The 142,205-nt window shown below is 46.8% G+C and overlaps 3 protein-coding genes across 5 annotated transcripts; all 3 read left to right on the top strand.

Annotated features, from left to right (window-relative positions):
• The first annotated feature begins 3,659 nt into the window (after positions 1-3,659).
• Positions 3,660-4,769, top strand: LOC128581643 (transcription and mRNA export factor ENY2-like). Its single transcript, XM_053584734.1, has one exon. The coding sequence runs from the start codon at positions 4,280-4,282 to the stop codon at positions 4,589-4,591; it is 312 nt and encodes a 103-aa protein (XP_053440709.1). The 5' UTR covers positions 3,660-4,279; the 3' UTR covers positions 4,592-4,769.
• Positions 4,770-28,217: 23,448 nt separating this feature from the next.
• On the top strand, positions 28,218-131,766 carry BRD4 (bromodomain containing 4). Its single transcript, XM_053586554.1, is given in 20 exon segments — positions 28,218-28,281; positions 95,208-95,526; positions 99,093-99,230; positions 100,691-100,826; positions 102,815-103,104; positions 103,681-104,043; positions 105,005-105,133; positions 110,697-110,906; positions 111,550-111,749; positions 112,207-112,502; positions 113,652-113,762; positions 123,427-123,479; positions 123,592-123,961; positions 124,571-125,155; positions 127,366-127,477; positions 127,479-127,738; positions 127,846-127,976; positions 128,100-128,305; positions 128,385-128,652; positions 128,949-131,766. Coding segments are annotated over 19 exon segments (4,212 nt in total). The 5' UTR covers positions 28,218-28,281; positions 95,208-95,241; the 3' UTR covers positions 129,018-131,766.
• A 1,599-nt stretch (positions 131,767-133,365) lies between these two features.
• On the top strand, positions 133,366-137,081 carry EPHX3 (epoxide hydrolase 3). Of its 3 annotated transcripts, XM_053586551.1 has the most exons (7): positions 133,375-134,037; positions 134,206-134,291; positions 134,680-134,837; positions 135,003-135,131; positions 135,984-136,087; positions 136,177-136,313; positions 136,403-136,768. In XM_053586551.1, the coding sequence occupies exons 1-7, from the start codon at positions 133,795-133,797 to the stop codon at positions 136,626-136,628; spliced, it is 1,083 nt and encodes a 360-aa protein (XP_053442526.1). In that variant the 5' UTR covers positions 133,375-133,794; the 3' UTR covers positions 136,629-136,768. The 3 variants fall into 3 exon arrangements, with proteins under 3 accessions (XP_053442528.1, XP_053442527.1, XP_053442526.1); XM_053586553.1 differs by lacking the exons at positions 135,984-136,087; positions 136,177-136,313 and having other exon boundaries at positions 133,366-134,037; positions 135,003-135,180; XM_053586552.1 differs by lacking the exons at positions 135,984-136,087; positions 136,177-136,313 and having other exon boundaries at positions 133,374-134,037; positions 136,403-137,081.
• Positions 137,082-142,205: the final 5,124 nt, after the last annotated feature.

Below are 142,205 nucleotides of genomic sequence, written 5' to 3'. Positions count from 1 at the left end.
ACCATATGACTATCTCAATTGATGCAGAAAAAGCTTTTGATAATATCCAGCATCCCTTCATGATCAGAACACTTAAGAAAATTAGTATAGAAGGAATATTTCTTAAACTGATAGAGGCCATCTACAGCAAACCCACAGCCAATATCATATTGAATAGAGTTAAATTAAAATCATTTCCACTTAGATCAGGAACCAGACAAGGTTGTCCATTGTCTCCACTGCTCTTTAACATTGTAATGGAAGTTTTAGCCATCGCAATTAGGGAAGAAAAGGCGATCAAGGGTATCCATATAGGGTCAGAAGAGATCAAACTTTCGCTCTTCGCAGATGATATGACTGTATATCTGGAAACCACCAGGGATTCTACTACAAAACTCTTAGAAGTGATCAAGGAATACAGCACCGTGAGCGGCGCCTGTGGCTTAGTCGGTAGGGCGCCGGCCCCATATACCGAGGGTGGCGGGTTCTAAACCCGGCCCCGGCCAAACTGCAACCAAAAAATAGCCGGGCATTGTGGCGGGCGCCTGTAGTCCCAGCTACTCGGGAGGCTGAGGCAAGAGAATCCCTTAAGCCCAGGAGTTGGAGATAGCTGTGAGCTGTGTGAGGCCACGGAACTCTACCAAGGGCCATAAAGTGAGACTCTGTCTCTACAAAAAAAAAAAAAAGGAATACAGCACCGTGTCAGGTTACAAAATCAACATTCATAAATCGGTAGCCTTTATATATACCAACAATAGTCGAGCTGAAAAAAACAGTTAAAGACTCTATTCCATTCACAGTAGTGCCAAAGAAGATGAAATATTTGGGATTTTATCTAACAAAGGATGTGAAAGATCTCTATAAAGAGAACTATGAAACTCTAAGAAAAGAAATAGCTGAAAATGTTAACAAATGGAAAAACATACCATGCTCGTGGCTGGGAAGAATCAACATTGTTAAAATGTCCATATTACCAAAAGCAATATGCAAGTTTAATGCAATCCCTATTAAAACTCCACTGTCATACTTTAAAGATCTTGAAAAAATAATACTTCTTTTCATATGGAATCAGAAAAAAAACTCGAATAGCCAAGACATTACTCAGAAATAAAAACAAAAGATGGAGACTTTACCTCTTTCATGTTTACATGGATGGAGCTGGAACATATTCTTCTTAGTAAAGTATCTCAAGGATGGAAGAAAAAGTATCCAATGTACTCATCCCTACTATGAAACTAATTTATGGATTTCACATGAAAGCTATAACCCAGTTATAACCTAAGAATAGGGGGAAGGGGGACAGGGAGGGGAGCGAGGGGGAAGGAAGGAGGGTGATTGGTGGGATTACACCTGCGGCGCATCTTACAAGGGTATATGTGAAACTTAGTAAATGTAGAATGTAAATGTCTTAACATAGTAACTAAGAAAATGCCAGGAAGGATATGTTAACCAGTGTGATGAAAATATGTCAAACGGTCTATAAAACCAGTGTATGGTGCCCCATGATTGCATTAATGTACACAGCTATGATTTAATACTAAAAAGAAAGAAAGAAAGAAAAACAAAGCAGGAGGAATCACACTACCAGAACTCAGACTATGCTATAAATCGATAGTGATCAAAACAGCATAGTACTGGCACAAAAACAGAGATGTAGATGTCTGGAACATAATGGAGAACCAAGAGATGAACCTAGCTACTTACCGTTATTTGATCTTTGACAAGCCAATTAAAAACATTCAGTAGGGAAAAGATTCCCTATTTAACAAATGGTGCTGGGTGAACTGGCTGGCAACCTGTAGAAGACTGAAACTGGACTCACACCTTTCACCATTAACTAAGATAGACTCTCACTGGATTAAAGATTTAAACTTAAGACATGAAACTATAAAAATACTAGAAGAGAGTGCAGGGAAAACCCTTGAAGAAATTGGGTTGGGTGAGTTTTTATTTTTGTAGAGACAGAGTCTCACTGTATCGCCCTCAGGTAGAGTGCCGTGGCGTCACACAGTTCACAGCAACCTCTAACTCTTGGGCTTACCCGATTCTCTTGCCTCAGCCTCCTGAGCAGCTGGGACTACAGGTGCCTGCCACAATGCCTGGCTATTTTTCTGTTGCAGTTTGGCCAGGGCTGGGTCCGAACCCGCCACCCGGCGCCCTACTCACTGAGCCACAGGCACCACCCAAGCGTTGGATGAGTTTTTATGAGAAGGACCCCCCGGGCAACTGAAGCAGCTTCAAAAATACACTATTGCGACTTGATCAAACTAAAAAGCTTCTGCACAGCCAAGAACACAGTAAGTAAACCAAGCAAACAGCCCACAGAATGGGAGAAGATATTTGCAGGTTATGTCTCTGACAAAGGTTTAATAACCAGAATCCACAGAGAACTCAAACGCATTAGCAAGAAAAGAACAAGTGATCCCATCACAGGCTGGGCAAGGGACTTGAAGAGAAACTTCTCTGAAGAAGACAGGCACGCGGCCTTCAGACATATGAAAGAATGCTCATCATCTTTAATCATCAGAGAAATGCAAATCAAAACTACTTTGAGATATCATCTAACTCCAGTAAGATTAGCCCATATCACAAAATCCCAAGACCAGAGATGTTGGCGTGGATGTGGAGAAAAGGGAACACTTCTACACTGCTGGTGGGAATGCAAATTAATACATTCCTTTTGGAAAGTTGTTTGGAGAACACTTAGAGATCTAAAAATAGATCTGCCATTCAATCCTATAATTCCTCTACTAGGTATATACCCAGAAACCCAAAAATCACATTATAACCAAGATATTTGTACCAGAATGTTTATTGCAGCCCAATTCATAATTGCTAAGTCATGGAAAAAGCCCAAGTGCCCATTGATCCACGAATGGATTAATAAATTGTGGTATATGTACACCATGGAATATTATGCAGCCTTAAAGACAGATGGAGACTACCTTTCATGTTTACATGGATGGAGCTGGAACATATTCTTCTGAGTAAAGTATCTCAAGAATGGAACAAAAAGTATGCAATGTACTCAGCCCTACTATGAAACTAATTTACGGCTTTCATATGAAAGCTATAACCCAGTTATAACCTAAGGATAGAGGGGAGGAGAAGAGGGAGGGCGGAGGATGGTTAGAGGGAGGGTTATTGGTGGGATTACACCTACAGTGCATCTTACCAGGGTACATGTGAAACTTAGTAAATGTAGAATATAAATGTCTTAACACAATAACTAAGAAAATGCCAGGAAGTCTATGTTAACCAGTGTGATGAAAATATGTCAAATGGTCTATAAAACCAGTGTATGGTGCCCCATGATCGCATTAATGTGCACAGCTATGATTTAATAATAAAGGAAAAAAGAAAAAGAAAAACTAAAAAAGAAAGAAAGAAATACAAAATAAAAATAGAAAAACCAGGCCAGGGCAATGGCTCAAGCCTGTAACCCTAGCACTCTGGGAGGCCAAGGCGGGTGGATCACCTGGGCTCAGGAGTTAAAGATCAGTTTGAGCAAGAGTGAGACCCCATCTGAAAAAAATAGCCAGACGGGGTGGCGCCTGTGGCTCAAGAGTAGGGCGCCGGTTCCATTTGCTGGAGATGGCAGGTTCAAACCCAGCCCCGGCCAAAAAAAAAAAAAAAGGTATAAAATAAAATTTAAACAAATAGCCAGACATTCTGGTAGGTGCCTACAGCCCCAGCTACTTGGGAGGCTGAGGCAAGAGGATCACTTAAGCTCAAGAATTTGAGGATTTGAGGTTGTGAGCTATGATTAGGCCACTGTACTCTATCCAGGGCAAGCGATGCGACTCTGTCCCAAAAAAAAAAAAAGAAAGAAAAGAAAAGAAAAGTTGCAGGAGTTCTTTATATATCTTGGATACTAGACACTTAGATATACCAATCAGCAAATATTTTCTCACATTCTGTGGGTTGTTTTTTCATTCCCTTAATAGTGAGTGTTATTTGAGGCTCGGTGGCCGTAGCTCACAGTTAGGATGCCAGCCACATACACTGAGGCATGCAGGTTCAAACCTGGCCCAGTCCTGCTAAACACCAATGACAACTACAACAACAAAAAATAGCTGGGTTTGGTGGCGCCTATGGCTCAAAGGAGTAAGGCACTGGCCCCGTATATTGGAGGTGGTAGATTCAAACCCGGCCCGGCCAAAAAAAAACTGCAAAAAACCCCAAAACAACAACAACAACAAAAATAGCCAGGTGGTAGTCCAGGCAGCGGAAGAGTGTGGTAGGTAATGGTCATCAGCGCAAGGGTCATTTCATCTCTGGGAAGTGACGGCCCTCGCCCATGGTGATGGTGGTTAGCAAGATGAACAAAGATGCACAGATGAGAGCAGCAATTAACCAAAAGTTGATAGAAATTGGAGAAAGAGAACGCCTCAAAGAGTTGCTGAAAACTAAATTAATTGAATGTGGCTGGAAGGATCAATCGAAGGCACTCTGTAAAGAGGTAATTAAAGACAAAGGACCAGAACCCTTTACTGTTGATGACTTGGTGGCTAAAATCATTCCAAAAGGCAGAGCCCTGGTACCTGACAGTATAAAGAAGGACCTCCTACAAAGAATAAGAATATTCCTTGCTCAGCATGCCAGCCTTTAAGATTGAATTAGATCATGTTATTCTGTGGTTTTATTTCTGAAAGTAAAACTTGCCATAAATTAGAAAAAAAAAAAATAGCTGGGTGTTGTGGTGGGCGCCTGTAGTCCCAGCTACTTGAGAGGCTGAGGCAAGAGAATCGATTTAGCCCAAGAGTTTGATGTTGCTGTGAGCTGTGATGCCACAGCACTCTACGAGGGTAACATAGTGAGACTCTGTCTCAAAAAACAAACATAAAAAAAATAGTGCTATTTGACATACAAGTTTTTTTAAGTTTGATCAAGCCTTATTTATCTACTTTATTTTATTTTATTTTTGAGACAGAGTCTCACTTTGTTGCCCTTGGTAGAGTACCATAGGATCACAGTTCACAGCAACTTCAAACTCTTGGGCTTAAGTGATTCTCTTGCCTCAGCCTCCCAAGTAGCTAGCACTACAGGTGCCCACCATAATGCCCAGTTTTGTTTTTTTATCTTTTTTTTGCAGCTTTTGGCTGGGGCTGGGTATATGGAGCCAGCACCTCACTCCTTTGAGCCACAGGCATGCCCTGCCCAGCTCTTTTTTTTTTGTTGCAGTTGTTTAGCCGGTCCGGGCTGGGTTCGAACCCACCACCCTTTGTATATGTGGCTGGTGCCGTAACCACTGTGCTATGGGCGCCAATCCTACTTTTTTTTTTTTGAGACAGAACCTCAAGCTGTCGCCCTGGGTAGAGTGCTGTAGCATCGCAGCTCACAGCAACCTCTAACTCCTGGGCTCAAGCGATTCTCCTGCCTCTGCCTCCCAAGTAGCTGAGACTACAGGCGCCCACCACAACACCTGGCTATTTTTTGGTTGCAGCCATCATTGTTGTTTGTTTGGCGGGCCCAGGCTGTATTCGAACCCCCCAGTTCAGGTGTATGTGGCTGGCACCTTAGCCACTTGAACCACAGGTGCCTAGCTGATACTACTTTTTTTTTAATTACTTGTGCTCTTATAGCTGGGCCTTGTGGCAGGTGCCTGTAGTCCCAGTTACTTGGGAGGCTGAGACAAGAGAATTGCCTAAGTCCAGGAGCTGGAGTTTGCTGAGAGCTGTGTGATGCCATGGCACTCTACCGAGGGCGATAAAATGAGACTTTGTCTCTTAAAAAAAAACAAAAAATTACTTGTGCTCCTGGCAAATCCAAATAAAGATTTACTTCTTTTTTTGTTCTAAGAATTTTCGTTTCATTTTCTTTCTTTTTTTTTTTTTTTGAGACAGAGTTTCACTTTATTCCCCTCGGTAGAGTCCCGTGGCACCACAGCTCACAGCAACCTCAAATTCCTCGGCTTAAGCAATACTTTTGCCTCAGCCTCCCAAATAGCTGGGACTACAGGCCAAAGCCCGGCTATTAGAGATGAAATCTCACTCTTGATCAGGCTGGTATTGAACTTGTGACCTCAGGCGATGCCCCAACCTCAGCTTCCCAGAGTGCTGGGATTATAGGCATGAGCCACTGCGCCTGGCCTTTGTTCTAAGAATTTTCTAGTTTTAGCTAGAAAGGTCTGTAATCCATTTTGAGTTAATATTTTGTATATGGAATAAGGTTCCATGTGGCTTACCCAATTGTCCTAAGACAATTTGTTGAAGATATTATTTTTTCCTCACTAAATAGTCTTGGTATCCTTGTTAAAAATCAGTTCACCATTTGGCTGGACATTGTGGCTCACTCCTATAATCCTAGCACTCTGGGAGGCTGAGGCAGGTGGATAGCTTGTGGTCATGAGTTTGAGACCAGCCTGAGCAAAAGCGAGACCCCATTTCTACTAAAAATAGAAAAATAGGCTCAGTAGCACTGGCCACATACACTGAGGCTGGCAGGTTGAACCCGGCCTGGGCCTGCTAAACCCCAATGACAACTACAATCAAAAAAACTGCCAGGTGTTGTGGGAGTGCCTGTAGTCCAAGCTATTTGGGAGACCGAGGCAAGAGAATCACTTAAGCCTGAGAGTTTGAGGTTGTTGTGAGCTGTGATGCCACAGCACTGTACCAAGAGTGATGAGGTAACACTCTGTCTCAAAAAAAAAAAAAAAAAATGCTTGGCACGTACGGCTCTAGAGCCCAAGGCACTAGCCACATATACCTGAGCTGACGGGTTTAAATCTACCCCGGCCCGCCAAACAACAATGACGGTCACAACCAAAAAATAAGGGCAATGTGGCAGGCGCCTGTATCCCAGCTATTTGGGAGGCGGAAGCAGGAGAATTGCTTGAACCCAGGAGTTGGAGGTTGCTGTGAGCTGTGATGCCACTGCACTCTACCCAGGATGACAGCTTGAGGCTCTGTCTCAAAAAAGAAATAAAAACAAAAATAAAATAAAAATAAATAAATAATAAAATTAAATTAAAATAAAAATAGAAAAACTGAGGTAAGAGGATCACTAAGCCCAAGTGTTGGAGGCTCCTGTGAGCTATAATGCCACAGCACTTTACCCAGGATGACACCTTGAGACTGTCTAAAAAAAAAAAAAAAGAGTATCATAGCTATTTGGATTTATTTTTGGAATCTTAATTAATTGCTTTTTTTTTTTTATTGTTGGGGATTCATTGAGGGTATAATAAGTCAGGTTACACTGATTGCAATTGTTAGGTAAAGTCCCTCTTGCAATCATGTCTTATTATATTGCATTTTTAAATATATCTACTGTAGCTTAAAGTAAGATTGAAATTAGGCAGTGTGACTCCTGTTTATTCCTTTGTTTTAAAGACTGTTTTGGCTTGGCACCTGTGGCTCAGAGGCTGGGACACGAGGCACAAACACCAAACACAGGAGCTGGCAGGTTAGAACCAAGCCCAGGCCTGCCAAACAACAATGACAACAACAACCACAAGTGGATGGGTGCTGTGGCCATTGCCTGTGGTCCCAGCTACTTGGGAGGATGAGGCAAGAGGATCACTGAAGACCAAGAGTTTGAGGTTGCTGTGAGCTGTGGCGCCTTGGTGCTCTACTGAGGGTGACATTGTAACACTCTGTCTCAAAAACAACAACGAAAACAACAACAAAAAAAAAACCCACAAAGATTATTTTGGTTATTCTGCATCCCTTCAGTTTCCACATGAATTTTAGGTTCAGATTGTCAATTTCTACAAAAGAAACCAGCTGGTATTTTGATGGAGATATCTCATAGAGGATCTATAGATCAATTGGGGTGGTACTGCCATTTTGTTTTTTTTTTTATTATTTTTTCCTTTCCCCCACCCCTTTCCCTCATTCTCTCTCTCTGCTCTCCCCTTCCCCAACTCCCCCACCATGTCAGTAATTGTCCTCATATCAAACTTGAATACATAGGATTCAAGCTTCTCCATTCCTGTGATGCTTCACTAAGAATAATGTGTTCTATCTCCATCCAGGTTAATACGAATGCTGCAAAATCTCCCCATTTTTATAATGGCTGAATAGTATTCCATGGTATACATATACCACAGCTTGCCAATCTATTCCTGGGTTCAGGGGCATTTAGGCTGTTTCCACATTTTGGCGATTATAAATTGAGCTGCAAAAAAAAGAGTCTTGTACAAATGACTATGATAAAAGTTTTTTTTTTCCTCCTTCTGGATAGATACTCAGTAATGGGATTGTAGGATCAAATGAGAGGTTTAGGTTGAGTTCTTTGAGGTTTCTCCATATTTCCTTCCCAAAGGTTGTATTAGTTTGCAGTCCCACCAGCAGTGTAAAAGTGTTCCATTCTGTCCACATCCACACCAGCATCTGCAGTTTTGAGATTTTGTGATATGGGCCATTCTCACTGGGGTTAGATGGTATCTCAGGGTGGTTTTTTGTTCCTTTTTTTTTTTTTTTGTAGAGACAGAGTCTCACTGTACCGCCCTCGGGTAGAGTGCCATGGCATCATACGGCTCACAGCAACCTCTAACTCTTGGGCTTACGCGATTCTCTTGCCTCAGTCTCCCGAGCAGCTGGGACTACAGGCGTGCGCCACAACGCCCGGCTATTTTTCTGTTGGAAGTTTGGCCGGGGCTGGGTCCGAACCCGCCACCCTCAGCATATGGGGCTGGCGCCCTACTCACTGAGCCACAGGTGCCGCCTCTTTTTTTTTTTTTTCTGACAGTCTTACTTTATCACTCTCAGTAGAGTGCTATGACATCACAGCTCACAGCAACCTCCAACTCCTGGGCATAGGTGATTCTCTTGCCTCAACCTCCCCAGTACTTGGGACTACAGGCACCTGCCACAACACCTGGCTATTTTTTTTTTTTTTTTATTTTGGCCGGGGCTAGGTTTGAACCCACCACCTCTGGCATATGGGACCGGCACCCTACTCCTTGAGCCACAGGCACCACCCAACACCTGGCTATTTTTTGTTGCAGTTTGGCTGGGGCCAGGTTCGAACCGGCCATCCTGGGTATATGGGGCAGGGGCCCTACCCACTGAGCCACAGGTGCTGCCCTCAGGGTGGTTTTTGGCCGGGACTGGGTTTGAACCCGCCACCTCCGGCATATGGGACTGGTGCCCTACTGCTTGAGCCACAGGCGCCGCCCTATTTTTTTTTTTTTTTGTAGAGACAGAGTCTCACTTTATGGCCCTCAGGAGAGTGCCGTAGCCTCACACAGCTCACAGCAACCTCCAACTCCTGGGCTTAAGCGATTCTCTTGCCTCAGCTTCCGGAATAGCTGGGACTACAGGCACCTGCCACAACACCCGGCTATTTTTGTGGTTGCAGTTTGGCCGGGGCCAGGTTTGAACCTACCACCCTTGGTATATGGGGCCGGTGCCCTACCGACTGAGCCACAGGCGCCGCCCCTCAGGGTGGTTTTAATTTGCATTTCTCTAAGAATTAGGGATGATGAACATTTTTTCATGTTTGCTAGCCATTCATCTGTTTTCTTTAGAGAAGGTTCTGTTCATCTCTCATCCCCATTGATGTATGGGATTGTTGGCTTTTTTCATGTGGATTACTTTGAGTTCTCTATAGATCCTAGTTATTAAGCTCTTGTCTGATTCAAAATATGCAAATATCCTTTCCCATTGGGTAAGTTGTCTATTTGCTTTGGTTTTTGTCTCCTTAGCTGTACAGAAGCTTTTTAGTTTAAGTCCCATTTGTTTATTTGTGGTGTTGTTGCAATCGCCATGGCAGTCTTCTTCATAGTCTTCCCCCAGGCTGATGTCCTCCAGTGTTTTTCCCATACTTTCTTTGAGGATTTTTATCATTTCATGCCTTAAATTTAAGTCCTTTATCCATTTTGAATTTTTGTGAGTGGAGAAAGGTGTGGGTTCAGTTTCAGTCTTCTACATGTGGATATCCAGTTCTCCCGGCACCATTTATTGAATAGGGAGTCTCTCCCAAGGTTTGTTCTTATTAGGTTTATCGAACATTAGGTGGTTGTAAGATGTTAGTTTCTTTTTTTTTTTTTGAGACAACAGCGTCAAGGTGTCACCCTGGTTAGAGTGCCATGGCATCATAGCTCATAGCAACCTTCAATTCCTGGGCTCAAGCGAGTCTCCTGTCTCCACCTCCCAAGTAGCTGGGACTATAGGCGTCCGCCACAACGCCTGGCTATTTTTTGGTTGCAGCCATCATTGTTGTTTGGCGGGCCCGGGCTGGATTCAAACCTGTCAGCTCAGGTGTATGTGGCTGGTGTCTTAGCCGCTTGAGCCACAGGTGCCGAGCCTAAGATGTTAGTTTCATTTCCTGGTTTTCTATTCGATTCCAAACATCGATGTCTCTATTTTTGTGCCAGTACCATGCTTTCTTGATCTCTATGGGCTTGTAGTACAGCCTAAAATCCCTGGTATGCTGAAGTCCCTGGATTTGTTTATATTACCAAGAACTGCCTTAGCTATACGGGTTTTTTTCTGGTTCCATACAAAATGCAGAATCATTTTTCCCAAGTCTTAAAAGTTCAATGTTGGTATTTTAATAGGGATGGTGTTGAATCAGTAAAGTATAGACATTTTGGGAAGTATAGACATTTTAACAATGTTGATTCTTCCCAGCCATAAGCATGGTATGTTCTTCCATTTGTTAATATCCTCTGCTATTTCCTTTCTTAGGGTTTCATAATTTTCTTTATAGAGGTCCTTCACCTCTATTTTTAGGTATATTCCTAGGTATTTCATTTTCTTTGGGGCTATGGTGAAGGAAGTTGTGTCCTTAACTAACCTCTTGTCTTGGCTGTTTTTTTTTTGGTGAGACAGAGTCTCACTTTATCAACCTCAGTCGAGTGCCTTGGCATCACAGCTCACAGCAACCTCCAACTCCTGGGCTTAGGCGACTCTCTTGCCTCACCATCCTGGGTAGCTGGGACTACAGGTGCCAGCCACAATGCCTGCCTATTTTTGGTTGCAGTTTGGCCAGGGCTGGGTTTGAACCTGCCATTCTCGGTATATGGGGCTGGTGCCCTATCCACTGAGCTACAGGCACTGTCCCTCATCTTAGCTGTTATTGGCATATACAAAGGCTACTTGACTTGTGGACATTGATTTTATATCCCAAGACATTATTTATTTTTTTGATGACTTCCAGGAGTCTTGTGGTTGAGTCTTTGGGGTTCTCTAAGTATAAGATCATATCATCAGGGCAGCACCTGTGGCTCAGTGGTAGGGCGCTGGCCCCATATACCGAGGGTGGTGGGCTCAAACCCAGCCCCGGCCAAACTGCAACAAAAAAATGGCCGGGCATTGTGGCGAGCACCTGTAGTCCCAGCTACTCGGGAGGCTGAGGCAAGAGAATCGCCTAAGCCCAAGGATTTGGAGGTTGCTGTGAACTGTGACACCACAGCACTCTACTGAGGGTAAATAAGTGAGACTCTGTCTCAGAAAAAAAAAGGTCGTATCATCAGCAAAGAGGGAGAGTTTGACCTCCTCTGCTCCCATTTGGACGCCCTTTATTTTCTTGTCTTGCCGAATTGCATTGGCTAGAACTTCCAGCACTATGTTGAATAGTAATGATGACAGAGGACAACCTTGTCTGATTCCAGGTGTAAGTGGAAAAGCTTTCAGTTTAATTCCATTCAGTAAAATATTAACTGTGGGTTTATCATAGATAGCCTCGATCAGTTTAAGAAATGTGCCATCTATGCCTAAACTCTTCAGTGTTTTAATTATAAAAGGATGCTGGATTTTGGCTTGGTGCCTGTGGCTCAAGTGGCTAAGGCGCCAGCCACATACACCTAAGCTGGCTGGTTCAAATCCAGCCCAAGCCTGCTGCACAACAATGCTGCAACCAAAAAATAGCTGGGCATTGTGGCGGACACCTGTAGTTCCAGCTACTTGGGAGACAGAGGCAGGAAAATTGCTTGAGCCTAAGAGCTGGAGGTTGCCGTGAGCTGTGATGCCACAGCACTCTACTAAGGGTGACAGCTTGAGGCTCTGTCTCCAAAAAAAAAAAAGAAAGAAAGAAAAGGATGCTGGATTTTATCAAATGCTTTTTCTGCAGCTACTGAGAGTATCATATAGGCTTTGTTTTTGCTTCTGTTGATATGGTGAATAATGTTTATGGATTTGCATATATTAAATCAGCCTTGAATCCCTGGGATGAAACCTACTTGATCATGATGTATGACTTTTTTCATGATAAGCTGTAATTTTTTTTTTTTTTTTGAGACAGAGCCTGAAGCTGTCACCCTGGGTAGAGTGTGTGGCATCACAGCTCACAGCAACCTCTAACTCCTGGGCTCAAGCGTTTCTCCTCCCTCAGCCTCCCAAGTAGCTGGAACTACAGGCGCCTGCCACAACTTCCCACTACTTTTTTTTTTGGTTGCAGCCATCATTGTTTGGCGGGCCCGGGCTGGATTCAAACCTGCTAGCTCAGGTATGTGGCTGGCTCCTTAGCCACTTGAGCTACAGGCACAGAGCCTTAAGTGATTTTCTTGCCTCAACCTCCCAAGTAGCTGGGACTACAGGTGCCCACCACAATGCCCAGTTATTTTTTGGTTGTAGTTGCCTTGTTGTTTGGCAGGCCCAGGCTGGATCCGAACTTGCCAGCTCTGGTGTATGTGGCTGGTACCTTAGCCGCTTGAGCTACAGGTGCTGAGCCAATAAGCTGTAACCTATCAGGTAGAATTCTGAAAATTATTGAGATTTTTGCTTCTCTATTCATTAGTGAAATTGGTCTGACATTCTCCTTTTTTTTTCTTTTTAGAGACAGAGTCTCACTTTGTCGGCCTTGGTAGAGTGCTGTAGTATCATAGCTCACAGCAACCTCCAGCTCTTGGGCTTAGGCAATTCTCTTCCTCAGGCTCTCGAATAGCTGGGACTACAGGTGCCCATCCTTTTTTATTTATTTATTTTTTTGGCAGTTTTTGGCCAGGGCTGGGTTTGAACCCGCCACCTCCGGTATATGGGGCCGGTGCCCTATTCCTTAAGCCACAGGCGCTGCCCTGAAGTTCTCCCTTTTAGTTGGATCTTTTCCTGGTTTTCGTATCAAGGTGATGTTTGCTTCATAAAACGTGTTTCTTCCTCCTCAATTTTTTGGAATAATTTCTGCAATATGGGAATAAGCTCTTCTTTGGAGGTTTAGTAGAATTCTGGTGTGAAGTCATCCAGACCAGGGCATTTTTTTGTTAAGAGATTTTTTATTGTTTCTTTGATCTCAGTGCTTGAAATTGGTCTGTTCAGGAGATCTATTTCTTCTGGGCTAAATCTAGGGAGAGGGTGTGATTCCAAATACTGATCCATTTGTTCATATTGTCAAATTCGTGGGCATAGTTTCTGGTAGTATTTAGAGATGATCTCTTGTATGTCCATGGCATCAGTTGTTATTTCCCCTTTATCATTTCTGATTGAGGTTACTAGAGATTTTACTTTTATATTTCTAGTAAGTCTGGCCAAAGGTTTATCTATTTTATTTATTTTTTCAAAGAAACAATTCCTGTTTCATTAATTTTCTGAATGATTCTTCTGTTGTCAATTTCATTAATCTCTGTTTTAATTTTAGATATTTTTCTTCTTCTGTGTTTAGGCTTACATTGTTCTTCTTTTTCCAATTCCATGAAATGGCTTGTGAGTTTGTTGATGTGTTCTTTTTCTGTTTTTCTTTTTTTGGTTTTTGGCCAGGGCTAGGTTTGAACCCACCACCTTTGGCATATGGGACCGGTGCCCTACTCCTTGAGCCACAGGCACCGCCCTCTTTTTCTGTTTTTCAAATGTAGGCTTCTAAAGCAATAAATTTTCCTCTCAGGACTGCTTTTGCTGTTTCCCACAGGTTTTGGTAGCTTGTGTCTTCATTGTTGTTATACTCAAGGAAGTTAACGATTTCTTTCCTTCTTTTTTTTTTTTGTAGAGACAAAATCTCACTTTATCGTCCTCAGTAGAGTGCTGTGGTGGCACACAGCTCACAGCAACCTCCAACTCCTGGGCTTAGGTGATTCTCTTGCCTTGGCCTCCCAAGTAGCTGGGACTACAGGTGCCCACCACAATGCCCAGCTATTTTTTTGTTGCAGTTTGGCTGGGTCCAGGTTTGAACCCACCACCCTCGGTATACAGGGTCAGCGCCCCCACTGAACCACAGACCCCGCCCATGATTTCTTTATTTCTTCCTGCACCCAACTGCCATTCAGCATAAGGTTGTTTAACTTCCGTGCCTTTGTGTGAGGTTGAACGTTTTTGTTGGAGTTGAGTTCCACTTTTAGTGCCTTGTGGTCTGAGAAGGTAAAATTTGCAAGGTAAATGCAAATACCTTGCAAGGTAGATGCAAGGTAAAGTTTCAAATCTTTTGATTCTGTTGAGGTTTGTTTTGTGTCCTAGGATATGATCAATTTTGGAGAGTGTTCCATAGGATGATGAGAAGAATGTATATTCTTTATCTTTGGGATGTAGTGTTCTATATACGTCTATGAAGCACAGTTGTTCTAGGGTCTAATTTAAATCTCTTATATCTTTGTTTAATTTCTGTTTAGAGGATCTGTCCAGCTCAGTAACAGGAGTGTTAAAGTCCCCTGTTATAATGGTGTTATAGGATATCATATTGCCCAGACCAAGGTCTGTTTCAAGAATCTGGGAGCATGTGTTGGCGCCTGTGGCTCAAAGGAGTAGGGTGCCAGCCCCATATGTTGGAGGTGGTGAGTTCAAATACAGCCCCAACCAAAAAACATAAAAAAAAAAAAAAAAATCTGGGAGCATTTAAATTGGGTGTATAAATATTTAGAATTGAAATTCCCTTGACCAATAAGTGACCATCTTTGCCTTTTTAGACTTTAGTTGCTCTCAATTCACACGTACCTGACAATAAGATTGCAACCCCTCTTTTCTTCTGAATTCTGTTTGCCTGAAAACTTGACTTCCAACCCTTAACTCTGAGTTTTGTCTTTTGACACAAGCCGTGTTTCCTGCAGAGAGCAAATAGATGGCTTGTGTTTTTAAATCCAATCAGCCTGCTCTCCCTCTCCCCTCCTCTCTCTGTCTCCCCGCCTTCCTCTCTCTCTTCTTTTCTCTCTTCCTTGGTGCTGCTCTGCAGCATCCCTCCCTCGCCAATAAAAACCTTTCCTACAAAAAATAAAATAAAATAAAAAATAAAAAAATAAATCCAATCAGCCAATCTATGCCTCTTCAGTGGGGAATTTAAGCCATTGACGTTTATTGACATAATTGATAAGTGTGGTAGCATTCTATTCATCTTATTTTGTGAAAGTCCAATTGCTTAGTTTTGTGTTTTGCATCATTGTGGAAGATAGGTTCTGTCCTTTAATTTCTGTGTGTTTACTTTGCTGATGGTCCATTGTGATGGTCAGCGTGTAGAACGGGTTGAAGCATTTCCTATAGAGCTGGTCTTGTTGTTACAAATTTCCTCAATGTTTGCATATCAGTAAAAGATTTGATTTCTCTGTCAATTTTAAAGCTTAGCTTAACAGGATATAGAATTCTGGGTTGATGACCATAGTCTTCTGGCTTGAAAAGTTTCATTAGAGAAGTCACCCTAATGAATTTGCCCTTGTAGGTCAATTGGTGCGTACTCCTGGCAGCTTGCAAAATCTTTTCTTTTGTGTTGACTTTAGACAGGTTCATCATAATGTGTCTTGGGGAAGCTCTATATGTTGAGGGATCCAGGGGTCCGATATCCCTCTGAAAGGAGTGTGTCAGAATCTTTGGTGATATTTGGGAAATTTTTATTTATAATGTTCTCTAGAATGGCTTCCATTCCTCTGGGGCATTCTTCTTACCTTTCTGGGATACTTTAACTCTGTATATTTGAACACTTCATAAAGTCCCATAATTCTGTCAATGAACATTCTGCTTTCTCTCTCCTTTTCTGCCTCTTTAACTGAGTTATTCCAAGAGCTTTAATCATCTAACTCTGAGATTCTTTCTTCTGCATGATCTAATCTGTTGTTGATACTTTCTATTGCATCTTTAAGTTCCCTAATTGACTGCTTCAGTTCCTTCAGCTCTGCTATATCCTTTCTATATTCTTCACAACGTTCATCTCTTATTTAATTGTTTTTGGATTTCCTTTTGCTTGTTTTCCACTTTCTCAGCAATTTCCTTCATTGTTTTCCATCATCTGTATTTTAAATTGCCCTTCTCTCGGTTTTAATATCTCTTTTTTTTTTTTGTAGGGACAGAGTCTCACTTTATGGCCCTCAGTAGAGTGCCGTGGCCTCACACAGCTCACAGCAACCTCCAACTCCTGGGCTTAGGCAATTCTCTTGCCTCAGCCTCCCGAGTAGCTGGGACTACAGGAGCCCGCCACAACGCCTGGCTATTTTTTTGGTTGCAGTTTGGCCGGGGCCGGGTTTGAACCCGCGACCCTCGGTACATGGGGCCGGCGCCTTACCGACTGAGCCACAGGTGCCACCCAGTTTTAATATCTCTTTATAAGTGGAATCCTCTGCAGTAGCTACCTCACGGTCCCTTGAAGGGGTTGCTCTGTACTGGTATTTCATTTGTCAGGATTTTTCTGCTGATTCTTCCTCATAAGTGTTTTCTTGTATCTGTTTCCTTGCCCTAAATTTCCTTTCACTTCCTGTTGCTCTTTAAGTTACTGTGCCTCTGGCCTAAGATTTTAATTAGTCCTTTTGGTACAGGACTAGAAGGATGAGAAGACTGAAGAGCAAGAAGGGGAAAAAGATTTTAAAAAGAAAGAAAAAAGAGAAAGGAGAGGGAGTAAAAGGGAGCCCAAATTTCTCCTCAGCCCACTTAAAAGACACTCCAAACTGTGAACCTGGGATAACCAGAGGCTTTCCAAGGAAAGCCCTTATTGCTGGGATCTCTCCTGACATGGCTGTTTGCTTATCCAGTGTGCCAAAACTGGTCTCACTCAATGCCTCTGCAGGCCAAGGCTGTAATCTGCCAAACACTGAGATCACAGCTCTTCCCCAGCATCTCAGTCTCCCCCTTTGGGCTGCTTAATCCTGGATTACTCACCCAAGGTCTCCCAGTTGATGCCTGTGCTATGACCCTGAGGGCGGAGCCCATAGCTGAACGATATTAGCTCCTTTCTGGCTTACTGGCTTAGTCCGGGGCCCCAGACAATCCCCAAAGTCCTCTGCACTCTTGCCCAAGATCTCCCAAGGCTGTTCAATCATGTGCTCAAGTTCAAAGAAACCTCTCCTCTGGTAGGTAAGTCCTCTCCTGCTTGCAGTCTCGCTGTTGGTATGGTTACAGCTGGGACGGCCTCTGATCAAACAAACACATCTACCACTTGCCAGTTCTCCATTGCTTTTGTCCTCATGGGGCTCAGATGACTCTCCCTGACTCCCTGTGTCCCCAAAGGGATGTTTCTGGGCAGAGCCCACTAGCCAGGGATGCCTGGAGTCTTCTCTCCCCAGTCTCACTGCGCCTGGTTGCAAAGAAGCTGTTACTCCGCCGCCATCTTGCTTCTCCCAGTACTGCCATTTTGATATGTGCCAATTTGAAAGCAGAGATATCTTTCCCTTTATTTAGGTCTTCAACATTTTCAAGCAGTGTTTTGCAGTTTATGGTATAAAACTCTTGAACACACTTTGTTAAATTTATTCCTAAGTATTTTATTCTTTTGATGGTATTAGAAAATGGAATTTTTACAATTCATTTCTTATTTATATGTATTTATAGGGTACAAGTGCAATTGCTACATTGATACATTTCTTTTCTTTCTTTTTGTTTTTTCTTGACACAGAATCTCACTCTGCAGACTTGAGTAGAGTGCCAAGGAGTCATAGTTCACAGTAACCTCAAACTCCTGGATTCAAACTCTTGCTTCAGCCTCCCAAGTAGTGGGACTGCAGGTGTGCGCCACTATGCCTGGTTAATTTTTCTAGTTTTTTGAGACAAAGTCTCACTTTGTCACCCTCAGTAGAGTACTGTGGTGTCATAGCTCACACCAACCTCAAACTCTTGGGCTCAGGTGATTCTCATGCCTCAGCCTCCCAGGTAGCTGGGACTATAGGCTCCCACCACTACACTGGGCTATTTTTATTTTTATTTATTTATTTTTGAGACAGAGCCTCAAGCTGTCACCCTGGGTACAGTGCCATGGCATTGCAGCTCACAGAAACCTCTAACTCCTGGGCTCAAGCGATTCTCCTGCCTCAGCCTTCCAAGCAGCTGGGACTATAGGCACCCGCCACAACGCCCATCTCTTTTTCTGGTTGCAGCTGTCATTGTAGTTTGGTGGGCCAGGGATGGATTCAAACCAGCTAGCCCAGGTGTATGTGGCTGATGCCTTAGCTGCCTGAGCCACAGGTGCCGAGCCAACCTGTCTATTTTTAGAGAGGAGGTCTTGCTGTGGCTCAGGCTGGTCTCAAACCTGTGAGCTCAGGCAATCCACTTGCCTAGGTCTCCGAGACTGGTATGATTACAGGCATAAGCCACCACACCTGACTTAATTTTTCTATTTTTAATAGACCCCAGGTCTTGCTCTTGCTCAGGCTGATCTTGAATCCCTGAGCTCAAGCAATCTACCTACCTCAGTCTCTCAGAGTGCTAGGATTATAGGCATCAGCCACTGTGTGTAGCCTTGATGCCTTTCATATCTCTTCCTTGCCTGATTGCTCTGGTTAGAATTTCTGGTAAAGACTTGGTATCCTTAGCTCAGTGGTTATGGCCAACACCACATACACTGGGGCTGGTTGGTTCAAGCAGAGCCTGGGCCTGCTAAACAATGACAACTACAATAAAAAAAAAAAAAAAATTAGCCGGGCATTGTGTTGGGTTCCTGTAGCCCCAGCTACTGGGGAGACTGAGGCAAAAGAATTGCTCAAGCCCAAGAGTTTGAAGTTGTTGTAAGCTGTGATGCCACAGCACTCTACCAAGGGTGACACAATGAGGCTCTGCCCCGACCCCCCCCCCCCCCAAAAAAAAGAACTTCTGGTACAATGCTGGAATCCTTGTAACAATTTCTTTTTAAAGTATATTTATACCCTCAGTATTCTTTCTCTTGTTAATTCCATTAAGTTTATGCCAAAGACCATGTGTTCCTGCAGATACTATAATTCCAATCAATCCATTTAAGCTAGATTTTTGAGTAAAGAACATACAGTATATAATATATTTGGGCGGAACTCTAAATCTATAAGTCATAGGTCAACAAAGTAGGACTTTTAGTGCCTACAGGCCATAGGCACTATGGATGCATGAATCATGTCTTCGCTAGTCAACCTAGGCATAGCTAGTCACTCAAGACAAATCCTAAATTGGCCATATGAGAAACACTTGGGAGTTTAAATTCTCAGATGCCTACAAAGATTTGGGAACATTTCTCTAAATAGAGGTGAATAAGCAGAGATCAGAAATGCATGCAATTTTTTTCTTTTTGAGACAGAGTCTCACTTTGTTGTCCTGGGTAGAGTCATAGCTCACAGCAACCTCAAACTCTTGGGCTCAAGTGATTTTCTTGCCTCAGCCTCCCAAGCAACTAGGACTACAGGCTCCCATCACAATGCCCAGCTATTTTTAGAGACAGGGTCTCACTCTGGCTGAGGCTGGTCTTGAACCCTTTAGCTAAGGCGATCCACCCACCTTGGCCTCCCAGAGTGCTGGGATTACAGGCATGACCAATCATGCCAGGGTTCAAATTTTTTCTTATTAGCTGCCAGGAAACTGTCTCTGAAAGAACTGCTATGTACTTATTGTCCTCTTTAGGGACAACCCCCTTGGGACAATGACTAAGTTCAGGTAACTAGAGTATATAAATGTGAAAATTCTCTGCCACAACTATCCCCAAAAGGAACATTATAGCCTCCTTAGAGAGACTGAAGTACCTAATTCTTCCCCATTGGAGGACAATAAGAATTTCTGATTACCCCACAAATTAAGACCACAACAATTCTCCCCAATGTTTAAAATACAGTCAAGCTCAACAATAGCAAAAACAGAGGGAGCTAAGGGGAGAAGTGTTGCGTGACCAGAGACAGGAAAGAACAGCAGCTTTGCTGTGGGTGTAAACTTGGTCCTGTAATTATTAAGTCGAGAAACAGACTACATGGGATGGGATGGCGTGTAGTGAAGTTCTTTATTTAGGGGGTTGATTTTATACCTTTCTAGTCATGTACACACTTAATCTATTATCTGTCAGTTTTACCATTACCTCAATTTACCTATCTGAAATCAACTTGAAAGGAAATATCCTGTTACCACATCAACACAATCACTTTTGCAGTAAACACCTTCTAGACACTGACTAATCTCTGGGCAGGTGTCTAAACAAAATCATAAAGAAGAAAGTAGCCACAGGGGAACAGAGTTAATGGAAGAATATCTTCAAGTGTTCACTCAGTTTATTCAGTATGAAGTAACGACTATGTCTTTTCCTCAGGGCAGAGCACCTATAGACCTCTGACAATATGTTGTTAACATACGTCAACCCTCTGGCCCGTAGCTCTGAGGAAGGGTGGCATGCCCTTTGATCTCAGGCTTCACAGGGTGCACAGCTTCAGAGAATGGGCTTGTGGAATTTTTAACTCCAGGCAAGCCAACTCTGCGTGTGTCCCAGGGGGGCCCAGGTCTCTTAAGCCTCTGGAGAAAAAGCAAGCCATTTTAAACTCACACTGAGTTCACTTTGTGTGCTTGATGTAGGATATGTTTATTTCTAAATATTATCCTACAGAGAAGGGAGAATTTACCTGCCACTACTATTTGATCCCACTAAGAATGAAATATGTTTTCACTAGGAAAAGGAGATGTTTGGTCTCAGAATGTATGTTGTTAAGTTTTCTATTGCTCATAAAATCTGCCAAAATTTAGAGGCATAAAATAATACATATTTAATAACTTCTGTAGATGTGGAAGATATGGGTGTGGCTTAATTGAGCCCTTAGCTTAAATTACAAGGCTGCAATCAAATTACTGATCAAGGCTGTGGTGTCATCTAAAAGCCAGACTGTGGAAGGATGTACTTCTGGCTATTGGGGAGAACCTATCCTGAGTTCCTTACCAGACAGGACTTTTCAATATAGCAGCTTGCTTCATCCAAATGTGCTACAAGTATGTCAAGTGTTTTTTTGTTTGTTTGTTGAGACAATAGTCTCACTATGCTGTCCTGAGTAGAGTGCCATGGTGTCATAGCTCACAGCAATCTCAAACTGTTGGGCTTAAGTGATTCTCTTGCCTCAGCCTCCCAAGTAGTTGGGACTACAGGCGCCCACTACAATGCCTTGCCATTTTTTTTTTTTTTAAGAGATAAGGTCTGGCTTTGTTACCCAGGCTGGAGTACAGTGGCATGATCAGAGCTCTCTATAGCCTTGAACTCCTGGGTTCAAGTGATCCTCCTGCCTCCGCCTTCTGAGTAGCTAGGACAACATATGCATACCACCACACCAGGTAATTTTTTATTTTGTTGTAGAGATGGGGTATTACTATGTTTCCCTGACTGGTCTTGAATTCCTAGGCTAAAGCCATCCTTCTGCCTCAGCCTTCCAAGAAACTGCAACTACAAGTGTGCACTATCCCACCAGACTTGTCATTAATTTTTTCTATTCATTTGTCTTGTACTTTGTCTCATATACATATATGACTCTTTTTCTCCTTAAAACATTTTTAAAATAGGGAAGCACCTGTGGCTCAGTGGGTAGGGTGCTAGCCCCATATACTGAGGGTGGCTGGTTGAACAGGGCCCTGGCCAAACTGCAACAAAAAAATAGCTGGGCATTGTGGCAGGTGCCTGTAGTCCCAGCTACTCGGGAGGCTGAGGGAAGAGAATCACCTAAGCCCAAGAGCTGGAGGTTGCTGTGACCTGTAACGCCACAGCACTCTACCGAGGGCAACAAAGTGAAACTCTGTCTCTAAAAAAAAATTTTTTTTTAAATATGGCGGCACCTGTAGCTTAGCTGGTAGGGTACCAGCCACATACACCCAGGCTGGCGGGTTCAAACCCAGCCCTGGCCAGCTAAACAACAATGAAAACTGCAACAAAAAAATAGCTGGGCATTGTGGTGGGCACTTATAGTGCTACTTGGGAGGCTGAGGCAAGAGAATCACTTACACCCAAGAGTTGGAGGTTCCTGAGAGCTGTGATGGCCACAGCATTCTTTTTTTTTGCAGTTTTTGGCCAGGGTGGGGTTTGAACCCACCACCCCTCTGGTATATGGGGCCAGTGTCCACTCCTTTGAGCCACTTGCACCGCCCTGGCCACAGCATTCCATGGAGAGTGACATAGTGAGATTCTGTCTCAAAAAAAATTTTTTTTAAATAATAACACAAAAATATGCATAAAGCACAAGTATAGCAGAGTGAAAAACTACAAAGCTAATTCATAGTCAAGAAAACAGAGCACTTTTAGTCATTCAAAATGAAAGAGTCCTAGAGCTGTAAAACATTTTGCTTACAGTTAATAATAATATATTGTATATAAATACCTGTCATAAGGGATAGAACTCATGTTGTGTTTTTACCACAATTTCAAAAGAAGGAAATCAGCGGGGCCAAATGGGTCTTCAATTTGGAAATGAAAGAAAAGAAATAGAACATTGCTATACCTTGGAAACCTGCCTTCCCTTTCATTTCCCTCATCCCTTCCTGATTGCACCTATAGGTAACCAATGTTGACTGCATTTTTGTTGTTGCTGTTGGGGATTCATTGAGGGTACAAGAAACCAGGTTACACTGATTGCATCTGTTAGGTAAAGTCCATCTTACAATTGTGCCTTGCCCCCCAAAGGCATATTACCCCCCAGACCCCACCCCTCCTTCCCTCTCTCTACTCTTCCTTTCCCCCACCCTCCTTTGCTCTCTCTCTCTGTTCTCCCCTTCCCCCACCCCTTTTTAGTCCTTTTACTTCCCTAAAAATCTCAGTCTATGGGCAGTGCCTATAGCTCAGTGGGTAGGGCATCAACCATATATACCAAGGCTGGTGAGTTTGAACCCAGCCCTGGCCAGCTAAAATCAACAATGACAACTGCAACCAAAAATAGCCAGGTGTTGTGGCGGCACCTGTAGTCCCAACTACTTGGGAGGCTGAGGCAAGAGAATTGCTTAAGCCAAAGACTCTGAGGTTGCTGTGAGCTATGACACCATAGCACATTATTGGCGGTGACATAGTAAGACTGTCTCAAAAAAAACCAAAAGCAAAAAAACTCAGTCTATGGGCGGTGCCTGTAGCTCAGTGATTAGGGCGCCAGCCCCATATTCCGAGGGTGGCGGATTCAAACCCAGCCCCGGCCAAACTGCAACCAAAAATAACATAGCCGGGCGTTGTGGCGGGCACCTGTAGTCCCAGCTGCTCGGGAGGCTGAGGCAAGAAAATCACCTAAGCCCAAGAGTTAAGAGTTACAAGTTGCTGTGATCCATGTGACGTCATGACTCTACCTGAGGGCAGTACAGTGAGACTCTGTCTCTACAAAAAAAAACTAAAAAAAAAAAAAAAAAAAAACAAACTCAGTCTATTTTTGTGTTTTGGAAATCTACATAAAAATGGAATCATTACATACACAACATGTTTGCTTCATTGGCTTTCCATTGATTGTAAAGATCATTCACATTGTTGTGTATGGCTGTAGTTTGTTCATTTTCATTACAATGTTTTCATACTACCCTTGATGGACATTTGCGTTGTTTCTAGTGTGGGCTCTTATGAACAGTGTCATTCTGAACCCTCTTTGAACCTTCATAAATGTGTCATCAAGTTTCTGTGGGATTGGAATTACTGGGCCATAGGGTAGACAGAACTTTAGCTTCACCAGATAAAGCCTCATGACTTAGGCAGGAGTTGTATTGGGCACCTGTAGTCCCAGCTACTCGGAGGCTGAGGCAGGAGGATTACTCAAGCCCAAGAGACCAACGTTGCTGTGAGCTATGATATCACAGCACTCCAACCAGGGAATAGAGTGAGATTTTGTCTCAAAAAAAAAAAAATGCCTAATGACCAGTGGCACATGGAGCACCCATGGTCATTCTTTTTTACTTCTTTTCCTTTTTTTTTTTTTTTTGTAGAGACAGAGTCTCACTTTATCACCTTCAGTAGAGTGCTGTGACATCTCAGCTCACAGCAACCTCCAGCTTTTGGGCTTAAGCGATTCTCTTGCCTCAGCCTCCCAAGTAGCTGGGACTACAGGTGCCTGCCACAATGCCTGGCTATTTTTTGTTGTTGTTGGTGTTCTTGTCATAGCTGTTTAGCAGGCCTGGGCCAGGCTTGAACCGGCCAGCCGTGGTGTATGTGGCTGGTGCCCTAACCACTGAGCTATGGGTGCTGAGCCACACACAGCAAATTTTTTAAGAAGTTGTTTTAGAGAAGGGATCTTGCTATGTTTTGAGGCTAATCTCAACTCCTGGCCTCAAGGAATCCACCTGCTGCAGCCTCTATAACTGCTGTGATTATAAGGTGTGAGCCACCATTGTTTTTTTCCTTAGCACTTCTCACCACCTAAAACACATAATAAAACTTTTTTTTTTTTTTTTTTTGTAGAGACAGAGTCTCACTTCATGGCCTTCGGTAGAGTGCCGTGGCCTCACACAGCTCACAGCAACCTCTAATTCCTGGGCTTAAGCGATTCTCTTGCCTCAGCCTCCCGAGTAGCTGGGACTACAGGCGCCCACCACAACGCCCGGCTAAGAACTTTTTTTTTTTTTAGACTCAGTCTCACTTGGTCACCCTTGCTAGAATGTCATGGCATCTTAGCTCACAGCAACCTCAAACTCTTGGGTCAAGTGATTCTCTTGTCTCAGCCTCCCAGGTAGCTGGGACTATAGGCACCCAACACAGCGCCTGGCTATTTTTAGAGGCAGGGCCTCCATCTTGCTCAGGCTGGTCTCAAACCAAACTCATTGCCTGTGAGTTCAGGCAATCCACCCACCTCAGCCTCCCAGAGTGCTAGGATTAGAGGTGTGAGCCACCGTGCCCTGCTGCATTTCAAGTTTTATTCCTTAGTATTTTTATTCTCTTCTGGATTTTAGTATTACAAACTTCATAGTAACAGAAAAAGGTAAAAAGAGCTCATTTAAAATGTGAACCACTAAGTAACAAGGCTATTATTTTTTTTTTGTAGAGACAGAGTCTCACTCCATGGCCCTGGGTAGAGTGCCGTGGCCTCACACAGCTCACAGCAACCTCCAACTCCTGGGCCTAAGCAATTCTCTTGCCTCAGCCTCCCAAGTAGCTGGGACTACAGGCGCCCGCCACAACGCCCGGCTATTTTTTGGTTGCAGTTCGGCCGGGGCCAGGCCGGAACCCGCCACCCTCGGCATATGGGGCCGGCGCCCCACCGACTGAGCCACAGGCGCCGCCCTATTTTTTTTTTTTTTTGTAGAGACAGAGTCTCACTTTACTGCCTTCGGTAGAGTGCCATGATGTCACAGGACTCACAGCAACCTCTAGCTCTTGGGCTTCCGCCATTCTCCTGCCTCAGCCTCCCGAGCAGCTGGGACTACAGGCGCCTGCCACAACACCCGGCTATTTTTTGGTTGCAGTTCAGCCGGAGCTGGGTTTGAACCCTCGGTATATGGGGCCGGTGCCCTACTTACTGAGCCACAAGAGTCTCACTTCGTCGCCCTCAGTAGAGTACCGTGGCATCACAGCTCAAAGCAACCTTGGGCATAGGCGATTCTCTTGCCTTAGCCTCTTGAGTAGCTGGAACTACAGGTGCCCGCCACAATGCCCGGCTATTTTTTTTGTTGTTGCAGTTTGGCCAGAGCCGGGTTTGAATCGGCACCCTACTCACTGAGCCACATGCGCCGCCCATAACAAGCCTATTTTTATTAAACTGATACAACTAGGTAAATATTTTCTGATTTTGAGCTATCTATTAGGAGTTAGGCTAAGCACTAAAGAAGAGAAAAAGAATGAGACATTATCATTCTTAGACTTTTTTTTTTTGAAACAGTTTTTGGAACTGTCTTTACAGCTTGAATACTCTCTTTAGGTTGGATTTAATTTCTAGCAATAGCCAAAAGTCATCCAGCTGGAGCTAGTATATCAAGCTAGACATATGGTTTGGTTTAAAATGAAGTATGTGACTCTACAGTAAAATGACATATTACATGAACTTGCAAATTGGTAGTTCTAAATTACAAAAATATTTATTGTGAACAACAGTAATAATTTTTTTTTTTGCAGTTTTTGGTCGGGGCTGGGCTTGAACCCACCACCTCTGGCATATGGGGCCGCTGCCTTAACAGTAATAAATTAAGTAGATAATGTAGAAAGACAACTACATGGAAGGGAACCTTAAAATAGATACATTCTGGTTTCCTGAAACAACAAACTAGTTGTTATTCCATATTCACACAGCCCCGTGTACCTTCTTATTCTTTTTTTGATTTCTGACCATCTTCTGCATATTGCTGAGTATGCAAATTTAAGAGCTAGAAGATATTCATAAGTTTCGATAGTCTTTAACACAGAGTTAGAAAGAAGATTTAAAGGGTAAAATTTAGGTTTTACTTTGCTGAGGACTCAACAGAGTTACGATTAATCTTGCGTAAAGCATGGGCAAACACCACCATAGAGAAAAAGATGATTTAACTGGTATCCTATTGTATCAATGTGTTCTGAAATAAGGGACCATCAGGACACTTTTTTTTTAGACAGAATCTCACTTTATCACCCTGGCAGAGTGCCATGGTGTCACAGCAACCTCCAACTCTTGGGCTTAGGCGATTCTCTTGCCTCAGCCTCCCAAATAGCTGGGACTACAGGCGCCCGCCACAATGCCCAGCTATTTTTTTGGTTGCAGCCATCATTGTCGTTTGGCAGGCCGGGCTGGATTCGAACCTGCCAGCTCTGGTGTATGTGGCTGGCGCCCTAGACGCTTGACCCTACAGGCGCCGAGCCGCAGTGCTTTCTATTCGTAAAAAATGGGCCTAAAAGTGTTAAGACACTGAAGATAAAGGCAAAAAGGCAGAGGAGGCGGTAATGTTTTCAGGTTTGAAAAATTTAACAGAACCATTTTAAGCTGCAGGAGATCTACGCCTAACTTCCTTCTTTTAGGGATTACAAAACTACTCAATTTTTTAAACTAAGATCTGTGCTTCAGGTGAGATGATCTGCAAGCCCCAGAAGAGGTCTTGTGATTTTCCCAGAGTCTAATGAAGGTACATACTCCCTGGAGCTGACTTAGTGGTTGAGCCTCAGTAATGACAGGGAGGTCAGCAAGGGGGACAGTAGGACCATAGTAGGGAGAACGCCCTAGGCCTGGTTCCAGTCTTTAGATTCTGGAAGCCAGCCACGAAAGATGGCAGCCACAGCCTTACTGACAGCCTCCTCTAACTTGCTTTCCTTCACCTCAGCCCTGGCGCCCCCATGGCAGCTCTCTCGCCTAGTCGGGGGGCTTCCTTAGACAGGAGGCCTCTCTGCGGCCTCTTTCGTAAGTCTTTGGCGGGGGTCTCTCCTAATCACCTTCCCCCTCTTTAAGGGTCTATCGTCATACCCTTCTGAAAATTTGGACGTCCCTCTTAGTCTTCAGATCTCTTCCCTGAGGTCCAGCTTTGAGTCTGCGGGTCTCTCTCAGTCCTTTCCTGGTGTCTACCAGATTCCTTCCCTAAAGGGTTCCCCCTGGCCCGCCTCCCCCACTCACCTCAGCTCCGCAAGCTCGCTCGCTGGGGACGAGGGGTGGGGCGCGCACGCCAAGGAGGCGCCGTGGGGCCGCGCGCGCAGCGTGCGCGGTGACGTCAGTGCGCTGGCGGCGGCGGCGGCGGCGGCGGCGGCGGCAGGGCTGTTTGTTCTGCTCTCCCGCAACCGAAGAGCCGAAGCAGTGGCGGTGGCGGCGGCGGCGGCGGCGGCGGCGGCAGCTGCCGGCGGTGCCCCGCGGGCGAGCGGGGCCTGTGAGCGCAGCGGAGTAGAAGGCGCGGCGGGCGGGCCCCGGCGCCGCGCAGACCAGCCCGGGGAGAGGGCAGCGGCAGTGAGCGGGCGGCCGGCAGGGACGGCGTGCGGCCTAGCGTCTCAGGTGAAGACCGGTGTCCTTCTGGGCAGTAGGAGGCATGGGATAGTCGGTGGGGTCCCGCGGCGCGGCCCGCGTAACCTGCATTGCGTAATGGGGCCGGTGCGCCACCACCTACGCCATCGGCACGGCGCGGGGGCGGGGAGGTTGGGGCTACGCGGGCTCGGGCCTGCGGGCCTCTCGCGCCGTTCGCGCTGGGCGGTTCCTGCGTGCGCCGTTGGTGTCGGGTTGGAGGGGCTGCTCACGGCTGTTGCGCTGTTGGCACCGCCGACCCCTGGCTGGGGTCGGCCAGCAAGGCGGGGGCGCGGGCGCCTTGGCGGGGAGGGCGGGCGGGGGGCGGGCCGAGGCTCCCGACACTTCCTGTCGCCGCCATTTTGTCAAGTGAGGAGGAGGAGGAGGAAGCGGCCGCCGCGGAGTCCGCTGCGCGGCCGGCCCGGGTAAGTCCGGTCCTGGCGTGGTGGCTGTGAGCGCCGCCGTGCCTGGCCGCGGTTCTTGGGGCGGGCCGGCCCGGGCCAGGGTGCTCACGTGGGTTGGGCCTGGCGCACTCTTCTTCTGGCTTCTGGGTCATTTTGTTCGGGCTGGAGCATCACGTCCCCCATCTCCATGTCCTCACCTTCCTAGCGGTCTTCGGAGGTCTGCAGAGAAAGGAGTAGGTCTTCTAAGGGAGGAAGTGTGCTGCCGCCCTACGCCAACCCGCAGGCAGGCCACGGAGGGTGGGAGCGTTGTCCTGGGGGGCGAGTTTGACACTCTTGACCCACCCACTCCCTGTTTGGCAGTCTCTTGCTCGACGCTTTGTTTTGCTTGGTCGGTGGTGGCCGGCGTCCTTGCCACGGCCTCATTTATTTGTGGTGGTTTGGGGTCGGAATGTGGGGGAGTTGTGATTCAGCGAAATAAAATGACCCCCTCCAAAACGGAAATAGCACAAAACTTCACCGGACTGAGATGCCCCAAGGCTTGGCCTTGAATGAAGATGGGAAATCCTACTTTGATATAGTGGACGATGTAAATACTTTCAGGCCTGTTGATGAGTCATGTGCTTCTCTTGAGTGGCTTCTCTTTTACTCAAGACCATACTTTTTTATTTTTAATTTGTTTGTTTACTTATTTACGTTTCATGCAGCCCGGTGGGGTTTAAATCTCTGTCGTTGGGTTTAGTTATTTCTCTCTGTGTGTATGTTGGAGGCAAATGATCTCTTGGAGTCTATGCCTCATGAGAATTGAAATGTTTGCTAACCGTTAAGAGGGCTCCACCATTTCGTGGTTAACAAAAAAGTTGCATTGTACCTATAAGCCAGTGGGTCTTTGGTTCTGTAATAACGGTTGGAAGATTTTTAGGAATGGAGACCTTGAAAGTTGTAAAGAAAGCGATACTCAAAATGATTTTTGAATGTGTGTGTTCAATTTCAAGAAGGTTTTGGATGGCATAAGGTCTGTTTTATGACTTTGCCAATAATTTAATAAAACGTTAAAACGTTTCTTTCGATTTAATTTTTATGGGGATTATCTTCCCACCAATATATTGTAGATAATCAACTCCTTCCTTCAAAAGACATCAACCAGGGAATGATAAACGCCACAGATGGTTTCCTTGACCAAATCTAGCATGAAAAGCCTAATCTGAAACAAAATTTATTACTGCTTTATTATTCAGCATACCTCTTATTTTGGTTGGAAACATAATATCTGAGGGCTCGAACTGTAGTAAATTTGTTTTTTAAGATTGTTTTAGTTGATCTTAACTGGAAGGAGTGAGCCCAGATCTATGTATATTTTAACTTAGCATTCAGCCCAGTAGAATTGCTGAAGACGAGGAACTTTGTCTACAGATGAAAAGTTAGACGTGAAAGTAACTGCATTTTAAAAATTGTTTAGATACTCAGGGTTCTAGCTTCCTTAGCTTAGGAGGGCAGTGGAGGAGTGGGGAATTAGCTAAGAATTGCAAGAGAATCATTGGGCACTTAGTAAAATTTCCACTAAATTATTGAATTGTTGAAAGGAATTTAGACTTTGTTTCTAAAAGTTACGTTTTTGAGCCAGTTGTTGTGATCTTTGTACTGTATTGCGCTTTGCTTTTGGAAGCTGGGGGTGTGCAATATTTTCCCGTTACACATTTCAAGTTATTGAATGATTTGAGATTTACGGATTTGAGAGAAATGGATTTTTTTGTTTCTAAAGTGAGAAACATTTGGTACCTCGGTGATTTGAAAATCCTGGTGCTATGAAATAGGCTCTGACACCCCATGATTGTGTGGACGTAAAATATTTTGTGTTGTTTTTTTGAGACAGTCTCAAGCTGTCGCCCTGGGTAGAGTGCTATGGCTTCATAGCTCACAGCAACTTCCAGCTCAGGCTCCAGCAATCCTCTTGCCTCAGTTTTTCTGTTTTTAGTAGAGACAGGTCTTGCTTTTGCTCAGGCTGATCTTGAACTTGTGAACTCAAGCAATCCACCAGCCTCAGCCTTCCGGAATTCTAGGATTACAGGCGTGAGCCACCTTTTCCGGCCTGATGCTCACATTTAATGCATAAGACGTAAGTTTGTAAAAATAAAGTTTCCTTAGGTTAAATTTTTTTAAACCAAAGTGTAAGTTTCATGAGCACAGGGTTTGGTTTGCTTAGCTTTGCCTATATCAACTAAAGTAGTTGGGGGTGTTTTTGTTTTTGAGACAATCTCTGGAACTCTAGCCTGGAATAACATTGTATGAGCCTAGCTCACAGCCTCAAATTCCTGGGCTCACGTAGTCTTACTTCCTCAGCCTCTCAAGTAGTTGGGACCGTAGGTGCCAGAAACAACACCACGCTAATTTTTCCCTTTTTTTTTTTTTCTGAGACAATCTCACTATGTCGCCCTCAGTACAGTACCATGGCATCGCAGTTCACAGCAACCTCAAACTCATGGGCGTAAGCGATTCTCTTGCCTCAGCATCCCAAGCAGCTGGGCCTACAGGTGCCTGCCACAACACCCAGCTATTTTTTGTTGCAGACATCTTCGTTTAGCTGGCCTAGGCCGGGTTCAAACCCACCAGCGGGGGTGGTATGTGGCCAGTGCCATAACCAATGTGCTACCCACACCAAGCCTAATTTTTCTTTTCTTTTTGAGACAGAATTTCACTATGACCCTCGGTAGAGTGCTGTACTATCGTAGCTCACAGCAACCTCCAACTCCTGGGTTCAAGCAATTCTTTTGCCTCAGCCCCCTGAGTAGCTGGGAGTACAGGTGCCTGCCACAACCCCTAGCAATTTTTTTTTAGAGATGGGATCTCACTCTTGCTCAGGCTGGTCTTGAACTCCTGAGCTCAAGCAATCCACCCGCCTGGGCCTCCCAAGTGCTCGGATTACAAGTGTGAGCCACTGGCCCAAGCTAATTATTTTTCTTCTTCCTCTTCTTCTTCTTCTTCTTCTTTTTTTTTTTTTTAGTAGAGATAGGGCCTCCCGGAGTGCTAGAATTCAGGTGTGAGCCACCACACCCAGACCTTAAAAAGTCTTTGAATGAATGAATTAGATAATTAAGCATGCAGATAAGTATTTGGCGTGCAGATAAGTAAAAATGTTATCAGGGCTAGGCGCTATAATCCTAGCACTCTGGGAGGTCAAGGAGATTGGGTTGCCTGAGCTCAGGAGTTCAAGACCAGCCTGAGCCAGAGCTAGACCTCATCTCTAAAAATAGCTGGGTATTGTGGTAGGTGCTTATAGTCCCAGCTACTTGGGAGGCTGAGGCAAGAAAATTGCTTAAGCTCAGGAGTTTGAGGTTGCTGTGAGCTATAATGACACAGTACTCTACTGGCGTTGAAAAGTGATACTCTGTCTGAAAAAATATATGTATTATCAGTGGACACGATTGGTCAGTAGTGACTTACAAGGCATGTGAATTTTAATTAAGATAATGTTTAGATTTCTAGGAATTGCAATAAATTGATTAATAGTTCGAGCAGCTTGGCATTCAGAGTGCTTCCATGTACAGTCTACTATATGTTTCACACTTAGCAGTTTGAAATGTGGTGAGTGGGGTTTGGGCTGTGGTTCAACCCTGATCTGCAAAAAGTGTTTTAAAGGAGACAAGGCTCGGCGCCTGGGGCTTAAGTGGCTAGGGCACCAGCCATATACACCTGAGCTGGCCGGTTTGGAGCCGGTGGGTTTGAATCCAGCCTGGGCTCGCCAAACAACAATGATAGCTGAAACCAAAAAATAGCCGGGCATTGCGGCAGGTGCCTGTAGTCCCAGCTACTTGGGAGGCTGAGGCAGGAGAATTACTTGAGCACAGGAGTCAGAGGTTGCTGTGAGCTGTGATGTTACAGCACTCTACCCAGGGCGACAGTTTGAGGCTCTGTCTTTTTAAAAAAAAAAGAGAGAGAGAGAGAGATGAAGTTTGTAATAAACACATGGGCAGCATTTCTTAATGTGAATTTCATATCACTAGAAACTTCTTTTTTTTTAAAGACAGTCTCAAGCTGTTGCCTTGGGTAGAGTGCTGTGGTGTCATAGCTCACAGCAACCTCCAACTCAGGCTCAAGCAATCCTCTTGCCTCAGTTTTTCTATTTTTTAGTATAGGTGGGAGTCTTGCTTTTACTCAGGCTGGTCCTGAACTAAGCTCGAGCATTCTATCTGCATCAGCCTCCCCAAGTGCTAGGAGAAACATATTTATTTTCTTTTTTGATAGAGTCTCACTGTGTCACCCTTGGTACAGCTCACAGTAACCTCGAACTCTAGGGCTTAAGCAGTTCTCTCACCTCAGCCTCCCAAGTAGCTGGGACTACAGGAACCTACCACAATGCCTGGCTATTTTTTGTTATTGTTGTAGTTGTCATTGTTGTTTATTTAGCAGGCCTGGGCCAGGTTCAAACCCACCAAGCCCGGCGTATGTGGCTGGCACCCTAACCATTGAGCTACAGACACTGAGCTGTAACCTCATCTTTTTTTTTTTTTTTTTGGAGACAGAGTCTATAACGCTGCTGGTAGAGTGCTCTAGCATCACAGCTCACAGCAATCTCAAACTTTTAGGCTTAAGTGATTTCTCTTGCCTCAGCTTCCCGAGTAGCTGGGACTATAGACATCTGCCACAACACCTGGCTAGTGTTTTTGTTGCAGTTGTGGTTTAGCTGGTCCAGGCTGGGTTTGAACCCACCACACTTGATGTATGCCTGGCGCCGTAACCACTGTGCTACAAGGCACCAAGCCAACTTCATCTTTTTAAAAACATTGAACACGTTCTTATATTATTATGGTTTCATGTGTGTATGATCAGCCAGTTCATCTCTGCAGTTAGTCCCTGAGCTCTTTTGCTGTGTACAGGGAAGATGAAAAGATACTTGCACAATGTGGTTAGTATGTATAATAGTTTTTTGTTTGCTTGTTTGAGATGGAGTCTCAGTTCATTCTCGATAGAGTGCCATGGTGTCATAGCTCACAGCAACCTCAAACTCTTGGGCTCAAACGATTCTCTAGCCTCAGCCTCCAAAGTAGCTGGGACTACGGGTGCCTGCCACAATAGCCCCCCCCCCCCCACAATAGCTGCCCAGCTATTTTTAGAGATGGGTCTCACTCTTGGCTCAGGCTGGTCTTGAACTCCTGAGCTCTGGCAGTCAACCCTCCTCAGCCTCCCAAAGTGCCAGGATTACAGGCGTGAGCCACTGTGCCTGGCCAATTTTAGGACATTTTCATCCCTTCCACAATAAATCCTTATGTTAGAATCATTCCCCGTTTTCCCCCATTACCACCCCTATCCTTGGAAACCACAAATCTACTGTGTCTAGATTTGCCTGTTCTGGGTATTTTAGGAATCTGTATGTAATATTTCACCTTTTGCAAAGAAGCCATCTGTCCACACCCTGAAGGGGAATTGCATTAATTGGTCCACATCATTTGAAAATGAGATTGTAAGAGTTTTATTTGTTTAATAAAACCAGTATGTGGGCTTGGCACCTGTAGCTCAGCGGCTAGGGTGCCAGCCACATAAGCAGAGCTGACAGGTTCGAACCTAGCTCCGGCCTGCCAGACAACAATGACAACTACAACCAAAAAATAGCCGGGCATTGTACAGTGGATGCCTGTAGTCCCAACTATTTGGGAGGATGAGGGAAGAGAGTCGCTTAAGCCCAAGAGTTTGAGGTTGCTGTGAGCTGTGAAGCTACGGCACTCTACCAGGGGCGACATCGTGAGACTCTGTCTCAAAAAAACAACAACAAAAAAACAATATGTGGTTAAAGAATTTGGGAGTTACAGAGTATTAAAATGAGGTTAAATGTTAAGGAATTGCTTCTTAATTTTATTTTTATTTTTTTCCAGTCTTTTTTCTGTACTTGAGTAACAAGATTAGGTTGTATTCAAGTTTTTTTAATACTGCATAAAATGTTCTGTTTTAAGTGGATACCTATTATGTGAGTGTACCTTAACTAATTATGCTGTTTTTGGACATTTGGAAATGATTTTCAAGTTTTCTTTTTTCATCTTTAAAAAGGGGATTATAAGATCAAAGAATATATTGAAAACTTGATACAAATTTTTTTTAGAAAGGTTGCACACATTCCATTTTTCCAATGAGAGCTTGGTAATGTCTTGTTTGTAAGGGTTAATGCTTTTTTCCCCCACAAATGATAATTGTGTGAAAACAAAATGTGTCATTTTATGGATTGAGAGACAGAGGTAGGTTCTTGCTCTTTGACCTTTCTACCTTCTCCTGCACAAAGTTGGACTTTGTTTCCTGAAATCAAGTTTCCTGACCCTGAGGTAGGAGCCCAGTGTTACCAGAATTCTCAAGGGAAGTTGCCTCTGGAAGGTGTGTGTACCTTCTTGGCATCTAGTCCTGTCTCTTTTCTGTCCTCCAAATATTCTGATACCACCAGAATGTCACATACAGACTCTAGTTGGAATTCTGCCTTTTGGAGCCGGGGCAGTCTTATTTTGTTGCCCTCGGTAGAGTGCTGGTGGCGTCACAGCTCACAGCAACCTCTAGCTCTTGGGTTTAGGCGATTCTCTTGCCTCAGCCTCCCAAGTAGCTGGGACTACAGGCACCCGCCACAACACCCAGCTATTTTTTGTTGCAGTTTGGCCAGGGCTGGGTTCAAACCCACCACCCTCGGTATATGGGGCCAGCACCCTACTCACTGAGCCACAGGCACCGCCCTTGGAATCCTGCCCTTATTTATTTTGGAGACAGAGTCTCTCTGTCACCTTGGGTAGAGTGCCAAGGCAGCATCATAGCTCACAGCAACCTCAGTCTCTTGAGTTCAAACCTCTTGCCTCAGCCTCCTGAGTAGCTGGGACTACAGGTGCCTGCCACGGGGCCTATCTGATTTTTCTGTCTTTTGAAAAGGTGTGTGTGTGGGGGGGGGGGGAGTCTCTTGCTCAGGCTGGTCTTGAACTCCTAAGCTCAAGTGATGTACCCGTCTCTGCCTCCCAGGCATGAGCCACTATACCAAACCCTCTGTGTGACGTTTAATCTGTCACTCATCCTTCCTGTAGCTTCACCTGCTAGTCTTTTAAATGAGAATTAAAACAATGTACGTAAGAGAGCACAAAAAGCGCAGGCCTTGGAACCAGTGTGGTGGTGCCCTCTCAAGGTTAGCTACTTGCTGTCACTGGTAAAGACTAGAAGGGGAAAGAAGAAGCTGGAGTAGAGCCGCTGACAGCTGGGAAGTGCGCCAGCTGATCACGCAGGGCAGTAGATGACTTTAAGATCCAGGGGTGCTGTGTCTCTTAGTGAACTCTGAGTGGAGACCAGTGGGGGAGGCAATTGAAAGGGGGATTGTTTTTAATCTAGTAATGAGATTAGAAGTGGTGATAATGGGTTTAGTAGAAGTGTCCTGGCTCTGGGGGCATCCGCTCTGGGATAGTTGCTTCAGAGTTTGGGGAAATGATTCCACAGGGGAAGCTGACCCAGTATGTCCTCAGGACTAAAATGTAGCTTATCAATTTTATGGAAAACTGGTAATGGTGAACAAAGGCTTGGCTGGGAAGCCAGAAGGGTGTACTGAAGTTCTTCCAGAACACAGGCACAAAATCTCTTTCAAACCTTCTTGTCTCCGTCGGCCCTGATTCAGATTGTATTGGCATTTGGGCTTTGTAAAAGGATTCTAGTCTCCATGAAGCTGTAGGGCCATATGAGGTGGTGTGATTGCATTTGTTCCCGTTTTTTTTTTTTCTTTTCTTTTTTTGTAGAGACAGTCTCACTTTATGGCCTTCAGTAGAGTGCCATGATGTCACAGGACTCACAGCAACCTCTACCTCTTGGGCTTCCGCGATTCTCCTGCCTCCGCCTCCAGAGCAGCTGGGATTACAGGTGCCTGCCACAACGCCTGGCTATTTTTTTTTTTTTTTTTTGGTTGCAGTTCAGCCGGGGCTGGGTTTGAACCTGCCACCCTCGGTATATGGGGCCGACGCCCTACTCACTGAGCCACAGGCGCCACCCCCCATTTTGTTTTTTTACTTCAAGATAAGATATGTGCAGTATGCATAGGAATTTGTTCATAGTTTTTTTGTTTGTTTGTTTTTTTTAAACTATAGTCTGGCCCTCCAACGGTCTGAGGGACAGTGAATTGGCCCCCTGTTAAAAAGTTTGAGGATGCTTGCGGGTCTCACTGGATAGGTTTGGTAGAGGGAACCAGGCAATTGGATTTGTGGAGCTTCAGGGAAGTAGAGCTCCTGTTTGGGATCCTGGAGTTCTACTAAAATAGACTTGGGACTTTGGACCAAAGGAACCAGTTAATGTCCATCCCTGTTTCTGGGAGCCATGGGGATCTAGGCCCAGCAGGGTTGCCTTTTGTCTGTGTGAAGTACAGTTGGAGCATGTATTTCTTTCCTTTCTTTTCTTTTCCTTTCTTTCTTTTCTTTCTTGCTTTCCTCAGAGCCTCAAGCTATCACCCTGGGTAGAGTGCCATGGCATCACAGCTCACCGCAACCTCTAACTCCTGGGCTCAGGCAATTCTCTTGCCTCCGCCTCCCAAGTAGCTGGGACTACAGACATCTGCCACAATGCCTGGCTGGTTTTTGCTGCAGCCATCATTGTTTGGTGGCCCGGGCTGGATTCGAACCCATCAGCTCAGGTGTATGTGGCTGGCGCTTAGCTGCTTGAGCCACAGGCGCTGAGCCTGGAGCATGTATTTCTTTCAGAGGTTGGTCAGGCAATCTGAGCATTAACTTCAAATTAAGAGATATTGAATAACTTTGACATTTGTTCTCTTTGATCTGTGCATTTTTACAAATCCTCCCCCCCCCCATTTTATTTATTTATTTAATTATTGAGACAGAGTCTTAACCTCCCAACTCCTGGGCCTCAAGTGATCCTCCTATCTCAGCTTCCTGAGTGGTGGTGGAGGACTACAGGTACCCACCATAATGCCAAGATAATTTTTCTATTTTTAGTAGAGATGGGGTCTCACTCTTGCTCAGGCTGGTCTTGAACACCTGAGTTCAAGCGATCCTCTCACCTTAGCCTCCCAGAGTTTATAGGTATGAGCCACCTTGCTGGGCCAGTTTTCTCTTTTATAAAATGGGATCAATGTGCCTATGCTTTGACAAAAATGGGTACTGACTTGGGTCTCATATCTTACTGTATTAAGATGCTTAGAGTGGAAAAGATACAGACTGAGCGTCTGAAGGACCTTTAGAAGTTCCCTCTAGGTGGTTTCTACTTTTCATGTCTTCAGTCCAAAACCCCTCGTTTGTTCCTAGCTGCTGTTATATCAGAAGATATGGCACACTGTACAACTAGTGCCAGAGGAGAGAGGTGTTGGGCTTGGTATTATGCAATTTTCAGAAACACAAATTAGTAATTCTTTTATTTTCTTTATTTTTTGAGACAGAGTGCCATTTTGCTGCCTCTGGTAGAGTGCCCAGCATCATAGCTCGCAGCCACCTCTAACTCTTGGGCTCAAGCAGTCCTCTGGCCTCAGCCTCTCTAGTAGTTGGGAGTACCGGTGTCTGCCACAATTCCCCTCTGGCTATTTTAGAGATGGAGTCTAGCTCTATCTCAGGCTGGTCTGGAACCTGTGAGCTCAGGGGATCCGACCTCCTCAGCCTCCCAAAGTGCTGGGATTACAGGCATGAGCCACTGTGCCCGGCCAAAAGTAATTCTTTATGTTTTCTAAATATGGGTCATGAAATGAATTTAGTGGGTTGTAATTGATATGGGGCTGGGGGAGGAAATGATAGGCCAGGTGTGGTGGCTCCTATCAGGATGCGGAGGTAGGAGGATCAGTTGAGGCCAGGAGTTTGAAACCAACCTGGAAAACATAGGCAAACCTCATCTCTTAAAAGAAATACAGTTTGGGCGGTGCCTGTGTGGCTCAGTCGGTAAAGTGCCGGCCCCATATACCGAGGGTGGCGGGTTCAAACCCGGCCCCGGCTGAATTGCAACCAAAAAAATAGCCGGGCATTGTGGCGGGCCCCTGTAGTCCCAGCTACTCTGGAGACTGAGGCAAGAGAATCACTTAAGCCCAGGAGTTGGAGGTTGCTGTGAGCTGTGTGATGCCACGGCACTTTACCCAGGGCCATAAAGTGAGACTCTGTCTCTACAAAAAAAAAAAAAGAAAAGAAATACAGTTTGTGGTGGCACACATCTTTAGTGTTCTAGCTGTTTAGAAAGCTGAGGCTGGAGGTTGGCTTAACTCCAAGGTTATAGTGAGCTATGATTGTGCCGCTGCACTCCAGCCTGGGCAACAACAGAGTGAGATTCTGTCTTTTTAAAAAGTCAAAGGGTGCCACACATTTCAAAGATACACCATAAAACCTTTGATCTTGTATACCTAGTAAAATGTGTTTCTTAACTATGTGTTATGTTAGAGAAATTCAAATAACACTGTTTTAAATGCTACTTGAATGGTGATGTAGGTACCTTTAATATTTGTGTGTTTTGCAATCTCTTTCTTTCTTTTCTTTTTTTTTTTTTTAAACAGAGTCTCACTTTGTCACCCTTGGTAGAGTGCTGTGGCATCACATCTCACAGCAACCTCAAATTCTTGGGCTCAAGCGATTCTCTTGTCTCAGCCTCCCTACTATTTCCTTTTTTTTATTATTATTATTGGGGATTCATTGAGGGTACAAAGAACCAGGTTATAGCAATTGCATTTGTTAAATAAAGACCCTCTTATAATTGTATCCTACCCCCAAGAAGTAGACCACACACTGTGATTTCCCCACCCCCTCCCTCATTCCCTCTCTCTGCTCTCCCCATCCCCCACTGTGTACTAGGTCAATAATTGTCTTCATATCACCATAGAATACCAGCTACTATTTCTTTATCATTTACCCAAGAGTGACTGTCATGAATGTGCTTTCTGCTGGCAGGTGACGTGCATAGACGTTTAGTGTCTTTTCTTACTTGTACCCACTGCTTACTAGAAGCTTTGTAGGGGATGGGATGGGGGAAGATGAAGGAGCATGTAGTGGTGAAGGTGAAGTAAGTAGTTTGCCACAGGTTGAACAAGAAGTACATGTGGGAAACTATTTGTCCTTTATTCCCAGATGCTGTCCTCGGAACATTTTTTTTTTTTTGATACTTGAGTCTCACTGTGTCACCCTTGGTAGAGTGCTGTGGCGTCACAGCTCACAGCAACCTCCAACTCTTGGTCTTAAGCGATTCTCTTGCTTCAGCCTCTCAAATAGCTGGGACTACAGGTGCCTGCCACAACACCAGCTATTTTTTGTTGCAGTTGTGATTGTTGTTTTAGCTGGCCTGGGCCTGGTTTGAACCTGCCAGCCTTGGTGTATGTGGCTGGCTCCGTAACCACTGTGCTACGGGCGCTGAGCCTGTTCTCTGAACTTTTTAAATATAGTGACTGTTCTGTTTGGAAATGGCTGTATTAATTAGGTCTCTATTGCATAAATAAAACTAGTTAAAAGAATATTTTGGCTCATGTGACAAGAAGTCTTGGTGAGGCTCAGGAGTAGCTAGACCTGGGGGCCCAAAATTTCAAAGCTTATTTTGGATCTCTGATACTCTGGTCTCCAGTCAAGAGTGAATCTTAACTCTGCAACAGAGGGCTCTAGGTTGGGTTATTCTGACCTTGTGCAGAATGAGAATGCTGAACTGCCTTGCACCTTTAGCTGGTCTCTAGCCTCTACTTGCTTGCCCCAAGTAGTAAGTAGCTCCAGCAGCATCTTGCTCATTATTATGAGGGACACAAGATGGGATACTTGTTGAACAGTCTCCTATCGTAGAAGTGTGTGCTCCCTGACTTGAGGCAAGAAATTTTGGATGGCTTAAAGGAGAGCTCAGCTTCCATGCTAGTTCATAAAACAGAATCACTACCCCGTTTCCCCGAAAATAAGACATCCTCCAAAAACAAGACCTACTTACAGGAAAGATAAGACATCCCCTGAAAATCAGACCTAGCGCATATTTGGGAGCACACCTTAAAATAAGACACTGTCTTATTTTCAGGGAAACAGGGTAGTTAAACCAGTTTAGAATGAGTTCCTCCTGCAAAGAGTAAAATGAATATGGTTAAGGATATGTGTATCCCAAATCTTTTGGTAGAGGATGAAATGAAAGGCAGTTAATCTTACCTTATGTCAGGTACAGGGGAGCTGCAGGGGGAGTACTGGGAGGAGTCACACCTAATCTCAAGAGTCACTTGGATGGGTGGGAGGACTCAGGCCAGTGATAGGGCTCAACTTGGCCAGAAAAGGCCCAGAGGGGGATACAGAGGGAGATCAGCTTATATCATTGCTGGAGCCTACGGGAAAATCTTGGATAAGAGAATGGATAGATAATTTCAGTAAATGCTTGCAAAAGTGAAATTGTGATAGAGAACATTTTAGAAGACTGGATCATCTGTCTTCCATGACTGCAAATTACAATTGTAATTTTACTATTTGCTAAGCTGTTTCTGTACTAAGTTCTTGTAAAGTTGGCTGCTTAACATTCCTCTAGTATTACAAAAAATCTACTCAGATTTCCATGATCAAAGACAAGTGTTAAGCTTAAGATCTACTGTAATTGTTTTTCAACATTTTCAGCCCTTTAAAGGGCTCAAAAATTAAGAGCTTAGAGGCTAAGACTGTCTGCCTCACTAGAGCATCTAAACTGAGGGGAGATTGGAAGTCCCCGTGAGAATGTGGTGACAAAAATACACTTACGGCCGGGTATGGTGGCTCACACCTGTAATCCTAAGCACTCTGGGAGGCTGAGGGGGGTGGATTGCCTGAGCTTAGGTGTTTGAAACCAGCCTGAACCAGAGAGAGACCTCATTTCTAAAAATACCAGGCATTGTGGTGGTCACCTCTGTAGTCTCAGCTACTTGGGAGACTGAAACAAGAGAATCTCTTGAGCCCAAGAATTTGAGGTTGCTGTGAGCTGTGACACCACAACACCCCGCAGGGACAACAAAGTGAGACTCTGTTTCAAGAAAAAAATACACATGTGCATGAACATTAAGCCTTAAGACCATTTAAGTGGTATATACTAGAATGAATTTCTTGGATTTTACTCTGAGGATGAGAAATGTATTATGGTAATTAAAAGGTTCTTGAAAGTTTGTTTCTTATGCATCTTGCTTTTTTAGACATTTACAGAGTTATGATGTGGAAATAGTGTGGAGTGCCCATTTTGGTTAGTCTTTGTAAAAATCGTCCAGAGGTGTTACAGAGTCATTAAGTAACCTGTATATCAGCAGTGGCGTGGCGTGAACCTGCCCAGGGCCCTGTGCTGTTCACTTTTTCCTGGGAATGAGGAATTACAAAGTGGACCCATTGCTGTACCTGCAGATCTTTGTTCTAGGACAAATGAATTCACTGAAACTGCTGCTGTTCATAAATCTCCAGCGTTTGGTGTTGGCTCGAGGCCTTTGCTGCAGAAGGTAACCCAGTGGGTCTCTAGCCAGCCTGGTCATTGTGAGTAGGCTCAGAAATGATGAATTACGCTGTGGTCCCTTATGTGGCTTAACGCCTGCCATCTATTTTGGGATATTTGTTCACACATGCATTTGAGGAAGAAAGCTTGTTGGAAAACACTATTCTTCGTTATATATGTTTATGCTTAGGAATATTGGCACAATATACCAGGTGGTATGCATGATGCCACTCTACTCTCCTCCCCACATCCCTGTCTGGTGGAAGGGATAAGAAATACAGTACCATAAACTTGAATAATTCATCTGTATTGGGGCAGAGCTGAATCAGAGGATGGGAAAAAACTCTTCTGTTGCAAACTCTCACCTCTCCCTAATCTCTAAAGTTTGAAGATAAACTTTGGTATGTGCTAATGGATGTTTATTTTCCTCCATTCACTTACTGTTGATGTTGCCTTTTTTTTTTGTTATTTTGAGACAGTCTTTTTTTTTTTTTTTTTTTTTTTTTTTGTGGTTTTTGGCCAGGGTTGGGTTTGAACCCGCCACCTCTGGCATATGGGGCCGGCGCCCTGCCTTTGAGCCACAGGCACCGCCTTTGAGACAGAGTCTTAAGCTGTTGCCCTAGGCAGAGTTGCTGTGGTGTCACAGCTCACAGCAACCTCAAACTTGGGCTTAAGCTATTTTCTTGCCTCATCCTCCCAAGTAGCTGGGACTACAGGCGCCAGCCACAATGCCTGGCTATTTTTTGGCTATTTTTTTTGTAGTTGCCTGGTTTGAACCTGCCAGCCCTGGTATATGAGCTACAGGCTCTGAGCCTGGTGTTTACTTTTAATTCCATTTTTTTGCTAGTTTGAATTGCAGGCTTAAACTGTATAGGCATGCATTTTGTGACTTAGGCAATTTCTCTCTTCTGTAATTAAAAGAAATAATGTCATATACGTGAAGGAGTTTTGTAAAAGGTGATGCTACATGTGTAGGTTTTCATTCATCTTCATAAAAAATGACTTGGCTCTGAAAGTTGCTTTCACTTGTAAAAGCGGCTAAGTAATACAGGGATGTGAGAGAGGAGGAGCTTGAGATTTCTTCATTTGTTTTCCTTTTGACATTAGGAAACCATTCAGCTGAAAGATTAGCTGTCTGGAAATAACACCATGTTCATCTATTTCTAGATAATAGCTCACATTATCTTTGCAACCCCTGGAATCCAGTTTTGAATTACTAGTGTTGTAGTGAGTCCTCTTTGGGGTCCTTTTGAGGTGTTGGTCTTGTTACCTGCAGCCTGCCTTTTCTTAGGGTCATCTCTGGGGACATCTGTGGGTGGGCCTGTTTTCTCTGATAACCCATATCTTTCCTTGGTCCTTCTGAGAGCTACTTACTCTCTGGCCTGTAGCTTTTTCCATTTGCTTTCCTGACCCCTCACTTCCCATTGTTCACCGTAAGGCAGTGTTTATCTTTGTTGACTTTGTGGTAAGTTCAGAGCTTTTAACAAATAGCTGCCTGTGGTATAGAATAGGCTTTTGTATAAAGTACTGAATGTCGTTTTTTGATAGGATGCTTGCTGTCTTTTTTCATTTTTCTCTTACTTACTAAGCATGCCTGTTTTGAAGTGGTGAAGCCAGACCAATTAAGTCCTCCAAAGACAACCTTATGAACTGGGTACTAGAATCATCCCTGTCTTGCAGATAAGAAAGCTGATGCGTGGAGAGCTCAGTCACTTGGGCAGCATTGCAGGGTCCCGGAGCTGGTAAATGGTAGGTAGGACTTGTTTCCAGAGCCCACTGCTTTTGACTGTTAAGCTAGGAGCTGGAGGGAACTCACCACATGCAGTGCTCTTGGGGAACTTTGGTGGTGTAGAGTGAAGCTGAGAACTGTTCTCTGAGAGGTCTGAACAGATAATGTGAGAAGGAAGAAACCTTCCAGCTGTGAGCATAGGAAAGGAGCCTGGTGTTTAGTCTGGTCCTTGAGTGAGAGTGGAGGCTTTGATAGGGAACTTGACTGTTCTGCAGACAAACACCTGTCCCTTGGAGCTGTTCCTGCGGATGGGGGGAGGGTACTATCCAAGGAGGGATGCAGAACCCTGAGTGGGCAGTTGTCCTTCCATCCAAGGATCTGGTCAGTAAAAACAGTGCTACCCTGCTGAAGAGTCTCTCATGAAGACATTCACACAAGCACAATTTAACCTCATCTTGAAAAAGTTTCTACTGGAGCACCAAGCTGCCTTGGTTTGATTTCATTTCTTTTTTTCGCTTCATACTCTAGTGAAAGTCTGTGAGTACAGAGGGTTTAGGGGAAGTTGGTAAACGGAGTGAGCATGTATTTCGTCCAAGTCCCTGGGACTTGTCAAAGACAGGGTTGTAAACCGGCCCACCTCAGGATGATGATGAGCCTCTGGTCTTGAAGTGCTGCTTATTGTAGGGTGGAATTGAGTTCCTAGTTCACGGTGATTTTGACCACTTAACGAGACTCTTACTCAAGGAAAATATCATGCCTGAGGTAGAGACACAAATGGGACTCCACTCAGCACCCATGTCCAGTGTATGCTGGACTTAACTAAGTATGATTACATTAGGCACTGTGCTATATTCTGTCTGTGCAGTGAAGATCTTATAATGAACAAAGGTATTTTCCATGTCTGTGTCCTGTGTACACTTAAAACATGACTGGGGAAGAGGGAATGATGGGCAGCATCTCCATGCTAGAAAGTTGGTGATCCATTTAAAAAATGTTGCCCTGAAGGATTTTTATTATACTTTGTGTGTGTGAGAGAGACTGAGTTTCACTTTGTTGCCCCACCCTAGAGTACTGTAGTGTCATAGCTCACAGCAACCTCCTACTTGCTGGACTCAAGGGATAATCTTGCCCCAGGCTCCCTGAGTAGCTTGGAACTACAGGCATGTGCCATCATGTCTGGGTAATTTTTCTACTTTTTTTTTTTTTTTTTTTGAGACAGAGTCTCATTGTGTCACCCTTGGTAGAGGGTTGTGGCATCACAGCTCACAGCAACCTCAAACTCTTGCACTTAAGTGATTCTCTTGCCTCAGCCTCCCAGTAGCTGGAACTACAGGCACCGGCTACAATGCCCAGCTTTTTTTTTGTTGTTGTTGCTGTTGTTTAGCAGGCCCTGGCCAGGTTCGAACCCACGAACCCTGGTGCATGTGGCTGGTGCCCTAACCACTGAGCTGTGGGCACTGAGCCTTTTGTTTTTGTTTTTGTTTTTTTTTTTTTGGAGACAAGGGTCTTACTATGTCAGCCTCAGTAGAATGCCCTGCCCAGCAACCTCAGACACTTGGGCTTCAGCGATTCTCTTGCCTCAGCCTTCCAAGTAGCTGGGACTATAGGCACCTGCCACAACACCTGGCTATTTTTTGGTTGTAGTTGTAGTCATTTAACAGGCCCAGTCTGGGCTTGAACCATCCAGCCTCGGTGTTTGTGGCTGGCGCCCTAGTCACTGAGCTACAGACACTGAGCCTTTTTTTTTTTTTTTCGGCCTTCTTTTTTATAAGAAATGGGGGTCTTACTCTTGCTCAGGCTGGTCTTGAACTTGTGAGCTCAAGCAGTCCATCTGCCTTGGTGTCAGAGTGCTGGGATTACAAGCCTGAGCCACCTCACCCAACTACTTTTATTACTTTTCTTTGGCTTTGTAAAATGACAAATGATCTCTGTCAGTAGAAGATTGGCTCTGAGTAGCTGTGAGAAAAACCTTGTCTGGAGAGAATGGTAAAAGTTGTTAAATAAGCTCTGAGTAAAACTTGGCGGTAAACTAGTGGAAAAATAACACAATCAAAATATAATAGATTTACTACACCATAATTCTCCTGCTTTTAAACTACACCACATATAGGATAAATCTAAAACTCTTATCCCGTGGCACCCTAGGTTCCTGGGTTCTGTGACCTGCTGTCTTGATCTGTTTCTCTGATGGTTCTTTTTTTTTTTTTGCAGTTTTTGGCCGAGGCCAGGTTTGAACCCGCCACCTCCAGTACATGGGGCTGGCGCCCTACTCCTTTGAGCCACAGGCACCACTCCTGATGCTTCATTTTTTTTTCCAGACAGTCCCACTCCCCTCATCTTCCAGGATCTAGTTTGGACCTTAATCAGTAAAGTAACCTACCCAATTTCTAAAGCAGTACTGTCCGCTGGAACTTCAGTGATGGAATGATTGTATAGCTGGACTGTCCGGCCTGGTAGCCACTGCCACATGTGGTTAGTGAGCCTTTGAAGGGGTATGGAATACTCAGTAGTGCTGTTACTGGTGTCACAGCTCATGCATCTTTGAGAAGTTTTAAAGAAAATGGAGTCACGTTAGTTCCATGACGCTGTGGTGCTTGTGGGATGTTCTCACGGACACCTACATTTAGGCAGTTGGATACCCAGGTCTGGAATGCAAAGGTGGGACTAGACCAGACTTGATGGTGTGTGGCATGGCCAAAAGTAGTTGGGTGAGGTCTTCCTAGGGCTGTGGGGAGAGAGAAAAGGAGGCTGACATTTAAGCTGAGAAGGTGGTCAAGGACTGAGTCCCGGGTGGGGAGCCATGGCTCATGTCTATAATCGTAGCACTCTGGGAGGTCGAGGCAGGTGGATTGCCTGAGCTCATGAGTTCAGGACCAGCCTGAGCCAGAGTGAGACCTGGTCTCTAAAAGTAGCTCAGCGTTGTGGTGGGTGCCTGTAGTCCCAGGTATTTGGGAGGCTGAGGCAAGAGAATCACTTGAGCCGAAGAGTTGGAGGTTGCTGTGAGCTATGACAGGGCACTCTACCAAGGGTGACAAAGAGAAACTTTGTCTCAAAAAAAAAAAATTAGCAAGGTGGATGGAAACCTGCCTGCTAAATGCATATGAGAGGACCACACAGCCGGCAGTGTGGCCTGATTGGTTTTACTCCATGATTATAGGCTTATGAAACATTTTATAGTTATTAGTAAATCATGACATTCAGTTTTACTAATACTGGTTGCTTATTGGGCACTTTGTGTAGCGTATTGTTTAATCCTTAACTAGCCCTGTGAAGGTCTTCATTTTACAATTTTTTTTTTTTTTTTTTTTACTTACAAAGGCTGAATTGAAGAAGATCTTAATTTTAAAATTGAGCAACATGAGGTGAAGCCAGTTGCCTACTTGTGTGTGTGGTCAGAAACAGATAAAATTTACTTAATCATTTATAAGTGTAGAGTAGTATTAGCTGTATGCACATTATTATGTATTCATGGTAGTTTTTTTTTTTTTTTTTTTTTTTGAGACAGTCTCACTATGTCACCCTCAGTACAGTGCTGTGGTGTCACAGCTCACAGCAACCTCAAACTCTTGGGGCTTAAGCGATTCTCTTGCCTCAGCCTCCCAAGTAGCTGGGACTACAGGTGCCCACCAGAACGCCTGGCTATATACATACATTTTGTTGTTGTTGTTGCAGTTTTTGGCCAGGGCCAGGTTTGACCCCGCCACCTCCAGTATATGGGGCCAGCACCCTACTCCTTTGAGCCACAGGCGCCACCCCCAGCTACATTTTTTTTGTTTGTAGTTGTCATTGTTTGGCAGGCTGTGGCTGGGTTCGAACCCACCAGTCAGGTGTGTGTGTGACTGGCGTCCTAGCCGCTGAGCTACAGGCACAGAGCCTTTTTTTTTTTTTTTGAGACAGAGTGTCACTTTGTCATCCTCGGTATAGTGCTGTAGCGTCATAGCTCACAGTAACCTCGAACTCTTGGGCTTAAGCAATTCTCTTGCCTCAGCCTTCCAAGTAGCTGGGACTAAAGGCACCTGGCTGTTTTTAGAAACAGGGTTTTGCTCTGGCTCAGGCTGGGCTTGAACCTGTGAGTTCAGGCAGTCCACCCACCTCAGCCTCCCAGAGTGTTGGAATTACAGGCGTGAGCCACCACACCTGGCCTCAGTAATATAAATCTTTGTAATTTTTTCATCTACAACTTTCTTTGTTCCCCTCCTCCTAGCTGATGTAGACACTCTTTTACTTTCTGTGTTTTGACAAGTTTTAACTATTGAAGATACTGCTTCATGTAAGTAGAATCAGGCAGTATTTATCTTTTTTCGTGACTGGCTTATTTCACAAAGCATAATGTCCTCTAGGCTTTTATCCATGTTGTAGTGTAATATTAGATGTAGTAGAATTTCTTCCATTTAGCCGGGCACCATGGCTCATGCCTGTAATCCCAGCACTTGGGAGGCCGAGGTGGATGGATTGCCTGAGCTTAGAAATTTGAGACCAGCGTGAACTAGAGTGAGACTCTGCCTTTAAAAATAGCCGGGCATTATGGTGGGCTCCTGTAGTCCCAGCTACTTGGGAGGCTGAGGCAAGAGAATCTCTTAAGCCCAGAGTTTGAGTTTGCTGTGAGCTGTGATGCCACGGACCTATACTGAGGGTGACAAAGTGAGACTCTGTCTCAAGAAAAAAAACAACAAACATACAAATAAAAAAGAATTTCATTCCATTTGAAGGCTAAATAATATTCCATTGTGGCTATTATATGGATATGCTCAGTTTTCTTTATCCATTCATCTATTGACAGACCCTTGGATTACTTCCACCTCTTGGCTATTGTGAGTGATGGTGCGGTGAACATGGGTTTACACACACTCACCGAAAGGTTCTGGACTCAAGGAAGAAAGATTATTCCAAGACGCAAAACAAAGGAAAACAGAATTTTCCCATTCTGTAGAAATAATGTGGTCTTTATTTCCACCTGGATGCAGGTAGGGTGAAATCAAGGAAGGAATTCCACACGTGGGTTATAGCGGATGGGATTTAAAGGGTCAGAAAGGGCAGCAATTGGTGGCATTCCTGTTTCCTGGGAGGGATGTGAGTCTGAGCCTTCCTGGGCAGATCATGAACCTGATCCTGCCTAGGCAGCGGGTCTATTTGGGCAGGTACACCTAATTTTATCAGTCACTTGTCTACTTTTTGGTTAGAACTCAGAACTTGGATGGGTTAGAACTCAGAACTTTGCAGGAACATTCTGAGAGCTACACGTTCTTCATATCCTTCCTACAAACTGAAACTGATGAGTTGGGAAATTTTATTGAGCAGCTGTGAAAAGTAGACACAATTATGGGAAATGGTTTGAGCAGTGGCACAACAGTGTCCAACCAGGTGTCTCTTAAGGCAGCCTAAAAGACTAGGTAAAATGGATTGGACACTGCCCTTTTCTCACTTCCCAGAGCCTCATCTGATCAGTTAATCCCCTTGGCATTTCATCCCAACCCACTTTGTATAACAATTTCCACAGCAAGCAGTTTGACTTCGTCTGATTTCAAGTGCTCTGACCTTAAAAACGTTCATGGAATCAGTGTCCCTTGACATTTTTCTATATTTTGCTGAAAAATAAGACCAAAGCAGCTTAAGTTTTGAGCTGTTTTTAAGTCGGAGGGCCCTCGTTGATTCTTGAGCAGATGTAGCACAGTTGAGAGGTGCCTTCAGTGACACCAGTATTGGCAGGCTTTGGCAGGCTTTGCCACTCTGGCCTCAATAATAAGTGACTTAAGCCTGGATGACTTGAATTGTTTTGTCTTCCATTCCTGCACAATAATTATTGGGTATGGAGTGACGGTCCCTGGAAAGCAGCGTGGAACCTCTCAGGATTGATTACCACCAGCATAATTTGCTCTCCAAAAGAAAGCATCTTTGATTTTTTTTTTTTTCCATTTTCAGAAAATCTGGTTGCATTCTTATAAGTGAGATTGTGTATCAGTTCATGGATATTTTGGTTTCCATTTTTTAGAAACCAAAAATAATACTGCTGTTACTGTTCATACCGAGGTTTTTTTTTTTTCCCCTTTTTCTTTTTTTTTTTTTTTTGTGAGACAGATTCTTACTTTGTTGCCCTTGGTAGAGTGCTGTGACATCATAGCTCACAGCAACCTCACACTCTTGGGCTCAAGTGATTCTGTTGCCACAGCCTCACAAGTAAGTGGGACTTGAGGGTCCGGCCACAACGCCCAGCTATTTTCTGAGCTCAGTGAATTCACCAACCTTGGCCTCCCAGAGGTGTAAGCCACTGTGTTGGCCTCAGGATTTTTTTTTTTTTTTTTAAAGAGAGTCTGTATCTCACTATGTTGCCCAGGCTGGTTTGGAGTGGCACCATTATAACTCACTATAGCTTTGAACTCCTGGACTCAAGTGATACACCCACCTCAGCCTTCTGAGTAGCTAGGACTATTAGCATGCATCACCATGCCCAATTTTGGGGGGGTTCAGGTGGAGGGTGTTGTTTTGTCCTGGAAAAGGAAAAAGAGATGGTCGCTCAGTGTTGCATTTTGTGCTTCTGTACCTCTGGTGTGTTTTACACTGGCATTAGAGTTTGCTGAAAATGGAATGCACTGCCTAAGGAGGTGAACTGTTGAGTGTCAGTGTGGATTGATAGTACTGAAGCTGAAAATAGATATTTTCTGCCTCTGAGCCTCTGTTTCCCTGTCAGTAAAATTGGATAACAAAAGTGGTCTGTCTACCTGTCAGTATTCCAAAGGTCTTATATCTGGGACCTAGTAGCTCTACTTGTTACTAATGAGAGTCAGATGCAGTAGAGAGGGCTTTTCACCAAAGGTGCTGTGAGATTCAGGCCTAGGTGATTGGAGGTGTATTAGTTTGGTTAGCACTTTGAGTGATTCTGATTTGTATTGCCTAACTTGAGTAGACTTGGCATGACCAAGCTCAGTCATCTCTACTTTCTTTGTCTCCCTTTCCCTGCCTCATTTCCTTCCACATCCTAATTTTATTTTATTTTATTTTATTTTGAGACAGATCCTTAAGCTGTCGCCCTGGGTAGAGTGCTGTAGCATCACAGCTCACAGCAACCTCCAACTCCTAGGTTTGAGTGATTCTCTTGCCTCAGCCTCCCAAGTAGCTGGGACTACAGGTGCCTGCCACAACACCTGGCTGTTTTTTGGTTGCAGCCGTCATTGTTGTTTGGAGTGGAACCCATCAGCTCTGGTGTATGTGGCTGGTGCTTTAGCCGCTTGAGCTACAGGTGCCAAGCCTCACATCCTAAATTTTGACTTTAGCAGCCTTTTTTTTTTTTTTTAGTTGTGTCTTGGTTGTTTTTAATAGGCATACCTTGCTTTATTGCACTTTGGAAATAATGTGTGTTTTTACAAATTGAAGGTTTGTCGTAGCCCTGCATGGAGCAGGTCTGTTGGCACCATTTTTCCAGTGGCAGGTGCCAAGAGCCTGTGGGTTTTTTTTTATTGTTATTAAAAAAAATTAATGTACTCATAGCTGTATACATTAATGCGATCATGAGGCACCATACACTGGTTTTATAGACCATTTGACATATTTTCTTTTCTTTTTTTTTTTTTGGTTTTTGGCCGGGGCTGGGTTTGAACCTGCCACCTCTGGCATATGGGACTGGCACCCTACTCCTTGAGCCACAGGCGCCGTCCCATTTGACATATTTTCATCACACTGGTTAACATAGCCTTCCTGGCATTTTCTTAGTTATTATGTTAAGACATTTATATTCTACATTTACTAAGTTTCACATGTACTCTTGTAAGATGCACCGCAATTGTAATCCCACCAACCACCCTCCCTCCGCCCATCCTGCCCCCTCCCTTCCCTCCCTCTCCCCCTTTCCCATATTCTTAGGTTATAAATGGGTTATAGCTTTCATATGAAAGCCGTAAATTAGTTTCATAGTAGGGCTGAGTACATTGCATACTTTTTGTTCCATTCTTGAGATACTTTACTAAGAAGAATATGTTCCAGCTCCATCCATGTAAACATGAAAGGTAAAGTCTCCATATGTCTTTAAGGCTGCATAATATTCCATGGTGTACATATACCACAATTTATTAATCCATTCGTGGATCGATGGGCACTTGGGCTTCTTCCATGACTTAGCAATTATGAATTGGGCTGCAATAAACATTCTGGTACAAATATCTTGGTTATAATGTGATTTTTGGGTTTCTGGGTATATACCTAGTAGAGGAATTATAGGATTGAATGGCAGATCTATTTTTAGATCTCTAAGTGTTCTCCAAACAACTTTCTAAAAGGAATGTACTAATTTGCATTCCCACCAGCAGTGTAGAAGTGTTCCCTTTTCTCCACATCCACGCCAACATCTCTGGTCTTGGGATTTTGTGATATGGGCTAATCTTACTGGAGTTAGATGATATCTCAAAAGTAGTTTTGATTTGCATTTCTCTGATGATTAAGGATGATGAGCATTTTTTCATATGTGTGTAGGCTGTGTGCCTGTCTTCTACTGAGAAGTTTCTCTTCAAGTCCCTTGCCCAGCCTGCGAGGGGATCACTTATTCTTTTTTTTGCTTATACGTTTGAGTTCCCTGTGGATTCTGGTTATTAAACCTTTGTCGGAGACATAACCTGCAAATATCTTCTCCCATTCTGAGGGCTTTCTGCTTGCTTTACTTACTGTGTTCTTGGCTGTGAAGAAGCTTTTAATTTTATCAGGTCCTAGTAGTGTATTTTTGAAGCTGCTTCAATTGCCCAGTGGGGTCCTCCTCATAAAATACTCACCCAGGCCGATTTCTTCAAGGGTTTTCCCTGCACTCTCTTCTAGTATTTTTATAGTTTCATGTCTTAAGTTTATATTTTTAATCCAATGAGAGTCTATCTTAGTTAATGGTGAAAGGTGTGAGTCCAGTTTCAGTCTTCTAGAGGTCGCCAGCCAGTTCACCCAGCACCATTTGTTAAATAGGGAATCTTCCCCACTGAATGTTTTTAATTGGCTTGTCAAAGATCAAATAACGTTAAGTAGCTAGGTTCATCTCTTGGTTCTCTATTCTGTTCCATACATCTGCCTCTCTGTTTTTGTGCCAATACCATGCTGTTTTGATCCCTATCGATTTATAGTCTGAGGTCCGGTAGTGATTCCTCCTGCTTTGTTTTTATTTCTGAGTAATGTCTTGGCTATTCGAGGTTTTTTCTGATTCCATATAAAACGAAGTATTATTTTTTCAAGATCTTTAAAGTATGACAGTGGAGCTTTAATAGGGATTGCATTAAAATTGCATATTACTTTGGGTAGTATGGACATTTTAACAATGTTGATTCTTCCCAGCCATGAGCATGGTATGTTTTTCCATTTGTTAACATTTTCAGCTATTTCTTTTCTTAGAGTTTCATAGTTGTCTTTATAGAGATCTTTCACATCCTTTGTTAGATAAACTCCCAAATATTTCATCTTCTTTGGCACTACTGTGAATGGAATAGAGTCCTTAACTGTTTTTTCAGCTCAACTGTTGTTGTTATATATAAAGGCTACCGATTTATGAATGTTGATTTTGTAACCTGAGACGCTGCTGTATTCCTTGATGACTTCTAAGAGTTTTGTAGTAGAGTCCCTGGTGTTTTCCAGATAATACAATCATATCATCTGCGAAGAGCGAAAGTTTGATCTCTTCTGACCCTATATGGGTACCCTTGGTGTTCTTTTCTTCCCTAATTGCGATGGTTAAAACTTTCATTACAATGTTAAAGAGCAGTGAACAGCCTGTGTTTTAAACTGAGATCTTTGTGTCATGTTCTGGTAATTCTTTCTTTCTTTTCTTTTCTTTTTTTTTTTGAGACATAGTCTCACTATGTCACCCTGCGTAGAGTGCCCTGATATGATAGTTTATAGCAACCTTCAACTCTTGAGCTAAAGTGATTCTCTTGCCTCAGCCTCCGAAGTAGCTGGAACTAACTCCCAGTTGCCACCACAGTGCCTGGCTATATTTTATATTTTTATTTTCATTTTTTATTTATTTAATTTTTTGAGACAGAGTCTCACTATATTGTCCTTAGTAGAATGCTGTGGCATTACAGCTCACAGCAACCTCAAACCTCAAACTCTTCGGCTTAAGCGATTCTCTTGCCTTAGCCTCTCAAGTAGCTGGGACTACAGGTGCCCCCCACAACACCTGGCTATTTTTTTTTGTTGCAGTTGTTGTTTTTTTTCTGGCCTGGACTGGGTTCAAACCCGGCAGCCTTGGTGCATGTGGCCGGCACTGTAACCACCGTGCTACAGGCACCAAGCCTGGCTGTTTTTTTTTTTTTTTTTTTTTTTTTTAGAGATGAGGTCTCACTCTGGCTCAGGCTGGTCTTAAACCTGTGAGCTCAGGGCAGTTCACTGTGCCCTGCCTGATCCTTCTGTCTTGATCTCCCAAAATGCCTGGATTGTAGACATGAAACCTCTGTGTCCAAGGCATTGTTTTTTTGGATGATGTTGCACACTTAATAGACTACAGATTTCCCATTGTAACATAACAAAAAAAAAAATTTGTACGACTCAATCTATTGCTTTATTGTGTGTGGAAGAATACGTTGCTTAATTCTGTTGTTTTTGAGCTTTATGCAGTGGTGGTTTACCCTTTTCAGACTTCTGCCAATTCCTTTTTTTTTTTTTTTTTGCAGGTTTTGGCCGCGGCCAGGTTTGAACTCACCACCTCCATATATGGGGTCAGTGCCCTACTCCTTTGAGCCACAGGCGCCGCCCTTGTTTTTGTTTGTTTGAAACAGTCTGACTTTGTCACCCTCGGTAGAGTGCTGTGATGGTTACAGCTCGTAGCAACCTCAAACTCTTGGGCTCAAGTGAGTCTCTTGCCTCAGCCTCCCAAATAGCTGGGACTACAGGTGCCTACCACAGTATCCGGCTAATTTTAGAGACAGGGTCTCGCTCTGGCTCAGGGTGGTCTTATACCTGAGCTCTGGCAATCCATCTGCTTTGGCCTCCCAGAGTGCTGAGATTATAGGCGGAAGCCTCCTCACCCAGCCCTACTTCTTTGTTTAAAATTAAATCATGTTGTAGTAGGCATAGCTTGTTTATTTGTCACTGAAGTGTGACAAATATATCAGTTTGTTCCTTTTTGTACTGTTGTGTATTTGGGTCATTGGAATTGTTTTTAGTGGAGGATGGAGGAGGTGGTAGCATTGTGAGGAGTGTTGCTATGAGCATTCCTCTGGGTGTTCATGCATCTGAGACGTGTGTAAGTTTCTTAGTAAATACCCAGGAGTGGAATTACTGGGTCTTGACGTATGCAGTAATACCAGATTGTTTCCAGAAATAGTTGCATAGGTGTACTGTTTCACATATTAAAATGTAAAACCACATCTCTATCACTGGCTTGATGGACTTATTTTTTGGCAATTTTAATAGCTAGAAAATGTCACTGTGTTGGCTTGGCGCCTGTGGCTCAAGCAGCTAAGGCACCAGCCACATACACCTGAGCTGGCGGGTTCGAATCCAGCCTGGGCCTACCAAACAACAGTGATAGCTGCAACCAAAAAATAGCCGGGCGTTGTGGCAATCTCCTGCCTTCCCAGCTACTTGGGAGGCAGAGGCAGCAGAAACACTTGAGCCCAGGAGTTGGAAGTTGCTGTGAGCTGTGATGCCACGCACTCTACTCAGGGCAACACCTTGAGGCTCTCTCTGTCTCAAGAAAATGTCATTGTGACTGCAATTACAGGGAAATGCAAATTAATGAAAGTATTTTCTGTTCGTTGTCCTTATTTGAAATGCTTGTTTCTGTCCTGTGTTAAATTGATTTGTAAGGGGTCTTTGTAGAATCCCAAGGAAACCAGATCTTTGTGGGTAAATTTTTAAGTATTTTCTTTAGTTCAGTTTCTTTTTCCACTTCTATAATACCTTTTTTTTTTTAAGACACTCTCAAGCTGTTGTCCTAGGTAGAGTACCGTGGCATCACCTCACACTCTAGGACTTGAGCTGTTCTCTTGCCTCAGCCTCCCAAGTAGCTGGGACTACAGGCACCCGCCACAACATCTGGCCTTTTGTTTTTGCAGTTTTTCGTCGGGGCTGGGTTTGAACCCGCCACCTCCGGCATATGGGGCTGATGCCCTACTCCTTTGAGCCACAGGCACCAGCCTGCCCGGCCATTTTTTGGTTGTAGTTGTCGTTTGGCAGGCCCGGGCTGGATTCGAACCCGCCAGCTCTGTTGTATGTGGCTGGTGCCTTAGCCGCTTGAGCTACGGGCATGGAGCCAAACCAAACAGTTAATTTTAATGTAGGTGGATTTATTAACCTTTCTTGTGTGATTGGTGGGAAGAACGCTACTTTGAAATTAAATATATTCTATTTTTTCTTCTAAAGTTATAAAGTTTTGCCTTTCCAATTTATGCTCATGATCTGTCAGGAATTAATTTTTTGGTATAAGGTTGAGGGGTCAGGCATACGCCAAATCTCTTACACCATGGCCTATTTCTTCCAGCACCAGCTTCATTGATTAGAAAACAGAGATTCTAATCCTCCTGTGCTGAAGGTTCTCATGAGGTTGTAATACAATACACAGAAACATTGAGTCCCATGCCTCAGTAGACATTCAGTAATTGCTTGTTGGTATGAGTCCAGCTGTGTTGGTCCGAGTCCAGCTGTGTTCCCTAACCATGTGGACACTGAGGGAAAATTGGCACTTAATTGAGAAAGTTGCTGCTGGTTCCTTGCCTGCCAACTTACTCTAGGCATCGTGGCCAGGATGGTTTTGGCTGGTTGGCAAATAAATGCCTTGGTGGCCTGGAGAACTTAAAGCATGCAGAGCCTGCCTGGTGTCGGCTGGTGCTTAGTCCTAGAGCTGATTTCACATCATATCTGTTGTGTTTTAACTGCTTCCTAGTTTCCAGGAACTTATTAAAACTGTTTTGGGGAGCCTCAGGGCATTGAATTACGCTCAGCAACCTTGAGCAGAAAAGCTGCTTTAGCTAACTGCGTGTGCAGCATGCAGTGTGCCTTCCCAAGGGCAAATAGACAGCATTTGTGACACCGATTTCTTTCTCAGAACAACTTGTAAAGGGACAGAATGGTCTGAGTGAGATGGCTCAGACCTATAATCCTAGCATTCTGGGAGGCTGAGGCGGGTGAATTGTTTGAGCTCAGGAGTTCAATGAGACCAGCCTGAGCAAGAGAGAGACTCCATCTCTACTAAAGATAGAAAAACTAGCTGAGTGTAGTTGTGGGCACCTGTAGTCCCAGCTACTCAGGAGGCTGATGCAAGAGGATTGCTTGAGCCCAAGAGTTTGGGATTGATGTGAACTATGATGACACCATGGCACTCTACCCTGAGCAACAGAGTGAGGCTGTGTCTCAAAGCAGGGGATAAAAAGATAGAATGGATTAGGGTGTTGCAATTAAGTCTTTAAAAGTCAGCGATTGCTCAAACCCAGCCCCGGCCAAACTGCAACAAAAAATAGCGGGGCATTGTGGCGGGCACCTGTGGTCCCTGCTACTGGGGAGGCTGAGGCAAGAGAATCGCCTAAGCCCAGGAGCTGGAGGTTGCTGTGAGCTGTGATGGCACAGCACTCTACCGAGGGCCATAAAGTGAGACTCTGTCTCTACAAAAAAAAAAAAAAAGTCAGTGATTGGAGAATCTGAGTTTTCTTTAGAGACAAAGTCTCACTTTTTGCCCCCGGTAGAGTGTTGTGGCATCATAGCTCACAGCAACTTCAAACTCTTGGATTCAAGTGATTCTCTGGCCTTAGCCTCCCAAAGTTGGTCCTTTTCTTAACTGTAATGCTTATACTTGGAAAACTGGAGATATCCCCTTTGTAAAACAGCTGGGATGTGGCTGTGTGAGCTCAGGCCTTTTGCAGTGGGGTACTGTCTATCACATGGTAATAAAAGGTGACATCTGTACACAGGGTCTGTACACAGTGTCCCAATCAAAAACAGAACACAGACTGAGGGGGAATAGTGATTGTAAGAAACCCTGTTGGCTGCTGGAGGAAATAGTGTTAATTCAGATGGCAGGGTATACCATTTTTCTGCTTGCAATTTTGTTGCAGTTTGTTGTAACCACAGTTACTTTTTTTTTTTTTTTTTTTAATTGTTGGGGATTCTTTGAGGGCACAATAAACCAGGTTACACTGATTGCATTTGTTAGACAAAGTCCCTCTTGCAGTCCTGTCTTGCCCCCAAAAAGGTGTGGCACACACCAAGATGACAGTTACTTTTTAATTAGAAGATCTCAGTGGACAGGCAGAATTGACTTGTTTATTAATAAGGCTTATCTCCTTGGATCCCAAAGATGTTCTGCTGTCAGAGCCGGTGGGGAGTTTTACTTCTCCCACACTCTGTACCTAGGAGTCCTCCCCTCCCCATCTCTGTGCATGTCTTTATTAGTTTGAGATATAATAAAAACTTAAAAATAAGCCCAAGATCTTCCAGGAAACATTAGTATGAAAAATATTCTAAAAGGAATTTTCATCTATCAGCTCAATTTAGTTTAAGTTTTCTCAAAACATTAACTATGTGGGTTCTGTCCATATAGCTTAGCGGCTAAGGTGCTGGCGGGCTTGAACCCAGCCCCAGCCTGCCAAACAACAGTGACAACTACAACAATATAATAGCCGGGCATTGTGCTGGGTGCCTATAGTCCCAGCTACTTGGGAGGCGAGGCAAGTGAATTGCTCAAGCCCAAGAGTTGCTGTGAGCTATGATACCACGACATAGTGAGACTCTGTTTCCAAAAAAAAAAAAATATATATATATATATAGATATATATATATAAAACTTTGACATAGTGAGACTGTTTCAAAAATATATAACTTCACTCTGTAATAGTGAAGTGAACTTCACTCTGTATATCAACTTTTTCCCACACTGAGCTAGCAGTAGCTCCCTTTATTCAGTTGATGTGAATGCAGAGATGGACTTTTTTTCATTACTCTTCTAAGATTGTTAGTCTTGCTGCTTTGTTCTCTGAGGTATAAACCACAGGTCACCGAACCCAATCTAAGTAGACTCTTCATTTCAGAAAAGGAATTTTTAATTCTTATTTTGGCAAATAATGTTTCAGGAGCTCTTGTCTTGGAGGAACTTCCAATCTACCCAGGGTAGATAGATCATTCTGAAAAGTAGGATAGATTGTTTTGTTTCCTCCTGTTCTTTTCAATATGAGTTTTTCGCATACATTAGGCCACCATTTTTTTTTTTTTTTTTTGTAGAAACAGAGTCTCACTTTATGGCCCTCGGTAGAGTGCCGTGGCCTCACACAGCTCACAGCAACCTCCAACTCCCGGGCTTAAGCGATTCTCTTGCCTCAGCCTCCCAAGTAGCTGGGACTACAGGCACCCGCCACAACGCCCGGCTATTTTTTGGTTGCAGTTCAGCCAGGGCCGGGTTTGAACCCGCCACCCTCGGTATATGTGGCCAGCGCCCTACTGACTGAGCCACAGGCGCCGCCCATTAGGCCACCATTTTTAAGCCTGCTGATTCTCGGGACATCCCTGAGGGTCCTGTGAACTACTCTGTTTTATAGACAGGAAATACAAGCCTTAGTAGTGGCTGTCACTGAGAGTCCCCAGGTTAGCCTTGGAGCTTGGGGTTCATATCACACATAAGTTTATATGCAGTAAAATTCACTCTTGACAAAATGCACCACCAGTCAAGATACTGGCTATTTTCACTATCCACCTCACCCCCAAATTCCCTTTGTGCCTCTGTGTAGTAAGCCCCTCCTCTAACCCTCAGCTTCTGGCAACTATTGATCTGTCTTCTGTCCCTACAATGTTGCCTTTCCTATAATGTCATTAAGTAGAATAATGGAGTGTTTAGCCTTTTGAGTCAGGCTTTTTTCATCTAACATAGGTCATTTGAGAGTAAACTCAGATGATTTTGTTGTGGTAGTGTTTCAGTGGCTCCTGAACCAAGGAGAACATTCCTGAGTAATGTTCCAGTGTATGCGTAGTCCAGCTTTTTTTGTACTTCCCAGTTAAGGACATATGGGTAGTTTGGTTGGGGTGATTGTGAATGAAGATGCTAAAAATAATTTACATATGGTTCTTTGTGTGAACATGTTTTTCTTTGTTTTGGTTAAAGACCTATAAGTGAGATGGTGAGGTCATTACAGTAAGTGTGTATTTAGCTTCATAAGAAACTATCAGATGTTTGTGGAGTGTCTGCATCATTTTTCATCACCATCAGCAGTGGATGAAGGTTCTAGTTGCGCATCTCAACTATCACTTGTTGTGTGTGTGTGTTTGTGTGCAGTGAATGCAAGTAGGTGTGTATTGGTAGCTCAGTGTGGTTTTAATTTATATTTCCTGATGACTAATGACATTGAGTGTCTTTTCATGTGACTGTTGGCCATACATAGCTCTTTGAAGTACCTGTAAATCCTCTTAATTTTTTTCTTTGTTATTAAATTTGTTTGTTTTTTTCTCTTTTTTTTTTTTTGAGACAGAGTCTCACTTTGTCACCCCTGGTAGAGTGCCGTGGCATCTTAGCTCATAGCAACCTCAAACTCTTGGGCTCATGCGATTCTCTTGGCTCAGCCTCCCAAGTAGCTGGGAGTACAGGCGCCCGCCACAATGCTGGACTATTTTTTAGAGGTGAGCTCTTGCTCAGGCTGGTCTTGAACTCCTGAGCTCAAGCAATCCACCTTTCTCACCCTCCCAAGTACTAAAAGATTACCCAGTGCCCGGCCTGGAAAGCACTTAGCTTTTTATTTAGCAAGTTTTTCCATCTATAGTTATCACCTTTAAAGAAATTAACATTACAGTACTAACAAAAATTTGCTAGTTTCCTTTGAACAATGTGCAATAAATTCACTATGTCACCCTAGGTAGAGTGCTGTGGCATCACAGCTCATAGCAACTTCAAACTCTTGGGTTTAAGCAATTCTCTTGCCTTGGCCTCCCAAGTAGCTGGGACTACAGGTGCCCGCCACAACACTGGGCTATTTTTCTGTTGCAGTTGTCCTTGTTGCTTAGCTGGCCCAGGCTGGGTTCCAACCCGCCAGCCTCGGTGTATGTGGCTGGCGCTGTAACCACTGTGCTACGGGTACCAAACCAAGACTTCTTTTTTTAAAAATCAACTGTAAGTGGGTATGTTTTCTTTTCTTTTTTTTTTTTTTTTGAGACAGAGTCTCACTTTATCACCCTCGGTAGAGTGCTATGACATCACAGCTCACAGCAACCTCCAACTCCTGGGTTTAGGCAATTCTCTTGCCTCAGCCTCCCAAGTAGCTGGGACTACAGGCACCTGCCACAACGCCCGGCTATTTTTTTGTTGCAGTTTGGCTGGGGCTGGGTTTGAACCCACCACCCTCAGCATATGGGGCTGGCGCCCTATTCACTGAGCCACAGGCGCCGCCCGTTTTCTGTCTTTTTAAATTTATATATGTACATCTTTTTATTTTGGCTACAGATGCTTCCCCTACTCCACCATGAGTTTTTAAAACAAACTTCTAAGTGATTCCCTGAGTAGCTGGAGATGAGAACCACCACTTTGCAAGCTCTCTCCAGAGCAGCAGTTAAGTCATGTTATTTGCTATGAGCCTTGAAAGACCTGGGTAGGTGAGATGCAGGAGTAGGTGGCCACTTGTTGTAAGGACAGAGCACTGTAATGTTGGTCATGCTCTGCTGTGATGCAGGTTGTTGCTGCACCCTTGCCCAGGGGAGAACGAAACAGGAACAACATGCCAAGGAGTCCACTTATGTTGGCCCACCAAAAGAACAGTGGAAATGGGACCCTACTTCTGTTTCTTTGCTTGTATTCCTATTGAGAGTCCTGCCTGAGGCTGGAGAATTACAAAGTAAACTGCAAATTGTGTTAACCAACTTCTGCAGCTGAGCTGGGCCATAGCCTGAATGCCCCTGGCCCTACCTGCATTGCACACACACACCTTTTTCATTTTGAGACAAATTATTTTTTTGTTACCCTAGAGCTCACAGCAATCTCAAACTCTTGTGCTTAAGCAATTCTCTTGCCTCAGCAGGGGCCTACCACAACGCCTGGCTATTTGTAAAGGCAGGGTCTAGCTTTGGCTCAGGCTGGTCTCAAACCTGTGAGCTCAGGCAACGCACCTGCCTCAGCCTCCCAGAGAGCTGGGATTACAGGCGTGAGTCACCTTGCCAGGCCCTGCCCACCCTTTCTTCATCTCATCCCCCACCCTACCTAGAGACTCTTGGTTGATTACTATGCTGAACACATAACATCACTGCAAAAAAATTTTGCGACTTTGTGTAAAGGTAGCAAAATTCTCCAGCAACCAACCGTTGGTCTGAATTAAAAGAGGAATCTTTATTTTTTGGTAGAGATGGAGTCTCACCTCATCACCCTCTGTAGAGTGCTGTGGCGTCACACAGCTCACAGCAACCTCCAACTCCTGGGCTTAGGCGATTCTCTTGCCTCAGCTTCCCGAGTAGCTGGGACTACAGACGCCCGCCACAACACCAGCCATTTTTTGTTGCAGTTTGGCCAGGGCTGGATTTGAACCCGCCACCCATAAAGGACAAATCTTTTTAAAATTGGTGATAGGAGAGTTATGCTCTGTCCATTCATTGTATGTTGATTACTTTCTAGTAAAAGTGATGGAGGCCAGGCACAGTGGTTCATGCCTGTATTCCTAGCATTCTGGGAGGCTACAGCAACAAGATTGCTTGAGCTCAGGAGTTTGAGACTAAGCAGGAGCAAAACCCTGATTCCACTAAAAATAGAAAAATTAGCAGGTGTCATGGCATGGGCTTGTAGTCCCAGCTACTTGAGAGGCTGAGGCAGAAGGATTACTTGAGTCTAGGAATTTGAATTTGCAGTGAGCTATGATGACACCACTACACTCTATTTGAGGCGACAGAGCAAGACTTCATCTCAAAAAGAGAGTAATGGAACCTCCAGTGTTAAGATAGACACATAGATTACAAATGGGCAGCACCCACTCAGAACCTCTTTTCTAACTGGAATGGAAGGCACTGCCTACTTCTACAAAGTGGGAAGCTTCATGTCTCTGGTGGGCAGTTGTGATAGCAACTGTGTTTGCTCCGCAAGTGTTTGTGGTGCTGCTGTGACTGAGGAAGGCCAGCAGAAGAGGGCTACTGCTACTTCTGTGTTGTGACAGATAAAGGCAACACAAGGTGCCAGCCTTTACCCAAATGTTAGAATCCCAGGAAATCAGGGGTAGGGGGAATCTCTTAGTGTGGGACCTATTTTTTTTTCTTTAGACGTAGAATAAAATTGGATTCATTATTTAACTAGAGATGAATGATTTGGCGATGTTTCCGTTAAGCTGATTTTCTGGTTGTGGGAAGTAGATTGTTATATTTCTGGTGTAGTTCAAAGTGTTAGGGAAACCGTCCCTTTTTCTGGTTGGAGTTGCAGGGAGAAGGAATGTGCCTGCAAGCTTTTATTAAAGTAAGAATGCAAGGAAAGCATTTTGTCTTTATTTTCTTGAAAGCTATTCAAGTTAACCACAGTCTTGTACAAAAGACTGTCGTTTTGCCTTTGCTTCAGGCAAAAACAAATACTCCTGCAGTACTTACAGTGAGTATTTCTGTGAGCTTCTTACCTATGTTTGTGCCCTTCATAGAGCCCACTAATAAACTTGTTTTTGTTTTTGTTTTTTTGTAGAGACAGAGTTTCTCTTTATGGCCCTAGGTAGAGTGCCGTGGCATCACATAGCTCACAGCAACCTCCAACTCTTGGGCTTAAGTGATTCTCTTGCCTCAGCCTCTCAAGTAGCTGGGACTATAGGTGCCCATCACAACACCCGACTATTTTTTGTTGCAGTTTGGCCGGGGCCAGGTTTGAACCCGCCACCCTCCGTATATGGGGCCAGCACCTTACCGACTGAGCCACAGGTGCCACCCAATAAACTTGTTTAATAATGAAGTCCAAGTTGGGTTGTGAGTAATTGGGTCCACATAGGGCAGGCAAAGAAGTTCTTCTCTAACAAATTGTTGGCCTCTTTGTAACCTGTATCAGACAGACCATCTTGTGGTGGCTGTCCCAGCAGGAGATACTTCTGGTTACTGGAACTTCCTATTCTGCTTCTCTTTTCTGTAGCAGAAGAGGCTGTAGAAATGCCTGAGGTTGGGGGTGGGAACACATGGTAGGCAACACCTCTTTTTCTCCTGCTACTTGTCACTTGGGAGTCCAGGGTGTTTGGGTTTCCTGGGCTTGGTTCTTAATATGCTGCTGTTAACGTTTCACCTGCAATTTCCAAGTGACCTGGCTGCTTTCTGCCTCTTACATCATCTCCTGTGATGAGGGCAGGCTTCATACAGAGGAAATGAGAACTTTCCTAGTTGGAGCTCACAGATGGATTCCCTTGGTCAGCCTGCAGGGCATCCTCCCACTAGATCTGAGCTTTGTGCAAAGGCAGATGCATAAGAATACAAAATGTTGACAGGCTCTGAAAGAGACTTATTAACAATGCAAATACAAAGTTCCTTGTATTTGTCCAGTAGATACAACAAAGGAATGTGTGGGAGTATGTCAGGCTTTGAGGAGTTGAAGACTTGAAAAGCAACTGATGCACCAGGGTGATTTTTAAAACTTTGAGAAGGCAGAGTTGGGGCCATCACTGTTTTCTGCATTGTGAATACATTGTTCATTTGGGAAGGTAAGGAAACAATATATTCCATCTCATGTTTTCTTAGCAACAGAAGAAGAGCAAAGCTCTCCAGTTGATTGAGGCTTGTAGAAGGAACATCTTTTACAGCTTTTGCAGTCTGTGCAACCTGATCAATAAGACACATATGAGGATGCCATAACGGGGACCAGGCCAGACCTGGTTGCAGTGGTTTTTTTCTTTTCTTTCTTTTTTTTTTTTTTTTGGAGACAGAGTCTCACTTTGTCACCCCTGGTAGAGTACCATGGCATCATAGCTCACAGCAACCTCAGACTCTTGGGCTGAAGCAATTCTCTTGCCTCAGCCTCTTGAGTAGTGGGACTACAGGCGCCTGCCACGATGCTTGGCTATTTTTAGAGACTGGCTCACACTCTAGCTCAGGCTGGTCTGCAAATTGCCAGTTAAGGTAATCTGCCCACCTCAGCCTCCCAGAGTGCTGGGATTACAGGTGTGAGCCTCCTCGCCCAAACCCTGGTTGCAGTGTTTTATCTTTTGTAAAGATGATGAGAATGCAGTTCAGGGCTGCTTGATATTTTTGTGTGTTTGGGGTGTGGGGGAGGAACATACATACTCTGTTAGAAGCTATGTTGATTACTTTTATATACTTTTTTTTGTTTGTTTAGTCCTTGCAAAAATATAAAGTGGATATCATAAAATCTCCAAAGAAGAAGTGCCTCAGGCTTGAGGGGATGCTTGGGCATGGTCTGAAACAAGGTCTTCCTTGTTCTCAAGTATGTGTGGTATCAGGAAAGGAGGGAGTGTCATTGCATCATAGTCCACCATCTTTGAAAGGGGACCGAAAAGTTAGGTGTTTAGAGAGAGAAATGGTTGTTCTTTAGATTAGAGAAGCCTGTCAACATACCTTCATTGTTAAGGGAATTTTCAGAGGATTTAAAGTAAGTTGCTGTGTCTTCCTTTGTGCCTCTAGGTTTTCAAACTTTAAAGCTCTGCCATTGGGTGGAGTGGTGTTTCTGAAGCTCATTATTGCTGGGAGGTCAGAAAACTTGTGTACTGGGCTGCCAGCTCACATGCTGTGTTGATCCTCTTGGCTCTCTGTTCACTTTCGGACCCATGGGATATTTTTCTGCTGTTTTACATCATTGCCATCTAAAGACACTGGCTGGCCTGTAGACATCCTTCCCTGTCTGGTCTTGGGCTGGATGGAGGTCTATTTGGGCTTTGGGCTTTGTGTGGCTGACAATCGGTTAATTTCTGACTTTTTTCAAACATATATTGGAGCTTTTCAACCTGCTAAGCATTCACTGGATGCTGCCTATACCAATATGAACTTGAAAGAAGGGGAGCAAACAGGACTATCTCTTGTGGTAGATGCTGTGGTTGTTTGTAATTTCAAATTTTTTTTTTTTTAATTTTTTGATATGGAGTCTCACTGTGTCGCCCTCAGTAGAGTGCCGTAGCATCACAGCTCACAGCAACCTCAAACTTTTGGGCTTAAGCCATTCTCTTGCCTCAGCCTCCCGAGTAGCTGGGACTATAGGTGCCTGCCACAATGCCTGGCTATTTTTTGGTTGCAGTTGTCATTGTTTATCAGGCCCGGCCCAGGCTCGAACCCACCAGCTTTGGTGTATGTGGCCAATTCCCTATTCCCTGAGCTATGAACGCCGATCCTGTAATTTCACATTTCAATTTTTCATTGCCAGTATACAGAAAAGCAGTCCTGCAGCCTGACTTCTTATTTCAGAAGTTCCTTTGTTAATTCTTTGGGGTTGTTTTTTTTTTTTTTTTACATAGACAGTCATTTCATCTGTGAACAAAGTGCTATTTTTTCCTCCCTGAACTGTATCCCTCTCATTTCCTTTTTTATCTCCCTGCATTAGTTTGGACTTTCAGTACAATTGAAAAGAAGTGGTGGGAAAGGGTTTCTTTGCCTTGTTCTAGATTGTAGGGGGAAAGCGTCCAGTTTTTCAGCATTAAGTAGGTCCTGTGAATGTAAGAAAAATTGTGGACACAGGAACAATTGGCAAGGCCACCTAAGGTATTAGACGTGAGATGGTCAAGGGTAAGCGACCCAGGGAAGGCTTTAAGGAAAGGGTTTAGCCAGCTGGTGTGTTGCGGACGACAGGGTATAAGAAGGCCTAGTTTATTCAAAGGAAAAGAGTCTGGGTGCTATATGTGGTAGCAACAATGAGCTCCTTTGTGGGAGAGATGAGCAATCTGGCTCTAGTCCTTAGGCTCCTGTCATGTGCTGGGTGCCCTAGGATGTCAGGAATATAGTCTGTGTAGACAGGAGACATTTACAACTTCCTTCAACAAGTCTGTGGGTGGACAGGCTCTGCCAGAGTTCAGCTTAAAGTATATGGTTCTCTGTCCCTCTTCAAGGAGCTTCTGTTTGGTAGCAGAATATTAAATTATAGACAATATATAATAGTTACTATGGCCTTGAATGTTGAGACAATTGAGAGAACCATTCATAGCTGAAGCATAGTTTTATCTCCTCCCTTTTGGAACTGGATGTGTTAGTTCTTTGCTCTTTGGCCTTCTGGGTGTGGGGCCTGGGGCACCCTGTGTACCTTTTACTACCCTTGATTGCTAAGCTACTTCACTACCTGGGTCCCAAACACCCCACACTAGCCCTCTGCAAACCAAGGATCTTGGATGTCAGCCAGGTCCTAGAGCCCCAGGCTCTGAGGAGATCAGCAGTTCCATTCATTTTGGATTAGCTATGGCACCCAGCCATCATTTACAGCATTCTTCCCTGGGAAGCCAGTGAAGTCTGAAGAACTGGCTCTATGAACCTTTGAAACTTGACCCTGTCCTAAGTTGCTGGTTGCCTGCAGTGTATTGACTTCTGTAAAAATAGTGGGAAAGAGGAAAAAAATTATCCCTGAATTTCTGGGCCACCTCTTTGAGTAACTCTGCCACCTCCACCCCCACGTGGCAAGATAACCAAGTTTTGGTTGTATTAAATACTAGTGGCACACATTACACACCATCATTCCTCTTCTTCGAAGAAAGAGGATACAGACTGAAAGGATAGGAGTGGGCCCAGGAAAATCTGCCCTTCGTGAGGTTGTTTCCACCTAGCTGGCGGAGAGCCCATTGCGGCCTTGCTGTCTGTCCTGCAGATGTGTCTGGGGCAGCCAAAGTTTCTCCTTCCTATGAACTGCACATCCAGACATTTATCTATTAAAGCTGCAGAAATGCAAAGGAAGGAGAACATTTTGCTTTGGCATTTTTGTTTATGTTTTACTCAACAGCAGTGTTTAGCTTCAGATGATGAGAAAATTGTTGTGAATTTCATTTGTGAAAGCTCAGGCTCTTGGTATGTCTTGTGATGGTGCTCCATTTCTACATTGTGTTCAAAACTGTGTCTTAAATGTTAATCATCTAGAAGTTTTTGAAAATCACAGTACTTAGACCCCCACCTGGGACTCACTGTAATGTTGGAAGGGGGGGACCTGTGAGCTCAGGCAAGGTTTTTCTTATGTACACTGCAGCTTTATACAATGCCTCACCCTGGGTCAGGTGGTAAGTGTTGAGAGTCTGAAAATGGCACGGTTTCATGAGAAGAGATGTATACTGGGGCAAGTTGTCGAATCTTCTGAGCACGTTTGGCTAAATGCTTTCTGGATTCTTCCTTTGCTGTCTTTGTTGCAGAATATCCCCCTTAATCTAGGGATGGAGAGGATAGCATTCTGGTTTAGATTATTAAAGCCCAACTGACAATGTAGGCTACATCTGGGCCCTGATGAAATCTGGGAAATGATGCCCTGTTTTAGGGCTGATGCTATTTCTGCTGGTTGCTTGAAATGAAAAACTTTTGGAAATGAAAAAGTTACCAGAATCTTTGCCCTGCATAGAAATGAGAGTGCCTTTACAGAAGTAGCAGCACTGTTCACAATAGTTAAAAAGTAGAAAGTCCAAATGTCCGGCGGTGCCTGTGGCTCAGTGGGTAGGGCGCCGGCCCCATATACCAAGGGTGGCAGGTTCAAACCCAGCCCCGGCCAAACTGCAACAACAATAACGAATTTTCGAATATTGTGCCAGGTGCCTGTGGTCCCAGCTACTCTGGAGGAAGTCCAAATGTCTATGGATGAATGAATGGATAAACAAAATGAGGCATATTCATACAATGGTATATTATTCAGCCTTTAAAGGGGTTGAAATTCTGAGTCTGCTGTCCACAGATACAGAAAAATATCCAGTGTTTTTTCATTGTCTCACTCAGCAGTCAACAAGGAAGACTTCTGTGACCTCTGGTCACCAAGAAGTGTGTAGGAATTTCTCCCCACGAGCAACCAATCATTTTAATTCTTCATGGACACTGGATGGATAACCTTTAATTCAGTGGTTTCCAACTGGTGTGTCATAAAAAGTTTTAAAGATCATTAATGAAATTATTTTCAAAATAAGTTCAAAGCACAGTAAATTTGTTTTTGAGACAGAGTCTTACTGTGTTGCCGTCGGTAGAGTGCTGTGGCATCACAGCTCACAGTAACCTCAAACTCCTGGGCTTAGGTGATTCTCTTCCCTCAGCCTGCCAAGTAGACGGGACTATAGGCACCTGCCACAACGCCTAGCAATTTTTTTGTTGCAGTTGTCATCATTGTTGTTCAGCTGTCCTGGGCTGGGTTTGAACCTGCCAGCCTTGGTATATGTGGCGGGTGCCATAACCATTGTGCCATGGGCGCCAAGCCTCTTGTTTTGTTTTGTTTTTTGAGACAGTCTCACTTTGTCACCCTTTGAAGCCCATGGTATCACAGCTTACAGCAGCCTCACTCTGGCTCAGGCTGGTCTCGAACTTGTGAGCTCAGGCAGTCCACCCACCTTGGCTTCCCAAGTGCTGGGATTACAGGTGTGAGCCACCTCAGGCTTTTATTTTGATCAACATAACTTAAGAGTGCTGCAGAAGTTTAAGTGTGCCATGAGGTAAAAGGTTGAAAAACACTACTCCAATTCAATTTATTTATGACACTATCTACATGAAGATAGCATCAGATCCCACAGGATGGGAGCTCAAGTGCACAAGACTGTCCTCCCCTCCCCCTCCCCCCGCCACTTCAGGTGCCAGTGGCAAGCCTTGCATCGTCTTACCTTTGCCTCTCACTGGCCAGCTACCGTGTTTCCCCGAAAATAAGACCTACTTACAGGAAAGATAAGATATCCCCTAAAATAAGACCTAGCGCATCTTTGGGAGCACACCTTAAAATAAAACACTGTCTTATTTTCGGGGAAACGGTATAATACATGGTTTCAATGACCACCGTGGGTTCAATAATTTGTTAGGGAGGCTCACAGCAAAACTTTATTATTACTGGTTTTACAAAGGATACAGATGATAAGCTGTATAACGCAGGATACAGCATGGAGCTTCTGTGCCATTTCTGGGCACACCACTGTCCTGAAACCTCTGTGTTCCTCTATCTGGAAGGTCTCTGGACCTTGTCCTTTTGCGTTTTTGTTTTTTTTTTTTTTCCTTTTGCATTCTTATGGAGGCTTCATAATTTACATAAATGTGATTTATTAAATCATTGGCCATTGGTGGTCAACTTAACCGTCAGTCCCTCTTTCTTCCCCAGGTTGGAGGTCCCAGTCCTGTAATCAAGTTGGTTCCCCTGACAACCATCCCCTATCCTGGAGCTCTCTGTCTTGAGTTTGTTCATTAGCATTGTCAAAAAACATTTAACACTTTGGAGATGTCAAAGGTTTTAGGAATTGTATGCCTGGAAAATAGGAGTGGAGACCAAATAAAGCAGTTTACTGTATCACAAGCTACAGCTTGGATAAACCGTAAAAACACTTTGCTGTGTGAAAGAAGCCCAGACACAAAAGGTCACATATTATGTGATTCCACTTACACAAGATACCTAACATAGTGAAATTCACAAAGACAGAAAATAGAATAGTGGGTAGTATAAGCAGGAATCATGAGCAACTGGAGTTTGTGTTTGGGATGATGAAAAAGTTGTGGAGAAGAGTAGTGATGGTTGCACAACAGTGTAAATGTACTAATGCTACTGAACTGTACACCTAAAATTGCTAAAATGTAGATTTTGTGTTTTATTTTACTGTAAAAACTAGGTATGCCTTGCCTCTTTCAGGTCGCTAGCTTGGGAGGATATAACTTTTTATCAATCATATATCCCGAGGTTGGGGAGTGGGGCTGAAGGTCCTGACCCCCTTCCCTCCCTACAAGTGGTGCCAATGCAGGTGAGCTGTCCTCTGCCTTGGGAGTTACTATTTTGGATTTTTTTTTTTTTTTTTTGAGACATAGAGTGTTGCTATGTCGCCCTTGGTAGAATGCTGTGAGCTGTGATGTCAAACTCTTGGGCTTTAGTCATTCTGCTTCAGCCTCCCAGGTAGCTGGGAGTACAGGCACCCACCACAATGCCTGGCTATTTTTTTGTTTGTTGCAGTTGTCATTGTTTAGCAGGCCCAGGCCGGGTTTGAACCTGCCAGTCCTGGTGTATGTGGCCCACACCATAACCAGTGTGTTACAGGCGCTGAGTCACGGGCGGTTTTTCTTTCAGGGAAATGGCGTAGCTGCCTTTTTGCCTGCTATCTGATTTTGCTTCCCACTCATGTGCCTTTAACTGCTGCTTTGTCCTTTTAATGGGCTGCTGCTTCTCCTCTGGTGTCTTGGGAACTGAGATAAGCCTGCCTTCTAGCTGGCGAGGCTTTTTGGTGGCCTGACCTGGTGCCACCCTCCTGGGACTTCTTGTTTGCGGCTGCATTGTAAGCCTCAAGGGGCCAGGAACTCCTCACATAACCATTCCTAGTATAGTTTACAAGTTAAACTCTACAGCTTTAGGTTTGTTTTTTAGCTTCAGTCTTACTTGAGCATTTAAGTACAACTAATCTTGTTTTGGGTAAAGGTGAGTTTATTATTTGTTAGTTTTTCATTCTGGAGGTTAGTGTTTTGGTGCTGCCACTGGCCTCCTTGGTCTTTTGACATTGACAGTATGGATAGCTGTTGTGAAGATACTTAACTTCTAGAGAAGTTAAAGAGTAGGACACTTGATTCCCAGCAATGAGCAAAGAGTTGCTCTCCTTCCTCTGCTGAAATTCTCTTGGCTCCAAAATTGTGAAACCCAAGACTTAGGACACTTCCACTGTGGGAATGTTTGGGTTTTTCAGAGAAACTTCTATAGATGTTTTTTTCATTTGCTCACAGCACCTTAGTAGGCACACAGTTTTCTCCGTGGTCCATTGTGTAGTCCAAATAATACCAAGGGCTTCTGGGTGCCGCATTTCCAGGAGCAAACAGATACTCTTTGGCGTATAGGTAAGTCATACATGTCTGCAGCCACAGGTGTAAAAGTCATGAAGACACCCCATACGTGGTTGTGAAATGAAGCTCTCTGTTGCCTTTGGCATGTGAGAGCTGTGAAACTTCTAAGAATGCCAGCATACGGAGACGACCAGGCAGGGTAAGATCATAAAGCACAGTGGCTTGTTGTCATAACCAGGAGTCTCTTTTTGTCTTCTTTTATTTTTAAAGCAAGACAGGTTCTTAGTCTGTTAACCTAGGCTGGAGCTTCTCAGATCAAAGGATTCTCATACCTCACCTTCTCCTGGGTATCTGGGAGTATAGGTGGTGCAAACTAGCATATTCGGCTTTTTGGGAAAGTGGGGTAAGAGACAGGGTTGCACTGTTTCCCCGACTGGTCTTAAACTCCTGGTCTCAAGATCCTCCCACCTCATGTTGGGATTATGGGGATGAGCCGCTGCAGCTGGTCTTGTCTTGTTTCTTATTAAAAGTGTACATATTTGTGAAGTGAAAAATCTGGTTTGGCTAGCTGAGTAGCTGTCATTCTGCACTGCCTGCAATTGTGTCATTTATTTAGTTACTAGCTAAATAACTGGTGTGCCAGAAGGAATCACCGTCCTGCTGGCTAGAGCAGTGTAAACCTAGGAGTTGCTGTCATTATAAACTGCCTGAGGGTTGGAGTCTAGGATGACTTGAGTATCACTTGTCTCAGGACATTGTGCATATGCTTGTTATCTATGTCCAGGCAAAATATTAAAGCATGTAAAACTACCAAAGTTGTGGTATGAGATTGGCTTTAAACAAGCTATGTTTTTATGTAAATTCTCAAAGGTGTAAATAAATTCCATCCTTTTTCATTGTCTTTTGAAGATAGGAGCTAAAGATGCTATCTCCAAATAGAAGCCATGGTTTAGTAAACCACATGCCTCCAGTGTTCAAAATAGGTATCTATGTAGGGAAGCAACTTTAGAGTAATTTGCACATGGATGAGATGTTCAGTGGAAAAAGTTTGTTATCTGGGTGAATTGTCATTTTGTAATCAATTATACAAAGCAAATGGGAAGAGATTAGAAACCACAGAGCCTTAGTGAAAGTCATAAAGAATAGGAATTTTGAAAATCTTATGCCATTTATCTTCTACTCTTTCCTTTTCTCCATAGTACCTATCATCTCCTAGTATATCACATACTTTTAGTTAATTTTTTCTCCTCCTCCTCCTCCTTTTTTTTTTTTTTGAGACAGTCTCACTTTGTTGCACTCGGGCTGTGGTTTCATAGCTCACAACAACCTCAAACTCTTGGGCTTAAGCGATCTTCTTGCCTCAGCCTCCCGAGTAGCTGGGACTGCAGGTGCCCACCACAACGCCCAGCTATTTTTAGAGTGTCTTGCTCTTGCTCAGGCTGTTTTTTGATTTTCTTGTGAACCCACAAGGGTAGGTGTCTTTGGACTGAATTTTCAGTTCGGTGAGGGTTTTTATTTTTCAGCACCCGCGATGCCTTTCTTCACCTGAAAGTATAATGCATTTTGATGCTATTTCTGTGGCAACCTAGTGAATTCCAAGGGAACAAATTATATTTTTGTGTTTTAACATGTTAACAGGATTACTGAAGGCACATCAGAAATACTGTTATAAGTCAGTGTTGCATTTTGAAGAGAATTAAAGTGGTCCATTACTGAATTATTATTATTTTTCTTTGAGACACAGTCTCACTTTGTCACCCTCAGTAATGTGTGTCACAGCTCACATCAACCTCAAACTCTTGGGCTCACGCGATTCTCTTGCCCTAGCCTCCCAAGTAGCTGGGACTGCAGGTGCCCACCACAACACCTAGCTGTATTTTGGTTGTAGTTGTCATTGTTGTTTAGCAGGCCCAGGCCAGGTTCAAACCTCCCAGGACCAGTGTATGTGGCAGGTGTCCTAACCACTGAGGTATAGGTGCCAAGACATGCAAGACAGTGTCTCACTCTGACTCAAACAATCTACCCACCTCAGCCTCTCAGAATGCTAGGATTACAGATGTGAGCCACCGTGCCCAGCACATTACTAAATTGTTAACATTTGGGGTGGGGGGTGTTTTTTTGAGACAGAGTTTCACTATGTTGTCCTTGGTAGAGTGCCATGGTGTCACAGCTCATAGCAACCTCAAACTCTTGGACTTAAGCGATTCTCTTGCCTCAGCCTCATAAGTAGCTGGGTCTATAGGTGCCCGCCACAACGCCTGGCTGTATTTTGGTTGTAGTTGTCATTGTTGTTTAGCAGGCCCAGGCCGGGTTCAAACCTCCCAGGACCAGTGTATGTGGCAGGTGTCCTAACCACTGAGGTACAGGTGCCAAGTCTAAATTTTTAGCATTAACATTCATTTGAGTATACTTCTAATAATCTATATGTCAGTCAGCTTAGTCTTGGTTTTAAGTGTCATTAGGAGCAGGAGGGAGGGAGGGAGGCGTTGATGGGAGATTCAGTCTCTAACGAATCCTCTGGTAAGTCCTTAGGGATTTCATTCTCTGGGTTTCAGAAGTGCACACACCTCTGTCATTGGGGGTTCATGTGTCCAGTGTATGACTTCCCCCCCACCCTGCCAATCATGTTTTTTCATTTTTTAATCTGTTCTCCCTTAAAACAAAATCTCTCTTAAGAACTAAAACAAAATTGTGAATTTCCCCTTGCCCTTCAGGTTACTCCTCAAGAGGTCTTCCTTGATAATAAGCTCCTTGCTGAGGTGCCTGTGGTGCCTTGTGCCTTTCTATCTGTGTAGGCAGAGGACTGGTTGTGGGTGTTGCCCCATGGGCAGAATCCAGAGGCTGGGGACTCCAGTACCTTCTCCAGCACTCTCCTCCCATTGCCTATGGTCTATACCTTATCTTTTCTTTTCTCTTTTTTTTTTTTTTTTTGTAGAGACAGAGTCTCACTTTATGGCCCTCGGTAGAGTGCTGTGGCCTCACACAGCTCACAGCAACCTCCAACTCCTGGGCTTAAGCGATTCTCTTGCTCAGCCTCCCGAGTAGCTGGGACTATAGGCGCTCGCCACAACGCCTGGCTATTTTTTTATTGTTGCAGTTTGGCCGGGGCTGGGCCCGAACCCACCACCCTCGGCATATGGGGCTGGCGCCCTACTCACTGAGCCACAGGCGCCGCCCTCTTTTCTTTTTTTTTCTTACTTTATTTATTTATTTATTTGTTTTTGAGAGAGAGTTTCACTTTGTCACCTTCAATAGAGTACTGTAGCATCATAGCTCACAGCCACCTTAAACTCTTGGGCTCAAGTGATTCTCTTGCCTCAACCTCCCAGGTAGCTGGAACTACAGATGCCTGCCACAACTCCCTGCTATTTTTAGAGACTGGGTCTTGCTCTGGCTCAGGCTGGTCTTGAACCTGTGAACTCTGACAATCCACCTACCCAGCCTATACCTTTTTAATCTTCTATTCTTCCAGGTTCATCAGATTTAGAGATCTGGAAAGTGCTTTTGAGTCAGGGAAATAATGCCCGCCTATTTTCTGATGTAGCTTTCTACTGGATACATTTGGAGACATGGAAAAAACATCTCAAGCCTGCCTATATTCTTTCTAGGGCCTGGCCTCTGGCTCCTAGGCACTAGTTGTCTGAACCCCTACTAGGGTAGATTCCATTTCCTTCCTTTTTACATCATCTGTTCCAACTCTTGGAGGACAGACTTATTTTTTTCCCCACTCCTCTGATTAAGTTGCCAATAGCTGTGTGTCCTATACCAGGTAATAGAAGCATGGGGAGTTGAGTTCGGGGTGGGAATGTAGGAGAGCTGAGCAAAGATAAGCAGAGGTAGAAAATGTGAAGCATTTCTGTTGTGGCTCTGCATTTTGCTTTTCCCAGGTTGTCATGGATAGAGAGACTGTAGCTCACTTTCTTTGTTTATTTCCTCATGTTTGGGGACCTTTCCTATTGCAGCCTCATTGGCATTGTGGGGATTCAGTGGCTGTGGAGGGCTGAGGAGTTGGTACCTGCTTCTCTGATCTGACCTTTCCCTCCCCTCAGCAGATGGTACTGTTGCATGTTCTCTGGTGCCAGTGAAAGAGCTCATTCATGCCATTCACTGAGCAGTGTGCTCAGAACTCGGCCCATCTCCATCTGCTGGGGAAGGTTTCCACAGCCTCACTTGGTGGCCACCCTCAAGCGTTGACTTCCTCCTGTTGGCAGCTCTGTCTGCTGGGGCTGTGCTGGCCTGTGTAGCAGCAGCTGCTTGGCTGCCATGGCAAGAACAAGGGAAAACTGTGACACCAAGCCATTCTCTGTGAGCCAGTGAAGGCATGGAAGGCTCAAGCAGTGTCAGCAGTTCTGGGCAACTTTTGCATATGCCTTGGTGAGACCTCCGTAATGGTCTCATTGATCCTCATTGCTTAGCTGCTGCTCTTCTCTGCTCCCATCGGGGACACCCAGCTAACCTGTTTAGGATTTGTTGGTTTATTTTTTTAAAATAACATTCAGGAAGGAGCTAATTTTTGATAGGGGGTAATCATCTAACTTAATAATTGCATTTCGGTCCCCTCCTTCTAGTGATAAGGGAAGTTGAGAGGCCCACTAGGGTCTTTGTCTGGGCTTAGGAGCCATCTTTGGAAGTTCAGTTTTTATCTCCTTTCCCTTCTTTTTTTTTTTGGAGACATAGTCTCACTTTGTTGCCTTCGTAGAGTGCCGTGGCATCACGGCTCACAGCAACCTCCAACTCTTGGGCTTAAGCTATTCTCTTGCCTCAGCCTCTCAAGTAGCTGGTACTACAGGTGCCCACCACAATGCCCGGGTATTTTTAGAGATGAGGTCTGGCTCTGCCTCAGGTTGGTCTCGAGTCTGTGATCTCAGGCAATCCACTCTCCTCAGCTTCCCAGAGTGCTAGGATTACAGGTGTGAGCCACTACGCCCACCCCCTTTTCCTCTTTTTTATGTATTTACTTTAGTCCTAAAGTTTCTTTCAGTATCAGATGTTTTTGTGAACCAGGCTTGGTGGTTTTTGTGAACCAGGCTTGGTGGTGCAACCCTGAATCCTGGCACTTTGGGTGGCTGAAGCACAAGAATTGCTTAAGGCCAGGAGTTCATGACCAGAATAGGTAACATTGCAAGATGCTGTCTCTATAAAATATTTTTAAAATTAGCCAGGAATGGTTCGGCACCCGTAGCTCAGTGGTTAGGGCGCTGGCCACATACACTGAGGGAGATGGGTTTGAACCCAGCCCGGGCCTGCTAAACAACGACAACTGCAACAAAAAATAGCCGGGCATTATGGCGCACGCCTATAGTCCCAGCTACTTGGGAGGCTGAGGCAAGAGAATCACTTGAGCCCGAGAGTTTAAGGTTGCTGTGAGCTGTGATGCCACAACACTCTACCGATGGTGACACACTGAGACTATTGTCTAAAAAAAAAAAATTTAGCCAGGCATGGTGGCACATGCCTGTAGTCCTAGCAATCCGGGAGCCTGAGGCAGGAGGATCACTTCAGCTCAGAAGTTTGAGGCTGCAGTGAACTGTGATACTTCTCCAGCTTGTGCAGCAGAGCAAGACTCAGTCTTCCACAAAATAGCAAAGTCTTTGTGTACCTGGTTTTCTAGGGTAGATTGTTTCCTCCCCTTTTACATAAACTGTTCAACTCTTAGAGGACAACTTATTTTTTCCCTACTCTGATTAAGTTGCCAACAGCCATGTGTCCCATACCTGCTGCTTTTACTTGCCTTGCTGTGTTGCCATCTGGTTTCATAACCTTTTTTTATTTTTATTTTTTTGAGAGTGAGTCTCAAGCTGTTGCCCTGCGTAAAGTGCTGTGGTGTCACAGTTCACAGCAACCTCAAACTCTTGGGCCCAAGTGATTCTCTTGCCTCAGCCTCTCAAGTAGCTGGGACTATAGGCGCCTGCTACAACGCCTGGCTGTTTTTTTGTTGCAGTTGTCATGGTTGCTTTAGCTGGCCTGGGGCCAGGTTCGAACCCGCCAGCCTCCGTGTACATCGCTGGCACCCTACCCACTGAGCTGCAGGCGCCGACTAATAACCTTTTCTTCCTTTTTTTTTCTTTCATTTTTTTTTTTTTTTTTTTTGTAGAGACAGAGTCTCACTTTACCGCCTTCAGTAGAGTGCCATGATGTCACAGGACTCACAGCAGCTACCTCCAGCTCTTGGGCTTCCGCGATTCTCCTGCCTCAGCCTCCCGAGCAGCTGGGATTACAGGCACCCACCACAACGCCCGGCTATTTTTTGGTTGCAGTTCAGCCGGGGCTGGGTTTGAACCCGCCACCCTCCGTATATGGGGCCGGCACCCTACTCACTGAGCCATAGGCGCCACCCAGATAACCTTTTCTTTGTACCTCCTCAGCAGGGACTTCAGTTATATTTTCTGGGTGCGCTACACTCTGGACGTACATTTTCCTGAATGGTCTCATTGATCCTCATTGCTTAGCTGCTGTTCTTCTCTGCTCCCATAGAGGAGACCCAGGTAACCCTTTTGGGTTTTGTTGGTTTATTTATTTATTTTTTTAATCAAAGATGACCCTGTCTTTGTGGAAATTTGGAACAATTTCACGGTTCAGCAGTTAAGATTGATCCCAGCTTTTGAATTGGCTTCAACAGTTGGGAGTCCAGTTGATTCAGCTTCTGAAATTATCTTTTGAGTCTGATCATATCCTCCTTTTTTTCTCATCTTACTTTCTTGCAGTAGCTTCCCTACTAACCTTGCTCTTCATCCCCTCAACAATGTTTTCAAAGCATGGGATGGGCTTGGCCCCTGTGGCTTAAGCGGCTAAGGCGCCATCCACATACACATGAGCTGTTGGGTTTGAATCCAGCCCGGGCCCGCCAAACAATGACGGCTGCAACCAAAAAATAGCTGGGCATTGTGTCGGGTACCTGTAGTCCCAGCTACTTGGGATGCAGAAGCAGGAGAATCACTTGAGCCCAGGAGTTGGAGGTTGCTGTGAACTGTGATGCCATGGTACTCTACCCAGTGTGACAGCTTGAGGCTCTGTCTCAAAAAAAAAAAAAAAGCATGGGGTGCCTAACCCCTAACTTAGCTAGTGCAAGGACTGCCATCCCCATCTTCCAGTTCCCTCATTAGAAGCTTGCATCGGGTGCTATTCTTTTGTCCAAATGAATTGTACCCTACAACATTGGGCCTGCAGCCATGGCTATTTTCATTGTAATTGTTTTTATTTTTCCACTGACTTTTGTTTTATAGCAGCTGGTGCTAGTTTTTTAATGAATGATTTTTTTTCTTTTTCTAACTTTTCAGTTTTGTATTTATTTTTTTCTCACATGAGATTTGGCTCTGTCACCCAAGCTGGAATACAGTGCTGTGATCATAGCTCATTGCAGATTCACATTCCTGGGCTGAAGTGATTCTTCCACCACAAACTCCTGAGCAGTTGGTACTGTAGGTGCACACCATCATACCTAGCTACTTTTCCTAATTTTTTGTAGAGACGGGGTCTTGCTTTGTTGCCCAGGCTGATCTTTGAGCTCCTTACCTCAAGTGATCCTTCCACCTCTGCCTCCCAAACTGCTGGGATTATAGGTGTGAACCACTATGCTTTGCTTAATTTAAAAAAAAATTTTATGACGCCAAGCATGATGGTGTATGCCTGTAATCCTAGCCCTCTGGGAGGTAGAGGCGGAGGCGGGCGGATGGACTGAGCTCACGGGTTCAAGACCAGCCTGAGGAAAATCAAGATCTCGTCTCTAAAAAAATAGCCGGGTGTTGTGGCTGGTGCCTGCTTGAGCCCAAGAGTTTGAGGTTGCTGTGAGCTATGATGTCACCGTACTCTACCAAGGGCAACAAAATGAGACTCTGGGTTTGTTTTTTTTTGTTTGTTTGTTTTGTTTTGTTATTGAGACAAACAAACTTTTTTTACATCTTGTAAAAAGTAGATTTTGTCACATTTGCCATTTGCTTTATCAGTGTGTACTTTCCCCTTCCTAAGTCTTTTGATGGTAAGTTTCAGATGTGATATTATAGCTCTGTGTACTTCAGCAAACATTCTGTTTAACCCTTTGACTGAGGAGTGCTCAAACATAAATGGCAAATGACTATCTTGTTTGAAGGGCTGTACTTGTTATTTGGCGGTCAAAGGTTAGGAATAAGAGTATTCTTTTGAACCTGCCACCTCTGGCATATGGGACCGGCGCCCTACACAGGCGCCGGCCCCATATACCTAGGGTGGCAGGTTCAAACCTGGCCCCAGCCAAACTGCAACCCAAAAAAAAAAAATAGCCGGGCATTGTGGCGGGCGCCTGTAGTCCCAGCTACTCGGAAGGCTGAGGCAAGAGAATTGCATAAGCCCAGGAGTTGGAGGTTGCTGTGACCTGTGTGACACCACGGCACTCTACTGAGGGCCATAAAGTGAGACTCTGTCTCTACAAAAAAAAAAAAGAGTATTCTTTTGAAAGCAGGAACCAGAACAGATACTATGCACTCATGTTTATAGCAGCACTATGCACAATAGCCAAAAAGTGGAAGCAGCCCAGGTGTTCATAGATGGATGAATGGATAAATGTATAGCTACACAGTGGAATATTAGCTTTAAAAAGGAAGGAAGTTCAGAGGTGTTATAATGTGGATGAATCTTGAAGATACTATGCTGAGTAAGATAAGCCAGTCACAAAAGGATCAGTACTGTGTGATTCCATTCCTACGAGGTAGTCAGATTGGAGAGAGTGGGGATCTAGTGTTTAATAGCCAAGAATTTAGTTTCTGTTTTGAAAGATGAAAAAGTTCTAAAAATAGTGGTGGTGATTGTTTCATGATAGTATAAGTGTACGTAAATGCCACTGAATTGTATGCAGCTAAAAATACTTAATATATATTGTTAAATTTTATGTTAAATTTCCCCCCATAGAAGTAAATTAAAAGATGATTGGCTTTTTTTTTTTTTTTTAAAGAATATGGGCATTGTCCTTTAGACCCACAGTAAACATTTTTTACACATAGCATAATGATTGTATTGCATGTTGTGATTTCCCATGCTATCTCCAGAAATGTCTGTCTCCCTCATTCACACAGGTTAGCATATTATGACACATGTTAATGTTTTCTTTTAAGTAAACGTATTTAGTTTATAAAAAGCAAATTGATCAGAAGCACAGAGATGATGGAGGCGATGGGAGTAGGACTGACTGGGGTCTTACTAGCACTAAACATGTAGTGGTGTGAGTTTCTACAGGCCCTAGAACCAAGTTTATGTAAGTATGTTTAGGACACCTTGCATAAGTGAATCCACATTTTCAATTCCAAGTTTATAGAATGTAAATATAGATAAAATATTATGAATGAAAATTTGGCATCCAAATTGAAACAGTGTTTAAGTGTGGAATGCGTGCTCAGATTTCAAAGATTAGTGTAGGGAAAAAAAGGTTATGTATCTCAACTTTTTATAGTGATTACATGTTAAAATGATCTTTTGGATGTATTAGATTCAGTGACATATACTATGAACTTCACCTATTTCTTTTTGTCTTAATGTGGCTACTAGAAATTTTTTTTTTTTTTTTGAGACCTAATCTCACTTGGTCACCCTCAGTAGAGTGCCATGGCATCTTAGCTTACAGCAACCTCAAACTCTTGGGCTCAAATGATCCTCTTGCCTCAGCCTCCCAAATAGCTGGGACTATAGGCGCCTGCCACAACACCCAGCTATTTTTAGAAACTAGGTCTTGCTCTGGCTCAGGCTGGTTTTGAAACTGAGTTCAGTCAGTCTACCCGCCCCAGCCTCCCCAGTGCTGGGATTGCAGGCATGAGCCACTGTACCTGGCCTAGAAAATTTTAAAATGCATGAGTTTACCACATTAGATTTCTTCTCTTGGGAATGTGCAGATGTGGTGCAAGTAGGGAGTTTGACCTCATACAGCATCCCTGGCTGATGCCCTCCACCTGTTTGTTTTCTTATTTCCTTTTCCATGCTGCTGAAGTCTCTGGGCCCTGTTGGCTTTTTTGGTGAATGTTTGGACACTTTCTCATCTTCTTTTGTAAGGAGGATTCAGGTCTCTGAGTTCCCCATGGCCCTGGCACAGCCCTTGGTTGGCTTATAATAACTTCATGTGTTAAACCTGTATTGGGGTGGGTGGTTTCACCCCTGCTGGTTGAGTGGAAGAGATCAGGGCTGTTGGTGTTTCTAACTCAGTATTTGGATACTGGAGCCCAGTTACCTTGATGTAGGGCTGGTGTTAATGACCTTTTCTTCAACAATATTACCCTGGAGCCTGAGTAATGCATTTTAAATGTAGGAGGTGGCTTCCTTTCTCCTCCTGTCTGGCTGTTGGCCCCTGGTCCTCAGGACAGAGGCATAGGAAGCATTGGTGGGAGGACATTGGGACTCAGGAAAGGGTAGGAGGGTACCTGCTCAGCGTGGCTCCTTCACTGAATGAGACATGGCCAATGTGGCATCCCAGGAAACTTCAAGAGTGATTTGGAGAGTTGGAGAAGGGTGATGTGTGCCTCGTGCTGCCTGGCATGTGGGTCTGTGACTTACACCATGCACTTTTTTATTTTATTTTATTTTTTTTTTTGAGACAGTCTTACTGTGTTGCCCTTGGTAGAGTGCTGTGGTGTCACAGCTCACAGCAACCTCCAACTCGTGGGCTTCAGTGATTCTCCTGCCTCAGCCTCCCAAGTAGCTTAGGACTACAGGCGCTTGCCACAACACCCGGCTATTTTTGGTTGTAGTTGGCCAGAGCTGGATTCGAACTTGCCAGCCCCAGTGTATGTGGCTGGCACCCTAGCCGCTGAGCTATAGGCACGGAGCCTCCCATGCACGTTTATGCCGGTTGCTAAGTCCAGGGTGAATGCCATTCTGACAAAGCTGGGTATTTCTCCTGGTATGCCTGTTGCCCCCACCCTCAGTGGCCATTTAAGTCTCCCTTAAAGGTAAAAAAATAAAAATAAATCATTTTTTCCTGATTGAAAAGTATATTCATATCATTTCAGGAAGTTAGAGAAAACAAATACCTAAAGTATTAGTAAAAATTAGCCAAAGATACCTATCTATCTTGCAATCTCTTTTTCTATTCAGGCAGGTGCATCTGTGCGCATTTTCATTTTTTCACTTGTTATTATTCTGGATCCTGGTCTAAAGCTTTGTATGTGATGAATACTATTTCTACATCCTTAAATTTTTTTTTTACTTTTTTTTTTTGATACATTCTCACTTTGTCACCTTCAATAGAGTGCTGTAGCATCATAGCTCACAGCAACCTCGAACTCTTAGGTTCAAGCGATTCTCTTTTCTCAGCAACCCAAGCAGCTAGGACTGCAGGGGCCCACCACAACGTCCAGCTATTTTTTTAGAGATATGGAATGCTCTGGCTCAGGATGGTCTTGAGCCTGTGAGCTTAGGCAGTCCACCCGCCTTGGCCTCCCAGAGTGCTAGGATTACAGGCATGCACCACTGTGCCCAGCCTTACATCCTTAAATATTTTTCTTTTCTTTTTTTTTTTTTTGTAGAGACAGAGTCTTACTTTACCACCCTCGGTAGAGTGCCATGACGTCACAGGACTCACAGCAACCTCCAACCCTTGGGCTTACGCAATTCTCCTGCCTCAGCCTCCCCAGCAGCTGGGACTACAGGCACCCTCCACAACTCCTGGCTATTTTTTTTGTTGCAGTTTGGCCAGGGCCGGGTTTGAACCCGCCACCCTCGGTATGTGGGGCCGGTGCCCTACTCACTGAGCTACAGGCGCCGCCCATTTTTCATGTTTTTAATGCAAAGGTGACAAGGAGTTCTAGGGAATACAGTTTCTGTGGTAGTGTGGTTTAGTTAGTACACCCTGGGTTTGGTTTCTGTTGGGCTAAAATCTTCTCACAAGAAGGGCAGGTTGACCACATCTGCAAGGGAGTAAACGTAGGTTTTAGGGATAGACTCTTGAATCAGCAATATGCCAGCTTTCCTGGCACCTGAAGCTGTCTGGGGTACAGCACCTAAGGCTGACACTGCAAGTGACTGCTACCTGTAGGGGCTGGAAACAGGAGCTAGGAGACAATGTGTGAGTACTGTGAGGAGATGAGATATGGTTGCTTTGAACTTTTTCTTTCCAGCACTACTCTCCTTGGAAGTTAAGGCAAACAGAAAGATGAGTTTTCTCAAAGCAGTAGAGATCCCTACCAGGTTCGTTGTTTCCCTGGCTCTTCTCATCCGAATGATGTGAGTTTGTCTCCTTTGTATTCTGAAAGTTAATTGAGATGGACAGGCTGTCATTTAAATCCAAGAGGGTATTATTTAAATCTAAGCATCTCTGTCGAACTAATTTGGTTAGATTGTCTGGGCAGAAGTAGAAATTGTTGTTTACTAGGGGCCTTCCAGTGGTGAGTGAAGACGGGTTGTCCGGGCTTCTTACTCTTACTTGAGAACAGAGAAGCTTAGAAGGAAGTCAAGACTTCAGGGAAGCCAGGACCCCTTGGCCTGTTTCCCTAAGGTGGCACTGACTGTCAGAGACTTCTGTGAAGATACAGGACTAACCTTTTCTGTACCCTTGGAGGTGTATATCAGATATAAATCTGGCAGTTTAGACAGTGTCCGCTCTTACTGACTGCTCATCTTTGGACCTTAGGTCCATCTTCAATTCTTGCTTTGTCAGCCAAGCACTGGGGTCTTTCCAGCTCTGACATTACTTTGTTTCACTTTCTGTGTTAACTTTTCCTTTGAGAAGTGTGATGTTCTCCTTCCCCTCTCCCCACTCCTCACTCCCCATAGTTTGGGTTCTGTACCTGTTAAGAGATGAGGCAGGGTGAAAGGAAAAAATCAACTTTCCTGGAGCCATTTTCTTTCTTTCTCTCTCTTTCTCTTGTCTCAGGTTGTCGCCCTCGGTAGAGTGGTGTTGCATCATAGCTCACAGCAATCTCCAACTCTTGGGCTTAAGCAATTCTCTTGCCTCAGCCTCCCAAGTAACTGGGACTATAGGTGCCTGCCACAACACCCAGCTTTTTTTGTTGTTGTTGCAGTTGTCGTTTAGCTGGCCCAGGCTGGGTTCAAACCTGTCAGCTTCAATGTAGGTGGCTGGCGCCACAACCAGTGTGCTACAGATGCCAAGCCCAGATCTTTCTTTTAAAACCCAGTTTCACAAAGAAGAGTACAGGCTCCAGGGTAATATTGTTGAAGAAAAGGTCATTAACACCAGCCCTACATCAAGGTAACTGGGCTCCAGTATCCAAATACTGAGTTAGTGTGTAGCCTGCCATCCTTGGATGTGTCTGCTCCTGGCTCCTTGCTGTGTGTCCTGTTGGCCATGAAAGGCCTGCTATGGCTTTCCTTCCCAATGAGGGCTTTTCTTTTTTTTTTTTATATAGAGACAGAGTTTCACTTTATGGCTTCCAGTAGAGTGCCATGGCATCAAACAGCTCACAGCAACCTCTAACTCCTGGGCTTATGTGATTCTCTTGCCTCAGCCTCCCAAGTACCTGGAACTACAGGTGCCTCCCACAACACCCATCTATTTTTTTGTTGCAGTTCAGCTGGGGCCGGGTTTTAACCCGCCACCCTCCGTATATGGGGCCTGCGCCTTACTGACTGAGCCATAGGTGCCGCCCTCAGTGAGGGCTTTTCGATGGCTGTGGCTGAAGTAATGCTGGGGGTGTCAGGGTCCTGGTGTCTCTGGAAGCACTATGCTAGAGGGCTTATGTGTCCCCATGAGTTCTAGGGATGCCTTGAGTCACTTTGTCAGAGCCACTGCTCCGCTGCTTTCCGAAGAAACTTAGAGGCGTGATGTGTTCTTGCTTATTACTCGTCCAGGCTGCTTGCCGGTGGGTGAAATTGTAGAAAAGCCGATTGGAAGGTCACCTTTCCCACTCATGGGTTTGTTCTTGTGTACATGTGCTTTGTTGTTTCTGCTTAGGTGTAACAGGCTGGTGTACTAAGCTGGTGTGTTCTGGAACTTTTTAGCCACGGGCACTGTGGTCACGGGCCATACAGATTGTTCATCTGCCTCTCGTTCATCCCTCCTTGGTCCTCTCAAATTCCCAAATAGCTTGACCTTAATACATACATGGTAGTTGGCACTATTGTGTTTTCCTTGTGTTTGATGTGCTGGAAATATCATAGTTGTGTTTTTTTTATAGTTGTAAGTTTTGTTCATGTGTCGATCATGAACTTGATTTGTCCTTTTGTTTAAAGCGGGAAAATTCCAAAGGACTAGTGTGATGTCGTCCTTAGAAGCTTCTGACCTATACCACAGGTAGCCTAAGACTAGATGACCTGCCTAGACTGAACCAACATTTTCTTTTATTTATTTATGAATTTATTTTTTTTGTTGTTATTTTGGCTGGGGCTGGGTTCGAACCCAGCACCCTACTCCCTGAGCCACAGGTGCCGCCCTGAACCAACATTTTTACTCTTAACCTTTTTTAAGTCCTTCAAGAAGCCTCATCTTTCATTCTTGCTGCCTGTGCTTTCTTTCTACTAGGAAACTCTCTCTCTAAGCAGAGGGAAGTGCCCAGCCTTCCCAGCCTTGCTGCCCACCTTAGCATGTGGTCTGTCTTGCTCTCTGCCCTTCTTGGAGTCTCTCTGGAAGAGGGTTTTTTTCTATATAAATCTTGTCTTGTTGCATTCAGGGGTGTCCAAACAGTGGTGTTAAGTGCCTTTTTTTTTTTTTTTTTGGCTAATCAACTTTCATTAATGTTTGTGTATTTATTGCATGGCTCAAGGCAACTTTTATTCTTCCATTGTGCAGGAGAGGGGGAAAAAAGGGTGGACACCTCCTAGTAGATGAATCTATGCCACATACCTCATACCATACCAGCTATCTTGGAAAATAAGTAACTAAGAAGGTGTAAAGTGAAGACAAGTAAAAGAGATGGAATAAGAGCTTTGAAAAAGGCAGTCTTTTTTCTTTTTTTTTTTTTTTTTTTGTAGAGACAGAGTCTCACTGTACCGCCCTCGGGTAGAGTGGCGTGGCATCACACAGCTCACAGCAATCTCTTAACTCTTGGGCTTACGCGATTCTCTTGCCTCAGCCTCCAGAGCAGCTGGGACTACAGGCGCCTCCTACAACGCCCGGCTATTTTTTTGTTGTTGTTGTTGCAGCTGGGCCGGGCTGGGTTTGAACCCTCCATCCTCAGCATATGGGGCCGGCGCCCTACTCACTGAGCCATAGGCGCTGCCCCCCTTGTTTTTGTTTTTGTTTTGTTTTGTTTTGTTTTTGAGACGGGGTCTCACTGTGTCACCCTCAGTAGAGTGCAATGGCATCATAACTCACAGCAACCTCAAACTCTTCTGCTCAAGGGATTCTCTTGTCTCAGTCTCTCAAATAATTGGGACTATAGGCACCTGCCACAATGCCCGGCTATTTTTTTTCAGAGACAGGGATCTCGAACCTGTGAGCTCAGGCATTTCACCCACTTTGGCCTCTGAGAGTGCTAGGATTACAGGCGTGAGCCACCTCGCCTGGCTGAAAATGTCATTCTTTATCTGTGAAGGGCACAACTGCAACTCAGGGGCACAGGCAGGGTCAGTGGGAATGCCTAGTTTGAAATAATGTATTTCTGTCATAATCCTTCAGTCTCAAATTTGGAAACTTAAATCGCAGTTGTTTTGGGAAGGCTGGCTCACCAGACGGGCAGGCAGATAGCAGCAGAAGCCAGTGGGGGGTTGTGACAGGGTCAGATTGCAAAGAGTCTGGGGAGTGTTGGTGTGTGCTGGTTGGTTGGTTTCTCAATATAAATAGGGTATAGCTATCCACAGACCTGCTACTGTATCCAGCTTCATTGTGTAGTTCCATGTGCCCACTAACCTGTACTTTGTTGTCTCATTTTATCTGTAATTTTGCATTATGATTTTCTAATATAACATCACAGTCCCAGACTTTTACCAAGTCTATAAACCCATGGAATAGGCTGTATGACCTGTGTGCCCGTCCGTTTTATCGGCACATAGCCAAGTGCATTTGTTTAAAGTCTGTCTGTGGTTGCTTTCATGTTCTGGTGGTGGCAGAATAGTGTTTCAACACTCTGTGTGTACTGCACAGCTGGTAGTATTGGCCCTTTAGCGTGTTACAGGAAAAGTTAGCCTAGGCCACCACTGTGAATATATGCTCCAGCCAAACAGTTTTGATCTTGTCTACATCAACATTTTCTTTCATTTTTGCTGCATTCGTCTCACAGGAACATTTTAAATTCACGAATCCATCTGCCCAGATTTAACCATCAGGGGAAAAAAGGGTGGACACCTCCTGGTCCATGGTGGACAACCATGACATAAGCCATATGTAACAATGGAAACTTTTACTATTTCTGAGTCACTAATCCTTTAGCTGTTTAAAAAAAATTTTTTTTTTAATTTCACAGCACACTTGGACCTATAAGCTTCTGTGTGTGACACACTTAAATCATGTTGATCCAAAAAAAGTTTTAAAAAAAGAATATAGTTACTATGCTTTGTATCTTTTTTTTTCTTCCCTTTTTTTTGTAGAGACAGAGTCTCATTTTATTGCCCTCAGTAGAGAGTCGTGGTGTCACACAGCTCCACAATGTCCAGCTATTTTTCTGTGGCAGTTTGGCCGGGGCCAGGTTTGAACCTGCCACCCTTGGTATATGGGGCTGGCTCCCTACCCACTGAGCCACAGGCGCCGCCCATGCTTTGTATCTTTTAAAAATAATTAATGATTAAAAATTTCCACTGCACAACTAAGATCCTCTCCTGGCATACTAGTTTGCTGCAGCACACCGGTAGAAGATCACTGCTCTACCTGCTGGCAGCTTTGTAGGCAGAAGATGGTGCAGTATTCCTAGGTCACTAGTTTAATTGGCGTTCTGATCAGTTCTAAGTAAAGAGGCTGAAATTCTAGTTGGCAGGGTTGTGGTCTGCCCAGTCTCCTGGTCCTCCTAGCTGCAAGGTTCTTGTGCACCTGTGTCCCCTCCACTACGGACAGGAAGGTTGAGTGTGGTGCACACTCCTCCCTAGGAGGAAGGCTGGCTTTTCTCTACCCTGGCTTGTCTGGTTCAAGGGAGGCTGCAGGGTCTGAGGTAATGGAGCCCTGCTTAGCAGGTCCCAAGAGGGGGTGGTGCCAGGGCAGGGTGTGTACAAGTAGTATGAAGGAGGATTAAGGCCTTTAAGAGCTGCCTCGGCGCACAGCCATTGGCCTGGCTCCAGGCAAAGTAGTCTGGTTGATGACATGTGTGCTGTTCTCACCAGCTGCCTGAGCTGGTCAGTAGGAACAATAATCCTGTTTGTGCTTCCCCACTGACATAGATTGCACAATAAAACAGGGCAGTCATCATGAATGTGAGGTAGCCAGTAGCTATTGCTGTGCACCTATGAGGGAAACAGGCTTTTTTTTATTTTTTAATGGGTCTTCTGATAGGTATATGTTATGTGATCAGCATTTCAGCAAAGATGTTCCAAGGCTGGGATAAGATGTGTATTGATTAATATTGAGAAATAAACCACTGTTTTTTTGTTTTTTTTACCAGTGTCCAGGTCCACCATCCCCTTTTCTCTGTCCCTGGGTAGAATGTAGATTTCCCCAAATCTTCATTCAAGAGCCTTGTAAGGGTGTGTGTGTTGGGGGTGGGAGGCTTCCTCTGCCTGAGGGTATATGCTGCTATGAACTCCTGAGCAGCTGGAGTCGGCTGGCATCACCTGGTACTTTGCTTGGCATAAAACAGATTTAAATCATGTTTCCTCGGGCTGCTTACTGCTTGAGAAGGATAAATGACAAATTGGTGTTCACTGTCCTTGCCCTGCACTCCAGAACGTTAGCAGGGAACATGTTTCAGATTTTGCCTGTGTTGGAGCCTCATCTCATTGTAAGCAGATGGCGAAGTACTGCATGAAGTTGTCCTAGTACTGATTTGTTTACAGGGATGAAATTCATAGGAAATATCACAATTAGAAATCTGCCTTTGAGACCCAGCTCGTGGGCCATGTATCATTCAGCTGCTTCTTTAGAGAAGGCAGGCCTACTTCTAGAGACACGGAAGTGTGGTGCAGCTGGCCAGGCCGAGGACCTGCTGTGTCCTTGGTGAGTGGGGACAGCTATGGAGCAAAGAGGCAACCGCTGCTCCAAGGGACTAACAGCTGACTAGGCCCCTGGTACCTCTGTGTCACCCAAAGGATGATGATGAAGATGAAGCTGCCTTCTGCTTTTTGTGGTTGCTATGAGTATTAACTAAGATGATGTAGGTCAAGTGCATTTTAGTTAGGGTTCTAGCCTAGGAAGCAGCAGGTCCCTCCTGGTGAGCTTTCCTGATGGCTTGAGTAAAGTTATATTGAATGTGCTCACCGTAATTCAAAGGAAATTTCAGAAAGCCTTCTCTTAAGTAGCACTCACCTTCATGACCGCTCCTGTCTTCCCTGGCATCTTGTCTACATGCTGTGTCATTTTTGGAGACAAGTAAGCCTTAATAGCCAGGACGGAGTTGAGTCAGGATCCCTGGGCCTGGATGACCAGGATGGAGCGACAAGTACAAATGGGTCCCAGCCCATCTGTTTTATTCAGCTGCTGGAATTGGGAACTGAATCTCTAGAAATCAGCTGATTTCTGGGTAGTTTGTGGTCTTTCTCTTCCCTGCCCTCAGTCCCAGAACTGAGTCAGCCCTGCTATCTGTTTATCTCTGTCCTGCCTTCTAATCTCCTTTCCTTGATTGGGAACAGGTTGCTTGGGGCCAGGCTTCTTTGAAGAATGGACTCAGAACAAAGCCTATTTGGAGACCTGGAGCCCTGTCAGAGGATGGAAGCTGATTGGGGGTGGAGTGGGTGGAGACAGCTACAGTGCATTGGAGAAGGCTTGCTGACATCTGCTTTACTAGTGGGAGGTCCATCACTGTGGAAAATGTCCCAATTTTCTCAACTTGTTTGGAATTTTTTGTGTTCTGTATCTTCAGATTTCTAGACTATTAGCTAGTTATAATAAGGGTAATAGCAAAGTAAGTGAAATATTTTTTGTTGAAAGTTGCTTAATATTACTGTTGTGTTGTCTGTTAAATGCTGTCCTTAAATTTTTCTCAAATCATTTAAATATTATACCATCGTTGAAAGCAGGCATGTTTAATCAGAGGTTTGTGAACTTGGGTAATTAATACCCTTTGATTTTCATTAACCCAATGGTTCCTAAACTTTCTTGATTAACAACATCCTTAAGCATCTTAGTTTTTTTCACAGTAATCATAGGCTAAAGGAAATACCCAACGATTTTTTGTTTAGTTGGTAGTTAGGTACAAACAACTGAATAAGTGCTAATGTCTCAACAGCTATATAGCTGTTTGAAAATATACTCTGTAATGTGTTAGTTGAAAGGATAATACTCTTATTTTATCTTTATGTGACAATAGTTACCTTCTAATGGGGTAGGTGTGCCTGTCAGGCATTGTACTAGTACTCATACTTTTGAACCAGCTTGGAAACCGCTGCCTGCATTTCCCGTTCCTGTTGATTTTTAGATGATGTTTGCTTTTTACTAAGGCAACTGCTGAACATCAAGCATTTTAAGCTATGGCATTGATGAGAAGAATATAGTGCAATGTAACATTGAAATTGTTTTTTGTTTTTTTTTTTGTTTTTTTTGAGACAATCTTACTTGTCACCCTTGGTAGAGTGCTGTGGCATCTTAGTTCACAGCAACTGCAAGCTCCTGGGCTTAAGTGATTCTCTTGCCTCAGCCTCCCAAGTAGCTGGGACTACAGGTGCCCCCACAACCCCTGGCTGTCTTTACAGATGGGGGTCTTGCTCTTGCTCAGGCTGGTCTTGAACCTGACAGCTCAGCCAATCCACTGGCCTTAGCCTCCCAGAGTGCTGGGATTATAGGCGTGAGCCACCACTCCTGGCCCTCTGTATTCTTTCCTTCCTCCCTCCCTCCCTCTCTACCTCTCTCCCCCCCAGGTAGAGTGCTGTGGTATCACATCTCACGGCAACCTCAAACTCTTGGGCTTACATAGTTCTCTTTCCTCAGCCTCCCAAGTAGCTGGGACTACAGGCACCCGCCACAATGACCAGCTATATTTTTGATTGCAGCTCCTGTTGTTTAGCAAGCCCGGGGCCAGGCTTGAACCCACCAGCCTCTGTATGTGGCTGATGCCCTACTCACTGAGCCATCTGAGCCCCTCTGTATTCTTTTTATCTCTCTGCAAGCTCTTTGTGAAGGTCCTGCTGAATCCCCCCGCCCTCACTTTGTGTGGCCTCCTTCCTTCTTTCATTAGGGCATGTTTACTAGGGCCCCTAGGCTCTAGGGCCCACCCTATCTCTTCCAAGCATCCAGCCCTGCTTGAACTGTCGTCATATTTCTAGGTCCTCCTCTTGTACCTCCCTCACACCAGCAGCATCTCTGTCCCTATAAGCTTGTTTGGTTTATGCCACAGGCACTTCTAGGACCACATGGCAGTTAGTTAGTCTTGGCCAAACTTGTACTAGAAGTACCCTGGTAGGATGTAGTGACTGAAGCAAGCTCACTCAATGGGATGTCTGCCTTTAGAAACCACTGGAGTCCATGATGCTTGTTTCTTAAGCTATCAAAGTGTTGGCATGATGCTCATGATGAAACAAAGTTTCTTCGGGGAAATGACCCATCTTCACCTTAAACTCCTGGGCTCACTGCTCTCTTATTTGGGGGGATACTCTCCACAGGCTGCTGCCCAGCTATCTATCTTCAGTCCCCACAACTCTCTGACGTGAGGTGTCTGATTTCAGTTCTGGGTGTCCCTTCCCAGTTCTCAGCACTGTGTTTGGGAAAGGTACTAGGACATGGCTTTGAATCCCTGAAGCCCTCCCTGATCCCATTTTCCTGAACTGGGTGTCCTTACCCCATGCAGGAGTTGCCATCTCTCCCCTTCTTGTGTCTCAGGAATACCATTGGAGGGTACACATTGTGAATTCTTGCCTGGCATCTTGGGCACAGTTTAACCTCATGAAATAACTTGTTTAGCAATGGATACAAGACTCCCTTTACACACCTAGACAGCAATGCTGTAGCACACCCTTACCTTCTGTTCCTTGGAGGGCTCCATGTAGGTGACATGAGGATGTTTCTATCCATAGTGTTGTCCTCTTCTGTGAGCTAAAGGATTAATAAATTATTCAGGTTTTTAAAAATTAGTCGCACCCCGGGCGGCGCCTGTGGCTCAGTCAGTAGGGTGTCGGCCCCATATACCGAGGGTGGCAGGTTCAAACCCAGCCCCGGCCAAACTGCAACCAAAAAAATAGCCGGGCGTTGTGGTGTACGCCTGTAGTCCCAGCTACTTGGGAGGCTGAGGCAAGAGAATCGCTTGGGCCCAGGAGTTGGAGGTTGCTGTGAGCTGTGTGAGGCCACGGCACTCTACCGAGGGCCATAGAGTGAGACTCTGTCTCTACAAAAAAAAAAAAATTAGTCGCACCCCACTCTGAGTAGGCACAACTCAGGCATCTTAAATCTCTTACCTGTTTGGCGAATGAAGCAAAAAAAGGATTTGGTTCTCATACTGAATCTATGAGATTCAGAGTACAGGTTAGCCTTCTGTATTCATTGGTTCTGCATCCTCTTAAGGATCCAACCAACCTCGGATTGAAAATACTCAGAAATGGTTTTAAGCGTAGATGAGGATGTTTATAGGTTATGGGCAAGTACTATACCACTTCCTTATAAGGGACTTGAGGGTTCCTGGGACCAACACCCCTGGATACTGAGGGACAGTCATACAGTGTGTTTGCCATTGCCACTCATAACCCTAACTCAGTCGTTTGTTAACTTCAGAGTTGGATTTATACCCTGTCGCCTTCAGAGTATTTTACTAGGCGGCCTTGAGCTGCTTCCACACAGGTCCCTTGCCTATGCCAGACTCTTCCTTATAACATTGCTGTGTTCATGCATTTTCTAGCCAGGTACTTGCAGGTACAGTTGTACTTGCAGTCAGCTAGTGCATTGTGGAAGGAAGAAGTTGTCTCTCTGGAGATGCTGGTTTTTCTTTTCTTTTTCTTTCATTCTTTATTTTCTTTTCTTTTTTTTTTCAGACAGAGTCTTACTTTGTCACCCTTGATAGAGTGCTATGGCATCATAGCTCACAGCAACCTCAAACTCCTGGGCTCAAGTGATTGTCTTGCCTCACCTTCCCTAGTAGCTGGGATTACAGGCACCCACCCCAACACCGGACTATTTTTTGTTGTTGTTGTTTGTTTTTGGTTTTGTTTAGCAGGCCCGAGCCAGGTTCAAACCCACTCTCCCTGGAGCATGTGGGTTGCCCATCCTATTCCCTGGAGTAGCCCTAACCACTAAGCTACGGGCACGCACCCCCAAGCCCACCCCAGATGTTGGTTTTTCCAGCTTGTCAGCCTTGTGAGCTCTCCTGCAGCCACAGCCTTGGTATAGGGAGTGTGTGGCTAGGACCTTTATGTCAGGCAGTCAGCCTGCCAGCCACGGGCTGGGAGGTCCTGTTCTACCCAGCCCCTAACCATAGTCTACAAAGTTAGCTTTTTATACCAAGTTCTCCCATGGTGCTTTTAAAATATAATAGTCCAGAACTCTGTTTACAAGAAGGTTTGTGGGAATCTTGGCTTAAATTATACTTGGACAGAATTACAAAGTAATTCATTGGTGACTAGGATGGTGAATATGTACTGTGCATGAAGCTCTTCCTGACCCACTAAAAGTATGTTCCAGAATGAAAGCCATAATAGAGCCAGCCATTCTGCCCTGTCTTTCTTGTCCCTCTGTTTACCAGAGTCTGGTGGTCCTAAAGCTTGTCTTGCTTTTTTTCCGAAGCCATTGTCTGACTGCGTCAGCCAGAAAGAAAGGTTTTCTTACCTCCCTTAGTTTGTAGTTTTATTCTTAGAGTTGCTTGTTAGATATTAGATACAGGTAGCCCCTACTTACACGGTCTTAACTGCTGGGTAGAAAAGTGTCATAAACAGGAAGTGCACAAAAAGGATGCAAACAGCCAGTATACTCATACATTTGAGCAGATGTTTGCGTCAACACTATAGGGAGTAGGTTGGTATATTTCTTTCCTTTTTTTTTCTTTTTTTTTTTTTTTTTTTGTAGAGACAGAGTCTCAGTGTACCGCCCTGGGGTAGAGTGCCATGACATCACACGGCTCACAGCAACCTCTAACTCTTGGGCTTACGCGATTCTCTTGCCTCAGCCTCCCGAGCAGCTGGGACTACAGGCGCCCACCACAATGCCCGGCTATTTTTTTGTTGCAGTTTGGCCGGGGCTGGGTTTGAACCCGCCACCCTACTCACTGAGCCGCAGGCGCCGCCTGGTATATTTCATTTTGATATACATAGCCCAGACCTGTGGTTATACATCTTGGAGTTTGTCCCATTGGAGTAAATGGACAAGTACACAAAGTCATCCTTGCAAGGATATTTGTGGCAGTATTTGCAGAACTGGAAGGGCTCTCAGCAGGGTCATTCAAGTGTGAGGAGGGCACCAGAGGGGTGCTCCCATAGGTACTTGGAGTGGGGTTCTGTGTTGCCACGGGGGGTGCCCTTTTTTGTTAATTAAAATGGTAGATCAAGTATGGATTTGTCTTTATGTTATCAGCAGTACATTTGTGGATTTTTCTCATCAGCAAACATACATTATTAAAGATACTGATAAAATGTACTCAGCGTGAGGCCTTGCCTGAGTGCTTGGCAGTGGACTGTGTGGGCCAAGAGTGGGTGAGCCTGGACTTCCTGCCTGGCCCTGGCTTACCAAGTGAAATTACTGACTTGTCTACATGCTTTGTGAGCCACAAATGAAAATATCATTTTGGAGATCTGCAAATTTTTGTTGTCTTCACCTAGGCAGCTTAACAGCTTGAAGGTGGGGAAGGGAGATACAGGTCGTAAGACATGGCTTTATCGTACCTCCTTCCTCAGAAACTCCATAGCTCCCAGAGCCCCTGCTGGCTCCTGGTCAACTTTCTCCTCTGCATTCTGCTCCCTTCTGTTGGTACATCATTTTTCTGCCCTACTGGATAGTGAATCTTTGAGGAGAGGAGGCAGTAGATCCCTTTTAGACAAGCGCATGAAGTAGATTCCCTGGCCAGCCTGACCAGTTACCATCAGAGAAGCTTAGTCCTTGGAGGCCACAGTTGGAGGGACTTGTCATTACAGATAGTGCTGTCTGCTAACTAGTCTCTGATGGGGACTCTTTTCTCCCTTGTAGAGTACCCAGTGAAGAATGTGATGGGATCACTAGCATGTCTGTGGAGAGCGGCCCTGGGACGAGATTGAGAAATCTGCCAGTAATGGGGGATGGACTAGAAACTTCCCAAATGTCTACAACGCAGGCCCAGGCCCAACCCCAGCCAGCCAACACAGCCAGCACCAACCCTCCACCCCCGGAGACCTCCAACCCCAACAAGCCCAAGAGGCAGACCAACCAACTACAATATCTGCTCAGAGTGGTGCTCAAGACACTATGGAAACACCAGTTTGCGTGGCCTTTCCAGCAGCCTGTGGACGCCGTCAAGCTAAACCTCCCTGTGAGTAGCTTGGGCAGGGCTCAGGGGTCCTCAAGATCTCCTGCAAGTTTCCTGGTGAAGGTAGTCTCCAGGGGAGGGTGGAGATGCATTTGGAGTCATGGTTGAGAGCTCAGTCCCAGCTCTGAATGCCAGTACCAGAGGGACCCTTGAGGGAGTGGTTTCAGCAGTCTTGAGGAACCACAGTTGGGGAAAAGAATGAATGAGCTAACTGGCTTAAACAGTAACTGGTATCTTGGCTATCAGGATTCTGGGGAAAATTTTGTAAAGACTAAAACAACAGGGAGAATGAATATTTACAGATTCCTTCCAGTCCCATGGTGAGCTAAAGTCAGAGCACATGGCTGACCTGGCCCTTTTCTCTTCAGGTGTGGCTGGTCAGACTGTGCTGGAGGGGGATTGGCTTGCTGCAGTAGTGGTTGCTAGTGGCATCATCATCACTTAGAGCTCAGAGGAGGAAATGTCATCAGTTTCTCTCCTATGGAGGAGGCCCTGGTTACCGCTGCACAGCTAGAGAACAGCAGTGCCCTCTCTCCCTGTCAGGGCCACACAGTGCCCTTGCTCTTGTTCTTTTGTATCCCCACCTTTCTTCTCCTTCCCTAGATAGTTTTCAGCTTGCCTCTAACCCTAGTAAACAGTTCCGCAATCACAACTGAATCTCAGGAAGCAGGCAGAATACATGCTTTAATTTTTTTCTCTTCCTGTTTTTAAACTGCCTACTACTGTTTGCTGAGTTCCATATACCCCATGGCAAGTGGATTAGATGATAATAGCAGCCGGCTTAAGCTGGGTCTGCAAGCGCTGAAACTGCTTGGGTACTAGCCTCTGGTTGGTGTCCAGACTCAAGGTGAAGCATGACCCTCCTGGCTTGAAAGTTTGTATCCATGATACCCATGCAGTACAATCTATCCACTAGATACATGTCATTTATACTCAGGGGAAGAGAGAACTGGGAGGGGGCAGTGAAGATCTGGGTCATGACGTGGCTTAGGAAAGGGGTGCAGGTAGAAGAGGGGCCATACCCAACACTGACTAAAATAAGGAGTGGATATAGCCGTGGTGTCCTGCAGGTCTTTCAGGAGAGGCTGTTGAGGGAGCTTGCTGCATTGGTCTCTAGGTGGCTGGGCGGGGTCCACAGTTGAGAATGACATTCTCAGAGCAAATGCAAAGAACCAGGAGAGAAGTAGTTAGAAGGAGGTGGGCAAGTGATCTCCAGAAGAGAGCAGGTGCCCAAATTTCCACATTAGATGCTACAAGGAAGTCAAAAAGATGAGGATTTCGACCTGACCATCCTGCTGGCCTTTATGAGGGCACTGATGACCTTAGGACAAGATGATGCAGTAGAAACCAGATTTGCAACGGTGTGAATGAGAAGGTGAGGATGCAGAGCCACCATTTCAAGAAACTTGGCTTTGCAGGAAAAATGTGTCAGGGCCAGAAGACCAGAGGGGTCAGTTTGTTGCAGGAGAACGCAGAGGGGACTGAGGCACGGAGGGCTGAGAAGGGAAGGGGGACTGGAGAAGTTGAGATCACCAAGGAGATAGCAGCATCCCAGATGACATCGAGGGAACAGCGCTGGCCAGGGGAACAGAAATGTGGGTGGTCTTTTAGGCCAAAGGGTTTGTGAGTTCATGGTCAGTGTCTATGAAGTGGAAGCTGTGCTCCCGAGAATGGCCAGGACTCTGCTGCTCTGGGCATTGTGAATGCACCTGTCCCTGTGACTTTTGACATCATTCTCGGCAGCTCTGATCCAGGAAGAAGAAGGCTATTGGTATTGGCACTAATCTGATGTTTTCAGACATGAGACAGTGAGGAACCCAAGAGGGAGGTTGTTTTGCTAGAGTGATCTCAGGCCACTGGTGCAGGTTGACCCAGAGGGGCTGATTGCCTAGAAGCATCATCATACTGAAGCCCAGTTTTCTGGGGGATCCTCTCCTTCAAGAGATGTTAAGAGGGCCAGCAAAGGGGAAAAAAAGTCCTTTTTCTGTTTACCCATGCCTTCCAGATATTTGCCTGCATTTTGGCCTCTTTTCATGACCCTAAACCTACTACCCCAAATGTCATTCCCTTATCCCCCAATATTCTCTCTTCCTTCATCTCAAGTTCTCCTCTGCTACCATCCTGTTTGTCCTTAATCAATTTGACACACTATGGTCAATTCAAAAACCCAGCACCATTCTTAGAGAGTTTTGGCTATAGGATAAAATCTAAATTTCCATTAGGGCAGGTGTATTCGAACTTGTTTCTCTTGGAAAAGAAGTTAAGAGCATAGAAAGTCCATTTTGGGTCTCCCCTCCTGGCCACCTTCCTGGGGCACCTGGGTATGTACCCCAGCTCTTACCAGGACAGGGCCATGACCTATGCCAGGTTTTAATGTGTAAGTGGGTGGCTTTTTTCCCTTTTTCGTGCATGTCAGAGCAAATAAAAACCCAGCAATCCATGTTCGCCTTTCCAGTACCGTCCACTATTTCTGGGCAGTGGGTTTACTCTCTCCTCCCTGCACTAGTTCTCTGCCTCCAGGCTGCCCTTCTGCCCTTGGGATCCTGCTTGTCCTTGGTTCTGATAGCTCACCTAAACTTGATTCTAGGTGCATCAGCCCTTAGTGGGAATAATGGCCTTAGAGAACTGGTTCTCAGTGAAATTAACCAAGAGACCTGAGCTGGGCCAGCCCTTGGGGGCTTGCTGTCTGTGCAGCTCCCCTGCTGTACTCCCACTGGACCAAATTCCTCTGGCAATTGTTCTTAAAAATAAACTTTGTTTTAAAATAGGTTCAGGTTTAGAGCAAAGTTGTGAAAATAGCGCAGTTTGATCTTAAAGGCCTTGAGACTTTTACGCGTGCGTGTGACTCCTTTTGTGTGGCATTTGGAGAGAAAGATCTGAAGGTTTGGGAATTGGGTCTGAATGTTTTGTTTTTTAACAGGACTACAAAAGATTTCTTATTTGGCAGTTAACCTGCTTAGGGTTGTTCAACTGTATCAGGATACTAGTCAAGCCTTAGTTGTAGACCATGTAAGTAAAAGAAATGTACCAGTATATACAGCAGATTTGACTGAAGTTCTTTAGCAATGACAGGAAGCAAGGAGTGCAGTGGTTATGGATGGACTCCAGCACTGGTGCCTTTGGGATTACATTTTATGGATTTGTAAAATTTTTAATGGTGGGGACAAACTACCTGCCACGGCTGTTTTGCTGGGTAAGAATTTCCTCTTCAAAAGCTCTCTGCTTTCTACATTATTTACATTTAAAATGATAGAATATTTTAATTACAGAAGAAAAAGGTAAATTCTGGAAAAGACTACCTGTTACAAGGTAGGGCAGTTGGCTGTTTTGTACATTTTCCCTCCAAATCGCCAGCTACCATTTAAGAATCCTTGCCTGATACACTTTATCTTGAGTCCCCTTTCTTATTGATGCCAAGGAAGAGCTTTGGGTCTGTACTGTGTCTCCTGTCAGTTTACCTACCTGTAGAGCAGCCTGGAGTGAGATCCACAGGCCAACCCAGCCAGCCTAGCATGTGTGCTATGTAGCTGCTGAGGTGACCTTGGCCTTTTGCTCTCTCTGCTCTCCAGGATTACTATAAGATTATTAAAACACCTATGGATATGGGAACAATAAAGAAGCGCTTGGAAAACAACTATTACTGGAATGCTCAGGAATGTATCCAGGACTTCAACACTATGTTTACAAATTGTTACATCTATAACAAGGTGAGATATGGGGGGCAGGCGTCCAGCTGCCCTGGGGGAGGTTGCGGCAACAGCGGGCATGTCAGGAGCCAGTAGGGGAGGGGGTTGCTGGGAGCTGCTGGGCTTCAAGTGTGGCAAGAGGAGAGCCTTAGAAGTGGAGGTAACAGGACTTGTGGTTGTGCCTGTGACAGTGTGTGTTTCTTTTGTGGGGGGAGGGTGCTGGCCATGTTTAACTTGCAAGCCATCATTGGTAGCCTGAAGCATGTGCTTCTCATGTCCTTGGGATTTTGGTTCCTGAGCAGCATGTCTAATAAAGGTGTGAGGACAATAGTGGTGACTCCCAACAAAGTCCCTATGGGTGACATAAATTGTCAGGAAAGAGCCTGGTAAAACATAGTTGTGCAGAGGTGTGCACAGGCAGAGACCTCCATGTGAGCAAGGGTGTGATGGGGCTGGCGCAGAGCTTAGCTGCTCTGTGGGTGACGGTCTCTTCAAACTGTGGACATGACTGTTGCCATGGAATCAAGTGTCCCCCTGATCTTACTTGTAGACCTAAAGGTCACTTCCTAACCCCATAGCCAAACCTCTCAGCTCGGCTGTGCCATGAAGCCAGATCATTTGTTTACAGTTCAGACCACAGATGTGATTAAAATCAACCCTTTCAAATAGAACGACTCTGGAGGGAGACACTATACAGAACTCAGCTTTTGACCTCTGCTGATGTAGTGGGTAAAATGGCCCAGAAGAGATGGGTAGGTGAGTTTCTTGAAGTTTACTGTGTTTTTTTAAAGTCTCAGCTCTTACCACACAGGTTTGAGCAAAATGTGCACACCAGGCTCACAGTTTAGAGCTGAGTGGGAACAGCATGTTATGGACAAGGTGATAAGAGTGGGGACCCCTAAAGCAGTGTGAGATGGGCACTGCCCAAAGTCCTGGTGAGCTGCCTTGGGGGTACATTGGGGAGCATTTTGGGGGCCCTGCTAAAAGTATCTTGGCAAGAAATCTGTGTCATTCATGTATTTTTAGTGAAGTTGATTTGTATCAAAGGAGGTCCTAATGCAGGGAGGACACCTGTCAGTGATTGGCTGAGCTTGGTAGATGCTTACGGCATTAGGATGGTTTGGCAGACAGCCCAGAGCTTAAAAAACGAGAGAGGGCAGTGAAGGCAGACAGTGCAGGCTTAGTGTACCTGTAGGAACACACGCCTCTGTGATACCTGGTAGCCTAGCCTTTGTGGCTCTTTGGGGTACAGATTGGGGAAGGACCCTGAATATGATGATCTAGGCTTTTGGGCAGTGGGTGGTGCACGACTCTGAATATGATGATCCAGGCTTTCGGGCAGGGGGTGGGGTACAGGTTGGGGAAGAACCCTGAATATTATGATCCAGGCTTTCAGGCAGGGGGTGGTGCACGGGGTGCCCTGTCTACTGAGGTGGGAGGGGAGAGCTTTCTGACTTTATCCCATGTGTCTCCTCATCCAGCCTGGAGATGACATAGTCTTAATGGCAGAAGCTCTGGAGAAACTCTTCTTGCAAAAAATCAACGAACTACCCACAGAAGAAACTGAGATCATGATAGTCCAGGCAAAAGGAAGAGGACGCGGGAGGAAAGAAGCAGGTAGAATATTGAAATAGCAAGTCCATCGGCTTCATTTCTCCCTGATCTATGTCTCTTATCCAAGTTCAGTGGAGAACTGAGAGTGATGGGAAGATGGACATTGTATACTGACTGGGGGGTTGCAGTTTGTACTTAGTGGAGGTAATTTTGATACTGGAACTGTCCCCACAGGGTCATGTGACCATGGTCTATTCCAAGCAGAAATGAGTGGGTTCCGGCTTTTCTGAGAGTGGTTGATGGACTTAAGTTAAAAGAAAGTGTAAGCATGATGGGTTTTGCTTTTCCATTTTAAACAAATGAACATGACCAGAAGCATTTTAATCTAATACCCTAATCCTAGAGCCTTTAGATTTGTTATTTGAATTATCTTAAGGTACATGTGTCAGAACCATGGCCTGAATGTGGTGCTTGGTTGTCTAAAGGCAAAATTTAGCCTTCCTTGTCTGTCTCTATATGTCCTGCCTTCCCAGTTCCCCCTCCCCCTTGATACAGGATTCCAGAGGCCAGCTGGCCTCGAGTTTGGCTGCTCAAATGTTTCTCTCTAGGAAAATCTCTTAATAGATGCTGTCTACATCTTGTCCCTCTCTGCTGTGTGCTGCAAAAGGACAATGTTGTGAGGTGGTCCCTGGGTGTGACTGAGGAACACCCTTCCCTCTGGCCTCTCAGCCTGCTCTAAATTGGCGGCAGAAGGGCAAATGGCTGGATTCCAGCACTGCCCAGAGATAAGCAAGGAGAATTGGTCTTGCATATCACTCCTTGGCTGTGTTGTATATGTAAGGTCAAGTCCCTTTTCCTTACATAAGAAGCCCAGTTCTCCATCTCTGGGAGAAGTGGTTTGGGCCACATCCTGGGCAGACATGGTGTTAGCTAGTATATTCCAGTCTGGGAAAAGCCCAGGAGTGTGCCTGGGGAAAGAGAATTGGGAAACACAACAGAACCTCAACCTCCCTTTTTGAGGCACACTGGGAACGTGGGTGCTGCTCAAGGACAGCCCACAGGTGAAGGCTGCTTTTGTGAGGTACTGGGTGTCAGTCCTTGTTGTTGCAACCAGTGTTCATACAAAGGATGTGTCAGTCCAAGTCATGTTCCCAGTCTCTGACCTAGTCCACGTGCTCATGTTAGAGTTTTCATCATAACCCCTTGTTTTTGGAGCTGGTGGTCCATGACACCTGACTCTTGTATGTTCAGGATTGCCTACGCAGTTGCTGGGAGGCAACTCAAGCCAGTCACAAAGGACAACAGCAGTCCAGCTGCCCTCTCCTGGGGAGGTAGGGGCGTGGCCAGTTTCCAGAAACTTTGATGAGGACAGCCACTGTCAGCCCCTATCAGAAGTGCTTACTCAAAAGGTAGCATTACTGGAATTGAGGGCAGCTGTGGCTAGAGGCTCCAAGGAGCATTTTGCTGCACTCCATCCACAGTTCTGGTGTTAACATTCAGCATGTATGGGCGGCGCCTGTGGCTCAGTGAGTAGGTTGCCGGCCCCGTATTCCAAGGGTGGTGGGTTCAAACCTGGCCCCGGCCAACTGCAATTAAAAAAAAAGTCGGGCATTGTGGTGGGAGCCTGTAGTCCCTGCTGTTTGGGAGGCTGAGGCAAGAGAATCGCCTAAGCCCAAGAGCTGGCGGTTGCTGTGAGCTATGACAGTACAGCACTCAACTGAGGGCGACGAAGTGAGACTCTGTCTCTAAAAAATAAAAAAGAAATTAAGCATGTGTTTCCTGTTCCTTCAGCCCAGGCCTCCATGCTTCATGGAGTCTTTGGGTCCAAGGTGAGAGTTACAGCTAGGACAGCAGTAAGTGGGGTTAGCTGCTGCTTTCTGAGCACTTGGTGGATGAGTTTGTCAGAGTGAAGTCTGGGGTGTGTAGGACTTTTTGGTTTTCAGGGAAATGTGCCACGCAAATGTGTGCTTGCCATGTGTGTTACTGTCCCTGCAGAATTAGCCAGTGGATGTTAGCACAGCCTCTGACTTTGTGCTTTTTATGATTGGCAGGGACAGCAAAACCTGGCGCCTCCACGGTACCAAACACAACTCAAGCATCAACTCCTCCGCAGACCCAGACCCCTCAGCAGAATCCTCCACCTGTGCAGGCCACGCCTCACCCCTTCCCTGCTGTTACCCCAGACCTCATCGTCCAGACCCCTGTTATGACAGTGGTGCCTACCCAGCCATTGCAGACGCCCCCACCGGTGCCCTCCCAGCCACAGCCCCCACCCACTCCAGCCCCCCAGCCTGTGCAGAGCCACCCACCCATCATTGCGGCCACCCCACAGCCTGTGAAGGTGAGCATCTGGATGCTAGTAGGTCTCTGCCATTAAGGAATGTGGGGCTTGCAGGAGACAGGTGGCTCTGTCCTTGCCTATGCTTTATGCAAATCCTGTCCTGGCTCACAGGCACTGGCGGGTATTGGTAGGGAGCAGGAAATCATGCCCTATTTAAATCACAGCCCAGAAGCAGCTGCTGTACTGGCCTAAAGATCCATAATGAATTTCACACTTCCCAGTGGGTCCTTGCCCTGTCTTTAATTTAGACTTTGTGTATTTGCAGTTACCATCTAAATAGTTGCTGAATTGTGCTCCATCCCTTCCCTATGAGCACAGGCAGTGAGGTCCCAGGTATTAGGTAGGAAATGGCTTTTAGAGGTTCTGTAGCCGGCTGCACTTAGGTGTGTCCTTTCTTCTCCTGCCACTGGCAGGCCTGTGTCCTAGCTGCAGAATGGAGTTGGGATAAGATCTCCTTGTCCTCAGTTCTGTGTCCTGTGAATGTGGGGACCCTAGACAGGACCTGGCTTCAGGGGTGACCTTGAGGGCCAGCTGTGCCACCTCTAACCATGCCTGTCACACATGTGCTCCTAGCAGACAAAGAAGGGGGTGAAGAGGAAAGCAGACACCACCACCCCCACCACCATCGACCCCATTCATGAGTCGCCCTCACTGCCCCCGGAGCCTAAGACCACCAAGCTGGGCCCCCGGAGGGAGAGCACCCGGCCTGTGAAACCCCCAAAGAAGGATGTGCCCGACTCACAGCAGCATCCAGCACCAGAGAAGAGCAGTAAAGTCTCAGAGCAGCTCAAGTGCTGCAGTGGTATCCTCAAGGAGATGTTTGCCAAGAAGCATGCTGCCTACGCCTGGCCCTTCTACAAGCCTGTGGACGTAGAGGCACTTGGCCTGCATGACTACTGTGACATCATCAAGCATCCCATGGACATGAGCACAATCAAGGTGAGCCTTGAGCAGGGAATCTTGGGACTGGTTAACTTGTGTAGCTATGTAGACCTTTCAGCGCCCTCTGCTGGACCTGTGGGGACAGTATGCTTGGCCAATTTGCTGGCTCAGTATGCTGTCTTCTTCCCCTCTTCCAAGGCTAGGGAACCTGTGGCCTTCAGATTTCAAGTTTGTTTCTTTTAGCCACCAAAGGAGTCAAGAAAAGCTTCACTTTTCTCTGTTGCATCCCTTTTAATAAAAGGATTTGTTTTGTAAAATTTGGATTTGGTCAAAAGGTTACGAAAAACTGAGAAGGCCACATTTTGCATTGATGTTGCAGGTTCCCCATCCCTGCCGGTGGAAAAGTAAGTGTAGCCTTCTGGCCTTAGGGGCCCAGTGCCCTGGGTTCCTGGCACAGAGGAGATGAGATGCTCCATGACAATTTGGGGCTTGGTGATTTTTCCATGTTCTATGTGATGGAGAAGACCTTGCTGTCTCCTGTGTGGTAGGCACGCTGTACATGCTGGTATTTTCACTGTCTTGAGGCCTTTTTGATTTTAAAACTTGTTGCATTTTTCTCCTAGGAGTAGAATAAGTCAGAGATGGGGATAGGGCTGTGTTCCTTTGACCAGTGTCCTGTACTGTCACCAAGATGAGCATATACCAAATTAGAAGTGGTCTCAGCCCTTCTATTTTCACTTCTTTGGGTGAAAGCTCTGTCTCCTCTGTGGAGTATTGTATCTCCCTGCCCTTTAGGCAGTCACAGTGATCCTGGTGGATGATCTTGGGGTGTGGGAAGGGAAGTTCCCAGCCCTGAGACTTGTTGTTGAGTGTCTCCTTGCCTGCCTGATGCTGAGAACTGGGGTATGGCTTGTCCCCTCACTAGGATCTGGATCAAACTGAGAGCCACTGTGAAGACTTACCTCCCTGTTGGAACATGGACAGTCATGGCTAATGGGGACCTATCTTGTTTTTCCAGTCCAAACTGGAGGCCCGTGAGTACCGCGATGCTCAGGAATTTGGTGCTGATGTCCGATTGATGTTCTCCAACTGCTATAAGTACAACCCTCCTGACCATGAGGTGGTGGCCATGGCCCGAAAGCTCCAGGTGAGGCTCTGGGGAGGGCGTGGCCACCTTGCATTAGAGCAGGCTGATTTCCTGGTGGGACCACACTTCTATGGGCCTTGGCAGATTTTATTTCTTTCAACATTTCTTAGGATGATTCCTTGTTGCTTTGGAAAAGTGCACTCAACTCAAGTTGATGTATATGTTTTAAGTTGGCGTTATTTAATTATGATTAAAACAGGGTGACTGGTGTTGCTTTGGTGTGTCCCATCAAAAATCTTCTCTTCACCCTCCATACTTGGTCGTTTGGCTGGAAACGTGTGTACTGTGCATGAGGCCAATCTCTTCTCCAAAACAGACCTGTCTCAGTTCAGCAGGGGACATTCTTGACTGCGGGCATTTCACTAGAGCCTTGAAACCCTTTGTTTGCCTTGTAGCTGCAGAGTGGCTATTTCCCCGCCACTACAATTCCCTAATGGGTGAGGTTCACAGGCCCTTTAAGTTGAAAGTCCCAGGTTGGGGATGGGGAGTGCTCTCTTAATTTGGTATTGTTTGTGTGCTTTCTTCATAAAGACAACTGCCTCGCTGACCACTGTAGCTCAGTGGTTACTCCTCCCACCAGAGAGCATCAGGTTCTCACCTGGGCCTGAGAAACAAACAAAACAGAAGAATACTACCTCTTCTCCATTTATGCTTGTATTTCCCACCCTTAAGGAGTTGAGGCTTTTTACTTTTAATGCAATTTTTATACAGGGCCACACGGTGGCAGTGGTGCTTTCAGATTTATGCCTTGGGCTCCTTGGTCCTTCCCTTCCACTTTCTTGAGAAGATAGGGGTAGCTTTTGCCCACACCGATACCCATACCCTTTATTTGCCCTCATGGAAACAACTAAACCAAAGCAGGTTATCCACCAGCACCAAAGATTGCTATTTTGAGCTACTTTATTTAAAAAAGAAAGGGAAAAACAATAGAAAGCATCCTCTAATGTTTTCTAGCTCTCTCTTTATAATTTTTGTGTCTGTCTTCCTGTCCTCCGTTGATATCCTGGGGCTACCTCCTTTTTACAAATTGGCTTTTCCAATAAAAAGTTTTTTGGTTTTTTTTTTTTTTTAACTTTCTTTTTGCATTTTTCTCCTTCTGGGAATAGAGTGAGTCTACACAAGCATAGTTTACCTGTAACAAGCAATGTCTGCTACATAACAACCTCTTCAACAGAAGAGCTTTTTCCTAAATGCTGATTCTGGATACCAGGCTAGAGTAGACTAGGATTTGCCCTTGAGGAGGGTCCAGGGCAGGCAGGGGAGAAGAGGGTAACCCTCTGCCACTACCCTGCTTTGCCTGTCCCAGTGTGAGATACTGTTGACCCAGCAGCAGATGGCTGAGCCCCCTTTTCCCTGGTGGGTGCTGGCTGTTGGGGTCTACCGTTCCTTACCAGCACTGTCCTCCCTGAGGAGATTCCTGCCTCCCAGTGTGTCTTATCGGGTTTCACTGTCCTCTTGCTGGTCCCATAATAACCCCCTATGTTCTTGCCCCTCTGTCCTTTCTTAAGAAGATAGGGGTAGTTTTTTGCCTTTTTTCTTTTCTTTTTTTTTTTTTTTAAGAGAGAGTCTCACTCTATTGCCCTCAGTAGAGTGCCATGGCATCACACAGCTCACAGCAACCTCCAACTCCTGGGCTTAGGTCATTCTCTTGCCTCAGGCGCTTGCCACAATGCCCTGCTATTTTTTGTTGCAGTTTGGTTGGGGCTGGGTTTGAACCCGCCACCCTTGGTATATAGGGCCAGCACCCTACCCACTGAGCTACAGGCACTTTTTTGCATTTTTGTTTTTGCCATCCTCTCTGGAGCTCTGAAGTGGCATCTGTCTTTTGGTACTTGGCCTGGTATCCACCTTTCATGCTGAGGTCTCACATACCCTTCTCAGTTACTCTGGTTCATCTTGACCTCTTGCTGTTTCCACCTTAGCACTTAGAATAGTTTATAACTGTTTACGAGGTCTGACAATTAAATTCAGGAAGTCATCCTAGAAAAAATGCTGCATACTTCATTGCTAAATACCACTAGCATCACCTTTGAAGTACTCGCCTTGGGAAGCTATGTGCCAGTGCCAGGTCCAGGTCCACCCTTCAGAGCAACTTTGGAACTCTTTCTGGAATGGCCATCAAAGCTGTCATCTGATTACCCTTGATATACTGAATGTTATCAAAATGTCTTCCTTTTGATATTTCCTTTATCTTTGGGTAATGAAAAAAGCCATCAGGGCTAGTAGGGAAGGTGTTCTAATACGATTATTTGTTTACTGGCTAAGAACTCCCTCACAGTGCTGGGTGAACTAGTGCATTCTTGTGATGCAAGAGCCATGGATTTTTGGCCAAGATTTACAGTTAAGATTTTCTGTAATTAATACTTGGTCTGCTGAGCTTCTCATTGTAAGCCAACAATTTTGACACACAATTTGATGAGTTTTTGTAATGTTTTTGTCAGTTCTGCTTGTTACTGGCTGCCCGGACCTCTCTTCATCAGTGACACTTTCTCTCCTCTATGAAAAACATTTAATCCACTTATACATTGCTGTTTTCTTCATTGCATTATCCCCATAAACCTGGGCTTAAATGTCCTGGATTTCACTTCCATTCTTGCCAAGTTTAACAAGAAATCTATAAGTATTTGTTGATTGCTCTAATTCAAGCTCCAATATTCTCCCAATAGCACACAAAAACACACAACAATAATGAGCACTACTCAGCAAGACACCACCACACATTGACACAAACAAAATTGTGAGACACTGATATACCAAGGTTATGAAACTGTACCAAGTTGTTTGTACAGTGCTGTCAATGTAAACACATGTTGGCATGTTCATGAACTTAATTGTTATACCTCATATGTACCCGCTGTTCTGTTTCCCACTAGTCTTGAGCTTCTTGAGGACAGGGAGCTCATTGTTCTGTTTACCACAGAACTGCTTGGAGTGGATATGTGACTGTTGCAGTCACCCACTAATTTTCCTACAGCAGCCCTGGGCCTGCTGACATACAGGTTTCCTAAAATTTTTCCTCTACTTGGTTTAGATTAGTATTCTCTTATCTGTATACCCCGAAGGTGACAGGATCATATGGGCAGACACCACTGGAAAGCTGACAATCCTAGCCCTGCCTAATGCTAGTTTCACATGTCTACCTACTAGCTTCTTTTATGTTTATTATTTGTTTGGGGGGTCTTGGAAGGACCAGGACCACAGGTACCCAGGGAATAGGAGGCCTTGGAGGAAGTGCCCCTTGCTCCCAAACCCCCATTTCCACAATGGCCACAGTCTAGAAGTGGGGAGTGGGGATGTTTGCATAGCAAGAACAGTGCTGTCTGCAAGCTGGCTGGGGTGGTCCAAGCTCACAGACAAGTAGCCTGAAGTAGTTTCCACTTCCTGACCTAAGAAGGAGAGGAGGTCACCTCCTTTCACGATGTGATGTCTTGACACTCTGAGGCACATTGACTTCTCTAACCTGCTACCTCTTGGAATCATGAAAACAAGCCCCTTCCTGATATGAGTTGGAAGGGGACCTGAGCCTATCCACATCCAGGGCACTGGAGTGTGGGGGCCACTGCTGTCTTGGCATATAGCCAGGTGCTGTGGGGCTAGGGCCCTGCTTGCTGCCACACTGGGGGCCTCCACTCTGGTATGAAGCCCCTGCCTGGGCCCCTTTCCCCAGCAGGCAGGGTAGCGATAGTCTCTAGTTATCCCTTCGGTGTATCTTCCTTGCCTCAGACCTGCTCAAGGGTTTATTTCTGAGTAGATTAGAAAAGGTTTTGCCCTTCTACTGCTTGGTCAGCAAAACTACTTTTAACAGAACGCAGGTGGGTACCATGCTGAGAGAAGACATCACATGCTGGGTGGACTGGAGGGAAGGGGAGCAGCACCACAGCTGCTTGGGACTCCTGCTACTGGATTGGATAGGAGACCTCAGGGCCTGTCTCCTAAGCCATCAAGTGATTCTAGGGCTCTGCACTATTGCTCACAGTGTTTAGGTTGTCACCCGCACACACAGGGGCTGGTGGGTTCGAACCTGGCCAGGGCCTGATAAAACTACAACAATAACAAGTAGCTGGGCATTGTGGCAGATTCTTGCAGTCCCAGCTGCTTGGGAGGCTGAGACAAGAGAATTACTTAAGCTCGAGAGTTTGAGTTTGCTGTGAGCTGTGACACCACAGCACTCTACTGAGGGCAACGTAGAGAAACTTTGTCTCAAAAAAAAATAAGTGTAGCTCAGCAGCTTGGGCGCCAGCCACACATACACTAGAGCTGGAGGGTTCAAATCCAGCCCAGGCCTGCCAGACAACAATAACAACAACCAAAACATAGCCAGGTATTGTGGGCACCTGAAGTTCCAGCTACTTGGGAAGCTGAGGCAAGAGAATCGCTTAAGCCCAAGAGTTTGAGGTTGCTGTGAGCTGTGATGCCATGGTACTCTACCAAGGGCAACATAGTGAGACTCTGTCTCAAAGGAAGAAAAAGTGATTCTAGGCCTGGCTCCATTATGTGGACCCTGGGTTGAAACAGTATCCTTGGTGCTCAACCCCATGTGATGTTCTCTGAAGCATCAACACACACTTTGGGGGCGGGGGGGGGGCTCTTTCCATTGTGCCAGATGCCTCATTGGATTCTGCTGGGAAACCAGCTATGTCTTCTGAGTCACCACTGGCTTGGTCACAGAGCCCCCAGAGTAGGACAGGACTTGCCATCTGGTGGGCAGTGCATAGCCACACCCTAGATATCCAGGCAGAGATGCTGTCACTGAGCTCAATGACCCCACATGGTACAATCTAATTCCTGGGTCTTCGAGTTAAAAGGTCTTGGTCTCCTGGCCTCTGCTTAAGAGTGTTTGGCCCTCACGAGGTGGCTCTCTCCCTTAGCCTGGACTTAGCATCCCTACATCTGCTGCCCTACCTTTCTCACCTTGCCTTTTATTCCCTCCAGACACTTCAGCTAGTGGCTTGTTACTGCTTAGTTAGGTCCTCCATTGGTGATACAGGGCGTGGGGAGGCACGTTCAAGCCACAAGCCTACTGCGGTGGAGCCTGGCCAGGCACACTCCTACCTTGGGGCCTCTGCACATGCTATTCCCTGTGCCTGGAAGGCTCTCTAAAATGGGAGACTGCATCCTCCCTGCTGGAGTATGAATCAAAATGCAGGCAGAGCCTCTTGTCTGAGACTCATGACCTGGCAGGAACCTTAAGGGACTGTTTCTGGGGAGTGTCCTCAGCCTACTATCTGTTGAGCATCCCTAGAGTGATCTCTTCAGTGGGCTGCCTGCCTTCTGTGGCCTGGGTTACATGTCCTTACCCTGGGCTGTGTTCCCCAAAGAGTGAATGTCCAGCCACATCAGGACCACCTTACTCCTTAAAGTGAGATTTGAGAGAAGAGTTTTGAAAGAGTTGTTAGAGTCCTTTGACCCCATTTTAGTGGCAGAGCTGGTCACCGTCCTTGAAGCCCTCTTTACCCTCTGATTGCTTTTTCTTGAGTTACCCTCAGCAGCTGTGAAGCCGAGGTGATGCTGGGCCACAGATTGGGCACCCAGCAGCCCTCATGGGTATGGCTTTCCTCACCAGGATGTGTTTGAAATGCGCTTTGCCAAGATGCCAGATGAGCCTGAGGAGCCAGTGGTGGCCGTTTCCTCCCCAGCAGTGCCCCCTCCCACCAAGGTTGTGGCCCCGCCTTCATCCAGCGACAGCAGCAGTGATAGCTCCTCGGATAGTGACAGTTCCACTGACGACTCCGAGGAGGAACGAGCTCAGCGGCTGGCTGAGCTGCAGGAGCAGGTGAGGGCATTTAGAGTCCATGGACCAGGGCATTTTCCTCAAAGGATTTCAAGGATGCTCTTGGCTCTGAGGTTCCATGGGTACAGAATTTCCTCTGCTCCCCTTTTGACCTTTTCACCTCTGCTAGGTCAAGTGCATGTTGATTATACACATATGCTGTGTGTGTGTGAGGGTACATGGCTGTTTATGGGGTAGAGGCAAATCTTCAGGATCCTACCATCATCTGGGAGGAAGTCGAGCCATGATGTACATCTCTCCTAGCCTGCTTACCTGGTTGCTTCTCTCTCTACAAAGTCAGTCATAAAGCTCTTAACTGCCCATTGTGTCTGTATGTTTTGTCCAGCCTCTTAGGGTTCCTCCTGAGGGCAGAATGGCCATGGGACTTAGATTCTGTTGGTGTGAGCAGCTATTCTGGTGAGGGGCACACTGGCAATCCTTGTAGTTCAAGGACTAGGTCGGCACAGATACTTTGGGAATCTGGTTACAGAGCCAAAGGCCGGCCAGCCTGCCCACCTTTGCCTGGAGCATGATACCCAAAGTTTCACACTGTATCATACGGTTGAGAGCAGATGCCCAGGTCTCAGGTGATGGGATGGAAAGAGGTCCCAACCCCAGGTGTGTGTCTTGCCTGTCTGGTTCACAGCTCAAAGCCGTGCATGAGCAGCTTGCAGCCCTCTCGCAGCCTCAGCAGAACAAACCAAAGAAAAAGGAGAAAGACAAGAAGGAAAAGAAAAAGGAAAAGCACAAAAAGAAAGAGGAAGTGGAGGAGAGTAAGAAAAGCAAAGCCAAGGAACTTCCTCCCAAAAAGACAAAGAAAAATAACAGTAGCAACAGCAACACAAGGTCTGTGTTCCCTGAGTCTGTCCTGGGTGGGGACCCATCTTCCAGGGGCTACCTGAGGCCATGTGGGCCCTGTGGCCTGGTACAGTCATGGTGGATATAGGGACTAACCTTCTGTAGCATTGGTTTACTTGGGGAGACTAGCAGTGCTCACATGTAAGACTTAGCTGTATGCTCTGCCCTTTTCTGTGGGGTAGTCCTTTGTTGCTCACCATGTTTGGTGAGGGAGGATAGCTTGGTACAAATGGAAGCTCAGGACCGCAGCAGAGCCCTATCTTCAGCAGCCTCTGGGTCATGGTTTGCTTTCACTCTCCACTGGGTGGTTCCAGGGGGTGAGTTGTCCTTGTCCTATTATCCTGTGAAGGCCAGCAAGTGGGATGTGGGGAGCCCCCAAACACATAGAGTGCACAGCTTCCTCAGGGGACCCACTCTTGACAGTGTCTGCATCGTCCCTTCATAGCAAGAAGGAGCCAGCACCCATGAAAAACAAGCCCCCTCCTGCATATGAGTCGGAAGAGGAGGACAAATGCAAGCCCATGTCATATGAAGAGAAGCGGCAGCTCAGCCTAGACATCAACAAGCTGCCTGGCGAGAAGCTGGGCCGTGTAGTGCACATCATCCAGTCACGGGAGCCTTCACTCAAGAACTCAAACCCCGATGAGATTGAGATTGACTTTGAGACCCTGAAACCGTCCACGCTACGAGAATTAGAGCGCTACGTCACCTCCTGTTTGCGGAAGAAAAGGAAACCTCAAGGTGCACTTGGGCCCTCTGGGCATGGGGGTTCTTCCTTCTCATGGACATTCTCAGTTAACTTCCCCTTCCTGATTCAGCCCTTTCCCTCTGCAGGCTTTTTTTCAAAATTATAAAATCTGTGTCCTTGACATGGAAACCTCCAGGAGGTCACACTAAGCCCTGGGCTATCAAGTGCCTTTCCAGATTCCTCTGGCTGGTGGCTGTCTGAGCCTGCCTAAAGCTCAGTGTCCTAAGCCTTGCCTTAAGGCTGCTTCCTGCTGAATCTCCCCTGAAAACCACCTTCTGCCTCTCTGGGGCAGGGTCTGTGGCATGTGGCCAGGAGAAAAGACATGCCTGCAGTACCTTTAAGGGCCTGAGTGCTGATGCAGTAGGTTAGCACTGAGCCAGCCTCTGTCCTTCTCTAGCAAGGATAGCTTGGTGTGATGCCCTTTTGGGGGATACTTTTCCAAGCATCCCTTTCACATTGTATGTGCTGCATCCTGGCACACAGCTTTCCCCATGGGACTATAGGACTTAGGATGTGTCAAGACATTGTACACAGCCTTTAACCTCAGCTCAGACTGGCTTCTGTGGTCCTTGGGCCTGTCCCTGAGGTATACTATATGGTAGGTAACATTTGGGCACTGGACAGTCATGCAGGGAGGCTCCCAGGGCTCTGTCCTTGTCCTGCTTTGTGTCTGGGTATCATGTTCCCTTTGGGTCCTCTTCACTCCCTACCAGAAAAGTAATTGAGAGAACCTAAGCCCAAGCCTAGCATTACCTTTGTTAGAAAATAACACCTTAAAAAAAAAAGAAAATAACACCTTGCCTGATCCCTTGAATCCATGATAAACCCTCTAAAGCGGCAGTTCTGAACTGTGGGTTGTGACCCACAGGAACTGTATTAAAGGGCTGCGGCATTAGGAAAATTGAGAACCACTGCTCTAAAGGGTATTCTGAGGGATTGGAGGAACTTTGAATTTCCACCAAAGCCAAGTCTTTGGCTAGCATGTAGCAGGCTACCAGTGGGAAGCAGAAGGCCACACAGATCCTAAGACAACAGCAACTGATTGCTAGAAACAGCCCTCAGTGGGTGGTGTGTGTACACAGTTGCAGCATTCTCCTGGATCAGGGCCCTGCCTAACGTAGTTCCTGTTGCTTGGATTGCAGCTGAGAAAGTTGATGTGATCGCTGGCTCCTCTAAGATGAAGGGCTTCTCGTCCTCAGAGTCAGAGAGCTCCAGTGAGTCCAGCTCCTCTGACAGTGAAGACTCCGAAACAGGTTAGGTGATTTGTGTGTTATGCATCTAGTCAAACTCCATCACTTGTTCCTGGCACCAGCTCAGCCCTGTATTCTGGTTGCTAATGAACCCAGAGGAGGTGGTCAGGAGAACTTGCTGGTCCCTTCTACTTGTCTGTCTTCAGTATTAACTTTCTCCCTGGGGATTGTAGGAAGCCATATGTCCATTCTCTCCATGTGGCTCTTATGCTGTCCCTGGGCTAGGAGATACTTTGGGCCAAGGGCATTGACGTGGCAGAACCCTGGATGAGGGGTGGGAACTGGGCCATGAGAGCTACCGGTGTAGGGTCCCAGATGGTGCCATTGACCTTGGTGTGACCCCACCCAGTCTTCTGCCCCAGAAGAGACACTACCTTCCCCATCTTTCCTGTGTCACACTTTAACTGTTTCAGGGGAGGTACTTCCTGAGCTCTGGCAGGCGTGGAGCCACCTGCAACTGGCAGAGGGCATAGCCAGTCTGCTCTCGGCCCCTTGTCATCAGGTCTCTGAACTCTTCCCCACTCTAAGTGTGATTTCTACTCTTGCTGCTCCTGACTTTGTTCTAACTCAGCTCACACTTGGATACTAGTGTCCCACACTTCTAACAGTACCCCATTCTCTCCATGGCCCTACACATCTGCCCCCAGCACCCAGTCAGAGCTCACCTTCTCAGCTGTAGCCTCATAGCCCAGAGTAGGAGGTGTTGAGAGCTGGGGCTATGAAGGGGAGGGGCTGCTTTCTTCCAGGTGTGTACTTTTCCTCATTTTTCTCAGGGGAGCAGATGCTCAGAGGGAGGGAGGACAGGATGGGGAAGGAGCCATTGATATAGTCAGGAGGTCTGGTGGCCGGTGTATTCTGTGAGGTAGAGCTGACAGTATAGGGCAAGTGAGATTGCCACTGGGCAGGTACAGCTCCATCAGCTGAGCAGGTTGTCTACAGACCACTTGAGAACCAGCCCTAGAGTCCCAGGCACGCTCCACCAAGCAGACTGGGGAATGCAGACTCAACAGGGGAAAGTATGGGCAGTGAAATACTCTTGGCACACTTCTTCCATGAACCTATTCCACATCTAGGATTTTATTCTGATTGGAAATAAGTGCCAAATACTACATAATCAGTGCATGTAAATAACCCTTTATGCCAAGGAATGTTGATTCCTCATAGCAGCTGTGAAAAGCCACGTTGCTCTGAGGTACATTTGCATAGGTTGGGCGAGGGCAGAGGTGACTCTGGGCCTCAGGTAGCCTAGTGCCCTCTGCTTCCCAGTGAGTCTCACTTCGGGGTGGGCTGAGAGATCCTCTAGGATTCCAGATGCCCTAGACTACCTCATTTTTGATGGACCCAAATGAGATGAACTTTCTTATGCCATGTTCTGTATCTCTAGCATGATCATGTGCGGAATATATAAGTACCAGGCAGCTCACTGGACCAGTGGCACTCAACCATCCTTTGCCCTTTCCTTTATTCTCTAACCCATCCCCCATTGTATTTTATGCATCAGCCAGCAGGGGGCGCTGCAGGGCTTTTGTCCATGGCTGTACAAGAAAGGTTCTTATCCTCAGCAGGGTGAATGGCCATCTTCTTGAGTTCAATTAGCATTCCCAGTAGCCACTGACTTTTCACTTGCAGTGTCAGCCAAGTCTTGGGTTTGTCTTTGCTCTGGATTTTTGTACCTTCTGCATTTTCTACCAGATTGCTTTTTATCAGGAGTTTTGCAACCTTTTCATCTAAGTATCCAAGTGAACCAAAGAAAACTCCAAAAGTTGAAATTGACAGCGGACTTGATCACTAAAACAACATGGGTTGGCCCTGACAAGGCACCTTAAGGATCTGTGATTGTGGCCTTTGTCACTGGCCCCCATGTGCTTCTTCTGGGCCCCTCTGCTTTAGGTAGGAAGACTCCTTACTTCCTGAGTGCCCTGCACCCCTCCTGCTGCCACCTACTATGGGGGTGGACAGCATTTCCAGCAACTCCCTGCTGCTGAGATTTTTTTAGTTTTCAACCCCACCCCCGAAGAAAGTGGGAAGGTTGTGCAACAAGTAATCTGAGAGTCCTGGGAACAGCTGTTCTGGCGGGAAGGAGGATGAGATTTATAGTCTTGGAGCTTGCTTGCAGTTGCCAGGCTCCGGGAATATAGCCGTGGCCTGCTCTCAGCCTCCCCAGCTCTGGCTCTCCCACTTCCCAGACTTCCTTCCCACCTTGGTTTTGCCTGGCTTCTTTTGTCTTCACCATTCTAGCCTGCAGAGCTGCCCGTCAAACAGGAGCTTTTCCTTTGCCTTCTGCGTGTACTAGATGAACTCTGTCTGGGACAGCTTGGCATGTCTGCTCTCCGGAAGGGCCTGTTTCGTGGGTTTTGTGCAGCATATCCCAAGTGGAAATCCACAACCCAGCACCCAGCACCAGTCCCACGCTGTCTTCCTAGTAGGGGTTATGGGCAGCTGCTCTGCTTCGTCCAGGAAACCAGGCAGTCCTAGTGTCTATGGCTAGTTACAGGCATCTCTGCCTTGGGGAAGGGGTGGGGGGTGGGCATTGAAGGTATTTTTCTTTGGTCTTTTGGGATTTGTTTTGCCTTCCTTGTTCTTGTGTTTCCATTTGGATTGGAGCCAAAATTACTGAAAGGGCCTATTTTTGTCACTTATACTAAGGGTCAGTTCTGCTGACACGGCCCTAAGACATGATTCACCAAAAGAAACCAAACAGAGGTACTAGAATGGGGCGGGGGTGAAGGGGTACACGAACCCCTTTTCTGGCAGCTGTCCATAATCACAAATTCTGTAGACTGATCTGGGTGTGGGGGACCATGGGGCTAGGCTATAGTTCAGGGAGGTGATGCACAGACAGATGGGATAGGTGGGAGGAGGGTGGGGGAGGCTACTTTGTCGTCTTGGTCCCAGGCCCCCATGTATTCTCTTGTCTCCCTCAGCAATATGCAGTTCCAGAGGCCAGGATTGTGGCCTTCCATTGAGCCACAGGGCTGGTGGCTAAAACCCAGAACTGCCTGACAGTTCATTGATGGGGCACAAATGTCACCCCCCCACCCCAGGGCATCTGTTGACCTGAGCTGGGTAAGGTGATGGAGGGAGTTGTGGTTCTCCCCTTCTCACTCCTGTCCCAGGTGGACTAGAGGCGGGGCTGTGGTTTTGCTGTCACCAGTGTTGGGGTTGGGTCTGCCCAGATGTTGGTCAGGGCATGTCTTAGGACTCTTTCCTCCAGCTTTTATTCATCATGTTGCTGATGTCTGGCTCTTTTTCCTAAATGCTGTCCACAGGTCTTTGTGAGCAGGAGTACCCCACAGCTTGAGTCCTTCTCAGGAACACTCCCAACCCCAATTCCACAGGTTGGGTAGGGGCCATGGAGATCTGGGACAACCCTTCCCTGAGTTTGGCCAGGTCTTCCAGTTGAAGCAGGAGCACAGCACAGCTATTTTAGTCTCCTGATTTCCTTTTCCCAGGATTAGAACGAGTGGGTGTTTGTTAATAGCTCCAGGGGGAAAAGCAATGCTCAATGTTTTGGAAAGATTAGAGCTGGGAAGTGCAGACAGAGGCCATGGGGTGTTCTTAACCACATAGCTAGCCTCAGCTTCCTAACCCCTGGGATCTTTGAGGAGCTCATTCCCAGTCATGTCTTCAGACCAGCTCCAAGAGTGTAGTATGTACTTCCCCCTCCCTTGCCTTGTGGGGGAAGAGGTTAGGCCCCCGGAGGGGGTCGTATTAGTGGTAGGAAGAGATCTGGCAGATAGAGCTATAGCCAGTTTGTCTGCACAGCCAGGTGACATCCCACACACACCCTTGTAGGAGTTGCAGCTGGAAGGATTCTGGGGCTTCACAGTTTTGCAAGGGTGAGCCTTATGGAATGTGGCCTGGAGTGAGAGTGGGCGGGTTTTTCCCATGCGGGCACTTTGGGGGCCAAGGATAGTATGTCAGTTGCATCTGTGACTCTGACTCGGCTATGTGAGGTAGGAATGTGCCCAGTGCCCCTCCCTAGTCCAGGGAGGTATGTTGGATGCCCTGGAAAAAAAAGAAAGAAGAAGAACTATTCTTCTGGGCGGCGCCTATGGCTTAGTAGGGCACCTGCCCCATATACTGAGGGAGGCAGGTTCAAACCCAGCCTGGCTAAACTGCAACAAAAGAATAGCCCGACATTGTGCCGGGCACCTGTAGTCCCAGCTACTTGGGAGGCTGAGGCAAGAGAATCGCTTAAGCCCAGGAGTTGGTGGTTGCTGTGAGCTATCTGATGCCACGGCACTCTACCGAGGGTGACAAAATGAGACACTGTCTTCTACAAAAAAAAGGAACTATTCTTCCTTGCCCTGTTTCTGTTTCCCTTTTTCCCCCCTTCTCGACAGTGTATGTCACTGGTTCCTCCCTTTACAGCTTGTGCTTTTGGTTTTTGGGACCTAGAGGAATGCAGAGATGAGGCTGTTCTCTCTTTCCTTCCCTCAACTGGAGGTCTTGTACTCCAGCGCCTCCTTCCTCAGAGATGGTGAGACCTCCTGAGATGAAACAACATGCAACCCCCAGGGGAAGATAAGCTCAGAGGCAGTGGTGGCTGGTGGGACAGGACAAGACATCTCTCAAATTCAAAAGAAGCAGCTTCAGGAGCAGTGAAGGAAACACCAGCCTGTGCTCAGGCCAAGCACACATGGATCTCATTAGTGAGAATTGTTCTGTCTAGCAGCGTAAACAGTCTCGGGGTAGTTTTGGAGATGTCTACCCATGCTGGATCCGTGGCCTGGCCAGGCAGGGGGTGGGGCTCCTAGTCTCCAGTGCTGTTCTCATGCCCTGCCAGTCACCAGGGCACAGGAGGCTGGCTTGGTCTGCAGTTCTTCTGTTCTTGTGACTTGAACGGTACATTCCACACCATTTCTCTCACACTGGTTTCTCTCTCCCTCTACGTAGGTCCTGCCTAATCATTGGACACGGACTCTTAATAAAACGGTCTTCAGTTCCAGATTCCTTCCCAGCAAGCTATAGCTTAAGTCCATTTTCTTCCGTGAAAGGGACAGGACTCCATCAAGTTATGGAATTCCTCAGAGGCCTGGGCCTATCCCCCGGGGTGGATTAGTCATGTCCAGCAGCACACACCTAGTCCCGCCTTCGGGAAGGCTGCCTGCCTGGCCAGCCGCCCAGGCCTTCCTGTGTAAAGACTGCCTGGCTATCCTGCCCAGCCTCCCTGGTCACTTGGGGTTCTCCCGGAGGGTGGCATCTCCTGGAGGGTGATGATAATCCCCTACAGATAACTTACATGTGGTGCTGTTCATGTGCAAAAGCCCAGTCCCAAGTCCAAGTGTGTTTTCTCTCTTCATCCCCTCCTCTTTTTCTGGGACTCTGGACCCTAACTGCTTTTCTCCTGGACCTCTCAATGTCATTAGCCCAGGAGAGCTCTCATTCATTGTGGGGAAGAACACTCTGGCTTCCAGAGCTGTTCCAGATGAGGACTGCAGGCTTTAGCAGTGAGCCCACTGAGCCTTGAAGTCTTGGAGGGGCTACCCCACAACACACCTATCTGGTACCCTGTGAGGCTCGAGCCACAGCTGACCCACAGCCTCCTGAAGTCCTTCCTCTCCATTGTTCCTGTGCATGTCCAAAAGCTTACATTACCTGGCAGGCATTTTCCCAGTTTCTTTGTCCTCTTCTTAAGTCACACGGGGGAAGTACCTCCTAGGCAGCTGCCCAGGGCTCCCTAGGAAGCAGGGAACAGCCTGACAGAAGCAGTCTGCTCTGTGAAGCAGGCTGCAGTAATGCAGGAGCTTCCATGTAGGCCATGATGAGAGGCCCTCAGGCCCATCATCCTCATCCCCAGCAAGGTCAGGATCTGGGCTAGTCAACGAGAGGGTGTCACAGTCCCTCAGGGCTACTAAGCACACATCTGAGGGGCATTACCACTGTGGACATCCTTCTGGGGGAGGTGAGGTTGACCACATCATGTAAGCTCTCCAGAGGCACTGAATAGGCTTTTGCTCTAAAAATAAACATCAGCCCTTTTTTGGTCATAAATCCAGCATCTCAGCAGAAAACTGCCTGACATAAAGTCCCCTAGGAACTACATCTGTATTTAGGGACTTTTTTTTTTTTTTTTTCCCTCCTTTTTTAAACTCTGGTGTGTGTGTACTTGCTAAAGGCCTGCCCATCTCCTGGCATCTTAGTGCCTGCCTTCTCCTGGAACTGGGAGTTCACTTTCACAGACCCTTGGGTACTGCCTCCCTGCCTGCCTGGGGAAGCCCTGGCAGTTCTCCCCTGCTCCTTGGGTCTTTGGGCTCAACTGCCCCAGATTTGCCCTGACCATAGGGTCTTGCATCACCAGAGCCTCCCAGAACCCCACAGCAATGCTCAGGAGTCCCAAGGCTGCTCATGTCTGGGCATCCAGCTTCCAGTCAAGCTCCATTTGCCAAATACACTATTTTGAGCTGCCCTTTGGCCCACACCTGATGTGTTCCCAGTGCAACTTGGCCTGGCTGGGAGCAGGCCGGGGAGCCTTCATGCCCAGAGATTCCCACAGGTTGGTTGGGAAGCTGCTGTCATTGTCTTTCTGGGAAGATCTGCTGTCTTGGACCAAATGGCAGCTTGTATTCCCACAGGGTTGGGCCTACGTGCTGCCCCCGCTTCCACTCCTCCAGTGTGGGCTATAGCCACAGGCTTTCCCCAGGGATCAGGGCCTTCTTGCCTGTGGGGCTCTCACTGGCAGAAAACACTCAGGGCCCACTGAGCTTGAAAGCTCTTTAGATTTAAAGCTATCACCTGTGCTGGGTGCCCCAGAAACAGAGCCAGAGAGGAGAGTGCCCACTTCATATTGGCATCCTCCTGTGTATGTGGGCAGCGGGACGTGCCACGCATTGGATACACCAGCTGGCTGTGGGTCCTGAGGAGCTGTGGGTAGGGGTGGGTGGGAGCCAGTCAGTGCAGGCGAGGGCTCTGCCCCCTCTGCTCTGGCTCTGCTCTCCATCCTGTCTCCTTCGCTGGAGTGGGGCCTGGGGGAGCGGGGTGTCGGGATGGGAGAAATCAGTGTTTTAATCAGATTTTACAAAAACATTTTCTTTGTACAATTACCATCCTATGTAAAGATGAAATTTGTGTTGAGTTGAAGATTGTCATGGAATAAAGATCACACCGTACTTGAGGCCATCTTCATGTAACCCTTTCTAGAGAGTTTTGTGTCGGGGGGTGTCTCGGGGCTGGTTTGTTGTGAAGCTGTGCACTTCCCGTCTAGTCCTACTGGTAACTCTGACACGAAGCTCGGGCCACATGAGCCAGACAGGGCTGGCCTCTAACCAGCACCAGCACCCCTCGGCCCCCACTCCTTTAGTCACCTCATGCTGCTATGCGCCTCCTGCCTTCTCTCCCCAAGTCCAGGCCTGCCCTGCCCAGGTGCCCCAGCATTTCCAAGGGGCCCTGGAGATGAGCCTTACAGTGTTCCTGTGACCTTTCCCAAATAGCTGAGACATACTCCCTGGAACCCCACACTGCACTTTGTTCCCATGCCTTCTCCTGTTGCCTCTCCTCACAGCCCAGGCAGATAGTGAGGGTTCAGAGCAACCACCCTTCTTTTAGTACACATACCCTGTTTCCCTGAAAATAAGACAGTGTCTTATATTAAGGTTTGTTCCCAAAGATGTGCTAGGTCTTATTTTCAGGGGACGTCTTATCTTTCTTGTAAGTAGGTCTTATTTTTGGAGGATGTCTTATTTTCAGGGAAACAAGGTAGTGGGAGAAAAAAGTTTTCCTCCAAGGCCATGAGAGCTTGACCCTTCCTGACCTCCAACCCCCAGCTTCTATGACATGGCATCTAGCGTGTGTTGAGTCGTCTTCTGGTCACCCCTAACATAGTGGCCCCTCTTCCCTCATCTTCCCTCTCCTGTCAGGTCCGCACAAAGTTGTGCCCAGCATTGGAGCAGTTGCCTCAGCCATCCTGGCTCTGTCACCTCCTCGTGTTGGGGTTAGTCCTGGAAGAGGCTGTCACAGAGAAGTCCCAGCCTTTTCTTCCTGTTCTCCTGGCTCAGTGGGCAGCAGGGCTCCAATGGCTGCATCTTCCCTGACGTGCAGTGTTCTTCTGGTCTTGGGGTCTCTGCAGCCAGTGCTTCTCTCCTGCTACAGCAGCCAGATACCCTGTTGCCCTGACCCTGAATATTTACATTACACTAACTGTCCCCTTTGTATGTCTCACCCATGAGAGAACCCTTCACCTGATTTCATACTCTGACGCAAATAGTTTGGAGCCCTGGGTCCCAGCATCTGGGCTTGGGATTGGGCCCCTAGTTCCTCAGTGTTCCTAGTTGCTTCCCTTTTGCCATTTGTGTGAGGACGTGCGTCCCTATCTGCTGGGGTCTGTGTCTGTTTCTTGTCTCGTACATGGAGTGCTGAGCTCTTACAGGGCATGGTGTTCCTCCTTAGCCCTTTTGGTAGCACACTACACCTTGGAGGCTCCTGCACCTCACAGAAGCTTAGTATGACCTTTCATGAAGCAGATCCAAGTAGAAGTATCTTTGATTTGACCAAAGCATATGTGTCCTCCCAACACCAGCAAGAGCTGGCACCCTGGCAAGAACTCGGGGCAGGGTGGGGGAACCAGGCTGGTGTTTCTCAGTGACAGGGATCCTAAAGGCACCATGCTGTGGGTGCAGCCTCCCATCCAGTGGTTGGCAACTGTGTTACCTGCCAGCCTGTGAGCACTGGCCAGGGTTCATCTCCCTCTCTGGGGCTCATACATCATCCATGCTTAGCGTGGGGGCATCTGGCTAGGAAAGGTCCCTTAGCATAAACATCTGGAGTGGGGACAGAGGTAGGACCCATCCATGCAACTGTGATACCAAGCTGTCAGCCTCTGAGGAGCCAGGAGAGGCCTGCCTTCTGCAATATGCTGACTGTGTCCTGGAGCAGGGACTTGTCTGAGGTCCGTCTCTCCTGAGCATGGGGAAGCTGGCCAGGGTCATCCTCTGTGGCAGTGAACACCTACCCCATTTGTTACTGGTCATTCTAGAGAGACCAGCCTTCTCCCTTCCCTCCTGGAAAGTTCTCATACCATGGGTCTTAACATTCCTACTTGCTGGCACCTTGTTCAACCCTCCCATGACTTTATGGCCAGGCCATGCCCCATACCAGCCTCCATATCACTCCCACCTGACTCCCCTTGGAGTATGGGAAGGAGTGGACCTCAGCAGGCCATGTAGTTGGAGGCCCCTAAGTTGTTGCTTTCTAACCATGAGTCTGAACAAGTCACTTCCCAGAGCCTTGTTTTCTTCAACTGTCAAAGATGAATGTGATTGTTTCCAACAGCACAGGTTGTTCCAAAACAGGTCAGGGTCCAGAGCATGCAGGCACTTGGTCACCAGAGCAGTGTCTGACCTGCAAGTAGGGGGAGGCATTGGGTAGGGCTCTATAGCTCAGCTTCCCATGCAGCCATGGGTCAGCCTGGCAGGTGTGCAGTTTGGCAGGAGAGGGTTTTTCAGGCACAGTCCCTGCAAGGAAAAGCAACAGACAAATGGGTAGGTGATGCCTCATATGTATTTCCTTTTTCTGTAATGACTGGCTCATCCTGGCCTGAACCTGGCCACCCTCTCTCAGCATCACTGGTCCCTCTCCTGAACATGCCCTGTTTTTCTCCTCTTTGCATACAAGACCAGCTCAGCTGCTTCTTTCCTAGAGCCTCACCATCTTCTCTTTTCCTCTGCAGAGTTGGCTCCGAAGTCAAAAAAGAAGGGGCACCCTGGGAGGGAGCAGAAAAAGGTACGTGGGCTCACAGGTGTTCTCCATTGGCTGGTGGGCCCTGGGAGGACCCTGGCTCTGGCTTCGGCCAGTCCCACCTGCCTGACGTGGGCCTCTCTTTTTCTATCTGCAGCACCATCACCACCACCATCAGCAGATGCAGCAGGCCCCAGCCCCTGTACCCCAGCAGCCACCCGCGCCACCACAGCAGCCCCCGCCCCCACCCGCTCCACAGCAGCAGCAGCAGCCCCCACCCCCACCAGCCCCACCCTCCCTGCCACAGCAAACAGCTCCTGCAATGAAGTCCTCGCCCCCACCCTTCATTGCTACCCAGGTGCCTGTCCTGGAGCCCCAGCTCCCGGGTAGCGTCTTTGACCCCATCAGCCACTTCACCCAGCCCATTCTGCACCTGCCGCAGCCTGAGCTGCCCCCTCACCTGCCCCAGCCACCTGAGCACAGCACTCCACCCCATCTCAACCAGCATGCAGTAGTCTCTCCTCCAGGTGAGCCATGGCCTTCCGAGGTGTTCTCCCACACAGTGACTGGCCACTCTGGGCCAGCTTGGAAATTAAAGATGCCACAGGGTACAATTTGCATGGAGTTATTAGCATGTTGATTCAGAAGATTTTGCTTCAGTTTCTGCTAGGCTAGGTTTTGTGTTAGATGAGAAAAGATAGGATCCCTCTATATGTAGTTCCTGGTTGGATATGGGAAGACACGTCATTCCAATCAGATTCCCCTTATGGAAGCCTGGACAGCAGGAGCCTGGACAGTACCTGAGGAGTATAAGGACAGAGTTTGCCTGCTTAGGGAGCTGGGAAAGGGCTATTTGAATGGGTGACAGGGCTCTGCATTGAGACCTGAAGGGCCAGCATGAATTTGGGGGATGAGGAGAGAAGGAGACCAAGCGTAAGTCAGAAAGACACTGGCCAGTGGCCCAACCTTGCACTCTTACTGTCTTCATCCTGGATTCTGGGACTGTGGAGGATGGGGAGAGCTCACCCATTTGGAGGGAGGCTGCTAGAGTTCAGGCAAGGTCAGGATGGAGTAGAAAAGCCTAGCTGGGGCCACAGGAGTTCAGACCTTACCACCTTGGTATTGTGTCCTTCCAGCTTTGCACAATGCGCTGCCCCAGCAGCCATCGCGACCCAGCAACCGAGCCGCCGCCCTGCCTCCCAAGCCTGCCCGGCCCCCGGCTGTGTCACCTGCCCTGGCCCAGCCCCCCTTACTCCCACAACCCCCCATGGCTCAACCCCCTCAAGTGTTGCTGGAGGATGAAGAGCCACCCGCCCCACCCCTCACCTCCATGCAGATGCAGCTGTACCTGCAACAGCTGCAGAAGGTGCAGCCCCCTGCACCACTACTCCCTTCCGTGAAGGTGCAGTCCCAGCCACCACCCCCTTTACCCACCCAGCCCCACCCCTCTGTTCAGCAGCTACAGCAGCAACCACCTCCACCACCTCCACCCCAGCCCCAGCCCCCACCCCAGCAACAGCACCAGCCCCCGCCTCGGCCTGTACACTTGCAGCCCATGCAGTTTCCCACCCACATTCAGCAACCCCCACCACCCCAGGGCCAGCAGCCTCCCCATCCACCCCCAGGCCAGCAACCACCCCCACCTCAGCCTGCCAAGCCTCAACAAGTCATCCAGCATCATCCTTCACCCCGTCATCACAAGTCAGACCCCTACTCAACTGGTAAGTGGCTCCCTACTCCAGGACTCTGGGGAAGCCCAGAGCTTTGTCCTTGAGAGGCCAGAAAGGTTAGCTGTTCTTCAGGTTGGAGTGGGCTAAGAGCTGAGCCTCAGAGGCTTTGGGGTTCAGACAAAGCTAGGGGCATTGTGGTCTGCTCCAGGCCCACGAAAATGGGTACTTCCAGCCAGTGAGGCATGTAGAGGCTGCAGGAGTATCTGTTCTTGACCTTGCAAGGCCCACTTGGCAAGCCATGCACCATGGTGGGGAACACTGGGGCAGGAGCATTTAAGTGTCAGTAACCAGTGTGCCCTGATAGTGGAACATTCCACTTGATGCCTCATGACATAGTGATAGTCCAGGGTCAGGGACTCAGCAGTGTCAACTGTGCAGTCTGTCTTGGGTGCACTGGGTGCTACCTGCAAACTGAACAAGAAAGCAGTGACTACTTCTAAACCCAGCAAAAGCTTCCTGTTGACAAGTGGATTGTTGCATACTCAGAGCCAAGAGAGCAACCATCTGTCTCCCTGGGAAATGCTGGTGTTGGGCCTGGCAGCCATGCACCTGTGCCTGTTCTCACCCTGGGCTTCCCTGTGAGAAAGGTGATGCAAGTCCTTCAGAAGAGCCAGCATTCAAGTATACCTAAGACCTACAGGGGCCAGGGCAGGTTTCTTCTGGCCCACTCTTTTAAGACTCCCGGCCCATACCCTAGCTCCTGCTGCCTAGGATGGGGTATAGGAAGTAGTGTGGATTAGAACCCTATTGGGGGCTTTGAGCTAAAAGCCAAGTTCTCAGACTCCCAAAGAAGTTCAGCAGGCATCTCTGGGCACCCAGCCACCTTTCAGGTGCCATCCCTGAACCACTGTGCTTCCCCTCTAAAGCTGCCAGCAGACGGGTGGTTCCTGTAAACCATGGGCCTGACAGCCCACTATTGCCCAGGTTAACCTCAGCAGGTGCTCCCGAGGCTGCTGTCCCAGGTGGGAGACTATAGTAGTAATGTGCCCATGGATCACTGTGGGGGTTGGGGGGTGCAGACCCAGACCCAACCCACGTCCTCCCAGCACCAAATGTGTCCAGAGTGGCTCCAGTGTGCTAGGACCAGAGGAAATGTCATAGCCAGCAAAACCAGACACATGGAGTGGAGGCCTCACCCTTGTAAGGTCTTAGGCAACTTGGATGCTTTCTGGGGTTAGGGGCAAGCCTTGGCTCTTAGAGAGAGGCAAATGGGTCTACCTAGGGCATTATGGGCTGCTCCAGGCCGGTGAAAATACCTCTAGCATGGGTTCTCTAGGAGACCCAGTGGTGCCGTCCTGGCAGACAGTGGCTTGGAAGCAGGCTTCAGAGGAAGTCAGTGGAAGGACTAACATAGGGAGCTGAGGTAGATTGTTGAACATGATACATGGGACCTGACCAGGAGCAGGGGCTTTGCAGAGAAACAAGCAGCAACTTCTTATGGACAAGATATGGAGGCCCCTTTCTCACAGGGATTGAAGCAGAGAGTGTCCACATATTGGATGGGCAGTACTTGGCTCCTCCAGGGCTCTGTTTGCCCACTGCTAAAGCTGATGAGTTAGATTTAAGTGCTCCATTGTTCCCTTCCCACAGGCTCGCACCGTGGCTGCCTGGATTCCTCCCAGCCTTGGCTTGGATGTTGGTGGCAGGTGCCCCAGATCTGGGGCACAGTGGTCCACTTAGACTAAGTTACAGAGCAAGACTATGAGGAGAACCCTGAGATTCCCCATCCGTAGGGACCAGGCCACACAGGGAAAGAGGCAGGAGCCTGGGTTGAGCTTTGCAGGGTTGGACAATACTGATACGCAGACCTCACTGGAGACCAGATATGTCAGGATTTATGTTTTTCAAAGCTTTACAAGTAGTTTTGACACAAGAGGATCAAACACCAGGACCAGAACTGTAGGGCTTTTGGGAGCCTGCTGTGTGCTGAACTTAAGTGTGATTGAGCAGGCCCAGGGGTGTCACATGCAGGGTGTTGGGGTTGCCCAGCCTCTGAGGGGGAAGGATCTTATCCTCACCAGTTTCAGGGACTTCCATGGGTCCCCACTCTTTTGAGTCTGGCCAGTGGACTCTTAACCCCAAGGCATGGCTGGCCAGCCATATGCTATTTCCACTTCCATCCTGTCCTTTACCCCATTATGACTATCTGAAGGCCCAAGTGGCCCTCCAACCCTAGACATACTTCTTATCCACTCTCCTAGGTCATCTTCGTGAAGCTCCCTCCCCGCTTATGATACATTCCCCCCAGATGCCACAGTTCCAGAGCCTGACCCACCAGTCTCCACCTCAGCAAAATGTCCAGACTAAGAAGGTAAAAAGGGCAGGGTTGGGCCAACACCACAGGGCCATGTGTGGGCTGGGCCTGGGGGCAACTGCCCACCTCACCAGCTGCTGTGCCTTTGCCATCCCAGGAGCTGCGTACGGCTTCTGTAGTCCAGCCCCAGCCCCTGGTGGTGGTGAAGGAGGAGAAGATCCACTCACCCATCATCCGTAGTGAGCCCTTCAGCCCCTCTCTGCGGCCAGAGCCCCCCAAGCACCCAGAGAGCATCAAGGCTCCCGTCCACCTGCCCCAGCGTGAGTGCCATCCCTGCCCACAGCTGGGACTCAGGCTCCCAGGCCCATATTGGACATGAGATTGTGTGGGGCCGGTGGACCAAGGCTGTGGACTATTTGTGTTCCAGGGCCAGAGATGAAGCCTGTGGATGTTGGGAGGCCTGTGATCCGGCCCCCTGAGCAGAATGTACCCCCGCCAGGGGCCCCTGACAAGGATAAACAGAAACAGGAGCCAAAAACTCCAGTTGCACCCAAAAAGGTAAAGATAATATGCCCATGAGTACCTCTTGCCCCAGGAAGGTACAGGGTGGGGCGTGTCCTGCGGCCATGGTCTTTAGGGACAGCAAGCGCATCACCTGCCCCTGGACTCTCTGCCCTGCAGGACCTGAAAATCAAGAACATGGGTTCCTGGGCCAGCCTGGTACAGAAGCATCCAACCACCCCATCCTCCACAGCCAAGTCATCTAGTGACAGCTTTGAGCAGTTTCGTCGCGCTGCTCGGGAGAAGGAGGAGCGTGAGAAGGCCCTGAAGGCCCAGGCTGAGCATGCTGAGAAGGAGAAGGAGCGGCTTCGGCAGGAGCGCTTGAGGTGGGCAGGGCTCCAGGTGGAGTGCAGGCCTCCTGGGGTTACACTGTGCCCCCAGGCTGATAGGCTTTGCTCTGCCTAGGAGCCGAGAAGACGAAGATGCGCTGGAACAGGCCCGGCGGGCCCATGAGGAAGCACGCCGGCGCCAGGAGCAGCAGCAACAGCAGCGCCAGGAGCAGCAGCAGCAACAGCAGCAGCAGCAGCAGCAGCAGCAACAGCAGCAGCAACAGGCAGCAGCAGTAGCTGCCGCCGCCGCCCCCCAGGCCCAGAGCTCCCAGCCCCAGTCCATGCTGGATCAGCAGAGGGAACTGGCCCGGAAGCGGGAGCAGGAGCGAAGGCGCCGGGAAGCGGTGAGTCAAGGGTATACCTGTTGAAGGGTATTCCCCCTGGGAATGGGAACCTGGAACCTGGAGAGAGTGAAGAGCCAGGGAGCCCAGACCCTACTGGTCTGTGCAGGCTAGTTTTCAGTCTTAGACGACTAAATGGCTGAGTACCATGAGGAACCACAATAGATGATTAGGGAACAGCTCGGGGGGTGGGGGGGTTCTGAGGGCTCCTATGGTGACATGGGTGGGAGGTGGTCTTGGAGCCACAGTGGGGCAAGGTCACCCCGCCTTACTCCCTCCCTCCTTCCTCTCTCCTTCAGATGGCAGCTACCATTGACATGAATTTCCAGAGTGATCTATTGTCAATATTTGAAGAAAATCTTTTTTGAGAGCACCTAGGTGACTTCTGACTTTAATTTTCTGGCAAAACATTGACTTTCCATAGTGTTAGGGGCGGCAGTGGAGGCAAGTAGCAGCAGCCAGGGGGTGCCTCTGGGCCTGGCCCTCCTGCATGCTATGCCCTGGGCAGGCCTGATGGCAGCTGAGGATTGCAAAGCCTGTCTGCCTTACGGCCAGCCAGACAGATGTCCTGCCACCTGCCACCCCTCACAGGACGTCAGCTCAGAGCATGCCTTGTTATGAGCAAGTGCCGGCCGGACCCAAGCCCTGCGTCCCCAAGTGTGGGGCAGAGGCCCTTCTCTCCGCCAAATGTCTACACAGTATACACAGGACATCGTTGATGCCGCCACCGTGAATGGTTTTCTGTCCCTGACAAGATGACGTTTGTGATGTCCTGCCCACTGGGAGTTCTTCCCCCACACCCCAGCCTTTGCCGCCCACTCCAAGGAGGCCAGGGCAGGCCCATGTGGGCTGGTGGCAGGCAAGGCAGGCCACCCACTTGCTGGCACTGACTTTGCCTTGAACAGATCCCACCCCTTTCCTCCCCCCACAAGCCTTTAATCGAGAGCCGCTCTCTGTAAGTGTTCGCTTGTGCAAAAGGGAATAGTGCCGTGGAGGTGTGTGTGTGTCCATGGCATTTTGGGGCAAGGTAACTGTCCCATGCGTGTGTGGGCAGGCCTTGCCCAGGGAGTAAGGCCACCAACCAAAGTCAGTTCCTTCCCACCTGTGTTTCTGGGGCTTTTTTTCCCCTATATATATTTTTTGTTGTTGAATTCTATTTTATTTTTAATTCTTTCTTCTCCTCCAGACACAATGGCACTGCTTATCTCCAAAATGGTGTGATCGTCTCCTCATTGAGCGGCGGCTACCACCGCGCTGTGGGTAGTGTGTGACCGTGGCTGTACTGTATAGTGAACATAGTTGGCATATCTTTGTTGGAAGTTTGTTGGTGACTCCACCAAATGGATTAAAAAAAAAAAAATCCACAAAAAGAACAAATTGCAAAAAAAAGCCTGCCTATATTTTACTCAGTTTCAAACTTTATTAGTCTATTTTTAATTATAAAACCAGAAAGCTGCGATTTCTTTTCTTTCCCCTTCTTACCTCCCCCCCCCATTCATTGACTTGTTTTTTAATGTCGAATCTGTTTGAGTTGTTTTTTTATCAATAAAAGAAGGGCCAGGGGACAAAGTGGGCACCAGGCGCTGTGGGGGTGGGGATACCACAGACTGAGGCAGAGGCTCCTCAGCCCTGCGCCCAGACCCAAACAGCTGGCTGCTCCTTCCCACACTTTTTTTAATTTTGTAATTGGAGCCCTTGGTGAGGTTATGCGTGCCATGAGAGCCCACTCTACCACCAGAACGCTGGTGCCTCAGTGTTGGCCAAACTCTGGAGTCACTGACTGGTTTGACTTTCATACAGTGAATATGCATTTGGTCTGTACTGATCATGGAATAAACACATCTCTCTTTTTTAATGCTGATGTCTCCCTGACATTTCTTTGTGAACCAACTATTGCCTAGGCTAGGCCCAGGGACTCCCCTGGACCCCCAGACCACCTCTGTACAAGAATGCCTCTTTCTGGTAGCCTGTCCCTGCTTCCCTGGGTACAAAGAGCCTCTCAGGCTTGTAACAGCCACCCCAAGCTGAAGCTGTGACATGGAGCCCAAGCACCCATTCTTACAGACCCTAACCTAGGTGGGTGACATGCTTCAGCAGAACTCTGGCCAAACTCCAGATAGTGTTCTTCCCTTTCACCTTCCTTCATCTTGGTCTCCCATTCACCAAAGGACTTGGGCCACTTCTACCTTGCTTGCCTCTACCTAACTCCTTTCATTTAAGCTCAGGGTTAACCAGATATTCTTAGATAAGCGTACATCCCCCCATGCACATACACATACACATTCCTGCCCAAGAAAGCCCACAAGTGGCCTCCCAGTCAGCCCTGCGTATGTGCCCACCTGTATGCACATGCCCTAGCCACAGGCACAGGTGGTGCTCAAGAACAGCCCCTAGGATGTAAAATACAAGTATGTAATTTATACGTATGCAAAGACAAACTGAAACATTTCTAGCACTGTTATGTTAACCTACATGCCCCTTTTTCAACCTGAAAGGCCCTTTATGGTCTTACATTTAGGTCTGCCAAGCCTCCCAGGAAGGGTGTATTCAGGCATCCAGCCTGGGGCCCCTTGCTTCCTTGATGTCCCTGCCCACCCAGGCATTTCCTCATACATCACTGTACTTGTTCAAGTGTGACATTTTGGTTCTTCGGGGTTTCTTCCATCTCATCCCACCTCCTTGTTTTTGTTCCTGGTTTTGTTCAGAAACTTCCCCAGGCTGGTCCAACTGTTGAGCTGGGGAGATGGTTTTGTATGCACCTTCCTGCTGAAGATTTGAACTCTGCCATGGCCTTCTCCACACCTCCCTGATGGGTGTTCTCTAACTGGGTTGTAATTAGAACTGGGATCTATTTAATTTCTCCAGCCATTTCCCAATCCTTCCCACAGTACTAGAAATTTTAGACCTATACAAGAGTAAGAGGTGTGTACAAGCTCCCACTGTACTGTATGCACGGATCGCTTGGCCAATAATTATGTCAGTGAATCTGAGACTTGTATTAAACACTTTAGACATTTGTAGAAGGGAATTCGTAGACTTTTCACTTATACTAAAGGTTCTTTTTTTTTTGTGCAGTTCTCATTGCAAAAATAAACATTTGTACTGAATATAAAGTTACCCTCCTGTGACTACCGCTGTTTTTTATTTGAGGAGTTGGGACGAAGGGGTGAGGGTGGAGGTCAGTAATGTGTAGGGAGGAAGAAGGGAGGTCCCTAGACACCCACCAGCCATGCAGCCAGAGAGAGAAGTCGGGGAGATCCCAGGAATGACAAATTGTCAGAGAATGGATTTGATGGAAAATGTAAAAGAAACCAAATGCTAACACGAGGCTAATCATGCAAGCAAAGAAAGGTAGGTGATTTAAGTCCAGGGAGAACAAATGTTTGTATGTTGTGGGCAATGTAATCATAGATATTCTACTCTTGAGATACACTGTTTACTGAGAACACCATAAGCCATTATTCACCTTTAAATAGTAACCTCATGGACTTAATTATGGTCCCAGGACACTATGATGCTTAGCAGCCGTGACAAATACAAAGGTATATGGATTAAAGTGGGAGATAGGAGGGGAGGTAACAAAGGATGTTGAATGGTTTAACCAATAGAAGAAAAGTTCAGTTGTAGTTAGGTCTGACATAACCCCAAGTTGGTCAATTAACAGTTAACAACATTTAGTAATCTAGGTAACCACCAGAAGATAGATAGGAGGGGAGGTGGAGACAGATTGCAGTCTCAGTGTAAGCCATTCGGGATTGCTCTTTATCGAGATTTATGGCTTCAGGCAAACGGTTTCATTCTCGAATTTCAGGAATGTGAAAATACTACCTACACTTAAAGAGTTGCTATAAGGGTTAAACGACGGGTGTCCCTAAAATGTTAAAAGACCTTTGAGGAAAGTTGCAAAAATAGGGAGGTGTTCCTCGCAAGGACGAGTCTGTGACACCAAGCCTCACGTCCGGTCCTGTCCCCGTTCCTCTTTCGACCAGAGCCCCAGTGATTCAATCGACCAGGTCCTCTTCTGGGTAGCCTGGTCTGTCCTTTAGGAGTCAGGACATTCGCTCTAACAGCCGCTACCGGAGCCTTGGCCTCACCACCTGCGGATTGGCTCCCCACTGAGACCTGTCACTTGGACCACAATAGCCGCCGCCATCCAATCACAACCGTACACGGGCGGGCCCGAGGCCTGCTGGGCCAAGAGGAGGACGACGCCGGGCTGAGGCCGCTGGACCCACCGTTGGAACTGGGGCTGGGTGAAGCGCTGCTAGGTCTTCGGAGCCAGGCCGAGGGGAGGTCTCTCGCTCTGGAGGACGGAGCTCCTGGTGGATGGTGTCCAAGGCTCCCCTGGGCCGCTGAGACCGCCTGCGCTTGCTCCTAGTCCGAGCCATAGCATTGCCTGAACCTCTCCTTCCGCTTCCGGGCCCGCCCGCCCCGCCATATTAGGTTCCAGCCCCGCCCCCCATTTCATTGGCCTGGCCTCCTTGCCTACGCCGCTCCGGCCGAGGCTGCCTCAAGTTAGGCCTCACCTCCTCTAGGCTCCACCCATCACTCCCCGCCCACCAGCACAAGCCACGCCCCCTAACCCTGACAACACTCCTAGGCCAAGTTGGGTCCACCTTTCTGGCTCCTGGGCCGTACTCACTCTGCATATGCCTCGCCCCGCCACAGGCCCCGCCCCTTTCCCACCTTGTTTCCTGCCCCAGGTTAGTTCAGGCTCCTACGCTCCCTGCTGTCTTTATACTCACCCGCCACCTGGTGCTGGAGTCCTACTAGGTCCGGGCGGGTGCCCGAAGCCCCGCCTAGGCCTCCTAGGCCCCGCCCATTTCTCTATTGCTCCACGAACCCCTCACCAGCCTCTGCGGCGGGGTCTTCGCAGGCTCCACCCCGTACCCTATCCCTTTTCTCTGTCCCTGTAGCGCCCAGGTGTTTGTTTACCTGGCATTTAGGTGAGTTGTGGGCTGTGTCGGTTTCGGTTCTAGGGTCCCACCTCTTAGCTCAGCGCGTCGCGTAAGCCCCGACGACACGGAGGTGCCCCAGACCAAAGGCAGTGGGCTTCCCAGCCCGCGTCTCGCCTCGCCGCTGCCGCCGGAGCCTCCGGCCCACGACCCTAACGTCAGCACCACCGCCGACCCGGAGCGCGGGGATATGCCGGAGCTGGTGGTGACAGCGCTGCTGGCGCCGTCGCGCCTCTCGCTGAAGCTGCTGCGCGCCTTCATGTGGAGCCTCGTGTTCTCCGCTGCTCTGGTGGCCGCAGCGGTCTACGGCTGCATCGCGCTTACGAACGTGCTGTGCCGGCCTCGGCGCGGCTGCTGCGGGCGCCGCCGGCGCGCGACTCCCGCCTGCCTAAGCGACCCGTCGCTGGGCGAGCACGGCTTTCTGACCCTCAAGGTGAGCGCGGGGTAGGCGCTGTCAGGACGTTGGAAGGGTATTTTGGGGAGCTGGCGGGGAGCAGGGAGGGAATAGGTTGAATCAAACCCAAGTCAGTACGGAGGCCTCACGTTCAAGCCTAGGGAAGGGGAGTTTCCCAGGCCTCAGACGGGTGCCCTCCCCTACCAGAGCTCCCTCCTGCGCCTGCATTATGTCTCAGCTGGACAAGGCAACGGGCCCCTCATGCTGTTTCTGCACGGCTTCCCAGAGAACTGGTACGTCTGGGGCCCAGGAGCCTGTGGCGCAGGAGTCTGGGGACAGATGGAACTCCGACTCACTGCTAGGGCATCCAGGAGGTGGAGGTGAAGGCTGCATAGACGGAACACAAAACATACAAGGCTCAGAGGGGTTGCAACTGGATAAGGGGACTGCACCAAGACACCTGGGATCTGTAGGACCTGAAGGGATGGGACAAAGGGGTATTGAGGTTGAGCTTGCTCTGAATTTGGGGTACAGTGGCCTCAGCCTTTGCCTGGAATTCCCCATCCTCCCTTGTGGGAAGTCTGCAGCCGGAAGTGGGGTTGCCAATGGTCCTTGTTGGGTGTAGGGTGGAGGTACAGCCTGCGAGTCTTGACTCAACTTCCCTCCACACCCACCTGGCAGGTTCTCCTGGCGCTACCAGCTCCGGGAGTTCCAGAGTCGCTTTCATGTCGTGGCTGTGGACCTCCGTGGCTATGGCCCTTCAGATGCACCACAGGAAGTGGACTGCTACACCACTGACCTGCTGATGGCTGACATCCAGGACATCATCCTAGGCCTGGGTATAGACACTCCCCCATCCTAGGCACTGCTTCTCCTATTCTGAACACAACTGTTTCCCCGGGCCCCACAACTCCTGCTTCCTCCTTGCTGGGATTCATGTCCCCCACCCCTGCCTCAGACCTACCTGGCATCTCACTTATTTTACCAGCTTCTTTGTCCCTTAGGTTACTCTAAGTGCATCCTCGTGGCCCATGACTGGGGTGCTCTTCTTGCCTGGAATTTCTCCATCTACTACCCATCCCTGGTGGAGCGGATGGTTGTGGTCAGTGGTGCCCCCATGTCAGTGTATCAAGGTGTGTCAGGGAGTCTGGGACACTGGGATGTGCCTGTGTGCAGGGATGGGTGTGTATGTATGTGTGTCTGTGTTTGCAAGTCCCTGTCCACCTGTCAACATGCCCCGGGCTTAGGGTGGCAGCAGTGAACCTGGGTTCCTTTCCTGTGGCACTTCTCAATCTAAAATTGATGTCAGTGCACTTAGGAGTAACCTACATTCTTTGAGCAGGTAACAGGGAGCCTGTACACAGTAACCTACTCAAGGCTTCTGGGCTTATGAAAGTGTTATTACAGTTACAGTTACATGTGACAGTTAAGGGAAACTGAGGCAAAAGAGGTTAAATGGCTTGCTTCTGGCAGGGAAGACATAGACAACTAAACAACTGCAGTAGCCTGAGATGCCATTTCTGGCTATCATATCATTAGGTTTTAGTTCCCAGCATTGCAGTCACATCTGCTTTTTCTTTCAGTCTCGCTTTGTGGTTATTTCTTGCCTGTCTTGCTTTGACTCCCTATAGGCAAGGAGTTTTGTCTATTCCATTCACTTTTGTGTGTCCAGGGTCTAGAACAGGGCCTGACACACAGTAGGTGCTCAATAAATGTTAGCTGAATGAGGCAGAGGAAATGCCTCCTGGCCTAAGCACAGGATGCACACAAGGGGAGCCCGAGGAATTTCAGACCACCCAGCTCTATCTGGGTGGGAAGCTGGTACCTTAGGCCAGGAGGCCTGTCTAGTGTCTTCACAGACTCAGGCAGTCTTAGGTGGCATTCTTGATGCCTGTGTGCTTGATCTGGGCAGGTGTAGGAGTGCAGGTGTATGGGGCCATCCCAGGTCCAGTCCTCACACCTGACCCCCAACTCCTCCACGCCAGACTACTCTCTGCGCCACATTGGCCAGCTCTTCCGTTCAAACTACATGTTCCTGTTCCAGCTTCCCTGGCTGCCCGAGAAGTTGCTGTCCATGTCTGACTTCCAGGTGCTGTGAGGGGAAGGCCCCAGGGTGGGGGCAGCAGGTTAGGGCTGGGCAGGCTGGGCACTGAAACCAGAGTCCTAATATGTGCTCAGATCCTGAAGACCACCCTCACTCACCACAAGACAGGCATCCCACACTTGACTACCAACGAGCTCGAGGCCTTCCTTTATAACTTCTCACAGCCCGGTGGCCTCACTGGGCCCCTCAACTACTACCGAAACCTCTTCAGGTGAGAATAGGTGCAGGGCAGAAGTTCAGAGAGTTACAGGGGCAGGGGTTGGGGGCAGCAATCCTTCTGTCTGTTTGTCTTGGCCACAGGAATTTCCCCTTGGAGCCCCAGGAGCTGGCCACACCCACTCTGCTTCTGTGGGGGGAGAAAGACACCTACTTTGAGCTGGGACTGGTGGGGGCCACTGGTAGCCGCTTTGTGCCAGGCCGACTGGAAGCCCACATCCTGCCAGGGGCCGGGCACTGGATCCCACAGAGCAACCCCCAGGAGATGCACCAGTACATGTGGGCCTTCTTGCAAGACCTGCTGGACTAGTGGGCTTTCTTACCAACCTGCCCAAGTGCGTGGACACTTTGGAACACACACCCACTATCCGCATGTTCCTGGGAATTTATACAATGTCCATACATGGGTGGACTCTTGGATTTCCCACAGGCATGGGAGTCCTGGATTGTTACATAAATGCATACCAGCACTCAGGCATACCAGACTCCATGCTCACATACAAGCATGGGTGTGTGCACATATGAGCAAGCACTTTTGCCCAGGGAACTAGGTATGCCTGTCCTCTATAGAGCCAGATGCTGGGATTACTCTCCCCACTCTGCCCTGTGCCTTAGCCAGCCCCCATTGTGCCATACCCATAAACTTCAATGTTCCCATCCATGGCATCCACCTCCAGTCTGGGTCTTCAGCTAAATGCTACAATACTGCTAGCCATATCTGGCTGATTAAACTTAAAGGAAAACTAATTAAAATTAAATACAATTAAAATGCAGTGCCTCAGTTACACCAGCCATATTCAAGTGCTGGATTGCCACATTAGTGCAGAAAGTCCTGTTAGTGCTGAAAAAAGTATTTGTAGCTTAAGAGTAGTGCCTAGCTTTTTTTTTTTTCTTTGACAGAGTCTCACTTCCTCATCCTCTGTAGCATGTTGTGGTGTCATGGCTCACAGTGACCTCAAACTCGTGGGCTCAAGTGATTCTCTTGCTCAGGCTGGTCTCAAACTCCTGAACTCAGTCAATCCACCTGCCTCGGGTGCTAGGATTACAGGCATGAGCCACCATGCCCGGTGCTGCCTGGCTTTTGACAACTTCACTAAGGAACTTTGGGAACCTTGGTGGGTAGGCAGATGGATGTGCAGGCTCCTTTCCAGTCAGACCCAGGGCAGCTCCCATGATCCTCCTCTCCATCGTGACCCTAAGCTTTGTCAGGTCAAATTCTCTCAGTCCAGTGGCTGGCCAGTGTCTCCAATACCTGGGAAAACAGCTCAACTTTGGTGGGATTCTTGACTCAGTGCAGGAAGAGACCATCTCTCAGAACAGCTATCTGGAATCTCAAGCCTGCCCTTCCAGCTCCTCTAGTCTTTTGTTCCAAATTAGCCACCATTTCTGCTCTTTCTGGAGGCCTCTGGCTCCAGCTTCCAAATGAGGAGCTTACAAGTAGAAGATGGAGCACTTATCCTCAGGCTGGTCACAGCATCAACTTCTACTTCCCTGGCTTTTGCCTGGCCTCCAGGGACAGTGTCATTCATTACCTGAAGCATGAGGACCTAGGGAACCTCCTATCTCTAGAATTGGCCTACCTGCTGGTCACTCCCCTCAGTTCTCTTTTGTCACCGACTCCTTTGCTCAACATATGTGCCAAGCACTGTAGGTCTTTAGGGATAGAGTATGAACCAGAAAAACACAGCCTCCCCTCCCTCCCACACATTACAGAGGTGGGGAGAACTATGCATGCCAAGGCATCCCACAGGTGGGACCCTAGCTTTTTGGGGGACACACTTTTGGGGATAGTAAGAAGTCTAAGGCAGGAATATGCTTAAGCTATTACAGTAACAACGAGGAAGGCAGCAGCGACTGGGAAGGCAGAATGAGCAAAGGGCCCCCAGGAGAAGAGGCCACAGCCAGACCTCCAGGAGCTGCGAGGAGTTTGGATTCGATTTTCTTGTATTGGATTCGAGGGACGCCAGGGAAGGGTTTTCAGCAGGGGAGGGACATGGTTTGCATTTTGAAGAGCTCCCTGTGGCGGCTGGACAGTCCCACAGAGCACAGAGGCCGGTGGGGGGCTGTGCGCGGCCTCAACACAAGGCGGTCGGTTCCTCGGCCGGCCGCCGACGGAGCAAGGAACCCCTCCCCCAGGGCCAGACCTACCCTGGACCTCCATACCAGGGTGGGAGCAACGCCCTCCGACCCCGCTGGGGAGCGAGGAGACGGGCAGGGGGACAAGAGGGTCCTTGAAGACTGGGGCCCAGGGACCCCAGACCCTGGAGTGAAATTTTGGAGCTAGGAGGTCTGCGGACAAGACCAGGGGGGTGGTGGGTCTGGCGAGGGTTGCCAAGGTGACAAGGGAAGGGTAGATGGTTGACCGGAACGGGTAGCGGTTGTCTGGGTTACCGATGGGGCCCAGGCAAAGGCTGACTGGGAGGCCCAGGACGGTTCCCCAGGCGACGGGGTCTGTTGACGGTTGCTAAGGTAACAAGAAGGCAACGTCTTCTGCCTCTGAGGCTGGGGACGGGTGGGAGGTGGGCCCTCCTGGAGGAAGTAATCGCGTTGATTGGCAGCGACCTCATGAGTGAGCCAATAGAAACTCGTGATTCGGCCTAGGCCTGCCTCCTCCATCCTTAGCTAATCTGGGAGCGCCTTCTGGCCGAGGTGCTTGGCGCGCACATCACTTCGGGCGGGAGCCGGGACCTCGCAGGCTCCGGCTGGGGGTCCTCCCACGGTCAACCTTTCAGTCTTCGTGCCCAGAGCCCCTGCCTCCAGATCACTTTCCTTCCTTCCTTCCTTTTTTCCTTCATTCCTTCATCTATCCGTACCACCAGGTCTACGCAACTGGCCCCGCACCTGGGGAGGGGCGAGGGAGACAGCGTCGGTCACGGACATGGCCGGCAGTGTGTGATCAGGCCCAGATGGAATGAGGACCCGGGGAGGGGCACTTAACCTGCGGGGAAGAAGGGAAGACTGCCTAAAGGAGGTGATCTTGGCACTGAACCTTGCAAAATTTGCTCCGACCCTCGGAAGCCTCCCACGCACGGATGTTTTAGCGTTTCTGTGAAACTGAGAGGGAAGTTTGGGATAGGAAGACGCGGGATGGTAAGGGCTTCGCATGCCAGCAGGGGAGGATCTCGAACAGAACCGTGTCTGGAATATTCTTTGGGGGCTGGTGAGAAGAGATTGGGGAGGGCTAAAAGGAGATGGGCGTGGACCAGGCACTGGAGAAGGAGCAGATTTGCGTGGAAGGTACAAAGGCAGATTTGGGGCGTGTTCAATCTGAGGGAGGGGCAGAAACCTGGAAGAATCTTACCAGCTAAAGACAAACATGGCCCAGCCAGCATCAGCGTGCGATGGCAGAGGGAGGCGCTGAAGCTGGGAGAGAGGGTGAAGTCTCCCCAGAACGGAGTGGAGAAGGAGACTGAGCACTGGGGTGCCCCCAACACCTAGAATACAGGCAGAAAAGAGAGGCCACAGATGTAAGATGCAAACCAGGGAAGTGTGGTGCCCCAGCAATGGAGAAATGGGGAATGTCAAGGAGTAGGGACACAGTTTGTGGCTTCAAAGAGGTCAGGCCAGTGCCTCACACCTGTAATCCTAGCACTTTCAGAGGCTTAGGCAGGATTGCTGGAGGACAGGAGTTCAAAAGCAGCCTGAGCAAGAATAAGACCCTGTCTCTATAGAAAATAGAAAAATTAGTCCAGCATGGTAGCATGCACTTGGGATGCTGATGCAGGAGGATCACTGCAGCCAAAGAGTTTGGGGTTTCAGTAATTATAATCACACCAATGCACCTCTAACCTAGGAAACAGAGTGAGACCTAGTCAGAAAGAAAACAGAGTCCAGGCGTGGTGGCTCACACCTGTAATCCTAGCATGCTGGGAGGCCAAGGCAGGTGGATTTCCTGAGCTCACAGGTTCCAGACCAGCCTGAGCCAGAGTGAGACCCCACCTCTAAAAATAGCCAGGCATTGTGGTGGGTGCCTATAGTCCCAACTACTCTGGATGCTGAGGCAAGAGAATCGCTTAAGCCCAAGAGTTTGAGGTTGCTCTGAGCTTTGACACCACGCTACTCTACCTAGGGTGACAAAGTGAGACTCTGTCTCAAAAAAACAAAACAAAACTGCTGAGGTATCAAGTGAGACACCTGAGCCATACAGATCCCAAAATTGTTGGGGAGGAAAACTGGAATGGAGGAGGGCTTGGAAGCTCTGAGTGAAGTTAGAGAGATGGGGAGGGAGAAATTGGGATCCTGTTTGGAGGTCTGGGGGAAACAATTGACATATTCAAACAGGGTAATTTGAGACAGGTTTACTATAGGGACCTTATACAGTGGGGTGGACAGGGTTTGGGGAAACAGCAGGGGTTAGTGCAGCACCCAGGGCAAGCATCCATAGAGAGCCCTTTCCCTTTCTGGGTATTCTTTTTTTGTTGTTTGTTTGTTTTTTTTTTTTTTGTAGAGACAGAGTCTCACTTTATGGCCCTCGGTAGAGTGCCGTGGCCTCACACAGCTCACAGCAACCTCCAATTCCTGGGCTTAAGCGATTCTCTTGCCTCAGCCTCCCGAGTAGCTGGGACTACAGGCGCCCACCACAACGCCCGGCTATTTGGGTATTCTTTTTAGCACAAAGAGGAGGCACAGAGCTCAGGAGTGAGTTCTGTGGGCAGGGACTTTGGTTAAGGGACAAAGCCAGCTGAGGTGACCCCCACAGGAGTGACACAGAATATCCCATTCTCATTTTCCTCCAACTTCATCTGGCAGTTTCTCCAACTGGCCAAACCTGCCCAGAAGCCAGAAGACATGAACATTTGTAGAGGGCATAGAGCCAAGTGGAGAAGGGAAGAATGGAGTCAGGGGTGGGAGGAGATGCAAAGCAGGGAGAGGTGACAGGAGCTGGGGCCAGTCAGATGTGAGATGGACATTCACTGTGGATTTCTCTTGATCATGGAAGAGACCACAACCTGTGGCTAAGGGAGGAGGTCATGAAAACTCAGGGGAAGTACTCCCCTTCTCTGAAGTAGGCCAAAAGGGGATTGGGGGCACCAAATGCCACCTCTACAAGGAGGAGGACAAGTTTCAGGGGCCGGGAAGCAAGGAAAGGCAGTTAGAGGACATCAGAGCATCATGGTTCAGAAGTGAGTAAGAGTCCATGAGGTCCAGACTGAGGACAGGGCATTGAATGTTGGTATGGTCTGCAGCCCGAGAACTTGAGATGATACAGGATCGGCAGGGCATCAGACCCAGTGGAGGGTCCTGGGGCAGGGAAACTACCCACCCCCAGGAGGAGTGGAGAATAGCCTCTCTTCTTCCCCTTCTCCAATCCACAGACAGAGCTTCAGGTGCTCCATTGAAGTGAGTCCCCTTCCACTTCCCTTCCTTCCCCGTATGTTCTCAGACCCCCTCCCTTGAGGAGCCCCAACAGCCCCTGTCTATTCTCTCTACCTGTAACACCCTTTCCCCTGGCTGCTTCCCTTCCAGGCTTCTCTCCTCCTGAACTAATGGAGGCTGGATGTGTCTGTTTCCATACAGGGGTGTCTCAGGGGTCTTGAGGGCTGGCACTGGGTACATTCAGATCCCATCTTCTGATTCTTTAATTCAATTGATAATTATTTCACTTACTAGGCATTGGGGATTCAGCAGTTAGCAAGACAGATGCCCACAGAGCTTGGAATCTGGTGGCACAACTGGGCAGGACCATGTGGAGGGGTCAGAAATCTGATCGAGGAGGCTATGGGAAGTATTAAGAGAAGGAGGAGGAGGCAGACCTTCCAGACTGATTGTTTACAAACTAAGTCAGATTCAGCTTCCCCTGCTAAAACTCCCCAGTGGCTTCCACTGTGCTTGGACTACAATCCCAGACTCTTTGGCCCTTTGGGACACAGGCCCACCAGCTTCCCGA

This window comes from Nycticebus coucang, chromosome 3 (assembly GCF_027406575.1).
Source record: "Nycticebus coucang isolate mNycCou1 chromosome 3, mNycCou1.pri, whole genome shotgun sequence".
NCBI lineage: Eukaryota > Metazoa > Chordata > Mammalia > Primates > Lorisidae > Nycticebus > Nycticebus coucang.
Note: the sequence above shows the minus strand (reverse complement) of the source record. Positions and strands in the feature narration are given on the sequence as shown.

Excerpts from the sequence above, each read along its gene's own strand:
- LOC128581643 (XM_053584734.1), top strand. The coding sequence starts at position 4,280 with ATGGTGATGGTGGTTAGCAAGATGAACAAAGATGCACAGATGAGAGCA.
- EPHX3 (XM_053586552.1), top strand. The coding sequence starts at position 133,795 with ATGCCGGAGCTGGTGGTGACAGCGCTGCTGGCGCCGTCGCGCCTCTCG. Across the intron at positions 134,038-134,205 it reads ACGGCTTTCTGACCCTCAAG|AGCTCCCTCCTGCGCCTGCA; the intron begins GTGAGCGCGGGG and ends CTCCCCTACCAG. Across the intron at positions 135,132-136,402 it reads CCCCATGTCAGTGTATCAAG|GAATTTCCCCTTGGAGCCCC; the intron begins GTGTGTCAGGGA and ends TCTTGGCCACAG.